The sequence below is a fragment of the Condylostylus longicornis genome, unplaced genomic scaffold (assembly GCF_029603195.1).
Source record: "Condylostylus longicornis isolate FDR11 unplaced genomic scaffold, ASM2960319v2 ptg000040l, whole genome shotgun sequence".
Classification (NCBI taxonomy): domain Eukaryota; kingdom Metazoa; phylum Arthropoda; class Insecta; order Diptera; family Dolichopodidae; genus Condylostylus; species Condylostylus longicornis.
Genome location: NW_026578009.1, coordinates 6771098 through 6915276, shown reverse-complemented (window position 1 = coordinate 6915276; position 144179 = coordinate 6771098). Strand labels below are relative to the sequence as shown.

General features: G+C 24.4%; 5 protein-coding genes across 16 annotated transcripts in view; 2 read left to right on the top strand and 3 right to left on the bottom strand.

Moving 5' to 3' along the window:
* LOC129609568 (protein unc-13 homolog 4B) overlaps positions 1-42385 on the top strand; it is a 57095-nt gene extending 14710 nt beyond the window's left edge. Inside the window, exons 1-11 of one of the 5 annotated variants that reach the window (XM_055521556.1) lie at positions 6399-6693; positions 27318-27657; positions 37723-38066; positions 38129-38176; positions 38248-38407; positions 38479-39305; positions 39384-39882; positions 39991-40155; positions 40225-41024; positions 41545-41723; positions 41904-42378. In XM_055521556.1, the coding sequence (XP_055377531.1) occupies positions 6608-6693; positions 27318-27657; positions 37723-38066; positions 38129-38176; positions 38248-38407; positions 38479-39305; positions 39384-39882; positions 39991-40155; positions 40225-41024; positions 41545-41723; positions 41904-41992 (3537 nt within the window). In that variant the 5' untranslated portion in view covers positions 6399-6607 and the 3' untranslated portion in view covers positions 41993-42378. Of the gene's footprint in view, positions 1-6398; positions 6694-14316; positions 14479-24045; positions 24191-27317; positions 27658-32818; positions 33376-37722; positions 38067-38128; positions 38177-38247; positions 38408-38478; positions 39306-39383; positions 39883-39990; positions 40156-40224; positions 41025-41544; positions 41724-41903 lie in introns of those variants that run through there. The other 4 variants (XM_055521557.1, XM_055521558.1, XM_055521555.1 and 1 more) reach the window with 4 other exon arrangements.
* Positions 42386-49783: 7398 nt separating this feature from the next.
* Positions 49784-50772, top strand: LOC129609798 (uncharacterized). The gene is made up of 4 exons (XM_055521920.1): positions 49784-49787; positions 49866-50273; positions 50386-50539; positions 50649-50772. Exons 1-4 carry the CDS (start codon positions 49784-49786, stop codon positions 50689-50691), a joined length of 609 nt encoding a protein of 202 aa, XP_055377895.1. The 3' UTR covers positions 50692-50772.
* An 822-nt stretch (positions 50773-51594) lies between these two features.
* LOC129609687 (cadherin-23) lies at positions 51595-74296 on the bottom strand. 2 transcript variants are annotated; one of them, XM_055521784.1, is made up of 18 exons: positions 74157-74296; positions 59931-60256; positions 59698-59849; positions 58925-59626; positions 58491-58852; positions 58108-58308; positions 57272-58043; positions 56877-57188; positions 56706-56802; positions 56441-56605; positions 56052-56383; positions 55817-55974; positions 55573-55754; positions 55283-55506; positions 55030-55218; positions 53909-54960; positions 53447-53841; positions 51595-53371 (listed from the first exon to the last, which is right to left on the bottom strand). In XM_055521784.1, the coding sequence occupies exons 2-18, from the start codon at positions 60151-60153 to the stop codon at positions 53055-53057; spliced, it is 5835 nt and encodes a 1944-aa protein (XP_055377759.1). In that variant the 5' UTR covers positions 60154-60256; positions 74157-74296; the 3' UTR covers positions 51595-53054. The 2 variants fall into 2 exon arrangements, with proteins under 2 accessions (XP_055377759.1, XP_055377757.1); XM_055521782.1 differs by having other exon boundaries at positions 55283-55754.
* An 8225-nt stretch (positions 74297-82521) lies between these two features.
* LOC129609488 (putative uncharacterized protein DDB_G0293878) lies at positions 82522-132005 on the bottom strand. 6 transcript variants are annotated; one of them, XM_055521408.1, is made up of 11 exons: positions 131927-132005; positions 124009-124145; positions 123810-123934; positions 110114-110361; positions 109864-110027; positions 109560-109732; positions 86108-86246; positions 85816-86033; positions 85405-85743; positions 84859-85337; positions 82522-84792 (listed from the first exon to the last, which is right to left on the bottom strand). In XM_055521408.1, the coding sequence occupies exons 3-11, from the start codon at positions 123820-123822 to the stop codon at positions 82777-82779; spliced, it is 3789 nt and encodes a 1262-aa protein (XP_055377383.1). In that variant the 5' UTR covers positions 123823-123934; positions 124009-124145; positions 131927-132005; the 3' UTR covers positions 82522-82776. The 6 variants fall into 6 exon arrangements, with proteins under 6 accessions (XP_055377383.1, XP_055377385.1, XP_055377381.1 ...); XM_055521410.1 differs by lacking the exon at positions 131927-132005 and adding an exon at positions 131765-131782; XM_055521406.1 differs by lacking the exon at positions 131927-132005 and adding an exon at positions 131267-131517.
* Positions 132006-134313: 2308 nt separating this feature from the next.
* On the bottom strand, positions 134314-143275 carry LOC129609667 (methylthioribose-1-phosphate isomerase). Of its 2 annotated transcripts, XM_055521746.1 has the most exons (9): positions 143193-143274; positions 140985-141106; positions 140827-140918; positions 135887-136122; positions 135680-135835; positions 135396-135448; positions 135133-135296; positions 134862-135063; positions 134314-134663 (listed from the first exon to the last, which is right to left on the bottom strand). In XM_055521746.1, the coding sequence occupies exons 3-9, from the start codon at positions 140830-140832 to the stop codon at positions 134536-134538; spliced, it is 945 nt and encodes a 314-aa protein (XP_055377721.1). In that variant the 5' UTR covers positions 140833-140918; positions 140985-141106; positions 143193-143274; the 3' UTR covers positions 134314-134535. The 2 variants fall into 2 exon arrangements, with proteins under 2 accessions (XP_055377721.1, XP_055377720.1); XM_055521745.1 differs by having other exon boundaries at positions 140827-141106; positions 143193-143275.
* Between the last annotated feature and the right edge of the window lie 904 nt (positions 143276-144179).

The following is a 144179-nucleotide window of genomic DNA, read 5'->3' as shown; positions in this document are numbered from 1 at the left end:
TAGCAACAGAAAATTTCGCCTCATGTTTTAGTGGTTATTTTGTCGGTGATCCATATTATGAACTATTTTGGAATGACATTATAAATTTTACACATTATTTCTAATGCTTATGCGAATTTTAAATTATAAGGAAATATTTATTACGATTTGAATTTTCTGTTGACCCAGATGTACTTCAATATTTTAGTTTGTTTTAGCGATAACTTTAAAATAATAAATTTACACGAAGCACGCTGAAATGCATATGCAGATTAGGAACCAGTTTAAGTAAGCATATTAATTCAGGTCGCTTGAATTGGAACATTTAAGTATTATTTAAAAATTATTGTGTGAGTTTATTAGTAGCCAAAAATTCTCCTGTTAGAGATATGATGAAGTTGGCGAACATATCCTAGAGTTGATTTTATTATCTATTTGACTGAGCTTTTGCTTTCAAATTGGGTTTTTGGAATTGTAAATAAGAAAATTCAGAAATATTTAGAATTCATAAATCACAAGTCAACAAGTGAACTTTATAACTCTTTTATTTAGCTGACTAATATACTCTTGAAAATTATTTTAGCATATCGTTGTACTTATGCAATGATTTTATTAATAGTATGTTTTATCTCGGAAAAAAATTTTCAACAAAGTTAATTTCAATTCATTTCTAAATTTTCTGAAATATTAAAGAAGACTCAAAATTTGACTTATTAAAAATTAAGAATTTTTTTATAGGATATACTTAGATTTAACTATTTATAGAATTTAAATAAGAATCGCCAAACTCGATTAAGGCTATCTTTAGATCTAACACAAGAATAATAAAAATGCAATCAAATTGAAATTATTTCATAGAAAATAGGTTATAGCTACGATTGTGTCAGTTATATAACAGCCTTACTTTTAGAAATGCACTATAGAAAGATAGTAAAAAAGGCTATATTTAACAAGTAAACAACGAACCTCATAGCACTTATTGAGCTACATAGTCTATGTAGCTCAATCGTTAAAAAAATGAATTTTTTAAAATGTGTTTTCGTTATTTTTGAATAACGGTATCTTTTTCGATGACGTAATGTGGTATACCTGTCCAAAATTTTTCAATAGATTCTGAAAGCCTGCCTTGTGCCCTTTAATTTTTTCTATAACACGTTTTAGTGAAGAATGAATACTTATGACAAACAATTGAATCAAACAAATAAAATTTTAGAAAACATTAACAATAGTCCCGACCCCCTATAGAATATACATACTTATAAACATACTTATATGTATACTTATGTGCTTATAATTAGAATCTTGGCTCCTTTCATAATAAGACGTAAGAAGTTTAGAAATTTAATTGAATTTGAGTTATTGAATCAATTAAAACAATTATTATTTGTTTTTTGTATTAAAATAAGAATTTTTCAAATGAAATAAGTAATTTTAATTTGTTATGGTTTTTTATTTCACAGAATAAGTTACTCCTGATTATATTATTAGTATTTGTGTAAAATATTTAATAAAAATTCTATTGTTAGATCATAGAAATCGTATGAACGTAAAACGGAGTTTTTGTTTAGTACTTTGTGATTGCAAGAGGCGTTCACAGTTATAAAAATTGTTGTAACATAAAATAATCTAACCAATACTCGTATGACTGTATTTTCACTTTTATGTTCAAAATTAATAATTATTCAAATTTAACAGAATAGTCTAATGGATTATTTTTCTGAATTTTAGAACAATGACACCCCTCCCCAACCCCTTCTTTTTAATAGACTCATTATATAAGTATATCGAAATCTCCTTCCATGAGAAAATAATGAAAATTTGTCAAAAATTTCTCAGTTTTCATATATTAGAAAACAATTCCAAAGCATTTCAATGAAAACTAATTCAAAGCACATTTTAAAAACCCATCAAACTTTATTAACATTAATTTGAATACAGATCATACCGCATAATCTTAAAAAAAAATTAGTATATGTATTTACAGGCAAAAATTGATTTAAAATATTTTAGTAAATCATTATAATATTCAAGATGATTTCAAATCTGGAATTCCGCCTAATTTAACAAAAAATAATTTGAATAGACCTCCCTTACTCTTATAAAACTCCCAATAAATGTAAAATTTATTTACGCAGTGAACTTTAAACAAAGTCTTTTGATTTTACAACATTTTTTGTATGTATATTATTAGGTAGAATTAAATAGGTTAAAAATTACATTAAACAGGTTACTTTGTGCTCCCCCTAACACGTTGTAATAAAAAGTAAAATTTGTTTTGTAAAAAAGAAAGCGTGAGTAAAAATAAAATTTTAACATTGAATAAAGTTTTATTGTTTTGTAAATGCCTTTGTCAAGTAGCATAAATATGAGCAAAGGTATAATGTACGTATGCATGTAACATTACATATTATGTATAGGTACATAATATCATAATTATACGTGTATGCTAATGCATTTAATGCTAAAGTAAATGCAATTACATTTTAAAAGGGCTAACTTTCTACATAAATGATTGAATTAATTATAGTTTGTACTTTTATATACGAGGCTAACCAATCTATAATAATTCATTTTTGATTTCCACAAGTCACGTTTTGTAATAAAATGTGTTTGAACCACAATTGGAAAACTACACTATAAATAAATTCTGAATTTTAAATAACACATTTAAATTTTAAGAACTTTAATTGATTTTGAAATTTTAATTTATATATTTGTAGGGCTATTTTGTTTTTTAAAATGAAAAGTAATTTAATCGATCTATTTATCAAAGTTTTTAATATTCAGGTTTTTTGACTTGAATTTAATTGGATGATTCCTTAGCTAAACTGTGATTAATGAAAGAACTATGAAGCAATCGTTATTTAAATCAAAAAATAGTATCAATAGTGTTCCGTCTGATATTCGACACTTGAAAGAATTATGCGATACAGTAGAGCAAACATGCTGAAGACTTCAACTACAGGTCAAATTACCATTTTTGCGCATATGCGGAGAAATAATCAACCAATTTTTAGGAAATCTAATATTTAAATTCAATGTGTTAAAACAACGAACTTACAGGTTTTTTTTAAGTTCTGTTTTCTACTGGAACTAAGTGGCAAACTTTTCAACTTTTCATTCGGAATGAGCTTCTACTAAGAGCCAAAATAACATTTATCCAGATACGTTAACTAAAAGCCTACTATAGCGCCCTCAGAATTTGACAGAAGTGTTCCAATCGAATTTTCTATTCTAAATGAAACATTTTCGCTAAATTAGACAATATATACTTTGCGGTCGGTTTTATTCTGGCATTATGTTATATTATGCATTACATGTTTTATACAGATTACATTATAAATTTTCACTTTTTGTATTCATATAACAACTGAGCATTTGATTACATGAGTGTTAATATACATTGCGTTGCAATGCGAGCCTACTGTGTACTGTACTTTTTAATGCATAGTGTAGAGCATAATTATGGCTAAATACCGCATGTGCTTCACTTTATATGATTATATACATAAGTACATATTATAATATGTTTGCATTCATTTTACTTATTTTTGTGCCACCAATATTGTCATCTAATAAAAGTTTAGAAATTAATTTGATTTTATTAAATAATTCTTCAAAAATCTTGTACAAAAGAGAAGTACATGTGGGTGTTTCGTATAAAGAATTACAATAAGTGCATGAATATAATATAAATGTTTTTCTTCTTTTGTTTTTTGGTCACCCATTCTAACCTTAATTATAGTCTTTCAATATTAATTCATTAAAAAATTCATTACGAAATTTATTAAGAAATTCTTTTGAAATTCTTACACAGATATGGTCGTACGTAATTTAAACAAATACTAGCTCACATAATGTAAATATCATTTAAGTTTTATATTGTAAAATCTAAAAATAGTTTAATTATTTTAAACATTAAGAATCTTGTAATATTCTAAAAATGGATTAAAGAATGTGGCACGAATATTAATTAGCTTAACCCAAAGTGTAAGTAATATTTGTAATTTTATTATTTTGTCTACAAAATTTATTTTTTTTATTTTAATATTCGTAAACCTTATTTATTTTAATATTTATACCTATTTAAAAATTTCTCAATGACATCATCATTGTGTATAATAATTCCATAAACCGTACATACATATGTATGTACATATGTATTCTATTATTAATTTTAAAGTAATTATGCTGTTTGTCACCTGGCTCATCTGTGGTTTTAATGTGTCATGTATAATTAAATATTTAAGGAAATACCTGTACAAGGTACTTACCATGTTTTTCATAATTTGGTATTTTACAGAAAAAAAAAGTGAATCAAAGTTTTGTTTACTTACACGTTTTTTTCTCTCAGTTTCTCTTAAAAATAATATTTGAGTATTGCCATACAGTTTTAAAATTTTAATATTAAATGTTATGTGGCACAAGTGTGAAAATTTCTAACAACATACTACTAACATAACGTCATGATGATACAAAGAAAAAGCAACTGTATGTAGTAACACTCTTGTATCGCTCTTTACAACTATTACTAAACTATTGAGTCCCAGATCTCCGTGAATAACTTTATTATCAATCAACGTACCATGAAGCATTAACTATATTTCTCAGAACTTTGTTTTGGCATTGTTGAATTATTTCTATGGTACTTTTGGAAGCTCATCTCCAAAGTTGAATTCTATTTTTCAGGTCAAAATTATTATTAATTTTGAAGTTATATGTTTTCATTATATTATATAACTTATATATATATTTTTTTTAATACTAACATAATAATGGTGGAGTAATTCGACAGTTCGATCCTAACTTACGCATATTATAGACGTCAAAGCAACTAATTAATTATATGATACAACAATAAAACAATAAGTCCGCAACAAATACAACTAAAAAAGTAATTTAACTAATAATCCATCATCTGAGCTAAAAAATGTCAAAAACATGGCAACAATAATAAGAGTTAATATAACAATTCATCTTTGTTTATCTATAAAGCAAAAAGCGCATATTATTTCAATTTTATTTCCATTTCATGTACAATTTCGTAGTCTCTTTTGCTCTTCTTTTGTAAAGATACTATATGTGAGAGGATATTTCAATTATATAATGCATGTTCACTATTGGATATAATTTTGTTCTTTATTATGACTTAATTTTTCAAATGCTATGGTAGTATCGTAAAAAATAGAATATGTTGATATAAAAGTTAAGTTTGTAGGATATGAAATGAAATAAATATAAAATTTAAAATTCGATATTTTAAATATTACGAGAATAAATTGTAATCTACGTGAATGTATCGTGCTTAACTGTCATTTAGGTAGTTGTCTCTTGTTAATTGAAGTATTCTGATTTTTAGAATAAAAGTAATAATTTTAATTTTTTCGCAGCGCGCAGTATAAGCAAATATTTTGTTTTTTTTTCTAGCTCCAGAAAAAGCCCTTCTAATATACTTAAAGCATGCACATAAATTGTAAATACAGTCCTGACTTGCGTTTTAATTTATCATGTACATACATATGTATAAAATAAGCAGACTTAAACTATACTAGATTTTTTTATAACACATTCCACTGACATATACATTTTAAATTGTAAAATTTTTATAACTATTGGAGAATAATTTACTCTACTTATTATATTTTATGCTGAACATTCAAAAAATTTCGTATTTTTAATAACAAACGAAATAAAAATTGCATAATACACCAAAAAATACCAAGTTGAAACTTTTATATTATATGAGTGTGTAAAAATGTTTTCATATTATACAATTAAATTATATTTTAATTTTAATTTTAATCGGCTGTTCAGTCGGCTTTTTCATTTGGTTGTGAGTTCATCTCTTCTCTTTTTTTTTGACTTTAAAAGTCTAACAGTCTGATGTTTTTTTTTTGTTTTGTGTTTTAAATTAAAATAGAAGGGAAATCTTGTACTTTTGATAACTTTTTTTTTTGTGTTGATTTTGTATTTTTACAATATTATAAAAAATTGATGACGTAAAAATTTCGAAAGCTTTCAACATTATTATAATAAAAGCTTGAGATTTTATATTTGCGGTGAGATAATAATTTGAATGACTAAGAGTATTGATGTTAAATGCTAAGGAAGGTTAAGTTTTTGCTCAAGTATGTGCTTTCCCCTCTGTACTTGTCATCAGTAATAGCAGTAAGACTATTGTATCGAGGTCATTTAGAAAAGTGATTTTATTTTTTTGTCTAGTATTTCAAATATAATAGTGAATTAATAAATCAGTACGCATTAAAACCTGTTTTAAGTGTTTAAAAAATTAAGAAAAAAAATTTATTTTTTTCATTACCTGCTTAAATTTAACATTGCTATTGTTATTGTTGTAATATTTTTTTTTTTTTGTTTTTACAAGAAACACATGATTTGTGATTTTTAGTGCTTAAATATAGCTTAAACATAGCCGTGCCGTCGTAACTTAAATTTATTTTTGGAATTAAACTGTGAAATATTTTTTTTTTCTTTACAATTTGTTTCTAGTATCGGAAATTTTTTTCTTCAAATTCAAAAACAAAATATACTTAGAATCTCTTTTATCTTATTAAAATTAAGTATTTATTTTGAAAAATTTGAAAAGCATAGTCGTATTTATTAAAAAAAAATGGATCCGGAAGAGGCAATGTGGAAAAGTTTCTATGAGAAACTTCAAGAAGCAAAATCTAATCCACCAACTGAACATGAGTCACAGTAAGTATCAAATTATGATATTGATTGCAATATTGTGATCATTTAATAGATTTCTTTTAAAGTGAGTAAATAGTGTTCACAATTATTTTAAAAGATTTCATTAGATTTTTAAGTCCACCATTCAAATCGATCCTTGAGCGATTAACAAGACACCTAGATAGTTAGTTTATAACTTACATACACTTTTTCTGTTTGTAATTGGATAAATAGAAATTTCCAAATTTTAATCTTAATATTTCGAGAATTGAATTTCTATTAAAATTCTTTCAATACTTATAGTTTGGACAAATGCCACTACAAAATGTTTTAAATTCTTATCTCAACAGGGCTTTCTAAAAGGCCCATCGGCATTACAACTCATATAAGAATTCAAAAGATTTGTCATACGGCTTGCCTTAGTTTGTTATCTCAATAAATCCCATTCTATATTCGATTATGACCTCTAGAAAAAGGTTAAAAAATATTTTGTGCTCTTGTTTCCCGGAATAAATCATCAAAAGTTTATTTTGATAATATTAAATTATTTATTACTTTCAATAATCGAAAAAATGCACTTTAATTAAATTGCGCATTTTACTTGAATAATCGTAATCAGTCTTGTTTAATGAATCTTTAAATTTAATGGCAACCAGACATTAAAGTTCACTTGGTTAAGTATTGCACTTACTTATATATGTATATATGAATGCATTTATAGGTTATGTGATAAGTATAAGAGTTATGAAAGAGATTCTTAAATTGTGTATGGAGTGATTATTGAGTCTGTCCCGGAAATAAACTCTGCGTTAATAAGAATAACTAGTTTTCTTAATATTGAAGATTATAAAAATGGTTTTGGAGATTAAACAGTGACAAACCTTTTTTTTGTTGAACAACCTGTTTGACAAACAAACTTATGAACTAAATCTGTAATGCTCCGTTGATAATAATATTTGTTGTTTCAAAATTTCTAAAATTAATAATTTTTATTAATTTTTAAGAGTTATTTCAATTTGTGCAGCCTAGTTTTCATGCAAAGCCCTTTTCATATAATTAATCTCGCAAAATAAAGCCTGAATGCGTGTTTTTTAAAAAACCAGGAAAACATCTGAGAATATAGATTGAAAAAATTTACTTAAATGTTGTTTAATATAAAATTTTACCCATCACTATTTTCAGATTCTATTTTGGGAAATTAAATATTTAAAGAGCACAAGCTATTTATTATTGATCATCTGCTTTTATGGTGCAAAATAATTTTTTTTATGTTTTTTTTGTGTTCATTAAATTTCAAGATGAAGATTTTTTTTATATAAAATTATAAGTACTTAAAAGTTTGAATTTAATTTCTGAAGAAAAAACTTGAGTTTAGTATGGGCTCAAATTTTTATTCAAAATAAAATAAATACACAGTAAGTGAAAACAAGGGACTGTTGAAAATGGTCAGTTGTACCAATTCTTCAGTTGGTCCTATTACCTAAATTTCATTTTGATAGGAATTGATGCGTTGTATTATTTGTAAATCGACGGATTCAACAATACTTTATTGATATAACAAAATTAAAAATTTTTAGCCTCCTTTTTCTTGAGGTATAATTCTTAGCATCTTCTTCGTGAGGGACGTAGCGAGCGGTTTATGCCTATTATTTTGACTTGCTGAATTATTTATTTAAAAATACGTGGTAGTTATCCAAAACTCCTGCAAGTATGTAATTATTTCTGTGGCTAGTATGTATGGTAAAACCATCTTTATCTTATAGATTCATGAGTTAATTTTTCGAATTTTGAAATTTCGTCAGTAATCTTATAAAAATAATTATGACCGAATCTATGTGGTTCTAGTGTCAAGCTTTAAATTCAATTTAATATTCTTTAAAAGTAATTATCATATTTATGTATACATATATAAATATATCACATCATGTGCACTCAAGTAGTAATTTAAATTTTTCGTGCTAGTTAAAACAATTTCAAATTAATTTTTTTCCTTAAAATTATTTGGAAATAATGAATTGCTCTTTTTGATTTTAATTTAAAATCACGGGTATTTTTCTTTTTTGTACACCTATGGTTTAATTCAATTCATGAATCACCGTAGCGCCTACAATTATTTTTTAGTTAAATAAAAGTATTTACCTTTTTAATATGAGATTTTATTGTTTGAAATATATTCTCGCCATTTGCATTACTTGAAAGTTGATTACTAATATTTATTTTAAAAGGTATGAATTACAAATTGTACTTATATTTGTTTAAGATATTTGATCACCTCTGTGTTCATTATTAAATCAATTCTTTTCTACTAAATGAATATTTAAGAAAAATTATTTGTTTAATGATAGTATGATGCTTTGATTCACAATAAATTGCTCTGGATGATTGAAAAATATTGTGTACTGTAGTTAGGTTTTCTAATTCGTTAACGCTTCTTATGGTTATTGAAATTTTATCATATTTAATAATTTGTAAATAATTTTAAAACTAATTTTTATAGATGATATTATTTTTCACCTAGTGTTGGACTTAAATATATATAGTACACGTTAACGGTTATCGCTAAATTTAATATAATGTCGCTAAATTTAATATAAGGAATTTAATATAATTCATATTCTTGAGGCAAGAAAAAGTAAGCTGAAGCTTTATGAAACTTTTGCTAATTCGTTTAATTTTCTTTTATCGGATTAAATGACTCTGACAGTAATATGTTATATATATATATGTATATGTAGCAGTTTAGAATGTTCTGATAATTATACTCAGTCTTTATAAGTTGGAATAATTCATAGAATTCCTCAGACATGCACAAAAACATTTATAAAGAAATGTAATGAATCTAATATAAATTTTAATATACATGTAAACTAACGTATATGTTCGCATGTACATACGTACATACACATATGAATTTTCTATCTTTTATGGTTTTAATTTTAACAATTAACTTTATTGTATTAAAAAAATGATTTTGTATTTTCTATTTAGCGAATAATATAAATCGTTATTACAATCTATTAAGAAGTATTTACCAGAAATTTTGTAAAAATTGCTAAAAAAATTTTACTAAATAGTGCAAATAATTAAAGTACTAAAATATTATTTAGAGAAGAGCATCAATTTTTGTTCTAATTCTAATCGAAATTGAAGAATTTATTTTAATATTCCAAAATTGTTTATCAAATTATTAGTAGAAAAGTATTTTACTATAATTTGAATCAAAAATCAATTATATTAGATTAATTTCATTAAATTTTTAGGAAAAAGTACTATAATTCTACTTGCAGACCGATTTATCAGAGCACATACCTGATTTTTATCTACATACTTGTATGTATCCGTGTATGTTCTTAGATTTATAATAAACATGTCTATATTAAGTAACATTTTTCATCTTAAATTTCACATTCAATCACTAGGTTGTCTGTTCTGAAATACAAATAGAAATATTTGCAATTTTTTTATTGTATTCAATAATATTCCGATTTTATAAAAAAAATATGTGGTTGTAAGAATGAGAAAGTTTTTAGAATAATCAACTTATTATTTTTTTTATGAAAATAATTAGCACTTGTATGGTTTTATCTTCTATATTTGTAATATTATTCATTTTTATTTATTTATGTATATGTTCATGTGTTGTTTTTTTTAATAACCTGTTTTGAGAAATTATTATTCGAAAAGCAAACATCTGGTAGAATTTTGCAGTATATTTTTCTGAATTGTGGATTTTGCGATTACTGTACAATTAATGATTTTATTTTAATGTAGAATTTCAAAGTTCAAAAATAAGTTTGACGAATACCTATAATATTATACTATAATTTAATTAAATTTTAATTATAATTTGTTAATAATTAAATACATAAAGACAACACTTGCCATATGTTTATAGATTATTTAGAATATAATGTATGGTTTGCCGGCATACGACCTCGATTATGTTGGCTTACCTTGAAACTGTACTGGTTACTGCACATGCAAATATAATTAAAATATCAATTGAATATGTCGATTACTTACATCGTTTTTTATAACTAAAAAAAAATTTTATCAATATTTTTGTAAGATCAAACATAAATTTCATACATTTGAAATTTATAATGGCCTAAACAAAAATCTCAAAAAAAATTTTTGATTTCTTATGGAACTATCCAATTGGTAACGTCATCTTAAAAAAAAATGTGATTGCATTCAGGCATACACACATACTTAGTACATTGAACCCAGAAATCAATTGATGTGATCAAATATGCAGATTTTATTTTCAAGTTATTATAGAGAGAAGAACAAAGAAAATTGTAAAAGAAAGAGCCAAAGAAAAATTGTCAAACACATCCAAGTAGGTGGTAAAATTGTGACTGGTAATAAATTTCCAGAACCACTTTTAGATTACACAGGTAAATGTTCAACTTTCGCAAATAATCTCTTTTAATATTTTGGACTCTTTTGTCGTATTTCTCAAGAATAAAAATTGTTATTAATGAAGTTCTTAAGTTTGTTTTAATTAGTACTTAAGCCATGTACATAAAGTGGGTAAAAGTAGTTAAAACATTTTACTAGAAAAGAAATGTCTTTTAGCCTTAAAATTTTTGCATAAAAAGTTGTCAACTTTCCTAAGCTGCTCATTTATAAAAATTGTTTACATAATATGCGCACACTTGCAAAACAAATTTAGGTCAAAATTATAAAAGCAGAACTTTTTTATTAAGATTTTTGAATTTATTTTTGGTAATAAGAAATTTTGTTGAAAAATTCCAATTCATATTTTGTATAACCAGTTTAATTGTACACCCAACTTATGTAAGAAAACCAGTTATATTTATAATTATTCTATAAAATTATTAAGCTTTTTGGAAGAAATTAAAAAAAAATTATTTCACTTTTTATTTAATTAATGTATAACCAGTATAATTTTAACATAAGCAATAAATTAAGAATAATTTTTTCCAAAATTTTATTTTTGTCAACTTGTGAGTTCACAGAACTTTTACATTTAAAAAGTTATGATGTGAATAAAATGATTTTCTTGCTTCCTATGTAGGTACCTGTAGAATTTTATTTTTTGTATTAAGTATTTAAATTTTAATGTTATACATACTTGTATAACAATAAATTATTTAAATTTCGAAATATAAAAAATATTATACTTAAAGTTTAAAAAAATGTTAGGAAGTTTTTTTGGCAATTAAAATTAATTGATAATTGAAATTAATAAAATTGACAAAATGGATAGAATTTATTAATATTGTTGTCGTAATAGTTTAACAAATACTAAGTGCTGAAAAACTCATAACTTTTTTTTTCATTTCCGATAGACGTTTTTATTCTATTTTATTTTGATGAGCAAACATTCATATTTTTACACGTAAATATATGACGTTTAATTGTTGTTAGTTGCTGAAATTCTGGCGTTTCATACGTCTACAAGAAGAAGTAACTGCTTTTCTAAATTTGCTTCTTACTGCATTTCCTGTATGATTCATATACTAAACCTATATTGAATTTAACAATTCATTAATTTAAAATTTTCACAATATCTTCTTCAATCTCTTGATTTGTTAGATTTGTGCTTTTTGTCCGCACAAAAAGGTTTCAAAAGAATTATTACCAACTTTCGACATTTCTCTTTTATTTCTTACTTTTCCTAATAGCTAAAACAAATTAGAAACAATGGATTTGTGTAATTAAAAATAATGGAAATTGGAGGATTGGTGCGATTTTAAAAACGTAATAATAACAAAATTTTATGTCAATTGGTTTAATAATCTCTATATCTACACAAAATTACAAACCTGATCACCAAAAAAATATACCCGGAAGAAGGTAAAAACCTTTTAAAAATAAGAGCGTCAATTCTCACTATTAATTCTCAATCATAAATTTTTGTTGCTTGAAGAACATAACCAACTATATGTTGTTATTTTCATTTCCATACCGCAATGAATAATGTAGCGTATATTTAACCTATTGATATTTTAATACCATATCCAAAAACATGTTTATCAAAAATTTCCTATCAAACGTGTCATATTCAATAAACATATAGTAATTTTGATTGATTTCTTATCGCAGTATTTCTAAAACTCAAATTGCAAATTTTTCAATGAACAACAAAAAAAAAAAACAATTTCAATGTACCCAAAAATTTTTAAGCACACAAGCTTAAAAGTTGATAAAATTTAGAATTTTTAAAATTTAATTTCCTCTAAGGCTTGTTTGTAGTTAAATAAGAACTGAGATTAACTGGATTTCATTCTAATTATTTTTAAAATCTACGTACTAAGAATTTAAAATCTAAGTACTGAGGTAGATTTTAGTGTAAGTACGTATGTATTTCGAATAAATAACATTAACATTTCTATATGATCTACTAGATAAATTTCATTCTTCGACTCTTATCTCTTTTAAGTTATAATCCCGTAAAGACTTAAAAATGTCTGTTAAATGTCACAGCTTATTGTGTTCAAATTATAAGGAATGTCGAATTAACTTTTCAAGCTAAATGGCAAGAAAAAATTTCAATCAACTTTATAAAAGTTTATAACTTTATAATAATTATGATCGAAGTTTTACTAAAATAAAAACGCAAGAAAAATCGTGTCTAATCGAAAATTAAACTAACAATTTTTTTATGTTCTTATTTCTAATTTGTACAAGATTATAAATAAAAAATTTAAATATTTATTTATTATTTTTTTTCTGATGGGCCCTTAAGGTTCCTAAAGTGTTAATCTATCATTTATATTGCGAAAGTGAAATTTTGCGCTTCTTAAACTTGGTTTTAATCGATATTCTTTTTCGAAAATATTAATGTGCATAAATTTAATGTGATTTTAAATAAATTCACCAAAAAAAAAACCATTTTGAATAATTTACCAAAATATCACCGTTATTTTATGATGGAAATTCCAAATTCCGTATTTCTTTCAATGATAATAATTTCATTCATCACGAATATAATGAAAATATTGACGTCACTTGATCGTGTATTTAAAATCCATGTTAACAGATGCTTACTATATAAGTATTTATAAATTCTCTTATGTTTAAATCACGTATTTCATTCTTAAAACTACAATTTTATAGATATATATGTTGATGCATTACTCTCAACATGTAAACAAAAATAAGCTTTTAAAACCTACACATATATATTAATGTATTTTTTAAATGTATTAGCATATTATTCAGCAATTTACCACTGGTCATTTTTATTATACTTGATATATGTATGTAAATAACTTGATCAAGCTTTTCTCACATTGGGTTTTCCCTTAAATTTAATTTTATTACACGTACGTTTGGAAGTGAATCAAAAAATTATAGTACTCTTATGTGGATACAGGTATGTATTAAGCAGTAGAGCTATATGTAACGTATATACAAACACGTTATATTATAACAATATTGTTGGAAAAGCTTTGTTGTGTAAATAAATTGACCCATGTTTTATGTTGTCAGTTTAATCTTTATTTATACGAGCTCAATATAGGATTTCCTCTCAATTCTATATTAAATTTTATTGAGTACGATCAGACGGTGAAAACTTTATCAATCGATTTTTCCGATTATTTTTTTGTCATTATTTTGAAAGGATTATTTGGCTTGTATTGAGAATTGCTTATACTGAAACAGTATTATTTTTAGTAGAAAATAAGTTAATGGATATAAGAAAAATTTTTTTATTGTGATATTGTGTCTTATATGTATATGTAGTTAATTTGTGATCTTATTTCAAAATAAAGAAAAAAACATAATGAATTTAAAAAAATTGATTTTTAGAAAAAGAAGAGAGAAAATTATAAGGTAAAATTAATTGCTCTTTTTTAATATTTAATATTGAAAATAGTGTACTATGAAGTTCGCATTGTCATATTGCACCAAAGTTTTCCATAAATTCATGAGCAAAATTTAATTTTCATATACATAAAAGTAAAATGCATTTAATTGGATATTTGGAATATAATATTTATTTAAATTAAAAGTAAGAGATTTTTTATACCTATTAATAAGTTTTTAACTTCACAAATTACATAATTTTTATTTTATGCGTGTTCACTGATATTACGCAAAGAAATTTTCTTGCATTGAAATTAACACTGAAGTGATAAGTAACTTGTAATTTCAATAATTGAATTTAAGCTTAAAATTATTGAATTTATAAACTGTAATAAAATTCACCTCATAATAGAGCCCATTCAATTTATTTTCAAACGAATAGAAGTGACAATATTCTCAAACTCCTCTCAACACCTATATATATTTAAAATCATCACTGCAATGTTCCTGATATTTTCTGATTTTTTCAAAATTATATTGCAATTCTGTTGATCATTATGTATTCATCAAACTCATAATACTTAAGCATGTATATGTACGAATTTTGTATATAATTTTAATATATATATGCACATTCTAGCTGCTTTTTATAATTTGTATTATTTTAACTTACTATTGTGAATATAAAATATATATTTATTATATAATTAAATTTAATTTTTTCTATAGCTTTTTATTATTTTAAATATTTCTGTTTATATTGTGATTTTAATTTAATTCAGTAAAATTTTTGTAACTATATAAAAATTCTACATACAATGATTGAGAAACAATCTTCTAATTATTTAATATATTCCTTATGTTTATAATTATATTTAATTGAATAATTCAGTTTAATTGTATTATAAAATGTTTCCTACTTAACGTATAAAACAAATAGTATAATCCAACAGTATAGACCAATGTATTGTACTATCTGAACCGATCTAACTACTATCTATCTAATATTATAAAATATAGAATTATAAAATTATAGAATTTTCTATGAATTTCGTAATATTTTGTAGCAATACCAATAGAATCAATGCAGAAACGGGATCAGCCAAAAAATTTGTCTAATTAAGACAATATTCATATATATGTATTTGGCTTCGAAGTTCAATATGTTAAGATTCAATTTTATGAATAAGTAGAGATTACTTTTATCAATGCGTAAACTTAAATTGATTTCAAATAAATCAATTGATGTATGTGTAATACGTTCCGAATCTGCAGTTTATAGTGAAAAAAATTATACTTAAATACTTATACCTCTTGAACTCGCAATTAAAAATAAAATTATTGGAAACATAACGATTTCTCTAATGAAATTTCGAATACGTCCTAATACGACTATAAAACACCGATTTCCATTTTTCGCCTTTTCATCGCAAAGAATTAATCGTAGAACACTATTAACTGCTTTAAGATGTTTTACATACATATTTCTCTTCTTTTATAACACATGGGGCAGTTTTATCGCCGTAAATATATGCAATGTGTGTAATAATTCAAAAAAAACTATCATAAAATTGAAAAATAAAACATTCTTCGAAGATCTGAAATATTTTAATAATTCTCTCTAATTGATATTATTTCAAAACTTATTGTTTTCATACTTTGGAATTTAAATTATTCAGTAATCCATAAGTTATTAGTTGTTACGTAACAGGATATTCATATTGTAGTTCAAATCACTCCATTATTCGAATTAATTTTCAAATTTAATTTAACGAATTTTCATCAATTCTAATTTGACCAAAAGAATAAATAAAATCTATTCTAATTTCAACAGAAACTATGTATACATAGTTGAACCCATTCCGTAATATTAACAAAGTTTTTTAGTTGAGTGCAATGTCTACCTACAATAATTTGAAAATTAAAATATTCCAGTCTAGTTTACGTTCATTCTATTTTCATAGATTAATAGACTTTCATAAGTTTCAATTTACTAATTAAATAAATTGAAAATAGTTCTAAGAAATTTATTACAAAAATATTTCATATTTTAAGTTTATTTTTAATTTTGATAAGATCTCTCTAAGTGAATTCATAATTTCTTTTAAATTAATTAGATTTAATTTAATTTTTTTTTATTAAATTAAATTATTAGCATTAAAAGTTAAATGAGATTTATAAACGATAAGAAAAATATTCATTTTACCATATAGAAATGACAAAAATTTTAAATTTAAATAAAATTTATTTAATATTTACTCGTCTAAAGATAACAAAGAAATTATTGTTTCATGAAAAGATCTACAAAGTACAAAAATTTAGAAAAAAATGAGAATATGTTGATCGTGTCAACTGTGTGCCCCTACGAATGAATTATTTTAAGAGTTGTATGATAATTGTAATGCTACTGTATATCGACCTCTTGTTTTTTATATGGAAGCCCACACAACCTAAAGAGTTTTTGAAAATAATACTCATTTTGTCATATTTGTTTGTGTACAATTGCAGCATTAAGTTTCCACTACTTAGTTTATACAAATATATAACCATAATAATTTTCAATTATTTGGTCGATACATAAAACAACTAATATATAACCAAATAAATTCAAAGTTGTATGGCACTTACCACAACGAACCATGTAATTTCAACGCATTTTATTACACATTAGAGCTTTAATAATATATTTGCTAGTGCCACTTTTCAATACCATAGCCTCAATAATTTGTGAAAAATAGCCCATTTAGTTTTGAAGTTGTATGGCGGATCATATCCAATTCAAATAGCGTTTTGGCATTTATGAACAAATCATTTTCATTTAGTTTTTGGATTATTACCTCTTGGACGGGGACTGATAGATAAACATTGCTAAATCAACCTCAAAATTCGACACTGATCAAAAACATATGTATATTTGCATTTTTATCTCAGATCCGTATTTCTTAGCTTTACAAACGGAGTGACAAATTTATAACAGCCTTTGAAAATGTATTAGTACGGGTATAATAAAAAAATAAAATAAACAAAAAAGTTTTGTATCACAATAAAAATATTTTGTTTATTAAATTATAAAGAAATTCTTTAAGAACCTGGAATAACAAAAAATATTATAAAATTTTTATAATAGACATATTTATTTAGACATTTTAGGTTCAGCGGGAAAAATTTCTGTGATCAAAAACTTAAATTTAAAAGTTTTTTGAAATTACTAGTTGAGTTACGGTTGCAACATTAAGATTATAAAACTAAAATTCAATGTTTTCATCTTTGTTTTTGTAAAATTGAGTATTTTAGAGAAAATGCCTTCATCTAGCTTCCAGAACGCGCTCAATCAATAATTGATTTAAAATTTTATACTTAATCACTTCAGGATTAAGTTTTGGTAGTATAATATAAACTTGACAATACATAATAGGTTTCCAACGATAAACAGAAATTTGACAAAAAGTGACTTAGCACCTTCTAAAAGATAATACAAATTGTCTTCCACGTTGAAAGTATTTATACCCGTACGAACGTATGTTCGAAGGGTATACTAAATTTGCCTTACCATTTGTATCGCTAAGAAATAATGGTCTGAGATATAAACTCAAGTGTATGTTTTTGATCAGCGTCGAATTCCGAGTCGATTTAGCTTTGTCTACCAGCCGTCCGTCCCAGCGATAACTCAAAAACTAATTGAGCTAAGTTCACCAAATTTTCACAAATGATTTATTGTAGTAAGTGCCAGAATCCTTTTTAAATTGGACATAATTGGGGCACTAGTTCGGGTAGCTGCCATACAACTTCAAAATTTATTTGGCTATATCTCAGAAACTATAAAAGCTGTGATCTTGAAATTTCGTACAAGTAAATATATAAGTAGGGCCGATGTGTTTGACAAAAGTCGCTGAAATTTCTTAGCTCTTTCTGGTAGCTGCCATACAACTTTAATAGTGGTTTGGCCAATATTTTTTGAATTATAAAACACAGTACTGAAATTTTACATAAATCAATATGGTAATATGCCAACTTAAAGTCATAGTCTGTCCCACAGTCAGCTATGACATATTTATTCACACATACGATAACAAATTAGTTTTTTGAATTTTATATACTTAAAGTTTATTTAGAATTAAGATCACTATATGTAATCCTCCTTATACCTCAATTATGTATCTCGATAAATCAATCTTTCTGAAAATATGAAAAACGAAAATTTAGTACACAATCTCTGGTTTTAGATGGTAATTACTTCACTATTTTTATGAAAATTGAGAAAGTGAGGAAAAAAATTATTCTCAACCTTTGTATAAGAGAAGATACTCTCTTTTACAGATAGTTAGCAGATACTTTCTTTAATTACTATTTAGCTACTCAAATATTTACAAATTTTACTTATATTACAAATTAATATTTCTAACAATAAATTCAATTACGTACTTATATTTGCTTTAAATTATTTATTCAATCATTTAGCACTTTTCTCTTTGTATGAGTGTGATAAGTATACACGTAAGTGCATAACTTAAGTTTATTGTTTTAAATATGAAAAATTTTCAAATATTTTAAAATATTTTATATGGTAAATCTATTACGTATATTTTAAAGTATGAATTAAATTCTTAATAAGTGAGAAAAATGTCAATCCCATTAATCATCTTAGAACGATTCTCTTTATAATTCTTCAAATTTATTTCGCTTGATCATATTAAAGCTTATGGTGACATTTTTTTTTGTGAAATTTTCATAATAAAAAATAAGTAGTTTATAAATGACTCAATTTATCCATTGTCAAATTATTTTGCATTTTTTTTCAATTTCAAATTTGTAAAACAACGCTTATCTAATGAATTATTTATTATTATGGCTATTAAAATGAATGCAAACAAATTATTTGAAAATAAATGTTTTTCTTTATTTTAAAAATTACAATAAACTATTCCTAAAAAAAATGAAAATTTTAAATATAAGTAAAATAAAATTTTGTTTTGCAAAATATTTGCACAATGCAACGAAAACATAAAAAAAAAAAACAGAAATTCACAAATTTATGCAAAAAATTAAAGTTTATTACATGGTCTATAGCTTTCTGTACAAGCACAACAATGTATAGGGTGTTCAATTTTTCCGATTCACTTATAGAAGAGGCAACTTGCCTGTGTATAAGATTATAAAGAATTCTGGTGCAAAAATACGTAATTAATTCTCTCAACTACCTCTCTTATACTCCCAGGTTTATTATAAATGCATTAAATACGTTTCCTATTTAAATAAAAAAACGTAAATTATGTACCTGTCCGCCGTACCTTCTTGAAATTAAATAATATGTAAAATTCATATTCGATCGGACGGAAAATAGGTTTTCTCGATTTTTAAAAGATTCTATTTAAAGGAGTTAAAAAAACTTAATCACTTACTTCTCTCAACTACACTCCTTTACACTGAGTTTATGAGTATTATGATTTTGCAATGTTATTTTAAATTCTCAACATTATATTATAAAATATTTGAAATGTATTTGATACCCATTTAATATTTTTCATAGATAGAGTGAATGGTTGGCTTGCTTTGGTTTTGAATTTATGTAACATAATAATATAAAGCAAAATAAAGACTTCTAATGGAGTTGAAATGGAATTAAATTAAAAAATGAATAAAAATTCCAATGATTTTAAATAATTGCACTTTTATATTCAATTAATAATACATTATAAAATATAAAAAATATATTTTATAGAAATATAATTATAAATAAAATTAGATAATAATTAATTACCGAATTGCTCTCATTTCTTAATTTGTTATGCAACAATCTCGGAATTTTATACAAAAAGATCTTTAAAAGTGTATGGCTTTTAAGAAAAACTATATGAAAAACTAATTATCTTTCATTTTATTTATGACATTTAATTTTGATACTAATTAAATTGAGTTGTCAAAATTAATTATGGAGCAAAGAATTTATAGTTATTCAGCAGTCAGCAGTCAGCACAATCATAAAATTCAGTTGAGCATTTTGAATACACTGCATTTAGATTTCTGTGATCTAATTATTTATTTATTTTCTGTTTATAATAATATATTTTTCATATTTTTTTTTCAAAATCTAATTATTGATTCAATATTAAAAATAAAAAAAAAAAATTCTTCCTAATTAAGTAATCGAAAAGCTTTTTCAAAATAAAGTGCAACATTCATTGTGTGACAGAAAAATATTGATGCTGACTTTATTTTTAAATGTAGAGAGAAAATAAAGAGAAAAATACAATGACGCCATTTTAAAATATTATGATGAATTGTACCTAAGTATGTATGTATAAGTACATAGGAATATGATGCAGTTAAATAATGTATAATATAGTGATTTGAATTAAAAGATATTGCTATTCCAAATTAAATTGAAATTAAAGCAAAGTTTGCAAAATTCAATTAAAAACGAGAAGAGATATAGTTGATCGTGTCAACTCGGTGATACTTGTACGAATATTTTTCAAGAGTTATTTAGCTGCCATACATAAGGATGTATTGCTAAGATGCTCTGCTATTAAAATTGGTCTCGTAAAATTCGAGTATTCAACTAATATTAAATTTCATTGGTATCGTGGCTATAAAGGCAGCCATTTGAATACAGTAAAATTAAATCAAAAAAATATCAAATTAGATATTATTTAGATATTAAAATCAAATTTTACGAAATAAAATTTGGACTCTCAAAATTTTTTTACTGTAAACTTGATATTTTCTTAGAGGTGCTTTTAGAATTGTATGGCAGTATTTTATGTTTACCACCGGAATCAATGCCTCGATCAAAACCAAATTAAAAAGAGCTCCTAATAATGAAAATTCGGTTAGCCCAGGTCGAATTTGTTTTTAATTTATCGCTGGAACGGGCAGATGGATGAAGAGACAAGTAGACAATCGATTCAAAATTTGACGCTGATCAAATACATATAATTTTGTCTACATCTAAGGCGTCTACTTCTTAGCGTTACAAACGAAATAATAAACTTTTTATAAACTTCGAACATTGGTAGGTGCTGATGAAATCAGCCTTTTTCGTTTCATTACAAGAGGATACGTTAAATAATATCTTTATATTTCAATTATTAAATAAACTTTAGGAACCATAAAAAATATTTCCGTAATTTTAAATAAAATTTTATTATTTAAGATTTATTTACTATTTACAAGATAAATTTTACAATTATTAAAAATAACTTCCGTTCTAATGTCTTGTAATCTTCAACAAATGCACAAATTTCAGTTCAAATGGAATTATTTGGCATTATAATTGGAGATTATTACTTGTACAGGCGCAATTTTACGATATTGCAATTCAAATGATATAACTACGTTATAAAAACCTTAGATTTAGTCTGTAAATATTGTATACAATAAAAGGTAGAAATCATCATCTCACATATATAATTCACGTTCCGTGTTGTCTTGCATTTTTCCAACCGGATTAAATAAACAATTGTTTTTTTTTAAATAAATTATTATGAGAAATATTTCTGTAATATTTTGTAATTATGTTCAAACAATATTATTTAAAGCATTTTATTAGCGAAATTTTTTATTAAAATTTCATTTAAATCATTATTTTGTAATATCTTTTCAATAATCATTTTGGCATAGGGTAAAGTAATTGAAAATGTTCTGCCTCAGTGATTATATTCAGTAACATATGGAAAAATAACAATATACCCTCATATAGTTGAACTTTATATGATTCATAAAACATTATGATCATCATAATCGCATGATTCATTATAGTGATGATTTTAAAAAAAAAAATTTGTGATCTATAATAAGATTTTCACACTTAGGATCAATGCCATTAGATAATTTAAAATTTTGAAGTAATAAGGAGATTTATCAATTATATATGTAGCTTGAATACTTGAGCAACTCAAAATTCCTTAATTATAGAGCAATAAATAAATTTTCTATAATATGAGGTAAAACTAAATTATGTAATCCATTTAGAATCTCAAAATCTATTATCATTAATGCTAGTGAATAGTTAATCATTATCAATCCGGTGTTAGTAATAGTTGTGGATTAGAGATATCGAAATTTCATCAATAATGGCCAGTTTCTTATATATATAAAAATGTTAATTTCTACTTTAATAATACTTTAATTGTTTCTCTGAAAGAATTCTCATAATAAAAATTCCTTCTTGATTTTAACTTAACGCAGTTCCATACAAAATAATTCAATTTTTAGCCGATTTATATGAATCTTTTCTTTGCCCTTAAAAAAAGTCTAACAAATGTTGAGATTACCAACCAAATTCGCTTTAAATTTTCAAGAATCTTGGCGGTCATTTTTATATCTAATGTAATACCTTTCGCATTATAAAATCTTGTCAAATCTATTTGAGAAAAATATAAAAGAAAAATTTCAAATCCATTATGTCGAGCCATGTTGTACTGCTAGTTTAAGATTTATATTTTGCTTTCAGTCCTTCGAATTGTGTCATTCATTACAAGATACCACAAAAAATGTTATAAACTATTTTCGCACATTTCCAAAAAAAAGTTTTAATAAAAATATTCTTATACTATAGCTTTAAGTTCTAATACTATAGCTGTGCCTCAGTCCGTCCGTCTAATTGGAAAACTTCTGGAATTTTTAAGAAAAAAAAATATGAAATTTCCTATGCAAATAGATCTTAGTGGAGGCATTATTATTTCTTTTGAATAAAATATTTTTTTTTCACTCTCCCCCTACATCCATAACAGCTCTTAAAAATCATCTATAAACAATAATATATAAAATTTGTAAACAGCTTTTAGGTTTGCAACTAATGAAATTTGCGGATAAAAAAATTTATTATTAAATATTAACATTGTCTAAAAATATCACAATATTATTGACAACTTCATTATTAAAGGTGCCGAATCAGAAATTGCTTTGAAATTTTTTTTCTCAACTACAACTACAAAACAATATTTGTTATTATTTTATTTATTTATTTATTTATTTCATTGTATTTTCATATCATTATTACTCGTATTATCGTAATTTAATAAGCTAACGAATAATGTTACAAACAGCCCTATTACAATGATCCAGAGATTTTTCATTGTGGGGTTTTTCATTTCACTTTGTTTTTAATTCAATTCGATTCTCTTATAAAAACAATAGAGAAAAACTTGCATTAAATACTAAAATAATTTATAATTAAATAAAGATATTATAATTATAAGTTTATGCTTAAATGTAATTGACATGAAAAATGAATAACTAAGCTAATATAAAAGTTCAAAACTTGAAAGGTTTAATAAAATCTGTATCGAATCAATTTGATTGTAAGTTGAATGTTTTTTTTTTTTTTACAAGTTGAATACGACAATTTGGTATAGAAACAAAAATTCTGTTTGTTTTTAGTTTTTTATTCAAGTTTTTTATGGCATCTAAATTAATTTCTTTTTCAAATTTTTAAAGCTTTAGTATATCGCGAGACTTGATAAACTTAACATAATCTATTGGCGCAATGTTAATAACTTAATAAGATTTTAATTTTATAATTTTTTTTACCGGATTTTGATTAGAAAATTGTGCCTATATGTGTAACAAAGGTTGCCTTTAAATAAAAAATTCATATTATTATTTTTGTAATACCACCACCATTCAGTAAATAAGACACTTACAAACGCATTAAATGTATACAATTTAAAAATTAATTAGAATTTTGCTCGGAAGAAAATTATTGAGAATTTATCAATATGAAAATGAAATTTAAAAAGTAAGTAAAGTTGTGCTAAACTTGATTTATTAATAATTAGAATTTAAAAATTATTTTTTATAAAAGTGTTTTTAGTAATTCAGATGAAATATTAAGTACAAATAATTAAGTGGACTATACACAAAGGGCGTATACAGTATCAGAGAAAATTTAAGAATTAAATTTATTGAAAATTAAAATTTCAAACATTGCAAATATAATTTAATTTTTCATATTGAAAAAATTTCTTAAATATTAATAGAAAATGTAAAAAGAGAAAATTATAAAGAGAAAGCTTACGATTTTTAAAAATTAGAAAGTAAAAAATTATAAAAGTGAGATGACAAAAGTGTTATGTTTAGAATTAGATATGGGAGATGAATCTACTATTCTACTAAATATAAATTTAACTTTTATTGATTTATAAATATGAAAATTTTGGTTAATCACGTTCATTATAAGAAGATTAAGGTCTAGATAATTAAAAAATGTAAAAGTAAATTTTATTTAAGTAAAAAACCAAGCAAGAGATTCATAATGTCATTTACAAATACTGTAATTTAATTTAAGAAAGTTTAACATTTCGTATCCTAAGCCGTTTTTTGTTAATTTATTCTTTGTATTAAATTTTTCGGAAATTACTAAAAATTACTGGTATATTTAATCTGTAATTTTAAAATATTCAAATTTAAATTCAAATACATATATAGGGATTTTGTGTTAGATATTTTACTGAGTACAAAGCCATTTTGACATTTAAAAATTTTTTAATATTACCAATTTCAAATTATAAATAGTACGCTACTATATTCAATATAAAACTTAAGCCCTTAGTTCTTATACTCGTAATTTTTGCTTACAGAAAGAGTTTATAATGTGTAAACGGCATTTGTAATAAAATTCTTGTTATAAAAATAAGAATTTATTTTATTACAAAAAAGCTTGTAATAAAATAAGTTTGAGATTATCAAATTGAATAATTAGCAAGCAAGATAAGTAAGATAAAGAAAGACACAGGGGTTTCAAATGTTTTTTTTTTTATAAATGATAAACATGTGTTAGTATAGAAAAGTGTTGGCAAACATGTGCTTATTATCAGGTTAAAAACAATAAAATAAAAATTGCTTTGAATCTGAAACATTTCAATTGATTGGCAAGAGAAGATTAAAAAAAAAATAATTTTAGGTATAAAAAATTTATTATTTGTACACAATGATAAATATTGTAATCGAACGAAATCTTTCATGTTATTAGAAACATAAAAGGGCTATTGTCACATTTCATAGGTAAACCTTTTACTTAACACATGACTAAAACTAAATTTTTTAAAAATTTTCTAACCTTCTAAAAATATTGTATTGTTTATATTAAATAGCATTGATTATAATGGAATGCAATAATTATACGTAATAGATAATTAATTAAGATTCAATTCCATGATTCTTAGCATGAAATAAAATTTATAATTTGGGCTTTAGCTAGGGTGCATTATATAAGGTGTTTTTTAAGCCCAAATTAATCTTGAAATTGTAAAGAATAAAACAAAAAAATCAATTTAAAAGAACCTGTTTCCCGAAATCTATTTATTGTCAAGCCTTAATATCAAACTATTTCAATTTTTCACAAAGCTGTTAAAGTAAAAATTTAGGTCACATTATTAAACACAATTTTGTGATAAAACCAAACTAATCGTGTTGTCAGTCGATAACTAATGTTTGTAGGAAGTTTGGACCTAGAATGTTATTTAAAAGTAACTCTATTCTTTCTGATTTGCTGCAATCTAAAATTTTATGGAAAATTTGCATTTAACTGACCTCAAATGTTTTTGTAAGGAAAGCGTATTATGGCAGCTGGTTCGAACAATTATTATTAACACTTTCGTAAATTTTATTTAAGCAAAAAAACACCCTTTATCAAGTACGGATACTAAGAACTAATTAAAATTAATTAAAACTTATTGTAAATACATACGTAAGTGACCATGCAATTAAAATAATTATTTGTAAACTAAGGGAAAAATTCACTTATTTATAAGAAAGCAACCCATAATTTTTATATACAATATTAAAACTGAACTCAAATTTCAACTAAGATTTTTATATAAAAATTTTAATTAGTGTTGAAAGTAAAATACTAGAAATAATATTTAAACATGAGCTCTATAATAGAGTAATCATACAAATATGTCGTTATCTATAAATAAAATAAATATTCATGGAATTGTTTGTTGCAACGTTTACTTTAAATCTTAAAATATGTTGTTCCAAGACTTTTATTTCAAAAATATCATTTTCATATTCATATAGATATTCGATTTTTAATCTATTATATAGACATTTCGACTATTACAGACGGTTGAACGAGATTTAGGACAAAACTGTAAAAAATAAGTTGTTTATCAAAGCGAAATGGAATGAAACAAATTTGTTTTTCTAAAGATTAGAAATTTTATTGTGGCGAAAATTTGCGATTTAAAATTTTTAAACGATTTATTGCACTGATAAAAATAATTATGATAATCTAATTACAAAATAAAATTAATTATATTGCTCTACTATTTATAGTTTTATGAATTCGAAGGTCTAAATTGGCTAACAACCAGTTTTTGCGATTTTGATTTTTTGATATAAATTTGTATAGGTATTCAGATAATACCCAGATTTTAGTATTCACATATAGGGAATAAAAGAGCTGAAATGAATGATCAACTTCGAATGTTTACATATCCATTTTGGATATCACATATAAAGAGTAATTTTGACAACCTACGATAAGTATTCCTCCCTTAAAATCGAATAGTCGGTAGCTTTATTACGTCTTTAAAAGGTATGTATAAATAAACTTGGAAATCTAACTAAAATAGTTTTTACAATACCTGAGATTCTAAAAAAAGAAACCTTGTAAATTTTTTTAATGCAAATTTGAACTTATGATTTTTAGTTTACCGAACTGAATGCAGGAACTACGAAAGATATTTTAAGTTCGAATTTTCACAATTGAACAAATTTAATTTTTCTTCAGTTCTTACAATTTGTTTTTTAATAAAAACTCTTCCCGTACTAAAATTATTCAATTTTCAAAAAATTAGAGAATCATATTTACCTACATGGCTTCAAAAACTAATAAAATTTATTTTTTTGTATTACAGAATTCAAGACACAGATGGAGGCTTTTTCGAAAAATTTGGTTCATTATTACGTCAAAAATCATTAATAGAAGAAACAAATTTATCAACTCCATTGGCAGTATTAACAGAAGAAACTTTCGATGAAAAAGAAATACAAAATGAAAGTGAAGTAGGAGAAGAAGAAGAAGAAGAAGAAGGAAATGAAGAAGAAACTAGACAAAAATTATTTGGTAAAACTATGCGTGCTTTAAGTGGGGAAAATGAAAATGATAGTGGAACAGAAACTTTACCAGACTCGGATAGTGATATTGAAGATCCGGAAGCAAAAAAACAACAACTCATAGAAAGTTGTGACATGAATGTAAGTTAAAAAAATTATTCAATTAATCTCATCCAACAATTAAAATCTCATATTATTGATATCTACCTATACATAGGTATGTATAACAAATCTAGCCATAGAACAAATGATTTTGATTGTTCATGTAAAATTTTCCGTAAACTAAATTTCAAACGCGTAGGTTTAAATATTTTTCGAATCAAAAGCTTTATGCTCTCATTCTACAAATTTTTATTCTATATATTGGTGCATAAATGTTATGAATATCAAGGACAGAATTTGACATAATTTTCAACATTTATTTTTCATATTTTGTTTTGTAAACTTTTATTTTCTTCTTTCTTACTCATTATTTAATTTTTTGTTTTTTTTTTCTGACTTAATTAACTCATTATGCAATTAAAATTAAACAAATAAGAAGTTTAAAAAACAAAAATAAAAAATAATTTGTAAGCATAAAATTTTCACTGACAGTTTGATGAACTTGCCCCAGACATCGTTTTTGGCATATCTATTTTTAGTATTCTGACTCTTTTAATTTGTCTCTAATGAGACAAATTTTTAAAAATACATGAGAATAATTTGTTTCGGAGAATCTATACTCTCTGATGTTTTTTCTGTATTTCAGTGTTTTAATAGTTCTTATTTTCATTTTCCGTTTTGGAATTTTAGTAAAAATTTTACTTATATTTATACGCAGTACTAAAATCGGATGTGGTGTACTTAGAAAGTGTTACTTACATTTCATGTAAATGAAAAATATGATTAAAATTCGACTGATGTGAATTCTTTAGAATTAAAATTTTAAAGGGCGGTTTTTTATTGAATACTCTTTCGTTAAATTCCACAAATTTCTTACCATAACTGATTTTATTGAGACATTAAATTAGGCTTATACCCCTAATTTTCACTGAACTCAATTATTAAGAATTATAACAATGAATACTTTTAGTAGTGATTAAGAAATTGTTTTCATCTGCCATAATCAAGTATTCTATACAGTCAAAACACATATGCATATTATGTACGTGTGGAAAAATTGTGGCTGCCGTCAAATTTATAACTTGAACTTCTCTTTAAATCTAACTGATCTTTATTCGCTCAATGTTCTTCAATATTTGATCATATTGTGTAATTCTTGCTTTCGAACTTCTTACATCTAATTCAAACTTGTGACGTTGAGCACATTTGCAGTTATGCAATTTAATATTATAGACAACTTATTCTAAAAAAAACTGTAATGATTTTATGATTGTGAATTTGTTTATTAGAAAGTAATTAATTACATTGTACTTTGCCTACGTCTTATGGTGATATTTTGTTATTTCATACAATGTTCGAACATGTTGTAAGCAATGTTCAAACAACATTGTGTTAATTGTAGTGAGAAGTAAGAAATTTTTATTTTACAAGTCTTACTATGCTTATTAATCGATTTTTTTTTTTGTAAATCTTTATTCAAATTACACACAACATAATTTTTAAAATATAAAATTCTTATTTTTTCACATATATACGTCAATCATATAATACATATAGAATCTATTAAAAAATTATTATTTTTTTACCAATTATACTTGATTACATAATAAGAGAAACGATAATAAAAATATGAAAATAATTATTTTAAAAAGAGCCTATTTAATTCTTTTAAATTTTTAATATTTGAGTACATATAAAATACAAACTGATTTCAATACTACTAATAAATATCACGATTCCATTAATTTGCTGTACTTGTTCTTAGTAATATATGTATATACATTTACAATTTTAAGATCTAACAAATAAACTTTTTTGTAAATATTTGGGTTTTCATTCTGTATTAAAATGTTTTAGAATCGAACAAAATTTTCAAATAATCAAAAAATTTCAATTTTTCAATATACAAGGTGTGCAAAACGTGGCGGACATTTCTTTTATTTTTTAAATAACAGTTAGTTCCACTTTTTCAACTGATACTGTCGACTTTGAAAATTTTCGGTCAAAACCTTCTTTATTGAATTTTGTAAAATATTCGTTTGTGAATACATCAATTTCAAATTTTGTTATTTGATACTTTAATTACCGAAAAAGTGAAAGTTTGTTGTCGATTCATCCTATATAAGTAACATAACATTACCTTCATCCAAGCGCAGTAATCATAAAGATTACAACAGTTGCGTTTTTTTTATTTTAAATCTTTACCCACATGCATTTAAACTCATTAAACTCAAAGCCCTGTTGAAAAGAAATGTTCAAAATATGAAAATTTAGCAAGAGGCTTAAGCTCATTAATTAATTGCGGAAATATAAAACCACTGCAATGGAATCAAACTATTATTATTTGCTTCTTCTTTTTTATTTGTTTATTGATCATTTTTTTGTTTAAATCCTCTTTCATTCACTTGCTTTTCCGTTCTCCAAGATCTGGTCACCTTGGCGAATTTGAATTTCTAAGTAATTTTAAAGTACTTATTTTTAAAAAAATTTTAAACAAATTTTTATTTTTTTGTAATATTTAAAAAAATCTTTTATTACATGGTCTAAACTATACAGTAAATATTTTAAATAAATAGCTATTGAAATTCCATGAAAAATAATATTTTTTTGAAAAAAAAAAAAATAACAAAAAATTTCTAAAAAAATCTCCTTTTTACTTTTAACGTCATTAGGCACTACAAAGCAATTCACACGTTTCATTTATAAATTTTAGAGTTTAGAAAAAAAAAATCTATCAAAAGTCAAAAGCAGAGTGATTTTTCTTTTCAATTCAATTGAAATTTTCAATTAAATCTGTACACTTCCTGGTCCAGAAGAAGAATATTTCCACAAAAGCGGCACAATTTTTTGCGGTTGGTGGTCAAACACTTTTTGAACATTTTATATAATACATACATACATATACATTTGTATATATATTTCTACCTATTGATTATACAAATTAAAATTACGAAACAAAATAATTTATTGCTTTAATTTAAAATTTATTGAATATTACAATATATTTTTTTTCTTTCAATTATAATAAATTAGAAATCTTAGATTTTTTTTTATGTATCATGTATAGAAGGGATTAAAATATATTTAAAGTAAAAAACCATTAGCCCACTTTTACAAAATGTTACATTGACGTGTACGTAATGTAATAATAATTCTGTAATGACTTAAAATACTTAGAATGTAATAAATTTTATTTTAATGTAAAAAGCGAAATTTCAAGTAAATTACAGAAAATAATATCGCAGTAATGATTGCCTATATACAATGTGAAACTATCTATAGAAACAGAAAATCTGCTAATGTTTTTTTAATGTTTTAATTCTATTTGCATTAAATCATACAAGTCTTCTTAAATACCTACGGGATGGAAACAAAATTTTTAAAAATTGAAAAATTTAAAAAACTATAATTCAAGGAATTGACTCTAGACTCGTATCCTCAAATAGGGCTGATAAAACGCACCCATATTCTACTCTGTTTCAAATATACCATCCAGTCTCTTAGGAACGCTTTATTATGTAGTTGAAATGGCCCTTCATTCAGGTAGTAGTGTTAAAACTCTTCTGTTCTTATTCTGAACTGCAAATTTTAACTCATATCAACTTCAATTCACAAAATTTCTTTAGTTCTATATATGGAGAAAACTCAATTCCATAGTGTGTTTTACTCGTATAGGTCAAATAATATTTCCTGTCATAATGACAGTCACTGTCTAATTGCTGTTATCAATTAAACATTTTCATTACTTATATAAAAATACTAAAAAAAATCAGAGATTTAGTGTCTTTGGTAAATTACACTGGGCCACACATTAATACTGTATTAATAGGTAACCATTAAAAATAAAGATACGTTGGATGGTCATTATAAATTTTCTTTAAAACCTGATTCACAGCTCGCAAACATTTCAAGAATTTAAAGATGTGCTAGTCCTATAACGTAAAATATCCACAAAATATAAATCTCTTATTTTCAACAATACCTCATACAATCGTTCTTGTGGACCTTCGATTGTAACATTTCAAAATCAGTTTGTTTTAGGACTCTGGCTCTTTTTCATAATTAGAAAATCATAATTGGAATCGGATACAAAAATCATGTTTAAAAATCATAGGAAAAAAATTTACTGAAATTTTGAAAATTTTTTTTCTATTACTCAAAAATTTTTGTATTTGCACAACTGCATATACGAAAGTGTGAAAACACTTCTTTTTCATTTGAAAAAATCAAAAGGAAAAACAGAAATTAAAAGAAAATGTCCTCGAATAACGAATTTTTTTCTCTCATTCTTCTTATAGAGATTTTTTATTTCAAAGCGAGATAAACCAAAAAAAAACAAAAATCAAAAAATATAAAATTTATAAAAATAAAATATAATTTTCTTTTGAATTAGTTTATTTGAGCGTATTTATTATTGTATACTGTAGTATCAAAATAAAAGCGGACGAGAAATGATTCGGCGCTACTATAAAATAAAGATCAAACGATGATTATTATCGGGTGAGAAAATTCCGTGAGAAAAATTTTTTCGAAAAATAAAATAAATTTTTTTTTTTCTTGACAATTTTTTTTTTTTTTTGTTAATTTCAAAAGTGATATGATTTTAAGAATTTCAAGTTTTTTACTTATTTTTGAAATATTAAAAATAAAATGCTAATTAATTAAAAAATTATTAAAATTTGCAATCAATGATTTAAATTTTCCAATTATGGATTAAATACAGTAAATATTTTCATCCTTGCATTTATTATTTCGAAAAAATTAAATCTTATTTGGTTAACCGTTCCATAGCCCGAATATTTATTCATAGTTTAATCTTCGTAGAACACATAATTATTGTCTCTTATGCGAAATTCCGGACGAAATAAATTGAACGGAAGTCGAATACATACCCGTATATTCAGGTATATACGCACAGTATATACATATATATAATATATTTGGTGACATATATGCATATATATATGTGTTAAATATATAAATAATATTAAATTTTGACAATTCAAATCTCTTGTTACGTCATTAATAAAATTAAATTTAAAACAAATTTTAATAAAAAATTTTACAAAAAGATTATAATTGCTTAAAATTAATAAAATAAAATATTTTTACATAAAATAATATAGAAAAATATTATTATGGTTCATTTAGAAAATTATTTATAAATTTTTTTCTATATTCTACTTACATATAAAGTGAATCAAAATATTATTAATAAAATTAAAAATAATAAAATATAAATTATAAAATAAAAAAAAAAAAAAACCTAAAAAATTAAAAAGTCGAGCAAGGTTTCTAAATATTTTCTTAATTTAAATAAAAATAAAATTTTGTGCAACAATTATAAATTAAAATAAACACCTTTAAAATAAAATAATATTTAAACATAAAAATAATATACATATAAAATTTTTATAAAATATATTTAATTAAAAAAAAAACATATACATTTGAATAAAAAATCTATATATACATAAATAAAGAAAAAAATATATTAAAGAAATCATTATGAGTTCATTATCATTGCCACGTCTTATAAATGGTGGCAGTGCATATAATAAAAATACTGCACCAGTCAATTATAAATATTTAAGTTTAAATAATCGAAATACTCGACAAAGTTCAAGATTAGAATCAGAAATTATTAAACGTCGACGAACATTTAATCGTAATGGTAGCATATCAAAAATTTGTTTTCGTGGTATACATAAAGATGTCTTAGATACTCAAACAAAATTAATATGTCATACTATGACGGTAAGTTTATATATACATAATATAAACAAATTAATTATAGAAATTAATAACTGTCACTGTAAAAAAAACTTTGTTAGGCCATCTATCAAAATGCCGATCTAAAGAAAAATCGATTTATTTAGCAACTTAAATAGTGAAAATAAATCAAATTGTCATTATGTATGTATGCATTTTGGTAAATGTCCTTAATTGAAGTGTTTATTGTTTCCTTCAATTATTATTCCTATTATTCTACACGAAAATTGTAATTGAAATGGAAAAACCATTATTAAAATAGCAAAAATCCAAAAAACGGAAGTAAATAATTTCTTAAATATCAAGAAAATTTATTTCAAAATTTATTTTTACCAGTTAAACTTGCTTCTACGAAGAGCAATATTACTCTATATAAGAATGAGAAAAGTAAATTTTACTTAATTTTCCAGAATTCTCCTTTTTTCTAATGGATACTTCATTTTTCCAATTAAGTTACTAAATTTTTCAATTGGATTTTAGTATTTTTTCTCAAATTACCGACTGAACATTTTCAAAAACAAAGTGATCAAATTTTGTATACATTTTATTAAAAAGCGAAATACGCAATACCAAATAATTCTTCTCACTCGAAAATTGCATTATACAAATATATGGTAGTTACTCACTTTCTTCTCACTTGCCTACTAAAATAGCGAGATAGGCGATCTTAGGCTCTTAATAATTAATTTTTTTTTGGGCCAAAATTGATATTTATGATTTCTGTTTGATTCTCCAGTAATTTTACCATTCCATTGCTTAGCTTGTTCTTACAATATTTTAAACGCATTTTTTTACAGTGATTGGTAAATAAGAAATTTTATTATTTTTGCTATGACGATAAAAATTATTTTATTATGATTATTGTATATGCAATGATTTAATAATGAAATAAATTGAGATTTATTTTACTCGTAATTTTAAATATAAAAACGTTTCATTTTTATTTTAATACGTAATAAAAAAAATTTTAATAAAATTTGTAGACAACTTTGCATTACAGTTAATTTGGTATTAGAAAAATCATAAAATATATTTTCTAGAAAACAAAATAAAAGTATAGATAATTTATTCTAACAATAATAATAACAATAATTTAATAATCTCTAATAATAACAGAAATCAATCACGTGCAATATATTTTCATCATTTGAGAGACTGTGAAAAATATTGGGCATTGTATAACATTTTATATTTAAGTTGACTAGTTATTCTCAGCTAAAATAGACTTTTTTTCTTAATTTATATTGTACTTAATGAAAATAATTTATTTCCAATCTAGAAGAACCATTGGAAACTAATTACATGTCTAAATCGGCGGTTGTAATATTGTGATAAATTTTATTGAATTTATACTGTTATGTATATTAATTTAATATATTATAAATAATATTTATACTGTCAATACTCTCACGGGCATTCCTTGTATAGGTATATAATATTATATGCTTCTATTATTAGATCTACACAGTAGATCAAATTTTGTTCCAATTTTGCTCAATTTTGCTCACAATATTTGACGTCAATATTGTTATTAAAATTTATTTGTGAAAATCTAATTTCATTTTTTAAAATTTTATTATATACGTACGAGTACAAAATTATATACGTATATGGAAACAAAAAATTGAATTTTTAAAATTAAAAGTAAATTTTAAACAATTGGCAACCCTGTTATTAGCTATATCTAATAAATGTTTAAGATCATTAAGGAAGGTCGAATCGAATATTTTAAATTTAAGTATGAGAACTAAGTAATCCAATCGAGAAATATTTCCGCTTTCTCCTCTTATTTGCTCTGTTTTTTTTTTTTTTATTTTTTTATTTTGTTTTTTTGTTTTAATCTGTTTAGTTTTGTGCTCAAAATATGCGTTTTTCTTCTAATTTTCTCTTGGATTCTCTCTCAGGTGGGCGGCAGGTTGACGTTTTTCATTCTCTTTAAAAAGGTTTTTTTTTTTTCTTCAAATTTTTTTAAAATTAAATTCAAATTTTTTTTTTTGGCAATAAAAGTTGACTGACACATGCAAAATTAAATATAATGGTAATGACACTATTATTCTATATTATTTAGTTTTTGTTGTTTTTTTTCTGAATTGAAGATGAAAAGAATATATATTTTTGCTTATAATTATCCGTCATATTCTGAGCATTAATTAGTTGAGCGTGATTAAAAGTCAATAATTTATCTTTGAAATTATTGTAACCTAAAATTTTTTGAGTTGTTTATGATAAAGTTTTGAGCAGCTATGCTATAATTATTACATTGAAAATTAATTAATCAAAGTAATAATTAAATTTATTCTTGAAATGTTGCTTGATAATAATTAAGTGTACATTTATTCTGATGGTGTGGTCATTAATTAATATGTAATTGTATATTGTAGGATGTAAAAACCTAATAGCATCTATAAATAATATTAATGTTATTTATAACTGTTCTTAAATTTGTAGTTAGAAGAGCATTTTGTGAGGTATTGAGCTTAAATTGTGGTTCTTTTTATGTAATATAAACTTATATGCAAGACAGCATCAATAGCGGATGTTGTTTTCCTTTTTTTAAGAGTAGTCTAAATTATAGTGACCGTGATATTCAAATTGCAGTATTATTACTGCACTTACGTGCATTATTATTCGTGATATTCAAATTTGCAGAATTATAAATACAGTAATCACTACAGATGTAAATAATAAATTATGTAGAATAACATACATGTAGAAAATATGTTTCCGCTCCTCTACATATGCAAATGGTAATTGAGTCCAGAATAAATTCAGAACTATGTTTTTCGAATTAAAATCTGTATTCCTTTTTCTTTCGTTGCTTTTAAAAATTTCGTTTGGGATATTAAATCTGAAGTATAAATTTACTGAAATGTATGATTGTCTAAAATGTGTTTCAAAACGTGAAATCTCTTTTTTTGGCACTTTTGAGATAGAAGAAAATTTTTACCAATTTCGCCTTATATAAAAAAGGTGTAGCCCTAGAAAGCTTAAAAATACCATTTTTCGACAATTTCTTGTGCCAAAACCAAAACCATTTTTCAATTCCGCAAAAGCAGAAAGGTATAGCGGGATGCTTCTTCTATCACGGCACAGTATAATTGAATATTAAAAAAACGAAATGGCTGTCAAAATTAACCGTTACCTAAAGCACGTTTTTGTTTCAAATTTTTCAGAACGTTTTTTTTTTTTCAAATTTTTGAGAGGAAAGAGTCTGAAAATTTAATAGCTTTTAGGCATTAACAAAAAATTTATATACCTAAAAGAAAAATTTTTTTCTATCTGTAACCTCTCATAAGTTATTGTCTCTCAAAATTTGTAAAATTCGAATTAGCTGCGCCTTATATTTCCGAAGCTGCACACTTTTTCAGATTTCTCTAAAAACAAAAAGGTAACGGTGAATATCATGCCACTCACCGACTTAATCGTCCAATTCAATCACAACCCTTCTGTCAACTCTTCTCTTCTCCTCAACCTAAAAGTATGCAATAACTTTATATATTTTTGTAATTGAATAAAAGTAATTTAAATAAGACAGTCTGCTACGGTCAATTACAATTAAATAAGACAACCTGCTACGGTTAAAGCAATATTTACGCTTTTTCAAAGGAAAAGTACTTTTTTTTTACAAAAAATTGGTTTAATGAAACTTTATTTGACCATAATCTAAGGAAATATTGTAGAATTAATAAAAACTAAAATCTAATAAAAAATTTTTTTTTTGTCATTTTTAAAAAGTCAAATACATATTTGACTATTTTTAGTTTACATGTTAAAATTGTCACTTCCTAATTCTTTGCACAATTTCTCACTTTGTGTAAAAAATTTTTTTATTTTTATTTTCCTTCCATATTTAAAATAAACAAACGAAAAACGAAAATAAAATCGAATTATTCACTTTGATTGCTATTAAATCCAATGTGAATTATCTGCATTATTCTGAACGGCGGCATGGTATGGCAAACAAAAGATTGCGGCAGCGATTATTTTTCAAATAATTGCGATAAAATTCCAGTTTAAAATTGCATTAAAAATTTCTATTTTTATTTAAATTTTATACGAAAATTCAATTTTATTAATGGGTAAACAAAATTAAATTTTCTCAATAATTTTTATTGAACATTATAAATATAAAATAGCCGCATTATAATTAATTTTAATAGAATTAAAATTTTAAAATTTTTTTGGTATACTTACACAAAAATTGACGTATCACTTGAAAGTATCAAAAATCGATATAAATTATAACATTGAAATTCATTACCAAAGATAGATCAATATTCCGAAAATCGAAATTAATTATAAATTAAAATTATTGTATTTTATATTTTTTAGATTGAAGAATTATATGAGGAAGTCCTTCACGAGATTTTACATAATATTGGCTGTGAAACATCAGATGATGTTTGCCAAACGGCTTTATTGGAATATGTTCAAGATGCTTTTAAAATTCCAAATGATGTTCATGAAAGAATACTCACATCAGCAGAAACAAAACAACCATCTGAAATTAGATTAAATGTTGAAATAATAAAAGCTGAAAATTTAATGCCAAAAGATTCAAATGGCTTATCTGATCCATTTGTGACAATGTATTTGGAATCATTTTCAACACATCGTTATAATACCTCAGTCAAGTCAGCCACATTAAATCCAGTATGGGAAGAACATTTTTCACTGTAAGATTTTTCATATTTTTTCGTTTAGTCAAAAAATTATCATTTTTTTTTTCAAATTTCAGACCAATTTCAGACAATCCAAATAGTGAAGTTCTAGTTTTAGAAGTTTGGTAAGCCTATTGTATAATACATTTCAAAATTGTTGCATTTTAATGTTGATTTTTGTTTTACAATATTTTAGGGATTTTGATGCTGCAGAAACAGTAGGAGAAAAAATGAATAAAGTTTTTGAAGTTAAAGGAATCAAAGGTTTTAGAAAATTGATGAAGGAAATAGCTGTGACAGCTTCGACGGGTAAACATGATAACGAACTAATTGGAAGAACATCAATACCACTTAAAGTATGCAATCCCTATACCAAAAATAACATAAACAAAATTAAATGAATGATAATTTTTTTTTAATTTTTTAGTCGATTCCAGCTTCAGGTATTAGAGTTTGGTATAGTTTAGATAAAAATGGAAAAAACTCAAAAAATAGTCGCGGTTCCGTTTTAATACATATGAGTTTTAGTGCAGAAAAGAATAATCGTGTTGCGGCACAAGAACATCGTCATCTTTTAAAAATTTTATTAATGCATGAATTAGAAACATCACAAGTAGCACAATATTGGTGGAGAGGAAAATTTTGTACACAAGGTGAAGCAATATTAACACAACATTCTGCACAAAGTGGACTTTCTGTAACGGATTGTGCTATGGCACAATGGTCTGTATTTGCACAAATCAATCAAAAGCATCATTTATCATTTTCGTTATTTAATTCATTATTGGATAAAATTATTCCAACATTACAAACATTACCAAATGATGATGATGAAGTGAAATTATTTTGGGAAGGTGCAAAACGTTTATTACCATCATGTTTTTCAATAATACGTAAAGTTAGACAAAAACTATTTGGTGATAAACATGGTCTTAAAATTTTAAATGAAGTTTTGGATATTATGTCAAAAATAGCAATGTTAGAACCGCCACCAGGTACTGATCTATTACCAAAAAATATTTATGGATGGATTGTACGTGATTCAGATGATTCCAGTCCTAATTTTGATATAAGGGGTGCATTACGTGATTCAGTAAAATCAGGTGCTTTAGAATGGTTTGAGCACATTAATGAAGTTAGTAACTTTACTAAGGGAAATGAAGAGGACCAATTGCAACACTTAATTAAACTTACTCAACTTGTTAGGACTGATTTACAACAAGCAATTGAATATTATGATAAAATATTTAAACAGTAAGTTTGCACACAGTCATGTACATATATTTTCTATTTACCCTAAAATTTACTTTGAAATTTTTTAAATATTTTTAGAAAAATGCATTTCAACTATGCGCAAACACTCTATTTATTTTATGAAAAGAAATTAGCTGAATACGCTCAGCCAATTGTTGAAGAAGTTTGTAGAAATATTAAGAGATTAAATGTATCAGAAGATAGATGGGAAAAGTTACCAGAGAATGAAGAAATCAATATGGGAACAACTTTGTTTGAATTGTACTTAGTACTCAAACGATTCACAACTTTAGGCTCAGCAATGTGCCCAGGACATGATAATTTATCTATTAATAAGTATCACGATTGGTTTACAACTGGAGTTTCACATTGGCTAGATATTTCAGTATATAAAGCTTTAACTAGAATTGAAAAAGCAATAGATCTGGATAAATTAGTGCCTGTTGATGAAACTGTAAAATATAGTTCATCAGCTGTTGATACATTAGCAATTTTTTATCAAATAAAAATTTTTTGGCAACAACTTGGTTGGCCAGATGCTGAAGGAGCTTATATATTTGTTTCAAAAATTGTCGATGTAAGTTTTATTTATTTATTTTAAAAAAATTAACTGGAACTATGTCGTGAGTGAACCATAAAGTTTTATGTATGCACGTATATCATTTTAAAAACATTTCACTTTTAGGACATCTGCAGATGCTGTGTGTTCTATGCTGACAGAATGTCCAAGAGAGTTGAAGAAATTGACTTCCACATCAATAATAGAGATAAATTTGAAGTAACTAGAGAATGGTGTTTAGCTATAAATAATATTGATTATATTAGACAAAGTTTGAATCCTTTTATTAAAGTAAGTCAGCTTTTCTCCCAGTGCAACATTAACATAGATAAATCTAACATTTTATATGCGTTTTTTTAGGAATTAGGTGCCGATGAAATTATTGTGAAAATCGGTGAATATCGGAGTGATTTAGAAGCACAACGTTGTTCTGCCACTATAAAAAATGTTATTGAAAATGCTATTGATACTGAAAGAAATAAAATTATTGAATTAATTGAAGAAGTTGCACGTAAAATGTCACCTGCTATGAGAAGATTTTTAACAGAAGGAGCTGAAATTTTACATCAAGATTCAAATTCAATGGATCGTATTATGATGTATTTAGAAAATGCATTATCAACATTAAATGCTGAATTAAATGAAGTTAATTTTGAAAGAATTTTGGAAGCAATATGGTGTGAAATTTCTGTTATTTTATTTGAATTAGTTCAAGCAAATTTAGAAAAACGTCGTCCACCATCATTCTTTTCAAATTTACGTGATACATTGCATGTAATGGTAAATAGTTTTAAGATATCAAATAGTTGTACAACATCAGATAAAGAAACATTGGAAAATATTGAAAGATTATTAGAATTACATGCTTTTGAAACAGCAGAATTAATTCATCAGTATTACCTACTAAGACTGGAAGACCAAAGAAAAATGCAAGAATATCCATATGGACAATTAACAGTACGAGGACGTTTTGTATCAAATGTTTTACATTTGGAAATAATGAATGCAAGAAATTTAGTACCGATGGATTCAGATGGATCATGTGATTCATTTGTTAAAGTGCATTTTATGCCATCTGATAAATTTTTAGGAGTATCTACACCAAAAACATCAACACAAAATAAAACATTATATCCTTTATATGATGAAAAGTTTACAATGTTAGTTAATTTTACAATTACTTTTAATATTTTATAAAATTTTTAAATTATAAAGATTAATTTTTTAAGTTTTGTTTTTAAATCATGAATCAAATGCTCATTGAATTTTTATTTATTCGTAAATATATATTCCCAATTAGCATGTTGGAAGCAGTGTTAGATTATCAGTTTTTTACTGGCCAGAGAGCAAGCTAATCTGAATCAGTATTACATTGAAAACTGTAACTAATAGTGCTTCAACTGTAATAAATAAAAATTCAAAAAAAGCAATCCGTGAAAAAATCAGCCCTTATTGGTGCTTGACCTTATTGGACTCAGTGAATGGTAATCAAACTTATCGCCTTATTATTTGCAATTTCGATTTAATACATGCGACAATTTTTTTTTTCACAACCGCAACCCGCATATCACGTCCACTTCGGTTTAGCGCTTAAAAAGAAAACATTTAAAGATTTTTTTAATATTAAAATGCAAAATTTTTATTGATGTCATTACTTATTTATTAAATTTTTATTTTTAGAGTTCTTTCTGATGAACAACGCAAAATGAGCAATGCTATAATGGTATTTAGTATTAAGGATAAAGATTTATTTGGAATGTCTAATCAGTATATTGCGGAAGCTTATTTAACATTTGCAGATTTTGAAACTACTCCCGATGAACAAATTCACTTAGGTCTTAGCAGACCTGAATATAAAGGTAAACATAAAAAGAACAAATCTACATAACATAATATGTGACTACACTTATATTATGCTCTTATGTATATGCATATATGCCTATATATATCCATAATATTAGTGTAGACTAAATAAAACCATCTAAATGAATAATGAATTGACTACATTTGTTCAATTTTTTTCTTTCTTTCAATTTTAGATACAGACTGCTTACGTGCCTTAGAACATCGTCAAGGAGATAAACAAGCAAGAGATTTCTTAAAGAAGCTTAAACAAAAAGCTTATTAGAAATGTTAATATTTTTTTTATATTTTGTTAATATTTATACAATAATGAATACACACAGATATATTTTTTTTATGAAGCAATAATGTAAATGTAATGTTAATTTAGAGAAACAAAATGTAAAATTCACAATTAATCTCAAGAATCCATCCGCGAGTCGAAAATGCTTTTTCTGCTTATAATTGTATTAATTAACATTTTAAAATTTAGAGAGATTTAAAAAAAAAAGCAATAATTTTTTTTCTAAATTTTAATTTTATATAGAATGAAAAACAAAAACACACATTTGTATGTACATATCTTAAAAAATGATATGTAAATTTTATTTTATAACGTTTTTGTACACACATTTTGTAAAATGTACCTAAAAACAAAATTGCATAATTATATTGTAAAATGAAAAAAAAAAAGAAAAAAACAAATTGCGGAATCATAATTTTCATTCATGTTAAATAAAATTTGATGAAAAGCCTTAAAGTGACTGAAAAATATAACGAAATTATATTGAAATAAAAGTTAATTTTGTAGTAAAAGTTGTGTGCTTTTATTAAAATATTTATTTAAATTAGGTTGATTTACTAAAATAGATTTAAAAATTTATCAAAAAATGGATTATAAACAAATTAAAGAATATTTTGTAAAAAATCTTGGGTTTTTTTGAAGAAGCGGAAATAATTTAAATGGTAAAAGCTTTAGGTGCTTCACGTACCAATTGAATGTAAAGATGTTTTATTTTTCCAGTTATAACCTTAAGATTTGCTTTTTCAGTTGAACGGATTTTGTCTAAACTGCTTCTTATTGTCTAAGAAATCCTATTTGTCCTTTTAACTCCCAAAAATTATTATTTTTTGTCGTTTCGGAGCAATGAGTTTGAATCGAAATTATTTTGAATGTTTCGTGATTTTAACAAATAAGCTGAAAATATCCTTTTCTTAAAAAAGCAGTAAATTTAAAATAGTCATTCGAAAATATTTTATAATAAAAATCTACCACATAGACTCACATTCTGTATGTTTTTTTTTCTTTACGTTTTTTAATAAAAGTTTTAGAAAAATAAATTAAATTATTTGCCTTGACGTATGTACATTTAAATGTTAGGCAAAGCGCAAAATTTTGTATCAGGCTAGTCGATGTTGCATTAAATTGAAAACATTCATGTCCTTTTGAACCAATAAAATTTTAGTTTGTATAAAATTATGTACCAGTATATCTATTCAATATTTATAGATTCGTATCACAGATATTTTCTTTAACTGAAATTTATCTTAAGTGTTTGACTACAAACCATATATGAATCTTGAATCAAAATTTCTGGTAATTAATATACTCACAATTTAATTCCAAAAGGGCCAATGTACATTTTTCATTCCTAATTTGGATGAACAAATTTAAAATATCGTAAGTAACCCTTTGCCATTAAATTATTTGTAATGATACTACGTAAAATTGTTTATGTATATACTAAATATATGTATGTGTATACTAAATGTATATATTTATTTATAGTATGTATATATGTATATACTCTGTATAACTGTATGTATATGCTTGTATGTAAATACTCTGCATGTAAATTTATTACAAATATTATTGGCATTCCAACATAAAACAATTTTAATAATTTTTAAAAATAATATTCTCAATTTATTATGTTTTTACAATTTCACCCACCTTAAAATAAAAATTGTCTTTATATTTTATTTACATTCATTCTGTGAAAATTTAAATTCTAAAGCATCCATAAGATGGGTGCGTGTTAAAATTAAGCCTACATTTTAATATAGGTAAAGTCAAGAGAAAGTAAAAATTGTTTTTCTTTACCGCATATTTAATATTCGTAGGGCATGTGCATACACGAATATAAGAACAAATACATATTTTGTACGTGCCTTTAAAAGTTGTCTGCCCGAATTATTTTATTGTTGCTGGTAGATATATTTTCAATGACGCAATAAAAACTGCTTTAAAAAAAACAAATCTACTATGTTTTAATTTTGCATTTTTTTTTATTTATGAAAAGATATATAGGGGCTTATAAGATTTTATTCGATTTTTTTTTATCAATATTAAAAAATGTTCAATATATGTGTGATTTTCGAAGTCATTGACTTAATGCTATATATTAGTTTCATATACTATCTCAAGCGCACTTGAGTTTCAGAAGTTTGAGAAAAAAAACTAGCATTATATCAGTAATAAAACCGAATTCACGTTGAAATTGTCAGACACATATTTGATACGATCATTTCTACATGGTTCTTTTTATTACTGCATTACATTTAACGCAATAAATTAGTAATAAATATTTTGTAAGTTTATTTCCTCTTAAATAATTAGAAAACTGTGAAGGGTTACACGTCTTAATAATTTAAATTTCCAACAGATAAGCAGAATTTTATATTAAATTTTCGTTTGATTTTGTTTGAAGTTAAAGAAATTACTAAAGGCGTTAATCTCTTTAATTTGCACAGAAATTTTCTGTGCTGGCAACGATCTAGCAATATAAAAATTTATCAATATTTTCTAAGTACAGTTCTTACAATTATATTACATTTTTAATTCTAGTTCACAATTTTTCTGAATAAAATTCTAGTCCCACTTCAATTCTAGCTGAATCCGAGAAACGGATGTTACGCATTCTTCACATTCTTAATATTTAACTATAGGAAAGTATTTTTTTGTAAAATTATATAACAAATTAACTAAAATTATTTAAATAAGCGAGCATATAATCAAAATATTAAAAATTTTGATATTATCTATTTAAAATTACCAATTTATTTTTTCTTTTTTTTTTATGTTTTCCTTATTTCCTTACATTATGTAAACAACTTGCTCTTCAAGATGATATCAACTGGCATTTTTTAGTAATTTCCTACACACCTATATTGTATGCTAAAAATGCAAGTTAAAATACCCATATAAAAATATCTTAAATATTTTAATTAATTTTATAGGACAAGTTTAAAGCATCACGTCCATCATTATTTTAAATCGAGAAACACTTTCCATTTTCTTACTACTTATACTAACTATTTTATACCGGTTAAAACTTTCCATTTAATAAATTTCAATGTATAACAGAAATTTTTTTTTGTTTTTACAATAGAACAATATTATTGTTGGCAAACATATCAACGAAAAACTTATACGGAATCTAAAATAAAATACGCAAATGTATAACAACATCCTCATGTGTTTAAATTTGGAAGAAGTGTCACGTTTTTATAAGCAAATAAAATCGGCATATGTTACATACATAAGCAGTATGTATAGTTTATAATTTAATTTTAAAAAGCCTAGAAATCCCATACAACAATTTTTAGATGCATTTTGGTTTTAATAAAAAAATATTTTTGGGAATATAATAAAATTTAGTGTTTGAAGATTTTTCACTCTGGTTAATAGCCCGATATTTATTAATTTATAATATAAAAGTAAGAGCTAATTTTTTTTAACAATTCAATTAACAATAAATTTAAAATGCCACTCGCCACTATGGCTACATGGATTGGAGCTCGATTCGAACGCATAAGAAAATTGTATTAGATTTAGATAATTAACAACGAACAGCATCTTCTATCAAATTTTCATAACTCTATGACACCTTCCTCACAATGCAAGACGCCATTTCCATAACAAGACTTATTTTTAATTAAATTTTCCAAAAATGTCAGCATTTTGCAATAAATATATTTAATCTAAGCTATTTTTCTCTAAAAAATAAAATATGTATTTATAAAAGTGTTTGGTATGAAGAGCAATTAGGATTGCATATATTTAGGGGAACAAATATATTTACTGAAATGATGTGAAAATTGTACAGAAATCGAAATACTAATTTTTTTTTTCTTTCTGAACTAGAAAATATTACTAGCTAACTTTTATAAAAATAAGTCAAATGTTATTTTTAGAATATTGATTAATTCCGTCCCATAAGACAAGTATAATAAAATATTCAATTGGCAACTAATCCCAATTCCAGTTAAATACAATATTTTAATTTCTATGCAATTAATTTTAATTTAATTATAAATTTCCCTTCGAAAACACTCTTACATTAAATGTCATTCTTAATTATTGACAATTCGAATTTCAATTGACAAAATAATATGTATGCAAGTAAATTGTTACAGTCAATTATATATTGACTTATTTGACATTTTGATAGTATGAACTTAAAACTGTTATAAGGGAATTTATTTAAGTTTACCGCCATCAAATTAATAATGACCTAACAAATGTACTTTATGTATATAAACTGAAGTAATTACGAAAAAACAAAAAAAGCAAAAAAAAAGTGCATATAACAATACAAAATGAGTGTTCAAATAACTTGTAATCATCTTTATAAATTCATGTATCACAGATGAAATTTGCATAAATCAAAAAATTATCCAAAAAAAAAACCTAAAATTATAAAAACAAAAAAATTTATTATTCCATTCATTAAATGAATTTTACTAAAACTATGAAGTTATATAAAAAAAAAATTTTCAAAAACTGTCATACACCGATAATAATTGTATCAAAAAAAGAAAAAGCATAAAAACAAAAATTTTATGTCATCTTAAATGTTTCTATTTTGCAAAAAAATTGAAAAAAAACCAACGGAAGCAAAATCAGGTATAATAAATTTTTTTATTAATAAAAATAAAAATTTAATTACCGCCTATATCAGAGAAATTATAAGGCTTGCATTAAAGAATGTTAAAAATGTTTTAATAAAAGAGTCATTCTCTTTAACACTTTGGCAAGTATTTCAACAAAACTGTCAACCATCATAGTTAATTTTTTATATGTATACATACGTACATATGAATTTTTTTTATTATACTTGAAAACTATTAAAAAGAATATTTCATTCAAATCACGTAATTTTCGTACTTTATTCAACATTTTATTATATATAAATGTATGTGTATAAGTAACGCATATAATTATACATACATACATATGTTTACATACAACATTTGAATATATATAGGGTGTCCCGTCATAATACTAAAAATTTTGATACGGCGTCAGTGCTTAACGTAATATACGCATTAGATAATACAATAAAATAAATGAAGAGAACAAAACAAAATTGTGCTTGACACAGATGCATATGTGTTTTATATCTAGAATTATACTTCACAGATAATTTGTATAACTTATGATGATTTCAAATTATATTTACTTATCCTGTTCTATACTGTAATGATAAATTACCAACAAAAACATTAGAGCCTATTCGATATTGTAATTGAAAACACAAATCAATTCATACAAAGTTTTTGAAACTTTTATGATAAACATTAAGAATTTGAAATTAATTTTTCACATAATAATATACATATAGAGCCATTTATTGGAATAAGTGCACGCACATCTTATGAATTAAATTTGTTATATACAAGATTTTTATATGAAAAATTGAGAAATTTAACACTTTAATCGCCGTGTCACTCATATGTGTTCGACGCTAATAAGTTCTACATGACCCATGTCAAACATATATGTCTGATGTATGCGATTTGGTAGAAGGCCAGGTCAATCACAGATGTCCGACGCAAACGATACATTTGCATTATATTTCTTGTGTCTTGTCGTATTTTGTTTGGATGCGTCAAACATATAAGACAGACACATCTTGTCAAGAAAAAAAAAAATTTAATATATAGGGCCATGTCAGTCATATATGTGTTACATAAAAAATAGTGTTTTTCTAGGAATTTTGGGAAAACTAAGTCACAAATTTGGAACAACTGCTAAAATTAGTTTATTAAATTGTTAAGAAAGCGATAATGGTCTGTGACTAATGTGATTAATAATTTATCTATAATGAATTAAAAATTTTACATATCTCAAAAATCAAAATTCATAACTCTGTTACACACTGTACACGCGCTATATTCTCATATATCTTCTTCTGATTTTCCTAATACAAGTGGATAATAACGAAGATACTGACTGCCGGAACAGAAGTTATTTTAAATAAATATTACACATTTACACACGCATATTACTAGCATGTAATTTACAAAATATAAACTGTTATAATGACAAATAAATGAGTAAAGTACGTAAGTAAATCTGTCACATAAGTACAATTCATCATCAAAAAAAAAAGAAATATAATTGTTAATAATAAAAAAGAAAAATTAAAAGAAAAATAATAATTAAGTGATGAATAAACCCTGCTTTAACAATAAAAATAAAAAAAAAAGTAAGTGCGCGCAGGCTAATTTATTTTAATCTATTGTATTGGAAAAGTTACGCGAAAAACGCGCTTCATTAAAAAAAAAAAACAAAATTACATACCAACATATATGTAAATATTGGTTTACAACCATATTTAAATAAACAAACGGAAAATTATAACAGAAAATTCCGATTTCCGAAATACTTTTAAATACCGTTGACAAATTTTTTAAGCGATTAGTTAACGTTATCAATTCCGGTGGTAAACTTCATTTTATTTATTTTTAACAAAATTCATTCGTAATTAAAAGAAAAAAATAAGAAAAAGTATTAAAATAAATAAAAAATAAATAAAAAAATAAAAATGTTAAAAATAGTGAATTTTATTTACCTCTGTACAATTTTAACTATTGTTAGCAGTGAAGTTTCAAATCAGGATTCATATTTGAACGCATTGCAAAATTCGCATCAGAGCAATAATAATGGCGGTGCGTTGTTAAAATTTTGTTTTAATTGTTTTATTTTATTTTTAAGAATTTTTAATTAAAATTAATGGGCATTTTTATATGTAAAGGATTCAAATATTTAGCCAAAAAGGATTTTCATTTAATTAATACAAAATATTGCATATTTTTCTTTTAATTAGTGTTAATGTTGAGGCTGCAGAATGAGCTCAAAAAAAGTGAAATGAAAAAAATTTATTTGTAAAAACAAGTTTTAAATTTAAAATAACTCCGAAATTTTTCTACTAAATAATCATTAAGTATTTTAAAATTTTAATTCGAGCATTTTCTCCTAATTATAAAAAAAGGACATTTTTTAATACGTTTGTGTATAAATTATTTTGGGGTCTTTGTCAAATAAGTGTTACATAGAAGTATAAATGCAGATGAGGAACTGCTTCTTAAAAGCCATAAAAATCAAAGATATGAAGAATGAAGGTGTAGATTTTATAATTTGACATTTTGACTTTTGAATTTTTAAAATCAATTGTAAAGGAAACTTATGGAAAACATGAATTATTAATTGAAAAAAAAAAAACAATTTAAGCCTCAGGAAGGAGAAAGATCCGAGAAAATTTAGAAAATTAACTGAGTAACAATAGCCTGTTGAATTGCATTCAAAATGGAAGTAAAAACGCTAATCCAGGTTGCGTTCCTACATTAGAATTGGTTTATGTTATCTTAAATAACATTAATCGCAAATATTCGCAATAATTATAAAATTACATTGTATTTTAAATTTCAATTTACAGCTATCGGGTACAGAAATTGATTCGATGAATATTCAAAATTTCGGAATTTTTTTTTCAATTGGTGTTCCCTTGAAATCTTTATAGTAAAATTTACCTTGAAATTTATTAGAAAATTACTTAGAATTACTTAGAAGAGTAGTTGATGACTTCCTAAAAACTGGTTAAGGAAAGTTATTACGTAATAGGAAAAAATTCGGAAAATATGCAATTTGTGAATTTTTACTCTTCTTATTCTGATTAATGGATAAAAACCTCTTCCTTAAGCAAAAGTCTTGTTAAAAATAAAAAATGATTTGAAAATTTTGTTAAAAATTTTCTTAAATTGAAAGAGAATGCATTTTTTATTCCTTCAAATGGGCAAAATATTATCTTAATTATTTTATATGAATTTCTTTTACAAATTTTTTATACATATACAAAATTTTCATTTTATAGCATCAGAACGTGTAGCTGATGTTAGTTTTCATGCTAGTTCCGGTTATGAATATCCACCGGTACCAGAATATGGACCACCACCAGCACCAGTATATGGTCCACCAGCACCAAAACCAATATATGGTCCACCACCACATCCATCACATATATATATTAATCATCCTCCACCATTTTTCCATCATCATCATCATCCACGTGAAGAGACTTGGTTAGATAAATTAAAACTTAAAATTGATTTATTTACAATTGGGAAACTTCTTTTAAAATTAATAATTTTTAAAAAAATTGTTAAATTTTTCGCAATGATTTGTTTATTATTATTCTTGCCAAAATTAAAAAATTTATTTAGTGAAGATATGATGGAAGATGCATCATCAGCTGAATCAAGAGATTTTGGAACTGATAAAGGTAAAACAAATATATTAATATACATACATACAGATTTAGTTAAAATAATTAAATTATTGATTTTTTCCAATTCAATTAATTCTAATTAAATATTCAATTTAATTTTATATAGAAAAATTAAATGAAACAATAAATGAAGTAACAAAATTTGCAAAAACTGCAATGGAAACTTTCTCTCGCAAATATGAAGGTTGTGAACGTGATCAAATTTGGTGTCGTTTTCAACGAACTGTCGATGTGATTGATAAGAAGTACCCTTATGAAAAGTAAGTATCACACATACCATTCACATATTTATAGTTGTGGTATTTAACATTTATTTATTTTTTTTTTATTTTTTTCTTTTCAATTGTCTCTTATTATTGATAATAACAGAATTGTTCAACTCTATTCACCTAAAAGAGAAGTTAAAGCCTAATATACCTATTGTCATTTATTTAAAATATAACAAATGAGGTTAAATTTTTTATTTAAAAATGGCCGTAACAATCAATTCAATTTAACTATTGATACCATCATTGGAAGTAACAAATACAAAAATTTAATACCGTTAAAATGAATACGTTCCGGCAAACAAAACAAAAAAAACCAAAAGAAAACCAAAAAAAAAGAAAAGCATTCAGTAAAAGTCAAAATAGGGATGCCGTTCAGAATTTTAATAGTTTTTCGAATTCAACTTTTCAAATTCTCTTATTGTCATTTATTGTCGTTTATTTTATTCCAATTCATTACCAAATGCGTGATCTTTAATTTGACCGCACAATTCAAATTGGAATTTTGCTTTCATTTTAATTATTTTCTTTTAAATTTTCTATTAAATTTTCTTCTTTTTTGTTTTATTTATTTATTTATTTTATTTCATTTTTTGTTTTCGTTTAGTTTGCATTATAAATTATTTTTATATACATACATATAAATTTATATATTTACTTATTTATTTAAATTATTTAAAATTCAAAATGTGTTTTAACACGTTTTAAAAATTGTATTATGTACATACATACATACATATATATATATATATATATATATATACGCTATTTATATAATATTATAATTAGTGTTAAAAATTAATTAGGATATTGTAAAATTGTTAAAAATTTATAAAATATGAGTGTGTCTAATAAATTTATGGAATTTGATGTTAACCATAATGTCATAAACGGATTCCATTAATTGAGTGATTGTATACAATAATTGTAAGCTTAAGTAACAAAAAAGGTAACAAAACACAAAAAATAAAGTAATAAAAATTGTTAAATCAACATAACATTTGGCTTATAATTTCTTTTTATAAAAATTTTGCAGTCACACAATTTTAAAATTCAATACAATTAAAGAGTTGAACAGTAATTGAACAGTACGTTTTCTGACTAAAATATCTACTTTTACACGATCTTTGTCGAAAATTTTACTGCTTATGTCGTTCCTTCGCGGTAGTATAACTAAAATTACGTAACTAAGAGATTTTAAGAAGAGATTGGTGATTTATTTAACTTTTAATGCGAAAATTGCATATAACATATTCAGTGTTAATTTTTCTCAAACACAAGCTTATATACAATTGTGTTAGACAATGATGCAGAATTGAAATTTCATATACAAACATAGATATTCAATAGAAACGTATTTCACTATATAAACGAATATTTACGTCTATCTCCCCTCTTCTAAAAGTAGCAACTTCTTCAAATTCTAAAAATATCATACAATATCATTAACACAGTGGCAAAATGGGTGGATGAAATTATCGTCGCAAAAACTATTTGTTTTTTGAATTTTGAAAAACAAATAGACGCCAAGCCATAGTGCTATAAAACTTTATCATGTTCTAAACGTTGAGAATGAAAGCATTTCTTTTCCATTTTCCTGCAACCTCATGTGATGGTCCATTCAAATTAACAAAATTTAAATTTTAGCTAAAAATTTCGAATTACAATTAAATAAAATTAAATGTCTTGTAAATTCTTATGAAATTCGATTTTTATAAGCGTTAGTGTAATACTTTTAATTGTTACTCTTAATTTGCTACTGATTCCCCTAAAACTATGCAATAGTTTTTTAAAGCATAAAATAATGTTTGGTTAATTAGTGATAACAATCAATTGAAGATCTGTCTATTGTTTTAAATAAAAATTTTCACTTATTCAAGGAAAAAGCGTTACTTTACACAAGCCATTGATTTGATCCGTGGTTAATGTATTAAAATCCAGAATATTAAAGAATTTATTCAATTTTTCATTACAAATTTTAGGGTTCTAAAAGTAAGCTCAAAATTATTTATTGTACATACGTATATAATATACAATGATAGTCTTTTTCAATTTGTTTAATAATTCTAATCAAATTTTAGATACATGTATATGTCGAATATTGAGTGTTGAATAGCTATAATACGAAAATTATCAAATTATTTTATAAATGACCAAAATTTTGATTGTCCTAAAATAAGCAAATTTAAAAATATGCAACTGCAAATGCCATTACAGTTGCATACTTCAGCACAAGCTTCGTCAATTGTTTAACATCAATTATTTAACATTGCCGTAATAATTGTTATAAGCTTACATTATGTTACTATCTTGCAAAAGCACAATGAATTTATACTAAATTTCCTACAATCAAATTAAATTTAAATAAATTTATTATCAAAAGTATAATTAAAATTAAAGCTAATTAAATAATATAATCTTGTTACATATACATCTAACATTTGTTCTATTCATTAATATAAATTATAAACATTCCTGGTTATTAAAAATACACCTGTTACTTTCACTGCTATAATTCTGTTGTCTCTAATCTTTTAATTAACATTTGAGCATTATTTGTTAATTTATTAATTTGGTTATAAGAATTTGAAGTTCGATTCAAATCATTTGTACCATCAAACATTTTTGGCGGTTTTAATGTAATAGCAGCTGCAAGTATATTTTCATCAAAAGAATCAGAATTTTTATATTGATCATCATCATTTTTAAACCATTCATTTTCATAACCCTTTAACCAAATTGGATTTGATCCTTCAATACTATGTTTATTTGTGTTTGGTACTCTAGTATTTGATTCACGCGGTGCTGTTTCATATGATGTTTGATCTACAATAAAAAAAAATCATTTTATTAGCATATTTTTTAAATTATATTTTGAAAATGAAATTATCATTTACGTACTATATATATTAACTTTAGCAGCTCTTAGTTGCCTCTTGTAACTCCTCCTTTGTGAAGCACATAAAATAAGTACAATAACTAAGAAAGTGGCAATAAATATATTTGAAAATATTAGCCATATATACATTGGTCCTTTACTAATACTTGCAACTAATAATTCAGTTTCAGCAGCTTGTGTATCAAGAACATTAAATTCTTTGAATAGATCGTCAAGTTTTTCTACATTTTTATCTATTAAATTTAGAACATCATCCACTTCATAAATCGAATTATCCTCCTTATCAACTAAGTGCATATATAAATCAGTCTTTGTTTTATCAACAGAACCATCCTTATTTTCATGCACCTTAAATTCATCTATGTTTACTATAGCTCCACTAACGTTACTTAAAGCACTGAAATAGACAAAAATTATTGAAATAATTTTTACTAAATTTTATAAATAAATATTTTTCAACTTACTCTCTAAATCTATGAATTTTATTTCTCAAAAATTGTGGATGCTGTCTAAAAACAAATTTTACTTTTTGATCATCTCTTAGTAAATAAATGAACACGTGAGCGGTATCCTTTAAACCACCAGTATCATTGACTAAAACCATAAAATCAAAGTAACCTTTCATACCCTTTTGGGGATCAAAATTTAATTGAATGTCTCCAGTTATTTGATCGACTAAAAATGGTGTATTTTCAACATTTTCTAAGCCTTCGGTAAGTGTTTGTCGAATTTCTCCAACTTGGTAATAATTTAATAAAGCATTTGGAATATCATCTGCATCATAAGCTTCAACTTTCATAAATTTTGTTCCAAAATCGGCTGTAGTAGTGAATCCGCCAGTAAAAATTTTTGATATAAATCTTGGTTGATTATCGTTTATGTCAAGCACTTTAATAAAAACTCTGACAACAGTTCCATCAGACATTAAACTTTCATCCGTCATTGTTAAAGGTAATGAAACGTTGCTATTTTCTAATAAACTTCGAAGCTTCCGTGATTGTTTATATCTATTGAAATAGTTATGGAATCGATTTGAATTTATTTTCCGGTAATTTGTTGACAAACGAAGTGGAAATATTTCCACAGCCTCTTTAGAATTTTTTGATTCTTCTCGTAATAATAGTTCTTCTTGCTGATTACCAGTTGGACTTGAACAACTTTCAGTAGCTTTAATATATAAAGTATGATTTGATTTCACTTCTCTATCCAACTCTTTAACAACTGATAAAATGTGGGTCTCTTGGTCCAAAGCGAATAAATTTTCTTCATTTCCTTGTATTATAAAATAACAAACTGTACTTGGAGGGTCATCTAAATCATCGATTTCATCTCGTTCTATTGTATCTGGTAATTTTATTTTTTCATAGCCAGGTTCTGTGTGCTCTGTAAAATTTACTGATATTTGTTCGACAAGAAATTGTGGCTCATAGTCATTAACATTTCTAACATATATGGCAAGATCTAAATCAGAACTTAGTGATGTCGGCACACCTTGATCATATGCTTCAATTCTTATCTAAAATATTAAATAAAACGTAAGTGAGTTCATCTCGTTCTTCTAAGAAATATATTTTCAAAAAATTACCTCATAAATTTTTTGTTTCATTCGATCTAGCTTTTCCTTTAAAAATAGCATTCCTGTTTCGGAATCAATTTCAAAACTTCTATAATTTCCTAAAGGATCGGATTTTAATTTATATCTAACAAGCGCATTTAATCCAACATCTTCGTCTGTTGCATAAACTTGTATTATTAACGATCCAATTGTAGCATTCTAATTTAGTAAAAACATTATGTTTAAAACCAAAATAAAGAATTTTAATTTAAACAGTTATTACCTCTGGTACACGAATCGTAGTATTTTGTGCTGGAGAAATAAATACTGGTGGATGATCATTGAAATCAGAAACACAAATGTCTAGTGATTTCTTTACGACATTAGATGGAGTTCCCAAATCTCTTGCCGATATTGTAAGAGAATGATTACCATATTTATTCTTTAAAGATTTTCTTGCGTATAATTGACCCGTCCATGCATCAGATTGAGTTAATTGAAATAGGCCTGGAAAAAATTGAAAGAAAAAAATTTTAACTACATATTTTTTGATAGTTTGTGAAAAACTTATACTTTCTTCGTTTCCTTTTATTATAGTCATTTCAATTCTGCCATTCAATAATTGGGGATCGTCTGCATCTTTACCTCTTATGGTCGCAATTACTTCTTTGGTATCATGGTATTCTGTAATTTGAACACAACCTATTGGTAACGAAAGCTCCGGTGGAGAATCATTCTCATCTAAGACGTTAACACTAAGAATAATTTAAATAGAACTTTTCTCATTTTAAAAATTTTACACAAAACCAAATATTACAATATTTGTTTGAAAGTATTTCGACTTTCTCCAGCTGCATAACCAAATTGATAGTTATCCCAAGCTTCTACAACAAGAACATAAAAATCTTTTGTTTCTCTATCAATTTTGTCGGCAGTAGTCAAAACTCCAGTATCGGCATCAATTGTAAATTTTCCCTTCGAATACAAAGTTTATAATTATAAGCAATGACAAGAATTGTGAATTTTTGATTGTGATATAAAAAATATCATACTTGCGAACTAATACGATCCATGAGAAAAGTTATTTTACCGTAATCACCAGAATCAGAATCTGCTGCTTGAATTGTAGCTATTCTAGTGCCAATTGGAGAATTTTCAAGAATAGTAAAATTTTTTGTTGTTGTAATGAAATAAGGATTATTGTCGTTTTCATCTAAAACAGAAACAAAAACGTCAACTAAAGATGATCTTGGCGGGTATCCAGAATCTGTAGCCCTCACAGTAAAATTAAGCCATTGATGTTCTTCATGGTCTATCTTATTTGCTACAACAACTTCACCAGTTTCTGGATCTAAATGTAATAAGCCTGTCACTCGAGGATCACCTTAAAAATTTTTAAAATTATAAAATCTTCCTAATTTAATCAAGTTTTTCAGTGAACCTTCTAAGAAATATGTGATAGTGCGATTTTTATCAAGATCAAACGCAACAACATTCCCAATCGTTACTCCATTCATGCTATTTTCTGGTACTGATCTCTTATAAAATGGTAATTTGAATTTGGGGTTATTGTCATTTTCGTCTTCTATTTGTATTGTAAGCAAAGCTGAAGAAAAAAAATATAGAATAGTTAAATAAAATAAAAGTAAAATTAATTGAGCTAAACCTAGAAAATTTTTGTATGATTTTTATATTCATAAATTTACATTCTCTTAGTTGTGGTCCCGTAGCTGAAGCTAAATCTTCTACAACAATTGCTAATTTAATTTGTTCAACTTTTTCTCTGTCGATCAGTTTTGCAACCTTTGAATTATAGAAACCAAAAACAATATCAAAATTCGAAAAATTTTTTTATTTTCTTCTTTGATATTTTATACCTTAAGCAGTCCCGTAACAGAATTTAATTCAAAAGCACTAACAAAATCATATTCACTTAATTTTACAAAAATCCCTTCATCAGTTCGAGCTTCAGAATTTTTTTTATTAATTCGATATCTTAGTATCGGTGATTCATCTAAATCTGTGGCAATTATTCTGTAAACAACAGTACCAACCGGGGTGTTTTCCTTTATTTTGAGGGTTAGAAATTCAGTGAAAACCGGAATTTTATTATTAACATCTTTGATTGTAATATTAACGAATGTTGTAGAACTTAGCTGAGAATCTCCAAGTCCACCATCTAAAGCTACCTAATTACGAAAATTGTATGAGTAATAATAAAATAATACTTAATGTTTTGTTTAAAATTCAGTTGAATATTCGAGAAACTTACGACAACCAATGAATATGAAACCTTTCTTGGACTTGTGAAATCTGGATCTAAATTGGCACCATCTGCTGTATAAATTACTCCTGTATCAGCATTAATTATAAATTTATCTGCTGCTCCTGATTGTATTCTGTAAACAATCAGATTATTTGGTTTTGATCCATCCCTATCTAAAGCATTAATTGCTAAAATAGAACTACCAGCTGGCAAATCTTCAGGAATTACTTTAGAATAATAATTTTTTTCAAATATTGGTGTATTATCATTTATGTCTTGAATGTATATCGTAACATTAATATCAGACCATAAAATTGGCATTCCTGAATCTCTAGCCCTTACTGTCAAATTTATAGCTTGAATATTGTCATATCCTAATTGTAAATCTTCAAAATCAATGGGAGTTTTCGGTTTAAGTTGTCCTGTTTTGGGATCAATTGTAAAATTCTTTGTGAGTAAGCCACCAACTATTTCAAACGTTATATCACTATTTTCTGTTCCATTCAAATCATTATCTCTAGCTTCAAGATATAATGGAATTTCAAAATTTAAATTATTTTCAAGTAATTTAGCTTCGTATTTTTGTTGAAAAAAGGTTGGAACATTATCGTTAACATCTTCAATGTTAATTATTAACTGTGCAGTATTTTGATTTCCACGACCCAAATTATCCCGGGCTTCTATTGTTAAATAATGTCGCAAATTCATTTCCCTATCGAAGGCATTACCATCATTTGCCTGAATTGATATTAATCCGGTGATTGGATCCAAATTGAGTCTGAAAACGAAAGTCAAATTTATTCATAAATGGGCATTAGTAAATACAATTATGAAATTTTTACAAATGAGATATTCCCCCTCTCAGATGAGTAAATCTAATTCCAGTTGTTCCATAATCACCAGAGTCCTTATCAATTGCTCGTATTTGTGCTATTGCAGTGCCTGGTTCTATATTTTCCAAAATGGAGATTTCATATGGTGCTCCCAAAAATTCCGGAAAATTATCATTTAAATCTCTAATAAAAAGTTGAATTTCAGCTGTACTAAAAAAGAGGAAAAAATTTAACATTCTTATATTATTAGAAAAACTAAGAAATTTAAATTTAATTATGGTGAATGAAAAGTCAAGATTAGCTTATTTAATAATGACTAATGAGTTATAAATTAGCTATTAAATACTACAATATATTTCAAAAAAACTATTTAATTCTGTTGTTCTTATTACCTCCATTTTCGTTCTGGAGCAAGTTCTTCAGCAACAATTGTAAAATTCAATTCATTTACATTTTCATAATCTAATAAATCGGGATTCTTAACGGTTATTAAAAAACTAGCTTCATTAACAGCTAGTTCTGGTGTTATTTTAAAAATATCGTTGTCAGGATCTATAAATAATCTAAAAGTTCCATTATTGCCAACATCATGATCAAAAACTTCGTTTTTGGCATTATTTAAAAAATGTACAGGTGAATTTAATTGTGCGTTTTCATTGATTTCACAACTATAAGTACTTTCTTTGAAAGTAGGTTTCTCATCGTTGATATCGGTTATTATAATTGTAATTTCGGTACGAACATATGGCGGTGGCTGAAATTAATATTAAACATTTTATTGAATTGTAATTTAAATTGAAACTTTATTGATTTTCTTGCGACTTACACTCTGTTTTGTAACTTCTACCGCTAATACTTTTAAAATATAAGCTCCATTAAATACTTGATCATTTTCACGATCTAAATTCGTTGTGGTAAATATGACACCAGTATCTTCTTCGATGTTGAAAATATTATTTTTTTCGATTGAATATTTAATTTTATTATTAACACCTCGATCCCCATCGATTGCTTTAACTTGCAATACTTTTGTTCCAGGTGCAGCATCTTCTGATATTCTAGCTACTGATTGTGTATGAATGAATTCTGGCGGTTGATCTTCAATATCTTTAACTTTGACTAGAATTGCTGCAGTACCTGTATTAACTCGACCTTGATTTGCTCTATCAATTGCTAAAATACGAAGTTGATAAAGACTTTTTCGTTCATAATCCAAATTTCCAACTAGACGTAAAATTCCCTTTCCTTGATAAGTTGCAATCGAAAATATTTCATTATCTCCGTCAAGTTCTTGCAAATAATAAACTACTTGTCCATAGGCACCTTCATCTCGATCAGTTGCTTCTAATGCAGTTATTATACCAGTTGGACTATTTTCTGGAATTTCAACAGCTGTCTGATATGGACGAAATATTGGTTCGTTGTCATTAATATCTTCGACTAGTAATAAAAAACTTTGCGTTACATAATTATCTTCACCAAAATGATTATCGGTTAATGTTAAAACAATTGAATATTCATCTTTGGTCTAAAAACAAAAATTAAAAAAAATAATTTGATTATTTTGCAATATTTTTAATAAAAATAATGCCATCTAACCTCTCGATCTAATTCCTTGGCTAAATAAATATTTGCTTCATTTTTTCCTGAATTTTCAATTTTAATAACATCACTGTCTTGTGAAGGTTTCACACCAAATGTTAAAACATCATTGTCAGGATCATATCCTCTAACGTGATAGATAAGTGTTCCTACATATAAATTTAATAAATTTAATTTCAATTCTAAATAATTATAATAAGAATTATAAAAATAGTTTGACTATTACTTACCTACTGGAGTTTCAGGTGATTCTTTTAATCTTAATACAATTTCGGTTTGGCCTCTAATTACAAATCGAGGCGGACGATTGGCATTAGCTAAACTTATATTTATAAATAATATTAAAAGTACACTTAACACATAGGAGGCATAATATGCTTTGGATTTTAATTTGACTTTTTTATAATTTTTATAATTTTTCTGCATTCTTGTAAAATTTTTAAATTTTCCCATCTCAAATACGAATCTGTTCTAGATTTGTACATAATCATTCTAGTATAATTCAAATAATTTTTATAAATTAAACAATAATTTGAAAATCTTTCATGTCATCAATCTGTAATAAAATAAAAAAAATTATTATTTGAGTTAAGTTCAAAAAATAATTGTCAAATTAATTTCATTTTGAAATTTAAAAGTTTTAAAACAAAAATTAATTTCTGCTACATAATTTTAGAAAGTTGTAAAAGTTTTAACAGTCCTCTTAACACTTTTGTTTGGGCAGCGACTATTTCCCATGCCTCCCCTCTTTATGCCTTTGTTTCTATACCAAAATACTCCTTTCACAGCTTCTTTAAAGTAAACTTCAAAACAACTGACAAAATATTATAAGAGTGGAAAAATAGAAGGCCATCTACACTGCTACAAATGAACCGACGTTCAATGTGAGTTTAGGAAAAAAGGGAAAAAAAATATTTTTTAGTACAATCTTAAATTTTCAAAGAAGAAACTAAATTTTTCTTATATTTACTCTAATATTTCTAAAAGATGGCATTACATTAATTGTTTTAAACAAAAGAAACGTGTTGCCTCCTATTTGGAGTCAGTCAAATATTATGGACCGAAGTATGATTAAAATTAATTAATTTTATTTATTTAAAATTTTAGTGAGATAAACTAGGACATATCTTAAAATAATTTTTTAGATTATATGACCATTTCAGAAAATATCTATATATTGACCATTTTGAAAAATTAACTAAGAGAAAGTGTTTGTGATTATGAAAAAGATTCATTTACGCTGCTGTTCCAGGATATGCGAATTTTGTAATAACAAAGGAATAACCGTTAGTACTTTAATATTAACAACAAATTACGCTAATAAAATGAAAAAGAAAATTTTTAGCACATTACCAAGAAAAGTGGGAAAAAAATGTGCTTATTAATTTTACTCACTTCTTTCGTCCATTCATGCGTTCTTCATAATCTTTTTCAGATTGTACACTCTTTGAAATAGAAATTTAATATTTTACACCGAAATGGATCTTTTATATAGAAACGTATTTTCCAGTGAAAGTTATGACCCTACGACTTTTAGAAATTTTATACATTATGCCAAAATTTTCAATGCCTAAAATTTCGCAAACGAAGATAAATAATTATGTACTTATATGTTAACGTTTCGAAATGCCAAAATAACCGCTGAGACTAACCGTAAGGACTCGTTAAAATATTTTTTAACTTTGAACATAGTTATGCTCTTCATAGACAGTAAAATCTAAGAATCTGAAGTTTTAGGAGCTTTTAGACATTGATGAAAAATTAATTAAATTAGAAATTGGTTTTATTCTCATCTTCCTTCGCTCTTCGAGAATTTCGAATAATCCAATTTGCGACTCCTCATTTTTTCGTTAGTGTAAGCTTTTCTAAATTTCTATGAAAGCATAAAAATAACATAAAATGTTTTACCAAAAACTACTACGACCCTAACTCACAAAATTTAGCCGTCGAATTCGATCATTTTGTTATTTTTTCTTGTAATTTTTATTCTTCTCCCAAATGTATGCAATATACATGAATTTTAATGAAGTCGATGAAGAATAAAATGTTTAACACCACTGCGTAAAACTTAAAGTATTAGTGTAATTTAAAAAAAACTTCCAAAACTCGGACTAAATTTTAAACTAATACATAAAATTTAAATTGAAAAATTAAAATTTAATTAAAATAAAAAGTACACAGCAAGTATGTCTGTATGTGATCTATACTTGATTGTTTGAATAGAAAGTCTTAAAGATTAAATTACAAAAATTTTTAACTGAATTTCATAATTTAATAAATAAAAATATTTTTCCCATTTTTTTTTTTTTGCAAAAACAGAGAATAAAAGCTTTAGTACCTTAGCATTTTTAACGTATTGTGTACGTTTAGGTCGTTTAGGTTTTATAACCGTGTCAAGTAACTTTGTTTTCTGGTTTAGTAGTTAAGTAGTTTATCAAAATTTTGTGGAAATTATTTTTTATATTTTTATTATTTTTCTTTATAATTGGTACTGTTTTTTGTATTTAATTTATTTTATTTTATTTTTTTTTTTGTGAAAAATTAACCTACATAATCCAATAAAAAATGTACTATACTAGTGATTATAATTTTTAATATTTCAAGAAATTTGTTGTTTTTGTAAGTTCAGTTCGGTCTATTCAGAACAGATTGTGCCTTTTTAAATTCTCATTTAAAATAATTTTATGATTCAATTATTTTACATTGTTCTGCAGAGTATTCCACTTTTACGAAGCATTATGAAATTACTAATTTTTGTTTAGGGTTGTCATACCTTCCATAAATAAAGTAAACAATATTACAATAAAAATGTATGCTTATTTTTTTTTTTGTATTCAATTTAAAATATTTTTTATTTTTAATTTAAAAGATTAAATTTGTTTGCTTATTCGTGTAAATTTTTTTGCTTTATTAATTTGTAATTATGATTGAACATGTAAAATTAGCAATTATATGTAAAAGTGAGTATTAATTAGAAAATTATGTATTTACGAAAGCAATTACAGCTCGAAATAATTATGTAATTGTCTTGAATTTGTTGAGTTTTTCACAAAAGGAATTAATTATGTAGGAATATTTAGATTGATTGTAATATCTAAAAAATTAATAATCTTAAAATTATTGAAAAAATTTATTAAGAAAAATTAAAAAAACTTTAATATTTTTTAAGAACCTTTTTACAAAATATCATCTATTTGCAAAAATACAAGTTTAATGGGAAAACAAAAAATTTACGAAATCAAATTATAGTTCTTCTGAATTCTAAAAATGGCCTCAAAATATATTATTAATATTTTTATAGTCATCTATTAGGGGTTGTTCGAAACTAGTGTAAAAGCTCACGGTTAGTGATTTCTTGGAAATTTTGACGAAATGAAAATGTTTATGTGAGGGTTAAGAGTACTCTAGGGTTAAAGAAAACTAAATTGAAAAAATTCTGTCAATAATCCACAACTGATTCAAAGCTTTTGAAGCTAGAGCGCTGTGTTGTTCGCGAATTTTTTCTCAATTAATAGACTTACATACCAATTAGATGTCAGAAATTAATATCAGGCTTATCATTTTTGAGCAATAACTGAACAAAGATGAAATTTTCAATTACGAAACTTTAAATTTTTCAAAAAACTTAAAAATCTTAAAAAAGCTGCCTAATTTTTGTTTTGTTTTTAATTCCACTCATAATAATTTCCACATGTTCCAAGTACCTTTAGTCAGATAAATTGATAACTTTTCAGGTAAATTTTAATAAATTAATTTTATTATAATTTTTGTTTTTTGTTTCTACTTTCATTGCGAAATTCAAGCCCTAATTACAAAATTCAAAATTTTACTCGTATTTTTCTTTAGAACCGTAATTATTTCACAGACCTCTAAAAAATTTCTTACATTGCGATATTGCTTGGCTTTTATAAGAACAAAAGAATTTCGAAATTTAACCGTAAATTCTTATTATCTACGCAATAAAAAGAAATGTTTAAATATTTCATAAAAGTTTTTTAAAACAATAAATCAAAAAAATGTTGCTCAACAGAACCTGCTTTCATTTTGGAATACCAAAAAAAATTATTTTGAAACACACTTTTCCGTACACACATGTATTTAAATTTATTGAAGTAAAACGAAAATGTGAACTTTTTGCCATAATGTCCCATATTTTGTCAAAAGAAACTAAAGTAGGTAATAACTTGTAGTAAATAAGGAAAATAAAGTGATTTTTTTTTTATTTTAAAAAAATTAATATTTGTAAGACTTCTTGGACCAAAAACAGAAAACAGAAATGTAATAACGGTATAATTTTAAATTGAATTATAATATATGTGGAGTTTAAGATAAGACTTGCCATATAATACTAAAAAGTACTTTCACTTGTATAATTATTTATTATATTTAATCAAAAGAATTGTGAATAAAATTTATTTACGAAATTACTACTTAAAATTAATATTTGAAAACCATTTCATCATAAAATAACATTTCAAAATAACATCTATCAATTAAATAAACTGTGTTTAACACAAAAATAATATTGTTATACGTTAGCAATTCAATATAAATTCAAGTTGCGTTATATACCGACATATTTTTGCATTTTACTGCGTTTCCATGTAAAATACGTTCTAGACATGTTTTTTTTTTAATTCACAAATTTTATTGCCTATTATTATTATTAGAAAAATGTCATTATTCTTGAAGTAAAAAAAATGTCAATATCATCATCCTTACAACGGTACACTATAAAAAATTTTAAAGAATTACTTTATTTTATTAGTTTATAACACGATGTAAACTTAAGCCAATTCGGGACTTTCTTAGTGACCTGAATATTGTAGATTGTAGATTGTAGATTCTAAGGGAACCGAGTGGGAGAGAAGTAACCCACCAAAGCCAACGCAGCCATTTTTTGACTTATTGTAGCCCTCCCACGCTCCCGCCTATAATATCCCCATCCCAACCACAACAACAACAGTTGGACAACAATTCCCGAACACTTAGGGACCCATGTCCAAGACAATTGCGGCGCCGAACAGCCAGTGCCGGACAGTCGCAGAGAATGTGCACGGCGGTCTCATCGCCACCCCCACAAAATCTGCACAGGGGGGAGCCCGATATACCCCCTTTCTAAATTGATTCTCAGACAGATCTCTATGGCATGTATTTCGGCCTGGAACACTGTGCAATACGGGTCAAGTGTTGCATATACACGCGTGTCCGGGCGGAAACCGTATACGCCCGGACACGCGTGTATATGCAACTCTTGTTTTATTTTTAAATAAAACTTTACTTTCGAATATTCTTCTTATCCTTTTATCAGCTTTATCAACTAAAATGGTAGAAAATTAAGCTTTCTACAATATGACAGACTGCATAAATTATGAATACAAAGACAATATAAATTTTTTCTAAGTTTAAGAAATAATTTGTATTAACCAATCATAGTCACGCCATTACATTGCTTATAAAATGCTAATTCAATACTCGAATGCTTAAAAAATTATCCAGAACCAAACATCGATTAATGATATAGTTACTCGTATTATAAAAATATTACTAGCTAGGTAATAATTATCTCTGATGTTTAAGCAAAACCAGATGATCGGCAAACAGAATACAATAATTTTTCTCACATAAAGTGACCTCGATATAAAAAAATACAGTCCTCGATACAGGTCTCTAAAATTTTTAACACCATCGCCTCGATTTGAGTCATTTTGCTTAAAGTCGTCAATTCTCGTTCTCGAAAACTACTTTAAACTGCGGGATTACTGCGTTTTATTAAAAATTTAATATTGACGGAAAATTTGACACCAAAATATCAAAATTTTAATCAATATTTTATAATCTACTATCACAATAGATAAAAGCGGTATAAACTATTTTATTTCTTTAGATATTATGAAACGCAATTAATATAATAATTATTTTTATGACATTTTTTATTAAATTGATTAAACGATAATAAAAAAAAAAGATAAAAAGAAATTTATTCATTGAATTGAAAAAGTTCATTGGCATCTTACGAAATAAATGGAAAATTTTTGCAAAATTTTTTTTTGTTTTTTAAAAAATTATGTAAAAATATTGAAAAATCAATTTTTTTCTTGGAATACCGTAAATTTTTTAATTTCTTTATATTCTCTCTTATTATTACAGAAGATAAAAACTGATAAAGGCAACCTTCACTTCTGCAATTACACCTTGCTGTTCATTAGAAAAACAAAAATCCTTCAATATTTTTTTTAAGATAAATTTAATCTCAGAAAAGTTACTGAACTTTGCAAAACAATCAATTTAAATAAGCATTCTTTATTTCTATGCGACAAATAATTTATTTTAGGTGCAAACACCCATAGTCTTGTACACCATTTATTTAAGTACGAACATAATCTCCACATATATATTTTGGTAATATATTAAATTGACCTTTGAAGCCGAGAAAATGTAAAAAAAAAATTGCATATGGTTATAGAAATATTCAAATAATATCGAAAATGCACCTCACCCAAACAATAAAAAAAACAAATGGGAAAATACAAAAAATATCATAAAATCGGGATTCCATAAGAAAAGTGAAATGATGCTCTTGAACTCAAATGCATTTAATATAGAAACAAAAATGAAAAGAAAACTTTTTGTTACTGCTTTTTCGTAATGCTTTAATCTTCCAAAACAGTGTTCAAATTGCTGCTTTATACCAAACCTCTATAGTTAACTAGTTAACGTTATAAAATGAAAGGTGAAGATGCACATGTTGCATAGAATCTAACCGAATTGCAATAGTACAATGAAAAACATTAAAACAAAAAATAAACAAATAAAAATGAAAATGTGAATGAACATTTTTACAAATTTTACGGTTCCATTGAAAGCACGAATTGCATGTCAACTATCGTACTCGTATACAATGATGCGAAAAATATTTTTGTGTTTTCGCTCTTACTTGTTATAATTGTTATTATTTTTGTTTAAAATGTATGTACATATTATTATGTATAGTGTATATATTCATACAATTTATTTATTAATATTATTTTCAAAAATATTGTATATGAATAAATTTTTTAAAGGTTTAAGAAGATGAATTTAAGGAGATATGAGAAGCTGAAGTATGAACATAAATTTTGTTAGTGTATAACTGAAAATTTAATTAAAAATAAATTGTCAATGGGTAAATAACCTGAAAACTTTTTTACCACCTAACAATTAATGCATAAGTTAAGTTTTTGAAAATTACCATAATTTATTGAATCAATTGCTTTTCTGATGGGTGTATAAGAAGATGCATTAGAAATAAATTATTAAAGGAAAAATTTTTATAAAATTTGATACAAGAATATTAAACGAAAATTAGGAGTTTCAAATTATCTATATTCTAGTAAATCTAGTGAATCTAGAATCTGTTAATAATCTGGAAGTACACCAATTTAGAATATTAATATGTAGAATAAGAAAACCAATCGGGCACTAAATCTAGCTGTTTTCCAAAACTCAAACTATAATCCTTACATTAAATTTATTGTAAAGTTTAAATGTTAATTTTCTGACTACAATTTCTTTGGAACTCGAATATAGATATTGATTGCAAATATAACATACATATATACATTTTATTCTAGTACATTCTAATCTAGAAATTAAAGGTACCAAAAAATATTTTTTGATATATTGTTGATATATTTTGCAAAATATATCATAACGTATATAATATTATAATGTAAAATTGAAGATAGTATATCAAAGGGAGAGCCAAAATAACCTGAGGAAGAAAGAAAAATATTGCATATGCAAACTGCAACTGCAATTAATTTGCAGTTGTCGATTTTAGTATCATAAATTTTAAGTCAAACCAATGGTAGAGGAAGAGGGTATGCAAAACTGTAATAAGAAGAAAAAAAAAAACTCTGAGCCATTCACGATACCAATAATTTCGGATGAAGCCAATGGCTTGTAAGGAAGCATTCCTCCCAAAATTAAGTAAAAATAGATTTTTTTTAAATCTACAAATCAAATTTTAAATCAAATGATTGCATACAATTAGGATGAGGGAAAAAAAATTTAAAGAAGCACTAATATGTTTAACGGTCAACTTGACAATTACTATTTTAGTTACAACTTGACACTAGCTTTACTATTTTTCTGGAAATTTGAAAAGATTTCGCTTTTACGTAAATTTTAAGAGGCGATATTCAAGCGTTGTCTTCTAATAACAAAATAAATTATTTATTAACGTTTAACAGCTATACTAAAATTTTCCTCCTTAAAGGGTTTTGAAATTTTATTAATGACGACAGGGGACGGTAGAGAACGGCACAGTAAAACTAATAAGAAAAAATGCTGAAGAAAAACAGGGATATAAATTTCGCCAAAAAGCAAATAGGAAAATCAATTTTAAATGCAGCTGACAAACAAAGAAACAAACTTGAACATGTGTTCTGAATCTTCAACAAAATAGCATTAATTAAAGTAATTAACTGTAAAAGTTTTTTCCAAATAAATTTCCTTTTTCTTATACTTAAAATCCAAGCTAAAATTTAATTTGAAAAACAAATATTTTTTATAGTTAGTGGACACACCATTTTCTACTCTATTTTAATTAAAATTTTTAATTTCAATAAAATATTAAAATATTAGAAATAAATTTAATATTACTTGTTAAAAAAAAACAAATACCCGAAGGAAAAATCTCGCTATACACAATTTCACCTTATACACAATTCCAATAAATTGCCAAAATAAATCTCTTAAAATTGCAAAAATCATAAATTTTAAAATGTAAATACAAAAGCTACATTATACCCTCATGTTTTTTAAAATATAATTTGAAAATGTCTTTTTTAACTTTCTTTACTGTAAATCAAAATTTTTTTTTTTTTAATAAATTTTCACAAAATAGGCGTTAAATTTAACAATGCATACAAAACTTAGAGCATCTTAGCGCGATTTTCGTCTTTATACCTTGTTAAATGAGCATATATCGTATACGATACAAGTGTTTATGTACATTTATAATTATATAGTTATAATACTAACTTAGTTTATCTTATTTTAGCTAAAACGTGCAAAAAATAGAAAAAAAAAAAACATTCATTCAAATGCAATGAAGGTGCATTGCGCTCAGGTACATTCGCTATTGAAATTGGTTTCATTATTATTACGCGATATCATAAAGATTCCCAAAACATTATGTTTGTTTTTGCATTTTTTTTTCTCTTCTCATTTCCATTGTTTATATATGATTAGAAGATGCTGCCAAAGATGCTTAAATATTGTTGCAATATAATTTTATTACGCTATGGGAATAAAAATGTTCACTAAAATATTTTTAAGTTTCACTTTTATTTTGTACTTGTTTCGACTTTATATAATGGTGCAACTATTAGTAATACCTATAAGATATTTATATGCATATACATAAATTTGCATTTTGAACAAAAATATACTGAAATATAGCTCACACCTATCTGTATATCATTATAAAGTGTATATGTATAATTAAATCTAATTGAATTAATAAATTACAACAGCTTAGGAGTGTAAATGAAATAAGTTCATTGAATTAAGTAACACTTTTATAATTATAACATATGAAACATAATCAGTAAGTAATTATTCAGCAAATCATGGAATCGATTTGGATTTTACTTAACTCATGGATTTTCTACGTTAAGTAAAATTACGCTAAAAGAGGTTCTAGACTACAGAAAAAAAGGAGAACTTTTTTAATGTGTTACTTAGGAGAACAAACGTAAATTGAGGAAAATATATATTCATTAAGGAAACAGTAAGTATGGCGGACATTGGCTGTATGACATGTCTGACACCCAAGCAAAGAAAGAAACTACGTCAGAAATAATGTTTTAGAAAAAATGGTTACAGGAATGTTCTCTTTCTGTATAACATTTTATAAATAATATTCTGATTGAGTCCTTTTGTGTCTAGGCAAAAATTTTGTAAATCTGTATGATAACTTAAGTTGGTTACAATAGAATCAAAAAGAACTTTTTAAAAAATATCTTTTTTAAATGGTGTTTAAAATTGAAATAATACAAACTATTATTAGTAGCATACCTTCAACGATTGCGAACATTCATAACGGTAATTTATGAAACTTTGTTTTCCAACAAAATCACATGTAAATAAAAAGTCGTATTTTTGATTCTAAACAAAGAATTGTTGTGTGAAGACTTTGAAGTTGCAATCAATAATAATTTTACTTAAAGTGATATCAAAAGCCTATGTGCAACTCAGAACACTTATCGAATTAAATTTTAATGACAGTTTAAGTGTAAGACAACACTTGTAAATAACACTTGTGACGAAAGCTTGTCCGCGTTTAATAAATAAGTGCATACTTTAAGTAAGAATTTTAAGTAACAATGGATTTTCAAAATATTATGACAACCATTGTTCAATTTTGCTGTTCTTTTAGAAATTTTTGAATAATCTTCTTCTTCTGCCCTCCGTAAATTTAAAACCTTAACCAACTTTATTTATATACCGCTACACCGGGCATATTGAAGTTATCACATATTATCACCATTCTTTAAAATTTTTTATATATTCAAAATTTTAAATCATTTATCATATCTCCTTGCTTACCCAAAAAAACAATTGTAATTTTAACTTTTGTAATAATATGGCAAAAATAAACCACTCTTGTGTAAGAATAATTTTGCATTCATTGAAACTTATTATAAGCGGGAGATCCAAAAAAAAAATTCAGAAATATTTTCTATATTTATATAGTTAAAATTAATCATTTAACTTACAACATCACATCCCGCACATCACAGTATAGTAAACAATATGCTTAGCACATATTATAAAATATACTAGTGCTTACAGAATATTATTTAAATTTCATCCATTTGGAAAGGGTCTCTTATCAAAGATTCATAAGCATCTGAAATTTTATAAAACAAAAAAATTACTAGACTTGTAATATTCCTGCTTGAGTTGTTCTCTTTCAGACCTATTCAAAATAATCTAATATATTAAATATATACTTTTTATAAAAATTTCAAGTGAAAAGATTATAAGTATAATATACACATATTTAGATATGTACTACAAATATATATATATATATATATATATATATATATATATATATATATAGGGGATTTATGAGGAAAAAAACAACAATACCTAATAACTGCCGTCACGGTGAGATAACTTCTTCCGTCATAGATCGTGAAATATGTTACTGAACTACAACAAGTTGTTACTTACTTGCTTATAATATTTTATATTGAAAAATAAAAAAACACCTGATGAAAAACTCAAGTGAGACATTGAACTTTACTTCGCACATCAAAAAAAAAAAAAAACGACAATAATGATAACAATAAAGTCAGCATACAATTTAGTGTCAAATTATGATTTCATTTTTTAATATACCGTTCTTTTATATTATTATTATTCTTTTTGTTTTTCTCTGTGTATTATTTGACATTCAAAATTTCATTTACAATAAACAAAATTTTGTTATACGTGAACAAATTCATTAATTTACATTGAAATTTTAACATACATGTAAGTACCCATGAGTTCAACTTTTAAATTCAGGAACTCAGCTTCCTTTGTAAATATAAAATTATAAAAAAAAATCTATTCATAATATTTCATAGAATCAACAATGTACGAAAAAAAACCCTCAAAAACTAAAAATTTATACAAAGAGAAAAAAAAAGTAATTATTGCAAAATAATTTTATTTTGTTAAACATTAAAATTATTTAGCCAACAAAAGCTTGCAGTTTGAGTTTATTCAAAAAAATATTAAGCAAACGAGATAAGATTATGATCATAGTATTTTGTAATTATTTGGAAGATTAGGCCCATATTTATTACAGATATGTGAAGTGGTAGTAAAAATATAAAGAATTTCTTAGCAATTTTCGGTATAATTATGCTAAATTTGCATAATATTAATAATAAAAATTAAATAAATTGCTTGCAACAACAAAAACTATGTGCGATTAAGTATAATATATAGAAAATTTTATGTAAATGTAATATGGTGAACTCACAATAAATAAACGTAGCGTAACATCAATCAAAAAAAAATTTTCGAGCGCAAGCATTATTTTGGTGGCAAATTCCTAACTTGCGAAACATCTCAAACCCATTTTAAAATTTTTAAAATCTTCTAATTAACAAGATAGAATCCGTTGCCTATCATAAATCAATTTTGATTCACTTAAAATCTTGAAATTTAAATAATATCCAATTGATCTTTATTTGCTTCTTTCAAATTCGATTTAATCTATACCCACATAATATAATTTTCGGCTACTAATTTCTTAGAAATATTTTGTATCCCGTTTATTATTATTAAAATCTCTAAATTTTTAATATTATCCTAAAAGTATGCAATAATTCCCATATAATATCATTTTGATATATTAATAAGAACAATATTATTTAAACAAAAGATTATTGTTTTTTAAAAAAAATTATTTTTATTTTTGAAAGGAATTGTGCTAATTTACAAACCATTGATTTGATCCAAATTTATTAAGCTATATAAGTATCACTATATCATTATCGTATTGAGTTTCTCACAATAAGTCCTAATATGTCAATTTCACCGATATTATTAATGGAATAACAAATCTTTAACAATAATTTGGAAAAGGAACGCACGAATTTTCTAAACTGTGAATTCTAACATAACAGACTCCCATTTATTATTACATGAAACCCTATTACAAAAACTTAAAATTTGCACTCAACATTATTCCTGAGTCAGCCCAAAAAAAAACGAATCTGTTATACATAATATTAAAATTTAAATACAGGTAACAAAAAACACAAATTAAATAAATATAATGTTGAAGTTGACATTTTAACTAGTTCAAAATATTAAAATACAAAAAACTAAGCAAAAATCTAATTAAAATGAAATTTATGATATTAAAGTGTAATTTAATAGATCACCTTCATTATTTTTGTCATTTTGTTTCCAAAAAAAAACAAAAACAATATTTTCATTTTTTGTGAAATGGAAATTGAATAAGAGAATTTGAGGAAATTTCAATGCTTAAGTTTTTTTAATATAAATATTTTTTTTTTGCTTGTGAAATTCCAAAGTTTCGGATTCCCTTTAAAATACCAATTTTTTCATTTAATTAAATCGCAAACATATGCAAATTTTGATTAAAATGACAAAGTATTCGCTTTATTTTTACTTTTTTAAAGAAAAATTTAATTATAGACGAGTTACTCAACAGAACTTTTAAACTGATAAGCAGAAAATTATGTTATAATTTGGTTAAACCTTTCAATTATAGATTTTTAATTTCTAATTAAGTCAAAAATTCTTAATTTATTCATCAGCATTCTCAATATCATATTTTTTAAAATCGTACATGTTGGGAGTTTCACCTTTTCGCAATATTGGAGAAGTGTACATTTTGAGCGCTTGCTAGTTCAAAAATTCTGTGGGTAATATAAGGTTCATCACAAAACGGAAAATAATAACAACTTTTATAATATTTCATACTTAGGATTATTTAGATTTATGTTGGAGCTTCCTTTACTCATTTTACACGTTCATAGTAGGAAGGTTTCAATATAACGATGTTAAAATCAGAGATCTTTAAATTTCTAGAAAATCTATTAATTTTAAATTTAGAAACAGGTAGAAAAAGAAATGGGAAATTTTTAATGGGAGTATTTATTTCTTTGGAGTCTTGTTGCAATTGTGAACACAAAAATTTAAAATTTTTAAATTTTTTGTCAATATCAGCTAAAATTAAATGTAATTTTAAATATTTGACATAATAATTTAGACAATTTTGACAAGTGAAGTTACTCATTTGACTCTTTTGAATAAATATATACGTAAAATATGTATACTCTTTTATAACTCGCATGTGAAACCTAATTGTATTTGAAAAAAATAAAAATTTTGCAGGAATAGTAAAACCCTGAATAAATAGATAAAATGATATGTCACGGATTGATCAACTTTTAGGATCATCTTCGTCAGGCCTCCGAAACAACTGAACATTTTCCCGGGTCGATTTTAGATTTTTGCTCATATAAATTAATATTTAAATTCGGGTATTAAGGCAATGAACCTATTAAATTTTTGAAAAAATGAGTGCTTCGAAATCAAACTAGGATTAATTAAGGGAATCTAATTTAGCATTAATTAGTGGAATGATTAGCACTAATTAATAGAATTTCTTGAACATTAACATTTGAGTCCAGGCAATTACCACTGACAGTGGGACCTTTATAACTCGAAGTCGGGCGGCAACACTAAAGCAGTTCAAGTTATGGAGATTTCGAATTGAGGAGAAAAAAAAAGTTATGACAATGTTCAAGAGAACTCATATTGCTTCGAGGTAAGAAGATTTTTAAGTTGAAGAAGTTCGAGGGCGGCTTGACTTTATTTATATTTCTATAAAAAATTTTCGAAATTTGAATATTCTTGGCTTACTTACTTACTTTTTTGCTTTTCAATTAATTTAATATTCCATTTCCGCTTTAGTCATATTGACAGAGAAATTATTGTTGTCACTTTTTTTTGATTTTAAATAATAATTGTACAATAATTTTTTATTTTTAATCACCACACTCAAAAAAAAAAAATTTGTAAATAATTAAAAGAACACTCAAATTCTAAAGTGTGTACCAATATCCTTAAATTTCAAATTCTTATATTAAAAATGTTAAAATTTTTTTAAATATTTTTACAATTTTATAATTTTTATTTATTTTAACAGTTAAAGATCACTTTTGCTATATTGTACACAAAAAACTGTTACAAATTATTTGTTTTTTTTTATTAAAAATATTCTTCAGAACCTCTTCAGTACAAGTTCTTTAATAAAATAAATTCACTTTTTTAGTCCATGTTTTCATAATATATTTTTCTAGATATAGCGCTTGTATAATTGCACACCCTTAACAGTAATGTTCTTTAGAGAAATTCACATTTTATTTGGGAAGAACGAAAAAAAATTTACTGAACCGTAACACCGGTAAAGAATATCCATTAGGTAACATCCAAAAGGTCAGAAAATTTTCTTAAGTTTATGTGGTAAAAATACCACATTTAATTAAAAACTGTATCATTTACATATTCGAAAGTAACAAAACATACAACAAAAACGAAAACAAAATTGGAGCGTCACTGATGCGTAAAGTCATCGTCGTCTTGTTGTTTTTTTTTATTTTGGAATAAGTGTTACACTAAGATTATTAATTTAAGAATTTTACATTTTGCATATATAAAAATAAAATTCCAGGTGAACTATGCAGGTGAGAATATCTTCTTTAAAAAACACTTCTTCTATATTGTTTTTATTATAAAAATTTTCTATTATCCTTTTTTTATTATTTAATTTTTTAACCGCGAAAAAAATCCTTCAAAATTCACACATTTATAATTTTGTTTTTTCTTACAGCTGCTTATTAAACCTACTCTGTGAATGTTTCAATTAAAACTAAAACTTTAAAAATTATTACTTAGTGATAGAAGTCACCGTTAACTGGTAATTTCTGTAAAGGTAAACGAAAATAAACAAAAAATGCAAATGAAAAACAATGTAAAAAAAATAAAAATAAAAACAAAATTCACTGAATGAACGATATGTGGCTATGATTGTTGCTGACTTCATGAAATAAATACATACATACATTCGTACATATAAGATAATGTTTTGCCACTGTTTTCTTGTGTGCTATGGATACTTGAAATTATATTATTGTTTGAATTTCATATTCGTTGTCTATGGTTGAACGTTTATGCTTTATACTTTGTGTAAAAATATTGTTATAGTAAAAAAATTTTCCTAAATTTCAATTGTATAAGTGTAAGAAAAAAAGAATTATTAAAGAAAAATTATGTGCTCGTACTTCAATTTAAAGATTCAAATGCAAATACAATATAGATAGTATTTGTATAGATATATGTAGTAAACAATATTATACTATGGGAAATCATCGATCCGTAGCCATTTAATATAATAAAGTATTAAAATTAGCAGCTTTTAAAATTGCATACACATTATGTACAAGTCCCATATTATAATTGTTTGTCGTAATATATTAAGGTTTAACATTACACCAAACTAGTCCTGTTTAAGAGTTATAGGCTTCTACATACGCAATCACTTTCTATCAACAAGAGATTCATATTCCTATGCGACAGTTCCAAATTGAAACTGAATTATTTATTTTAAAAATTCCAAATATTTTAAATGATTGTTTCATTTACAGACGAGGCAAGACAAATTTTTATTAACGTCCTTGTATTCACATTTCGAAAGTCGATTTTCATCCGATATTATAATTGATTGTTATGTACTGGTACTTGTTGTTCACACCGTATCATGATTATTTTTTTCTTTTTAAAAATAATTGCGCTTAATCAGAATCCACTTGCTATAAAAGTAAGAAATAAAACAAAATTTTCTCGAAGATGCTCGAATTGATATGACTTAGACTAGTACGTATGTTTAGTTATTTTATTGTACACACATTATATGTATATGCATTATTCTTCATTCAAAAAATTTTTAATTCAATAAAAGTTACAATACTAATTCACAAATTTTATAGTTCATATATAAATTACTATAAGATCATATTGCAGTACAATTCATATTACAATTTTTATATATGAAAATTCTTAATCCTGACCTTTATATTATCTCTGATGAAAACTGATATGATACGATATTCAAAAATCTAGATTATGTTATTTAATTCTTGTCTTTTATTGTGTAAGTAAGTAGTGTTTACCTTTAATAATTTTAGATGTTACTCTAATTTTTTGTTTCATATTTAATTATATAATTATATATCTATACATATATCATTTGCATAATATGCAAATCTCATAATCTCATTTTATATATTGCAATATATAATATTGTAGTATTACAAAGGTATACATAATACATATAATAATAAAACACATCATATGGGTTTATTTAGCAACAATTTCAAGTTAGTAATCTTAAACAAAATATGCTTATAAATTATTTGCTCTATTAATTTGATAATTTTTGAAATTCAATGAGAATAAATTCCTCTTCTTTCACATCTGATAACTAAAATTTTGAAATATTTTGATAATTAATTATAATTTAATAAATATTTTGAGTTTATCGGTAATAATCATAGAAAATGGTATATAAATGATTTTAAGATAATAAGCTATAATTATAGCTTTTAAGATATGTGAAGCATTTGCAGTAATTAAAATTTTCATAGCAATATTTTGTTTAAGAAGTTTTAAAAAATTATTTGCTCTCTATAAGAAATATCCTTTAATTTTAACATTAAGAAATTTCAAATGAAATTCATATAATAAAATTGAATTATTCATAAAATTGAATAATGTTGAATTTTAAATCATAAATTAAGAATTCATCTACTTACATAATAATCTCGCCTTTTGATGAATTGAAAAAAACTAATTCATTTCTATAAATTAAAGGTTTTCAATTAGGCTTAAGTAAGTCAATACTAAATTATGAGTAGAATTTAAAAACACTAAGAAAAAACTAGAAAAATAAAAATTTTATTCTTAGTAGACATTCCTTTTCAGTTAATCTCTATGGAACTCATTTCAAGCAGTAATTTTTATTTTATCCCTAGAGACGTTTCAGTTATCTGGTATTAAAAGCATAAGTCCAAACACTCGCGAACGCTTTACATAATATGATAAATGTAAAAAAATCATTTGTTGATACAAAAAATCTAAAAAATTTTATTTTCTGATAGAACAAAAATTTCATTTCTGCTTTCAATTTATATTAGATTAAACATTTGTATAAAATTAAATTATCCTTACATTAAGATTAAGATCAATAATTGGGCCATTAATGTTATTATTCTTAATTATTATTATAATTATTATTATTACTTTTATTTTGAATTTCAGCTTTTTAAGCTACAGTTTACTTGTTTAGTTCCACCCCTTGAAATGTAATCACTGTAACAATGTTCATTAACCTTATATGCACTACAAAATTTTTTCCTGAATTTGATTGAGAAATTTTCTAATATTCAATAACCTGCAGTGCGAGCCGTACCTATTTAATTCATTAAATTAAATTTATTTTAAATTCAAGCGGTTCGTTTGCATCTCCTCAATAAGTCAATGTAATTCTAAATTGAACGAATATATTCATTGAACTATGAACAAGTAAGTTTATCTACATTAAGATTGAAATATGAGTAAACAGCACAGTTCGAAAACAAAAAAAAAATAAAACGTGTCAAAAGTATTGTTTGCGAGATTTATGAACTTCTAACAATTTTGTTTCTAAAAACATTTTTTTTAAATATTTTTAATATTGTTGAAATCAATTTTATGTTTTAATAAACTTAGTTTACAGCTTACTTATCAAACACAAAACATTTTTTCATTTATAAATTTCTCTAAAATGTACAAAATTTTTGATATAATTAAATTCAATTTTTTTTTGCATTGTATACTAATATAGAAATTAATATTTTTAATTACGATTAAAACAGAAGAAAATATGTAAAAAGAAAAACGCCCGTTCCACTAAATTAGTTTCAGTTTACTTGATCTTATAGTTCACAAACCATTTCATGCAAATTTTTACTCAGTTTTCACTATTTTTATACACTCTTCAAGAATCGGTAATTATTTAAAAAAACAAATGAAGTAAGTAAAAGTTTTTCACTTAAAAAATTGAAAGCAATGTTAATAATCTCGTTTTTAGTTTACCAGGCTCGAACAATTTGCCGAAATTGCATAAAAAACATTTTGAATTAATCTGTAACATAACGTTATTATAATACAAATATGATGAATTTTTAGACTTAATGGTATTCCGAGTTAAATTTTCGGTATAATTGCTTCTTAATTATCGACTTAATATCAATGTGAACATGTACGACAAAATCTAAGATCAAATCTATAATAGAGTCTGGTGACTGTTTACATATCAGACCGAAATTATTTGATGGAGCTTATAACTTAAGTCAAACTTTGACAATTTGCTATGAAAATTATACCTATAATAAAAATCAGTTGATCGCTGCTCAAAACTTTGACAAAAAATTAATTGTAAAGGAATAGAGTAATTTCTATTAATTGCCGTTGCCAGTCAGACAAACAGATCTTATATCAAACAGAGTTAACATATATACGACTTTCATCAGACTCATCATATTAAATCATAGAAAAGACAAGTTTTAGCAATTTTTAAGAAGAATTGAGTGTATTTTACTTCTTGTATTTTTGCTTTTTAGTTTTTTTTTATTTTAAAATTTGACATTTGAGAAAACGAAGAAAAAAAGGCAAAATTATTCCGACATTTGGAGAGTAAAGTAAGCACTTCTACAAAATTTTAAAAATTTTCATGAAAGTCGACATTACTTTTCTCTGTCTGCAAGTCAAAATTTGCAGAATTCGAAAAATATCAACAAAAGCAGCAGTTACAGCAATAAACGTCAATAAATTTCATTAATGTCAACAATAATAAACGTAACTAAATTTTAAATCTTTCTCTAATAAAGCAATTTTCATTAATTTTTATTTACATAGTTTTCTTTTCCTATTTTTTGATCTTCTTGTTAAAAAAAGTTTAAATTTTTGCCAGCCATAAAATATTTCATTATTTTTGTTTGACAAACGTTTAGATCTTTTAGAGTTTTATTTTAAAAATACTCCAGTAAAGCAATCTTATTGTTGGCATTTTAAATTTAATAAAAATATGTGTATAGTATGCATTTGTTCTACATGGCATAGATCACTTTCTTTTACAAATTTACTTACAATATTTTATGTTCATCATCATCATTATAATTTTTTATTTACATACTTATACAAATTGTAATTTTTGTTTTTTAACTTGTTCTTTAATAAAGTATTGAAAAACTTAGACAATCTTAAATTGATAATGATCTGGTCTATTAATTTTAATTTCCCTGGTATACAAAATTACAATTTAAATCTGAATATTATAGCAGTCTAGCTATAATATTAAAAATTGTCTAATTGAATTATTAATTTGTTTTTAATTATATAAGCAAAATGAAAAGTTATATTTCATGCTTAGGATGAGGCTAATATTTTGTCTCTTTTCAATTTTTCGAAATAATAACTTTTAGATATTTCCTGGCTTCAAAATTACTTAATAATATAGTTTTAAATATAGAATTTAGCAATTAGAACTTGTAAGCCAAAATTTGTACAAATATCTCGTATCATTGGAATTTTAAACTAAGAAATTATTCAAGTGAAGATATTTCTAACAATGTATTATTTGTTTAATTCATCATGAACTTAAAGTTTATGAAGAATATATAACATGTAGACTGTATCAATGGATAATTTAAGGAATTGATTAAAGTTGATTACAACCCTATAAAAGTTTGCTTACAAGCCTGGAATTAATTGTATTATAAATTGCTTTTATTTTCATTCAATTTTTTTTCAGAAGATTAAGAAGATTGTATTACTCTGCCTTTTGTAAATATCGCATACTACTATCTTAATTCAATAAACTGATATTTTTAAAAAAAAAATTTCAACTATTCAGAATAAAAATACAATTTTACATACTAATTTACAATTTTTATGTAAACTACAGAAATTAACACTGTTGATGCGATGATGAAATGACCTTCCGCATTTTTAATTTATTGTAATTAAGAATTCAACGAACAAATTTAATTATTACTAACGATTAAATGAATATATTCCGCTTTTTTGTGCTTTTATAATAACGCCAACAATGGAAACGAAAATTTTTATGTAAAATAAAACAAAATAATGTTATAATTTTTACTATATACTTTTACATTCATACACATTAATACATTATACGTATATTGTTATACTATAAATTATTTACTCTTTAATTCGGACACAGAACCCTCAAATATTTCAGAATAAATTTTATACTACTTGCATTTTTAATAAATAATTTAGTTGGCGGAAATTAACCAAGTAATTGCGCAATTCATCCGGCTACTTATAGGCACATTTTACATAATTATATCATTGTGATGAAATGAATAAAATAATAATTAAAACTCAAGAAAATAAAATTATATTTATAGATTTTAATCATTCTAATTCTGATTTTTAATGTACCTTCTGTTGATAAATATTTTTATATCAATTATGTATATACAGTTCCGATAAAAAAATTTCAAGCCATTGTAATTTTGTTATCTGAAAAGCGAAAAAAAAATTTTTGAATATTTTCTTTAAAAATTTTTAAAGTTTTAAATCATTTTTATTAGACTAGAAAATATAAAGATTATTTTTCATAAATTGCTTAATAAAAATGCAAAAATTTGAATTCGAGCCAAAGTGAAAATTGAGTTACTAGCTTCATAAGGCTAAATGGTTCGGATCGTAATAAAAATTTTGCTGGAGCTTAATATATCAACAAAGTAATCATTCTGTTGATGAATTTTCTTTAAAATCGACTCTCCTGAAATTGAAATACACTTATTCACAGGGCCACATTTCATTTAAAATAGTTTATCCAAATTTTTCTATCACACAGATATGGGTGTATGGATACATTATATCCTCCGCTCTTATTGTAATTAGGTCGACTAAATTTATGGCAATATTATTTAAATTGGGGCTAAATTCCCCAAAATTTTATAGCTGTATAGTTTTTATATAATACATATTAGTTATATACAAGTACGTAAACTAAAATTGATTTTGTTTTCAATTAACCTAGGTTTTAAAATAACAATCTTCTTTTGTTTACATAGTGTATATTTCTTATAAAATTTTCATGTAAATTTAACAATGTAAACTTTAAGAAAGATGGAATAAGTCACCGGTTATCTTGGAAATCTTGAATTAGCGTACAGTTTAAGGTCGGAACGAAGGTAATTTTTTTGATGATATCATTGCAAAATTAAAGGTTACTCTATTACAACAAAAAAAACAATTGTTACAATATAATACACAACGTTATTAAGCTTGTGATGTAAATCAAGAAAATTTAAAATTCTTAATTATTGTCAATATCAAATTAAAAAAATTATTTTTAATTTAGAACTTTGTTGAAATTTTAAAATTTATGATTTTTATCTACTTATTTTATTTTGTGCAAAACATAGAACGTGTGAATTAAAAAAAAATATTTTATATATTTTGTTAATCGTTATTCTTTGGTAATTATGTTAGTTTTTGAAGAATACAAAATAATTAATCAAGCTTGTATAGAATATTGCCTAAATATATAAAAAAAAATTAGTTCTATTGAAGATGAAAACGAAAATAATGGCAGTTCAAATGAAAATAAATACAGAATTATTCGTTTAATCTTTTATTGAACTATGGGTATTTTAGAAAATTCACTTCTAATTTGCAAAGTAGTTTTAAACTATACACTGCTTATTTTATAATTTTATAAATTATTGAAAATTCAGTTCTGCAAGGAAGCGGAGTTCGGAAATTTAATCTAGCATAAACCTAAAATTTTAATTTTTGTGACCAATTTTTTTAAAGAACACAAGTCTGTTAAAGTACTATATAAACTTTGTTTGTGAAATGTGATTATACATTTATAATATTTTTGCATATACATGAAGTCTTGTATAAACAATAGAGTCATTATGCAAAATTTCTTGTTAAATATTCCGTACAAATATCATCGCAGAAAATTAATAAAATTTAAAAATTAACAATAAAAATAAGGGAATAAACTTAAGTATTTAAATCAAAATATAGTTTTTGGTGTTTATTGAAAAAAAAAATCTTTAATATTTTAAAATTCGTTCCAAATTTTTGATTACAATTAAACATTTACATTATTAATTAAATTTTAAATTCATGAGGTCGTGATTAAATTTAAATATATATTTTATAATGTATAATTAGAATATAAAATAAATGATAATAAATATTTTTGTGATGAAAATTCTATATCTAAAAAAATATATTTTGGAAAATTCTTGTACAATAATCTTAATCTAAAATAAAAATTTATTTAATTATTAAACTTAGTGTTCTATAAATCTTAAAAGAAAAAAATTAACTATTATAACAAAATGTGTAAATAATATTTATGTATGCTTTATATTTCATTGTAATGTGTTTTTCTTAAATATTAATGTAATTATGTTCATCATTTTCATTATTACTATTAATGCTATTATTATTTGTATTATTTAAACTATCGCTGTTATTATTATTACTTGAACTACTCGAACAACTATTTTTTCTAATCAAATTTATTTCATCAAATTCTGAAGAACCTTCTTGAACACATTTTTTGGTATTATTATTTTCTTTTTCCTCAGTTAAACTATTGATATTTTGATAAACTTCATTCATTTCTTTTTTAACATCAATAATAACAGAAGTTTTTTCGTTTTCTTGAGTTTCAATAATATTTTGAGGTTGTGGATTTGTTGGTGATTTAAAACTGGTTAATAAATCTTTGGAATTTTGTTTAGTTAATTTACCATAAATAATATTTTTTTCTTGTAGAAATTTTAATTTTATTGGTGTTGGAATAGCAACGTTATGCTGATGAATTTGATGGCGATGATTTTCATTTGGCATTTCTTTGGCTTCGATGATTGTATTAAGTGAACTAGTTTGATTTTCTTGGAATACAGGTATATTTGATGGAAAAATAATATAATGTTCAGCACTATTATTTAGAACACCCATTGGACTCGTCGGTGTATTTAATGAACGAAATCCTGTCGAAAATGTTATACGGTCTTTATCGTCACATGATGTTGAAATTGGTGTTAGCACAGGTCTGGGTGGTGGTGGTATTAAATAGTTTTCTACAAGACTACCAGGTGAACCAATACGACAATTCGATGAGAAAATTTGATGTCGTAAACGGTCATCGTGATCAGAATGTGTTCCACTATCGCCAAGACTTGCACCACTACATGCACTACCAGTACTCATACGTCCCGAAGATGATGATGAAGAAACACTTTGTGTACTTAAACTACTGATTGGCCTTTGGCTTGATGATTGCGATGATCGAACAGACAATTTAGTTTCGTCTAAGTCATCATGTTGATTATGATGACTGATAGCATTTGTTTCAATTTTATGATTAGATTTACTACGTGAAAACAATTTTTTTACACGTTCGAATGGTGTTGGACGTTTCATTTTTTCTTTCATTTTCTCTTGAATCTTTTCATATTCTTCGCGTAATTTTTCAATTTGCTCTTGCTTTTCTATGAAACTTTGTTTAACATCATTTCTGTTTTTCCATTTTTCAACTAATTGTTCGACTTCTTTAATAGAAAGAACATTATTTTTAAAATCATTCATGATTTCAGCTAACTCATCATCAACATTTCCTTTATTATTTGATACATCACTATGACTTCTTTTCAATGTTCCACCACCAGATGACGATGTTGAGGATGATTTCTTTTTTTCAAAAACCATTTTAACATGTGAATCTGTAAAACTGTTACCGTTACTAGTTATATGGTCTGCACTTCTGAAAGCTGTTACTAGTTCATTAACAGGTCTGTTTGATGGTTGAGTCAAATAATCGCCATTTAAATTTATTGGAACATTGGAAGGTTGAAGCAAATATTCTGATTGACTAGATATACTGCAATTTTCTAAAACATTTGAACATTCTTGACTAAATTGATCCGCAGATCCTGAACGACTTTCGTTACCATTACAATTATTTTTATTATTTCTTTCATTTGACTGATAATATGGCGGTTCGTTGATTTTTAATTCGTTAGTAATTTCGTTGCTACTTGAATTGTTACTTAAATTAATTCTATCCAACGCTCCATCTATTTCATCAACTGTTTTGTCATCTGAATTTTCTACTTTAATATAATTTAAATTTGCAACTGCTACCGATTTCATTTCAGTTTTTTCATTTTCACTACCACTGCTCATTTCCATATATTCTAATTGAGTCTTTGTACTATTATTCGGTTTTAAAACTTTTTGATTCGATGAAAATTTCTTGTCGAAATGTTTGGGTAGGGATGAGGTTTTAATATTATAAAAATTATCGAAATTTCTGGTATCGATCACAACTTTTGATTCATTTGAAGAATCCGTGATGCCTTTGAAATAGTGGTACATTGTAGAAAATTCGTGCATTTGCTAAAATACAAAATACAAATTAAAAATCACTTACTAATAAAACGAAATAAGTCACTCTACACTTACAGAAAAACTTTTTAAACTATTTGCTAATTTTTGGAATCCTTCTTGCTCTGCAATATCCGATGGGGTCTTTCCAATATAGTTTCGAACTTCACAAGCGCTGTCACCACCGGGACATTCTAATAGTTGCATGGACAATTGTTCTAATCCGTATTTGGCTGCAAAATGTAATAAAGTAGGAAATTCCTCAGGATGCTTATCTTTCATAGCAAAAAGTTGTTTTTCTGATGGGCCGACTAACAGATGAAAATTTGGCGGCATATTTTTGTGAAAACATTTCAATAAGTGATCATCCAAGCCAGTACGATCAGTTGCACCAATTCCTAGAGAGGTACACATGAATTCAATTGGATTGTCTTGCGTTCTTAACAATAATTCCATTTCACGTAATCTACTTTCGCATTTTACTGGACGACTTCCTAGGTTTTTCCCACTTTTCTCAATCTGAACTTCTATCATTGTAGAAATTTCCATACATATTTCTGTAAAATTGAAATCGCAATAATAAAAGCGATAAAGTTTTAAACGTACATGTTTACAATTTGTTACCTGGAATATTAAATTGAATAGTAAAAGGATTTCGTTGTTTAAAATTTTTTATTTCGATCATTTCTCCTGATTTATCAATTGTTATTCGAATGTAATCATCAACTGATAAAGGTTCATTTAAGAGAGCTAAGATTTTATTTTGTCCAATTCTAACCTTTTTCGGTACAACAGTAAATGCTTCAGAAGGTGTTTTAATTGGCCCGTTTATTTCATGACATGGTGGACGATGACATAAAGCTCTTCCCAAAATATCAGTTGCAACTCCAAGTATATTACCTATAGCTGATTGATCATTTTGATAAATATAACATTTCTTCCATGTTTTATAATAAGGAAGAGCTAAAATTAAATTTTTAATTAGAAAATCAAATATATTGTATCCAAAAATTCTCATATCTAGAAAATATTTACCTGTTTTATGTATTTCTAATAATTTCTTTTCTTCAACTTCAAGCAACACTGCCAAAACTTTATCATGATTTAAAATTGATGAGAATTGTGTTATCAATTGCTGTTGTGGTAATGCTAATACCGCTGGACAAAATATTAAAATTTGTAATGCAGTAGTTTGACATTTCTTTACTAAATCTGTAGAAAAATATCCATCGTCTATTTTAAGATGCAGAAAACTGAAAATTAAATATAAAATATATTAAAAAACAATAATAGTAAATTAAAGAAAAATTATTGAAATTTTTCTTACTTGAATGGTTTTCTTCCTCTCTGTTTTGTAATTTTATCAAAACGAGCTCTTAAAAAGCTAGCCCAAGTGAAAGCACGCTCGCTATTTTTAGCTGTTAAAATTAAAATATCATCCATACTAGCACCTTCAGGACAAAAATCTGTAAAAAAAAAGAATAAAATGTAAGATATTATTAATTATTCACGCATTGTTCGAAAATTATGTAACTAAACAAATATAACTAACATGACACGTATCTACAACTACAAGCCGATTAATATTAACAAAAATTGAGGGGAATATTGTAAAATTCTCTTTTTCTGAATTTCTTACGGCATTTAAATAAACGTCACAGAATCAAAGACCAACAATTTTCAAAATATTAATTGAAAGTTATTACAAGTAGACATTTGTAATTACAACGAGTTAATGAAAACTTAAATAGATGCTGCTAAAGGTGTACTTAATTTAACAGTTCTGGAAAAATCAGAACTATTACAAGTAAAATTAATAAAATTTTAAATTTATTTATTTGTTAATTTAAATTTATTTATAATTTTTAAATTTATTTATTTAAATTTTAAGATTGCAAAATCTTATAATTTAATTTTAGTTTAAATTGCCTAGAGAAACTTCGTTTTATAAGCACGATGTTAATACTGGCAAGTACTCTAAATAAATCCAAATTTTGTAAAATCTGAAATGAAATTGGTTTTGTAAACAAAAAACAAGTCTACCCTCTTCATTTTTGTTACTCGTTCGCAAGATCAGATTTTTTTTAAATACTTTGCTAATAAATTTGCATTTTAAATAGTGACTTTTAAAAATTAAGTAATACACTGAGCAAATTTTTGAATATCACTACTTTAATAATTAAATATTATTTTTAATAATTAAATTTATTATTAAATTTTCTATATGAGTTTTTTTATACTCGTATATAATGAAAATTATTTACCCATATTTAATGTGATTTTTAACAAAATTTAATATTGAAAATTTCTTTACAATTGATTTTAAGCACTTTGCATAGGCACTTGTTTCTTTATACTCTTTAAATTTCAATATGTTTTGATGAGATAATTTAGTGAAAAATGAAACTAAGCATTTTCTTTGGTTATTCTATTTTTTTTTTTTCATTTTAATAAAATTTAATTTTAATTTTTATCCTAAAACTGTACGATACAATTAAAAACTACTTTAGATATATGAACGTGTATAAATTGAGATCAGGCTTAGAATATTAATTTTATTTTATTTTTTATTTTTGTGACTAATTCATTTAAAAACTGTGGCGTAAATGAAATTTTTGTGTCTACGACAATCATTACATTTCTGTTTTGTTTATTTTTTGTTTTTGATTCTTGAATTTTTAGTCTACAATTTGTATACCAGCATAACAAGAGTGGCGGCAGCATATTCGCATATTTTATCTTTTTATGTTGAATTTTTTTTTTCTGTGATCTGGGCTTCTTTTTTTTTAACTGTTCTGTTTTTACTCGTATACACATATGATGTATGCATGTACTCATATTCACTCCTCTAATTCTGGTTTTATTGTCATCATGATTATAAAAAGAAGATTAAGAAATAAATAAAACATAATTTACATTTTTTTTTGTTGTATTACGAAAATTGGATCATTCTATAATCGTTTGAGAAACATACAAAATCAGCGCTTTCAACCATTAAGTATATGCCCATTAAGAGGACTCGAAAATTCATTCAGGATTCGGAGTTTTTGTTACGGGAAAAGGAAATATATTTAATTGAAATGCTTTACAAATGGGCGGGGGGCAGGTGGAGGGAGGAGGGAAAGGTTAAAAGCACCAAATTTGATAATCAATTAAAAAAAATCGAAATCAAAAGACAGCATAATTTCACATTTAGCGATCTATGTGTGAGCTTTCTAAAAACTTTATCAAAGAGAAAATTAAAATGTCTTTAATGTTAAAAAGAAAATTAAAATTCCTGTGTGTTAAACCTCTCTAATCCATTTTTGACAATACACCCTTGTTGCCACAAGGTAATTAAATAATTATAGGTTTTCAATTGCTTTCTGAACGTGTTTGATGGGAAAAAATGCATTTATATTTTTTTAATTTTTATTCACTTGACAAATGCAATAAAATGAATTATACAATTTCATAAGAATAAATTCAAAGAATGCATCTTGTCAAAAAGCAAATTATTTAACATACTCGTAATGATTTCACAGTTAAAAAAATCTCTAAAAACAACTCCTTTTTGCGTTCCGGTACAAATAGGTTTGAAATTACTGTTAAAAATTTTTGACAAGTTTTAAAATGATACAATTTTTATGTTGATTAGTGCGGTAGCGTTAGCACATTTTCATTTAATAAACACCAGCTTCGCGTATAATAAAATAATAAAAAACAGACAAATATAAAATAAAAGAAAATTATACGCAAATATTAATTCAAGATTATTTTATCACATACAAAATAGCGCTTTTCTCTTTGTTTTCTAAATATTTTTTTTTATTTTTTTATAATTTCAGCTGTTGGATCTTGTTTCAAGAAGCTAATGAAAATTATACTTAAAAAAAAATTAAAATTTTTCAGTATTGTGATAATAAAAAAAAAAATTTATTTATAACGATTCAAATGACGCCTTAAAAATGAACGATCAATTGTAATTTTAAGCATGTAAAAAGCGTATATAAAAAGTGAATATAAAAATTAATCATACTATAAAACCCATAAAAACACAAAATATGCACTAAATGTAAATTTTTAAGTGTAAAATTGCAATTTCAATTTGAAATCATAGAACTTGTAGAATATGAGAAAATATTGTGAATGAAAGTAAATGAACTCAAATTGTTAAAAGAAATATCAATTTCTTCTGTATATCCTTCTGTCTATAGGATACTTAAAAAAAAGTTTACGTGAATAAGTTGATGAAATTAACTATAGATAGGGATATCTATAGTTAAATCACCGTCGTTCCTAAGGTGGAGATTTAAATTTTGTATGGGAGTTTAGATATATGTAGTAGTTTTTATGTTTTGTATATGAAATTACAATGAAATTAAACCGTTAAGTAAATTTTTAATATTATACACAAGCTTTTGTTAAAGTCTCGGAACATAATACGAATGTAAAGTTCGCATATATAAGTTCCAGAACAAACTGAGTACACTATAGAGTAATAATAAATTTGTCAAAATTTGACAGATATTTTATTGTAAACGCAAAATTATTTTTGTAATACGAGTATGTTAACAAAATGAAAGTTTATTTCAACCAATTAAGAGAGGTTTTTGTTTTTTATTAATCTTTTTAAGACAATTATCACAACTTTTTGACCGCATTTAACACAGTTTTTGTTTTTGACTTTGTTTACAAGAATTTACAATAATTTTTTTTAATTTGTGCAAATAAATGCTTTTCCGCAAATATTTTTTTTTTTTGCTCGAACTTTCCACGTTTATGCAGTTTTGTTTTGTATGTAGTTATGAAATTTTATTAAAGTATACAGATATTTTAATTGTGAGTAATTGTAAACTCAATTCGTACTTGTTACATCAGATTTAACAGTGCATTTTTTTGTAAGAATTGAAAGAATTGAATATCTTTTTAATTTTTGGTTTTTACACACATACATCATATTTGCTTTTGTAAAAATTTATTTATTTTATATGTATGTATGTATATGCAAATGTTTTCATAATTCTTTTAAAGTAGTGCCAAATTCCTAATATCACAATATTTTACACAAATGCTTTAAAGAGAAAAAAAACTATTTTGATATCAAATAAAGTTGAATGAAACCAATGGAAGAAGCACTTTTCCATATAACGAGAGAAAATACAACTTTTAAATAAAATACCAATATCATTAATATATCAATTAATATACCAAATATTTCGATATTTATTGCATACATTTAGGATGAAATTTTATGATTCCATGGCATTTAACGTTACCTTTTCGATTTCATAGAAACTTACAAAGCTTCCAGAATATATGGCACCGAAAATTCAGATTTTACTTTTTAATTATTAATTAAAAAGTGTTTGTGGTTTCGTTACAGTAAATTGTCGAAAAATAGTATGTTTAGGATTTTGAGGGGTAATAACTTTTACAGATAGTGAGATAAGTAAAAATTTTCTTCTATAGAAATAACTTCTTACTAAAAATCTATTAGTCTATAAAATTTCATCTTTCAATTTCGAAGTGTGTACAAATTTTATAACAAACACACGCCTGACAGACGTAGGGCCCGTACGTCTATAAAATTTCATCTTTCTATTTCGAAGTGTGTATAAATTTCATTTTATTTCTACTTTTTTTATAACAAACACACGCCTGACACGCCCGTACGTCTGTCAGGCTCGTACGTCTGTCAGGCGTATTTGTTATAGAATTTGTCACAGAGTCAAACTAATAATGAAAACACGTAATGGCTTTGTGAAGTATAATTATACATTGAGACGTGTAACGGACTATAAACCAATCAATAACCTTACAATTGAAATTGTGCGATAGGATTAGTGTGCGCCTTAAAGTGAAAAATTGACAGATCTTGGAATTATATATGTAAGTTCCTATTAAAGGAAGCCTATAATTGTCAAAATTAAAATAAGGAATTTGTTTAATTTCCTTTTTTTTGACAAAATGTCAGAATGTCTTGAAAGTAAAAATGTTATGAAAACATTTTAATTATTTTTATGCCTTAAACAAAGAAATTTACCAATAATTTCTTTTATTTTTTTTTTATTTTTCAATTGAATTCATTATTTTTTTTTTAATTTTAATGTTTTCTCAATAAATCTAAATGTAAATTAAAAAATAAATTTTTTTTCTAAAATAGGAATAAAAATTTGTAATAAAAATATAGAAATATACAATAAATTCTGACATGCGAGTGTTTTAATAAGAATAAAGTAAAATAACAAGCCAATTTTAAAATTAATTTTTTAAACAAAAAATGAATGATGCACGCATAAAAAATGGCAATAATTTTGTTCCTTTTTTTGTTTTTGCAAATGCAATTCCTACATTTTATTGTTTACACTTTTAGATTTTTTACATCTTTCTAAACAATAAATTAATAGAATCTAAGCTTTAAAAATTAATTTTTATTACACGTTGTTTTTAAAATTTCATATTTCCTCCCTTAAATATAAATTTTTTTGTTTAAATAGAATGAGCAGCATTTTGAGAATTCAACTTTTTTTTTTTTTAAAAAAATACATAAGGCGGCTGCTACTGTAAAAATTGATTCAATATTAAAATTTATAGTTCTTCGATATCTTCATTTTATGTTCTCATTCCAAACTAATTATTGAGAATATTTTAAAAAATTACTCTCCGTTTGTAATGTATACGAAATAAAAAAAATTTTGTGATCTTTAAATAACCTAGGTGTCGCATTGAATCAAATTCTAGGAGATTCATCCTTAAGAAACAGAGCACATTTTGTATAAACTTAATTTGTTTGAAAGCAACTTAGATAATATAAGTTTCAATTTTGTAAAAATAACTGACATTCGTTTTTTGTTAATCTTTAATCGTTTTCTGTTATCATTAAAATTAAAAATTATGTTAAGAAAGACAAGTTTTCAATACAACAGCAGGTAATGAAATGAATTTAAAAGTCGAAAAATTAATGAATTTGAAACTGAAGGAGCATGGTTGAAATCAAGTATTTTATCTAAACTTTTATTGAAACAACATTCTGCTTTAGACCATATTTTCGAATTAATTGAGCGAACCTTGTAATAAAATATTATCGTAATAAAAGACGCCGAATAAATTAATATTAAAATTTTTACAGAGTCTTATACATAATACAACTCCTATTTTCTAAAAATTCTTATTGCCAATTTAATCAACTATTACCGATAAAAGATCTTTTAGCTAAAGCTCAATTAAACTTAAAACAAAAATATAAAATAAATAATCTCAATAACAGTTCTCTCTTCTCTTTTCTCATTTAAAAATCTCTTACTTTACATATGCTACTTTGTTCTTATAGTTGACTTGTTCAACTATATTTAATTTACTTTTACTTCTTTGTATAAATATAAGTTTTGTTTTTATTATTATTCTGACAATTTCCGTTTCAAAATAAAAAAATAAAAAACAAAAAACTAAAAGAAAGAAACACGAAGGAAAATCATTTTTTCTCCCTCAATAGAAAAATCTAAAAATACAAAAAAAAAAATTTTTATTTTTTAATTTCTCGTTTTTTTATTTTTATTTTCTATATTTTAATTTACGATGATTTTAAATGCAGTACTAATGCATTTATATTGAAATCTTACAGTATGTATGTACATGCACATATGTATATATGTATGTATGTATTGAATATTGACATGATATTGTTCATTTTTAGTACAAAAATATCAACAATGCATTCTTGGAATTGTTTAAATTATTTCGAATCCAATATGGAAATTTAAATGTAAATAATTAAATTTTTTTTTAAAATAAAAAAAATAACATTAGTTTGTTCCTGAACTAAAAGAAAACAATGGAATATTTATGGAAATATTGTATGTTTTTCAAAATAAAACTATAGTTTTCAATAATTTTTTAAAAAAATACTAAAGTACAGGGTTTTGTACTCAAAACACTGTTTACACAACAGATCCACTGCTCCCAAGATTAATTATTTCTTTTTTTCGATTTACTAAATTTCATTTAATTATTAAAATAAATCGCCACATTCACTTGTTTTTAAAAATCATAAAAAATAAAAGCACTTGTCTAATGTTATCTTAAATGTCAGGAATAAATAAGAGTTTTTAAAACTTGCAATATACGAAACATATTTTGAATGTTTTACTGCTAACGAAATAACTTCAATTTAAAGAAAATTCTAAATTACATAAGAACAAGAAGGCTAAAGCCCAATGAGAATCATCATGGTTCTTTTAACAATTAAACATTGCCGTCTCAAGAAACGAAACGCCTTCGGCACCTTTCTATCAGAATGCTGAAGGGATCTCGCTTAACCTTTTGGGAAAATTTGCAGCTTTAATACACAAATGAAAAAGTTTTTCGATACGCGACATTTTCGCTTACTAAAATGTATATCATCGCGAGATTTTAAAACACTGCTTTAAGATAATTGTCTTATATTCAGTGCGATATTTATTGAAAATTAAACAAGAAATTCACATTTTCCACTTAACTATTATTCGATTTTTAAGGTGCTACAAAATGAACACAGATCAGGTATATTTGTTAAATTATCATTGCAGTAAAATAAACAATAATAATAGCAGGTTGATCAAAGCAAATTGCCCTAGAAGAGGAAGGAAAATTCTATAGCAATTAACACAAAAGATTAAAAATTAACTATGTAAGTTTTTCATTTAGAATTTTAATTAATTTATAGTAGCCTTGAAAATAATATAAAATTTCTCCAATTACTCGCTACTAATCACAATTATATTAATTTCAATAACAAAATATAAAACATTTGTTTTGTGTTTAGTTGTGAGTTAGACGAAATTCGGGATATTCAATTATCCATATAGTAAAAACGTGGCTCTTCATATATTTGGAATAATTTATAGCAAATTTTTTTTTTTGGTAATTTGATCGCAGTTCTTCGAATGAAGGACATTTTTTAATTTTTTTCTGCATTTTATCTAAATTTTTTTGCTGTGTTTAATGCTTCCATTTCAATTTTAAACACAAATTAGACACATGTTTCTCTTCAAAATTTTAATTTTTTTTTTTAGTTTATGTGTCGAATATAAATCATTTGTTTAAAAAAATATGTGTAGTTTTTTTTTTATTATAAAACCATTATACCCAAAATTTCGTATACCCAACTTGTTTATGGCTATGTATTTGTATAACAGTAAGAATAAAATCCATAACTCACACAAATGCATACAAAACAATCTAAAAATAAAAATAAAAGTATATTTCTATTTTTATAATTTTTTAATTTTTAAATAAAAGCATATTAAATGCCATTTGAAAAACAAAAATATTTATGTATTTTTAAAGGTGCGTTATTGAAATGTTAACCAAAAAAAATTTTAGAAATTTATTTCGAATAAATGAAATTTATATAAAGGAGATCAATTTAAAAAATCCCAATAATCCTGAGAACGAAAATGAAAAAATTTTAAAAACGAAATAGCTACTTATATACTCTACAATAAAACTCTAAATTATGAAAATTAAAATACCGTGGGAGTTCTCACGTTCGTAATGTTTTGAGAGGGATTAATAAAAAAATAAGTATATTTAAAATATTCAGGATGCGTCTTTTAAAGTGTCTATAACTTGAGTATATGCTAAATTTTTATATTATGAAACTCATTTTCTTGTTATATAAAATTATTGTGATTTAATTGTAAAAACAGTGACGGTTCATTTAATTTACTGCTTAAGACACTTCTATTGAAATATTTAAAAATAATTTACATTACGACATTTAGATTAAGAATTGTGAATTAAGAGACGAATATGATCAGTGTCTTGGCCATTTAAGAAATTGGCCATATTCTCGAATTTGTATATCTACAACCACATGAGTTTGCTCCCCCAGTCTTTGAAAAAATTACAGAATATACTACTTATGAATACGAAAAGAGAGAGGGTGCTGCAAATCCATTTCAAAAATTTATTTCTAACGTAAATTCAGTCGTTTACTAAAGGAATAAGTTTATACCATTAAAAAGAAATAAAAATTCACCCAAACTATAACGAATATGGTCATATGTATAGTGTACCGCGCCAGATTTAACATACGTTATGAGCTAGTAAAATTAACTGGAAAAAACAAACATTTTTTTAGAAATGTTTCTAAAAAATTCCATAATTATAAATTATCTCTGATAGCTTTAATGAGTTTAAAAATTTGAAATTTTAAAGATTGCATAAAACGTGGCCATTCCGTCCTTTTAGAACACCTCTATCCACTTTTAAGTTTTACAATTTAAAAATTTAGTTATATTTTATGTAGATTAGTGTTAGAAAAGTCCCGGCATGGAATATAATTAAATAACTGAATTGAAAAAGTTAATTATAATGGTAACTTTAAAGATATCACAAAGTGTAATAACTACTGCAAGATTAAAAACTTATTAAAATTAACAGTTCAAAGCCTGTTTAACTTACATATGTAAATACAAACAAATCTGTGGAGTAAATAAAGAAATTTGGTTGGGTTTTAATCAAAAATCTCAATACACATGATGCACTGTAAAAAAAAAAAAACTTACATTATTTTAAAAATTTTAAGCCCGATTATTTAAAAAAGTGTCCAACCCTGCTCTTCAGTAAAAAGATCATTTTTCACTATTAAATTTATTATTTAAAATAAGACTTTAATAGAATTGAAAAGCATATAACTTTAGTTAATGAAGGTAAAAACCAAATATTTTATGGAGAAAGTATCCTTTTTGAATATAAAAATTATATTAAGATTTAAAATACGTAGAGGCAGAAAAAAAAAATAAAAAAAAAAAAACAAAAAGAAAACATTGTCCAACTTGAAGAACTGAATGAGACTTGAATAACAATTTTTCACTTAAGTAAATTTAAAAAAAAAAAAAATAAGTAAAAAAAAAAAACAAATCGTTAAAATTCATTTCAAAAGTGACAAAATCTCGTCAAACAAAAAATGCCGCCAAATATAAAAGAAAACTATGAAAAAATAAAAAACGGTAAAAGAACTTACACTTTAGTTAAGAGGTTTTCAATTATATATAAGGAAGAAGAAAGTAAACCGATGTAATTTTTTAAAATAATTTTTTTAGTTGCAATCACAAAACTCTATAAAATCTTCATTATAATACTTATGATTGAGAAAAAAAGCCAAACCGGAAATACTTTAGAAAATCAGCCAGTTTTTGTTCTTTTTCTCATAATTTCTTTAATTTTAAAGATAAAGTTTTTTTTATAAAATTTGAAAATTTTTAAATACTCAATAAAATAATTTATGGAAATTTAAGAAAATGTAAACGGATTTATTACAAACTGTTTTATTCAGCAATTAAAATTTTATTGCTGACTTAGTCAAGTTGACATTTTTTATTGTAGGTATCCTCTAAATCGAATACATCTGAAAATTTCGAAGAATTTGTTTTATGTTAATCAAATTTATAGCAATACCTTACAATTCAGCTCATGAGATATTAATTGCTGAATTGTTTATTAATACAGTATTATTGCAATTTTTAAGTCAGGATTAATTATTAAGGTTTTTAATAGATCCCTTCATGAGTCCGAATTAAATTTAGGCTTATTAATCTTAAAACAATAAGTTTTATCTCGTAAACGTGATTTTCTTTCCACCAAAAATTATTAATTAATATTTTGACAAATTTTATTAATTTAAACATATACTTTGACGTTGTCTAAAAATAACCCTATTATGTTTTAATCAAGTTATTTGAAAACTTGCCTATTATAGGCCAGTTTTCAAATAGGTTTCGAGACCTATTATTTTTCAAAATTTAGGTGAATTATTTTTTTAATTTTTGTCTTGTGTAGGGCTGTAATATGTAGGTATATACAAGAATTATATCGTTTAAAAATTAAGTCATTATGTCAATACGTCAAAATTTTGCGTCAGTGCAAGAAATGAATTTATAAAACGCTTACCAAAACAGAAGACATCATCCATTTTGAAAACAATATATTTTTTTTTCATAAAATTAGAAAATTTTTAAAATTTATAATTTTCATTTAATTTTTCATTAAAATATATTATTCAATTATTCAAATAGCAAAACTTATTTTATGCTAAATGGTTTGTTTTTTCAATTATAATTTTTTTATTTTTAAATTTCACTTTCATAATTTTCTCTAATTTCATTTCCTTTTTCTGATATCCTTTTTATAATCAATAATTGTTTAAGTTTAAGACACTTTGATTTTTAATATTAATAATTAAAATTAAAAATTTTTATATTTTGTTTTTTTTTTTTTATTTCCTCTCTCTAATATCTTTTTGTATATTATAAAATAATCAAATGTTAATCTTAATCTAACCAGTTAAATTGCAATAATCAAACTGAATTCAAGAAATATAATTTTTTTTTTTTTGAATTTCATCTCTCCCTCTAGACTTTTGAATAAAAAGAAAGAAAAAAAAAAGAATTAAAACAACGGAAAAGAAAATCATAAAAAACACATCAACACATATGTACATATAATTATATAAAATAAATAAATAAAATAAATAAAAGTATGAAATGACAAAATATATAAGAAAAATTGCAAGAAAATAAAATTTTATTTTATTCTATTTATTTTTAATATTTATTTTCTTCATTAAGTATGCAAACATTGAACTTGATATCTACCATTTTTTTTTTATCTGACAACGCGATATATTCAAATAGCGCAATAATATTCGCGCATATGGTACAAAAAAAAAAACAAAATAACAAATTTGAAATAAAGAAAATAAAAATGAAGAAATAAACACTATCAGAAGAACATAACCTTTAAGAAAACAAAAAAAAAAAAAGGTACCCAACATTTAAGCATACAAAACGCACATGCTATGTATCAACCCCAAAGTATTATAAAAAAAATATTATTTTATATAAATTTTCATCTTTAATAGAAGAAGAGGACCACATAACTTTTACATTATGTCTGCACATGCCATTTTTGCTTTTTAATTTACGGAATGTTTCTGAAACTGTTAAAAAATCGTATAGATGTCACTGTTGTAAAATTTTATGCATTTTAAGAAGAAAAATACAAAACTTTCAAACTCGAATTGTGTTGTTTCAATTTTTGATAAAAATATTATGCCATACAAAAGCACCAAATTATTATTGAATTTTTAGAATTAAAGCTGAAACGCAATGATTTCGTAAACTATCTAATCTTTGGAGTCATACACGAGTTAGAACTACTTCAACAATTTCACTGTGGTCCTCTGATATTCGACATGTATAGCAAAAAATACAATGAAGTCGACTATTGGTGTTGATATATGAAGCAAATATATATGATTTTCCATTACCGTTACTATTTATAAATGTTAAAAATATATGAATAAATGTTAAAAATATATGAATGTACTTGATCGATTTCAATTTGATTAAAGCTAGCTGAAATACTATGTACATATATGCTATTTACTTGAACAGTTTAATCCAAACACATTTAGTACATATAGTATTGAATATGATGAAGGATGATTGCTGAAAAACACAGAGAGCTTTATTGCTGTGGTTCCATGATGTTATCCATGTAGCAAATTTCACATTATAATTAATTGCGATTAAAATATTGTTCTATTAAAAATCTTATAACCTTAATTTTTACCCGAACTATTTCCATGCCATAAAAAACGGCATATGAAAACGCTATGTTAGAAATTCATAATTTAAAGGAAGCAACAATAAAAGTAATAAGTAAAAATGTCAATGAACACAAAAGGTTTGAAAAAACCAAACTACGTACATAAATATAACACAATAAAATGTGACATACACAAACTTCTAAAGTCCAAAGATATGTTTCAAAACAAAAGAACAACAAAAAAATAAATAAAAAAAAAAGGCATAAAAATTAAGAAATTAGCAAAAATAAACAACCTAAAATGTAATATTAAAACTAAAAATAGCGGTCAGAATAACCAACATTAGCATAATGTACATAAAATATGCATAAATATCAACACATACATAATACACAAAACTGCTGAAACGATTGTATACATTATGTATGTAATGTATGTATTAAATAAAAACACATACATATTTGCATTTGTAAACACAAATGCCAAAGTCAAAATAACAATATTTTCTGTTATCAACTTCAATATTTAACACTGCACACATAATCTGACAATCATTTACTATGACTATACGTAAAATATTTTGATCGATTGATTGATCACAGTAAAAATCAACTTATGCCCATTAGAATAGTATAAGACCATAAAATCTATATACATAAGCACCATTTTCCTTTTACAAATTGTATTCGGATATGATATTGTTGCGTTGCATGGAAAAATAAAAGGAAAACAATTCAAACATAAAGAAGAAGGGAAAAAAAGGCAATACGACGTGACAAACTGTACAAATTCGATTGCATACTATACAAATAAGTTCGTACTACCGTGCACATTTATACTCACATAATAAAAAATTTGTGTGTATTCAAGAAGAAAAAAAAAATTTTTTATTTTCTTACGATAATTTATAACCGTTTTTATATTCCTTTATATGTAGAAATTTTATTTTGCGCAAATATTTTTGTCAAATCGATCTTCAAAGGGACCAAAAAAAAAATTTTTTTTTTTTTGTATATACAATAACCCATTAAATTCTAAAATAAGTATAATATAAGTTCCTAAATTCAAGAATATAAGCAAATTGATTTATAAATCACACCACACCGGCACTAAATTATGGAACGAATAGTAAAAATTCAATTAATTCTATTGTAATAGGAGATTTTTTTGGTGACAACTTTTTAAATTTAACAAAAAAGAAACGGAGAAATATTACAATTCTGTATGTAAATTTTACTGAAATCGATGAACTTTTTGTTGCCATTAACTTTTAAAAATATTTTTGTGTAAATATCGGTAGCAATTTTGCGATTGAGGTGTTCCATTCGAAACATACAATTTCGGACCATCTTCTCATATATTTCGACCAAAATATCTTCAATTTGATATTATTTTTTAAAATTGCAATCATTTCCTGATGGTCGGTATAAACAAAAAATTTCACATAAGCCCAGGTGCAAGAATGTGGAACCGTGAAGTTAACAAAATTAATATTTTCAAAACATGAAATCAATTGCTCATTGAACGTATTCTTAATTAACAAATAAATATTGTAACTTAACAAGTAAATAGTTCCAAAAAGTTTCTCGGGCATCAATCTTTATATTATATTTATCTAGGTTTGATGATAAAAAAAACTAAGCTGGTTTTACCTTGTCACCTGTAAAATATTATGTATACGTGAAATGTGGGAAATTATTTGTGGAAAAATCAAACAATAAAAAAATCACCCTTTATCTTCATAAATTTGTGTACAAATATTTAACATAAATTAAAGCTCTTTAAAGAAGGTGGCAATTATTAACTACGTACATACATATTATTTATTAGATTATCACAAAAAATATTATCCTTTTAAAAGACAAAAGATTACTAGGTGGTCAGAGACATTTAAATTTTTTATTTTTTTAACTATTTCAGATATATTTATTTATTTTAACTTGGCGTTTGATTATATTTACAATATAAATTTGTACATGGCATATAAATAATTCAGGATTAATGGTAAATTTTTGTTAGCGCCAATTTAGCACATTTAAAGTATCACATCTAAATGTACATGTACCTTTTTATAAGTTTGGAGACTCACAAATAAATTTTAATTTTAAACGAATTCGACATTAAAAAGAGTGATCAAAAAATTTGGTACTGGTACGGAGTTCCTTAAATACGCGATTCACCGAAATTTTTATTTTGCCGACATTACTCTTTAAACATTTTTTCTGTTTATTTTTGTTCACCGTAAAATCTAAATCTTTAATTGTAAAGGAATTTAAAAAAAATATATGTAAGTATATGTTATGAAATTTCTCAAAATTTTGTCTAGTTCGAGCTTTGCAAGGAAGTAACTATATAAATTTTAACAACATTTTCTTTTATATTCAAACACTTTGTTTCGAAAATTCATCCAATTTTTACAATACAATTTCACAATTAATTAAAGTTAGTAGTACTAAATAATCTTTTACAGAATTGTCTAGAAAAACAAAACGTGATTTCCGATCAAAATAAATAGAATTGAGGAAAAAAACAATAAAAACAAAAGCAATTCTTCCAGTTATTTTTACAAAATAGGAAAACCTTAATTATGCAATATTCAAAGAGGTATTCAGCTCCAAAAGTGTATATAAACAGTTTTTTTTTACAAACCTACTTTAACAATATGGGGTTAAAAATTCAGGCTTAAAAGAAAAAATAAAATAAATTGCGGAAGTTTTTGTATTCTTTTTGAATTTTTGATAAATCGCGTATAGCACGCGAGTATTTACTTCAAAAAAAATATTTTTTTTTATAATTTACGAGTACTTGCATCTATAATGAATACTTGCAATAACCACACTTATACATATACACATGTATTTTTAAATAGTTTATCTTATATTTTATTAAAATTTTTATTTAAAATTAATTTAGTTTCAGGGCAGTAAATTCCGATTTCTCAAATTTATCTTATTTTACCTAATAAACCGAAATCAATGTATAATTTATTAAAACGTCCTGGGTCTAATAACTGGAATATTGCCGAATTACTAGCTCGAAATTAATTTCAATTTTGAATTAGACTTGTACTTACAGAAATTTTATTGATGCAGATTCTGAAATACAGAGAATGATGCAGTGCTTAAACTTGAAAACTAAAATTGTATCGAAATATTTATGAATAGGTGCTTCAATTCATCTCCACTTTCTTTGAGGAAACAAGGGAAACAGTAAACTCTTTTTCTATGGGAGTTATTATAATTGACGAAATTGGTAATAATGCTAGCCAGTATTGAGACCTGCTCACAATCCAAAACATACATCGAATTTTCTATATTAATGAAATAAAATAACTTTTATATTTGTAATACGAAAGGAACTGTATTAGATAGAGCGTAAAATAATTAATATACAATCGTCCTTATTATTTTACATACAAATATTTTTTCTACAACATTGCAACAGGCACATAAATTTTTGTATTCATTTATATGTGTGTGATGTGTGTATACATACATTTACTTCTTTTCAATAAAATCATAACTATAAGGATATTGATCTCTCCTGGTGTCCATAACATTGTATTCATTTATAAAAATCTTATGTTACAAAAAAGATTTTCTAAAAATTTCTCATATAGGTACTTGTTATTCTTGAAGTCCCTTAAAAATTTTTTGAATATAATTTAAATAAATTTTTTAACATTAAATATTCTGTACAGGTTCTTTTCTGTATATGTACGATCAAATTAAAAATTATAAATTTTATGTAATGTTAATTATGTTGGAACTTGGAAATACCACACAAAAGAGAATTTTTTTATTAAATATTTATGCATTGGCATAAGTAATAAAAAATAGAATAATTTTAAAAGTTGCCAATAAAATTATAATAAAAAATTATAATAATGATAATAAAAATAAAAAATCAGGGTTAAAAAATATTTAGATTTCTCGATTAGAATAATATAAGATGAATTAAACATAAGATTTAATCAAGATTTTGTAGAGAAAGAACAACTTGAATTTTAATATTCTTAATAATTTTAACATTTTAATGAAAAATGTTTGTTACTGTTCTGTACGATTGCACACATATGTACTTACATATTATTTTACAAAATATTATACAAAAATTATTTGCATTTGAACAAATGTTTTGGAGAATTCATTAAGACACCATACACGCGTACACTTATGACTTACGTATACATATCTCCCAACATGCTGTAGTTATAAACATTCTTTTGCGATCAGATTTCCACTTGTATGATTACATACAAGTAATTACATAGTGTCGAAATACTACCCGCGTAAATATTAGTTTTCAATTTGTTGAGAGTAAAAAATTTTTGCGGGAGTCGAAAATCTTTGTTTTAGTTTTATCAATGACTATGCTGAGTTACAATTATTTTAAAAAAGAAAATTTTTGTATGATAATTATGCAACTGTTTTTAAGGGTAACAAAAAAGTGGGTTAGGGAATGAGAAAGGTCTAACAAACAATTCGCCAATCTTATGTAAAAACAGGTAAAAGTCACAATTCACACGTAAATATCAATATTAGAATTTTCGAACATCTCAGAAAATCAAAATGAAACCCAATTCTTAACTTAAAGTACTAAGAAAGAAGAACTAACCGTATGTATGATGAAATTAATTAGTAAAAAAAATTTTGAAAAAAATTTTGTTAATTTCAAACAAGAATGAAATTACATGACATAAATGTCAAATAAAAATAAAGGTACCAAAAACATAGCCCAATTTTTGTTACAAATTTCAAATTAAATTCATTTTTGTACATAAATTTAAATTGTTTTCCATAAATTGTTCAAAAATTATGGCGCTTAAATATTTATCAAAAAAAAAATGTTAATAAATATGTTCAGCAGCAACTTACAATATATTCGTATACATATGTATATGTACGTATGTATATGTACTTAATTTAATTAAGATTGTATTTTACCAAATTAAAGTAAAAGCAAAACAATGTAAGAATATTAAAAATTCAAAAAAAAAAAGCTCCGAAAATAAAAATGTACAAAATTCATCAAATTTTTATAGAAATTATTGGACGATTAGAAAAATTTAATTACATTTATGCTAATCTAAATACACAAATATACACACATTAATAAACATTTAGAATGTTTTTGTTCTTTTTTTTTTTTAAATTAAATTTAATTCAAATTTTCTTTTCTCTTGCCAAAAAACTTAATTAAGAAATTTTTATTTTGACACACATTAATCAAAATCACTTTTAAATATCAACACAAAAAATCACACAAAATATTAAAATCGTTTTAATAAAATATGAAACGTTTAACACTTCTATAGGATATTTTAGAATATTATCAATAAGTTGAAGATTTTTAGCTTTTTCCTGCTTCATATTCTTGAATGCAATTAATTTAACCTCAATATCTACAATATATTCACTAGAAAATGTCAACCATGTGAAACATTGAATATATGCACATGTTAAATATATTTTTGTTGCATAATATAAAATGTCGAGGACATGTTGGAGTTTAACTTCAAAAGTGGAGTTTTGATTAAGAAAAATAAGAAGAACAATTATTCTAAAAGTTTATCAAGTTTCACCTTTTAGGTTTCAACGCAAGAAACAATCTAAACTCTCCTATTCCATAAAATTTAAATTCTTTTAATATATTCATCCTGGAATTATGCAATTTAAACCACAGAAATACGCTGCTAAATGAAAAAAATTCTATAAAATCCCACTTTAACGTTACTGCGTATAGAGAAAACTTTCCTATTAATAGTTGTTGGTATTTGCTTCAAATTTTATTAGAAATATTTTAACAAGCCTTATATTTTAAATTAAAATTTTAATTCAATGAGAAAAAATAAAATTCAAATATCACATTTTAATTTTTTGAAATATCCTCGTAATTTAAAAATTGATTTACAGAATATGTGAAGAATTAATGCAAATAAATAAAATATTTAAAATTTACTTGACTATTAACAAATTACTAGTTAAAATCAAACTGTTTTTAACCAACTTGTTAATAAAATTTCCAATAAAATTTTAATATTACAAACATATGTAGATATGTATGTAACATTGTTCATGCTATCAACTATGGACTAAGAATATTATTGAAAATCCTCAAAATAACTTTCATTCTTTATCAATATTCATGTCAAGTAAAGAACATTTTTACTTTTTAAATATTGAAATTAAATTTGAAAATATTACGAATGGAATGTCTATTACAGCATATACATTTGTAATTAAACTACACAACTAAATTTGAGGCAAAAATAATTTTTTATTTAAAATTTTTCACTGATAATTTAAGTTTTCAAGCAATATTACAATAATTTAATAAAGCAGCGAAAATAAATAAATCTGATGTTATTAAATAATTGCATATAATAATATTTTCATTTCAACAACGGCTGTATGTAATTGGCAATGAATTGGCACAATTCAAAATTATTATTGTTATTACAAGCAATTTGCCTATTATTTATTTTACAAGATTGATAGTTTACTTACGCTCACATACACATCTAAACACATTCACCAATATTAATCAAACAAGGCTTATTTTATACTTTTAATAAGGTGCGCTATGTTTCGAAACACATTCTTTAAAATTCTTATAGCGAAACGTACAAAAAATGTAAAAATGGAATTATTATTTTATTAATTGTTTTCCTGTCTAGGACCCTGTTCCTTAATAAGGATGCCAAACAAGTACCGAATTCTGAATTACGTACATCCTTAAATGAAAATAAATCAATATATCGTTTTATATATGTATATATTTTACAATATAATTAATTTATATTTTTAATATTTTATATGTTTGAAAAAAATTTAATTGTTTAGAGCTGAGAACAATTGATCTAGAGCTATATCCATAAACAATTAAATGAAAATACAATTCTTATACAATTGCTTACATTTTATAATTTGCGACTAATACTCAAATTGGAATTGTAGTTATTATATTTCTGATATATTTTTTTGGAATTCCTCTTACACTATTACTGTGATTTCAATTTCATGGAAATCATGTAATAAATTGTATAATTACAAATAAGAATTAATAAGAGTGAGAGACATTATTGTCATTCGTACACGTGTACCCTTTAATTTAATAAAAATTACCAAGTTTCTAAGAATTAACTGAATTTTAAAAAGTTTTTGTTTATTAGAATAAGAACGTAAAAATACTTCCTGAGTTCATAGACACTTAAATTGATTTTGTAAAACGAAATGTAGGTAAATTAATGAATTTTATTGTGTAATTCATTAATCAAAATCAATTCGAAAAACAAACTAAATTAAAATAAATGCATACAATAAAACAATGCTAATTTATAAAATTTTAAAATTATATGAATGAAATTAATATAAATTCAAGGAACTTGTAATTTAAAATATTTTTAAATTGTTTTTTTTTTTTTTCTAATAAATTTATTTTCTAATTCTATTTCTTTAAAATTTTTATATTTGTCTTCTAACATAATTTTTTTTTAATTTAAAGCATTATATATAATGATACTCGTACGAGTATTTTTATGAAAACTATGGACACCTCTGAGTCTAAATTATGCAAAATGTAGATGTACTTGGATTAATAAGGAACAATCTATCCACATAATATGTATGTACATAAATAATAAAAATCAAGATGTGAAATTTTATAAACTGGGCTAGCAGCATCTAAATAATAAATAAATAAATTATAATAATATTGTACATATGTATATACATTATGTGAGTATACACTCAATTCATAGACACATTGATAAAATTTACTGCGTGAGTTATTATCCAATATTTATGAATTGTCATATTTTACTACTTAAATTATGATTGATGTTACAAGACACTTTGCCTTCATTGCAAAATTTTTTTATCTTTCATTTAGTTTAGTGTAATATTTCTTCAGATTATTTTCTATAGAAGATACCGCACACAAAATACCTACACTTATAACATAAGATTCAACCAGATTCTTTAATTTTTTTTGATGACATTTTGATTTCTCAACGAAACAAACAAAGAAAGAAAAAAACGAGACAATCAAATGTGCATTCAAATTTGGAGGATGAAAAAAAAAAACAATCTGTACAAGTAAGTACTTAATATTATTGTTGTAAAGTATATTATACCTACATATTGTTTTAGACCGACAAAATAATTTTGAATAAATAGAAGAAAATTATAAATTATAAGAATATTATTTTACACTATATACACACTTTACACATAAATTCGTTTTGTATTAAAAAAAATTTTATAATTTTAAATTGGTTGATTTCGCAATCATTTCTTATTTGAACATTGTTTTATAAGAAACGGTTTTTAAAAGCAGAATGTTGCTTATAAAACATAAATTTTATAACATTTTTTACGTCATAATGTATGAACACAATAATTGGGCATACCAAATCTGTGGTAAAAACAAGAAGCAATTTAATAAAGTTAATATTATTATTTTGGAAACTTTCAGCATAAGTGAGGACATATTGCTCAAAGGGTCATTAATCTATTATTCTCACCTATTCAATAATCTAAAATTTTCATAAACTTCAGAAACCGTGGAAAAATTAACATTTTGCTTAAAGGGTCATTAACCTCTATACAGAATCAATTTTCATTTTAATTTCTTTAAGTTCATACGGAGTTACGTAAGTGCCTTCAATCAAATTTTCTAAAATTTCTGATATTTGACGACATTTATCCGAAATATAAAAATTCCTAGATTAAATAAATCAAAAATCTTTTTCTGTCCCAATTCCAGATTAAGATTTCAGGCCCAATGCTTCAAATATTATTGATGAGATTGTACTTGAAACGAATTGGTATACAAAATTTGAAGGTGGAATTATTTGTATGTGTCAACAAAATTGAAATATAAATGAAATTGCAATTGGTTTTTCCAAAATAAATAAACGATCGAAATGTTTCAAGAAAAAAAAAAAATTACCTATGCCCGAAGCAATATCTTAATATATATTTAAAATCGGGTTATAAAGTGAGTTGATGCATACGAGTATATCTAATAATTTTTTCGCGAAATTTTACAAAATTAGGAAAAATAATGTACGTAGGCAGAAAAACAATAATTTTAAGGAATTTTTCCAAAAAACTATGTATACATATAGATCACTTTTTATGTCTGTTTTATAGCATTCACTTTTGACTACTTGTCCCTTCTTACCCAGGCATTAGGATCTGTAAACGGTAAATTTATTAGTTTTTCAATTTCTTGTTTAAGTTCTCATCCCATTTTTTAACTTTATACAATGTTGTTTATTAGTATATATGTATCTAAAATTTAACTGTCGTAAATCTTGAAGTATTAGATTATTTTTTATCTGTGTTAATTTAGGTAATTCTCCCTTATACCACACACACATGTATAAATCGATTGCAAAATGTGCAAACAGAATAATTCTTAATGTACTCATAAATCCACATATACATACGTACATAAATATACATTTTTATTTCCATATCTTTTACAATGCATTTTTTCTTATATATACGTGTGTAATTATGTATATCGCACATATGTACACACGCTATCATAATATATTAAGAATTATGGGTTCAGGAAGTTTTTAAATGATTTGATTACTATTATCTTTAAGTAAATTAAATTTTTTATGAAATTAAAGTGTTGAAATGACACTTTTCTTTTATAGTTTTCTGTCTCATAATATAAATTAATATCTTTTTTATTTCTTACTCTAAAAATTAATATATTGCAAAGTCTAGCATAATTTGCAATAAAATGAAATATTTTATCTAATATGAAATACAAAATATTTTTAATTGAAATTTAAATGCATCAATGGACAAAAAAATTTTAAATTGAATTTCTTTTATATTATAAAAAAATTTTAAAATATGAAAGATTGGTTTAATATTCAAATTTTTGTATTGGAATCAGACGGTATACTTGAAAGATATTTAATGGATACTAACAATCCAATTACTCTAGTTTATATAAAAGAGTAATAGAAAGGAGTTACGGTTATTTATTCCGGTAGATGGGTTCACATTTTAATTTGGAAAATAAACGTAAAGTCTTACTAACTAAGTTCAAATCTTTCTAACTAACCTAATATTCGTTTTTACTCCAATATCACACCAATTTCATACAAATCAGGGTTCTATTTAGAAATTACTCCCGACTACTGCTTTGGATCAGTTCAGTTCAACGTTTTGTAAAAATATTTAGCAATTTGATTAAGTGGAGGAATAAATGTCAAATGTGTAAAATTTAAATTTTATAGTTTAAATTTTCTAATCGCTAGTTGAATTCGAACAATATTTTTGAAACACACAAGCAGACCCAGTTCTGCTTGTTCGATGCCCAGACGGATTTCCTAAAATGTTCCACTTCACATTTACACATTGTTAATAATAAATATAAAACATTGTACGTATTAAATCACATTCTTGTAACTTTATCATGCTTAGTGCAGAACTAGTTATAGAACTAAAGCCTGGAATTAAATTCTCAGCTTTCTTTTTGTTTCTAATGTACGTACTGAAAAAAGTTGGAAAAATTTTTATTTCTTAAAATTTGATTTTTTTTATATTTTAAATGGCACCTTTTGCAAATGCTTACTATGCATATATGGTAGATCCGTCACTGCACACAAGTGTTTTTGATTAGCACCTAATTCTAAGTCGAGTTAGTCTTTTGTCCCCCTTCGTTCGTACCTGTATGCTCAAAATGCAATTGAACAACGTTTACCAAATTTTCATGAATGGTTTATTATAATTCAGTTAAACGTGATGTAGAAGCAATTTAAAAGGTTATAAATGAAAAACTAGACTATGATATTGAATTGAAATTTTGCAAAGATAAATATTAATAATTTATTGCTCTTAATATTACCAAAATGTGGTTTTTGAAATTAATTAATTCTATATGTTTCCACAAAATGTCACCCAACAAACTATCACTTACACTAAAAGCAGATTAATTAAGAAATTCTGTCATAGTGCTTTCACGTGTGATCGCGGAGTAAGATAGATAACAAAACTATGTGGAATTCTAATTTTGATTACAATATAACCGCATTTAAATTTTTTAAGATTTCTGCTGCTGATAAATATTTTATAATAACACGTACCTACTTAACAAATATAATATGAAAAAATTTTAAGGCATAAGGTGTCTTTATATTTTATATTTTAATAAAAAATTTATTTTAACGTACCTTTACGCTTATTAGGACGATATTTAATTGGTGATATAACTGGTGGTTTTGGTGCAATCATTCTAGGAACTTCATCAGAAAGCGAAGCACATCTTTGTCTATGTGTAAAATTTCCAATGGAATGTCTCCGATTTCCATCTGAATTTATCGGTAATGTATTACATCCGTTTGTCCTGCATACAAATTTTTTTAATTTTAAAAATTTCATTGATAATTTTATATGCTTACATTGAAGCATATTGAACACAATTTCATATACAATGTTTTAAAAATATTCGAGAAATATCTAAAAATATTTATCTACCTTGTTTGTAACAAAAACACATCGTCTATATTATCGTTATGAATATGATGATGATGATGATTCGCAAATGATGATTCGTTATATGAACCAAGACGTTCTCTATATTTATCTTTAATACTCGATTGCCTGTAAATTGTTTGGTTACCATTTTGAAATTCAAAAACCTTAGAAATAAAATAGAAATTATATTTTAAATTTAATTTAAATTCACTATTAGTCGACAAATATACTAAATTTAATAAAAAAATACCTGCGGATATGATCCTAATGAACCAAAACTTCCTCTGGGACTACCAAGAGATGTATTGGCATCATGGCCAAGTGTTGCAGAATTAATTGATCTATTGCATTGTACTGTTGATGATGAAATAATTGACTGTTGTGAATTACTATTGCTGTTACTTTTAGAACTTTTTCGACGAAAGAATGAAAATCCTTTACTGCTAGATTCCGGGGTTTTTGGAGACTTATTATTATTATTAAAATAATATGGATTTTCTGAAATACAAAATAAAAATTTTTTTTGTAATTATTTGACAACAATATTTTGAACACAATGTCGATTTGATTTTTTTTTTTTTTAATAATTTACGGAAAATAACCAAAGTATTACAAGTAATTAAAGCTTTATTTATGTGTTACAAGTCCGTATTAAATCCTATAAACTTTTCTTTGTGATTCAATAGAACTTGCCGATGAATTATTTATAAAACGGTCCACACTTTTTGGTATTGGTAGCCAGTATCTTAAAAGTCACTTTTCCATTTTAATCTCATTACTTTATCCTAAAATTCTTCTTACCGGCTAGAGTAGTTTATGACTTAAAGGGCTTATTAACAAAATTCTCGCAAATGAAGAGAGACTAATCCACGATTCTGTATTATATCCAAAAAAATATACAGTTTGGTAACTAAAGATCTTAGTCTTCAAAAAGTTTTATGTTCCAAAATGGAACCAAAGTTCTAAACGAATAGTTACAACGGAAAATAAAAAACATACTTAAAGGTGTCCTCACCTCGGGATAAGCTAAAATAACTGACTTATAATTAATCAGCAAAAGTACACATATGGCCACCAGGGATCAAAAACCAGAATAGATATCGAATTGTCGATATGTGCTCCTTTTAGAACAACTGTTTTGATTATATTAGACCTCGGATTTCTTTATATTAAGTCACTTTCGCTTAAAATTTAATATCTTATGTTATTTTTTGTGCAGTTTCAAGGTCTATCACGCTTATATAAGCAACTAAAAGTTTATTAATTATTTAAGCATGCACAATATTTCATATACATACAGTAACTTTGCAAAAAAACGTATCTTTACTATCCTACTCTATTCAGAAAATCCCAATATCAATTTTTATGAAAAATTCGTACAAGTAAAAGAAAATTTTTTTTCAGATTCCGATGTTATTATTAACCTTGAACCTGAAATCTTATTAAATAATTATTTAAAATTTAAGTGAACCTCAACGACAATAGAATAATAGAATCGATTTGCAAAATAATATTACGAATTTTATTTTTATTACCTATCATTTTTTTTTTGAAATTTGTTCAAAAAAAAAAAAACATAAAAACTTTTCATAGTCTTAAAAGCTAAGTCATTTGCCAAGTGGTAAAAATTTTAAATATTTTGCAAAGGCGTTTATATTATATAGATATTTGACATGATTAAAATTTTCCTATTAATTATATACATATGTGTATACATATTTACACCGATGTGTGGTGTCCTCATACAAAGTATTGTGTTCTCGTACAAATTCTAAAAGTAATATACTCAAGAGGAATTTATTGTTGAAGTATGGCGTAAATTGCCACCTTTTCTGGTAAAGGCATATTAGATTACATGGTATATACCGAATAATGATAAACCTCACACAAAATTTTATTTTTAACGAGAAAAGGTTGATTTCTACTTTTGAGCTATGCTAAATTTTTTTAGATTACAACATGATCAGAAATTCCTTAACATTTTATAACATAGATAATATAATTTATTGAATATTAAAAATTGATTTCTAAAAATATGTAAATTTTTTTATGATGTTTACATTTGCGTGTACACTCTGTATTTTTTTGAATAAATTTTTTCAAACTTAATCATTTAAAAATTAGGAAATTAGAATTTTTCTAAAAATTATAAATTTATATATTTATATAACAAAAAATTACTTCATAATTTCGAAATATACTTATTTTTAAAATTAGAAATTTCGAAATTTTAAAATGAGCAAGAAAACAATTACCCCATTTTATTATTGTATGATTGACAATTATAATATGTTAGATATATGCATGTTTTCTAATTTTAGTTACCTGCAGTGCTATTTTCAAAAACGCTTTTAAATATTTTGCGTATACGAAATAAATGTTAAAATGAAAATATTAAAATTCTAAAATATTTAAACAGCCGAAAATTGAATTGTTTTAAATATAATCGATGTGGCAGAGAAACGATGTTAACATTAATATAAAAAAGGAATCCTTGAAAAAGGATCTTTGAACATTATTTTCACATATAATGTGTATAATGGAAATAAAAATTCAAAGTTCAAATAACGCAACAAACATTTTACATTTATTTCAATCTTGCACATTCATAATATATTTATATATGTTGAAACATCTTGAATACTTTTTTTAATAATCCTTTACAATATTATGAATATATGAGAAAAGCGCGACCAAATTAGTGGCAACAGATAATTGAGTACTTTTATATTCATACACATGCACATATACCGCAGCATAACATATATGACAACTATTCAAACCACTACAGCCCAAATTAAAAAGCGATTGTACAATAACTACTCTAAGAAATTACATACAACTTTTAACATAATGTTCGTATGCGTATAATTGATCCACTTTAAACAATTTCTCATAAATGAGAAAAACGTTCAAATTGTTTGAATCATTAAATTAGAACAAGTTTTGGAAAATCAGAGACGAAACAAAATTTCTTATTTGACTTTATTTATTGCGCTTATAAATAGCATTTATTACGTATTGGCTCAATACAAAATGAGCTTGTTACTCATCACTTATTTTACATTTTACATATTAACGCATAACATAGAGGTTTTGTGAACTAATCCTCAATTAAACAATTTTAAAAAGTAATAACATATATAATACCATGCATATATTGTGTTCTGAAATCAGTTCCTACAAAGAAGAATCTAAAAAAGTTTTTAGCAATTTCTTTATAGAAAAATTATTCATGACTATTATTGCTATGAGTATCGCAACTCTGACATTAAATTTCTAAGCAAATTTAATTATTTTTTGCTGTTCATAAGCTCTTCACTTTGCCAAAATTTTCTCTATTTAAAAGCTTTTCAGAGAATTTTTGAAAAAAAGAAATAAATAAAGAGATTTAATTAGTTGAGTTTTTTCACCCAATAATATAATTGTTTATATAATTGTTAAATTGCCCTCAAAAAAAAAACGTACGCTTTTCTGCATATCGCACTTGTATGTTTATGTTAATATAATGTTATAAATCAGATATATAATTGCAAATGTGTTTATGTATGATTGTTTGGTATCATAAACATTTTTCTTTAAAAAATTAAAACTAATATAAAATTTATTTCATATGAATCATAATTTAAAAAGAAAGATTCTATCACTTGTGTATGAATAAATATTGAAATTGTGTAAAATTACTACATAAATAATGACCAGAACATATTGGACTACTCCACTTTCATATATAAATATTATGTCTACACATTTTTTGACTCATTTCGAAAATTTATGATAAAAACTCATTTTATAAACTGTTCGTTTATAAAAATTTTTAAATAAAATTACTTACTCGCAATAAAACTCATTTAAAAAAAAAATTTTAACCTACACAAGCATGTCTTTGCTTCCTCAAATCACACTTTTCAAATTAACCATTAATTTTTCCGGAAATTTTAAATATTTTATTTTATTAAAATCACTCCAATTTAAATAATACTTTTGAAAACAGCTGTATTTGCGCCGTTTTTAAATCATTTAAAAAAATTTAAGTTAAAAATTATTAATTTGCATAAGAACCTTTTTTGTATATACTTTCGGACTTAATTCGTTATTGGCGGTCAACATCCTATTTTTTTTTTTAATTACACACATGAATATTTAACATCAATATAAAGCAAAGATTATTTATCCATTATTAATTTAGTACTTTTTGAAAATATTTCGTATGTTACGATCGTGATTTTCTTCGATAATTTTTAATTCTAAGATTTTTTTCGAAGATCGTCTAATGGGCTAATTTATTTTTTTTTTTTTCATAATTTAAATGAAAAATTAAATTTTATTATAACTAATACACAATTTACTATTATTAACAAGAATTGTGTCGTTAGCAAGATATCATTATTATCATATAATGTTGTATTGCTTCGAACAATAATTTACGACATGTTCGATCGAACATAAATGCGTGTGTAGTGTAAATTTATTTCGGTTATTTTAAAATATAAGTAAATAGTTCGTACTCCAAATTAACAATTATTCTAAAACAAATCATGTATGTATTTCCACCACAAATTTGTAGGACAAGGAGAAATGTTTGTTATCATAATTATTAATGAAATTCTAGTAATAATGAACACTGTATTAAAAAATTATATACTTTTTATATTATGAACTTTTATTATTGATTTTTAAATTGTTGTAATTTATGATTTTTCTCATACTAATCGGAATAAAATTTCAAAATTTGTTGAAAATAATAAAATTGCCTTAAGACTTTAGCGATTTAGCGATAGGTTAAGGAAACATATTGATCTATTCTTAATGAATGTATAAAAATATTATAATTGAAATTAAAAAGTTTTTATTAAAATAGTTTTACTAATTTGAAATAAAAAAATTATTAAAATCCAATTTTTCAATTAGATCAAATATACAAAAGATCAAAAAGCTTTATGAATTTTTATCAAATATGGTCCGAGATAAATGGCACATTTTATACGCACTTATGCAGCATAGCATACTTATTTTAATTTCAAGGATATTTTAATTAAATTAATAAATTATTTTAAAAAATTACCAGATACGAATGATGTGTTATCCAAAATATTAGCATACATTTTGCTCTCTTTTTTTTTTTTTGTGTTTATTTTTGGGTCACCACTATACTTTCCGTTTACTTTTTTATATTAAAATTTATCTTTTATAATTTTACATACGCACATACATAAATTTATATTTTTTTTAAATTAATATTTATTTATGTTATAAATTCTTATTCTCCCTTTCTTAAAATTTAAATTTTTCATTGCATTTTGAATTCTTTTTATTTTTTTTTTCTTATTTATATAAAATTATAATGTATTTTTTTTCTCATGCATTTTTTTTTTTAAATATTTTTTTATCAATTTTCACTGTAAAAATTTTTTGTACATTTGCCGGCTCTTTATAATATTTTAAGAATTTTGATCCTTTTCTATTGCTAATCTAATCTTGACTGATTTACCAAAAAAATAAAAACACCAACAAAACTGTTAGTTTCAAAAAAAAACTCAAATAAACAAAACAACATCCAAAAGCAACAAATAAAAAAAAAAAGAGAACGATGCATCAAAACATCCATAAGTGAATAAAAATGAAAATTATTAAGAACAAAACAACAAAATTGAAAACAGAATCTAACGAAACTCGCATAACAAATTATTTCCTATACATAAAATGTGTAAGTATGCGTACAGTAAGTATATAATTCATAAAATTTTGTATACACATCACACATGTTTAGGGTTTATTTTCAAATATCATATACCTACATACCGACCTACCAATTTATTTATATTTCATCTAAATATTAAATATCAAATTGTATAATTTGTACATGTGTAGCTAGTATGTGCAATTAGAAAATGCATGCATGAAAAGATACAATATGACATAAAACAGCGAAAATAAACGAAGAAATGAAACAACAAAAAAAAAAAAGTCAAAACATAATCGACAAAGTTAATTTTGACAACAATAAGATATTCCATTCGTAATTTTTAAGCCTTATATGTAATTAAAGCTAGTTCATACGAAAAAATCTAATGGGATCAAAACAAAACTATGTAATTAAAGCTAGTTCATACGAAAAAATCTAATGGGATCAAAACAAAACTGACTAAACCAGACTACATTGTAAATATTGTGAATGATTTTTATATACACATTCGAATTTCAATAAATTTCCATTCAGAACTGATTGTACTTACATAAAAATGCCTTGCCAACACTTATATCTGACCTTCAGAAGATACTTAAGAATCTAGCCGATAAATATCAGAAAAATTAAAAATATTATTCTTATAACAGAAGTTCGTTTTCGGAGTTTGATTTTCCCTGTAATAGTTTGTTAATTCGTTGAAAAACCGAATTGCAATGTGCAAAATTTGAAAAACATCTGATATTTTGAAAAATATAAAATTGATGTGTAGTAAGAATTCCGTTTCTATACTCTTTTATAATATTTAAAAATTTTGTTTGTTAATTCTATTGGCAGGATCAATTAAAATGCGTATAAAAATTTGATTTAGTTATTTTTTTTTTTTAAATAATCAAAATTGAATAATTATGAGTAGTGAATAATTATCGATCACTTGATGCGACCCAAAAATTTATCACATCGTCACGCCTACAAAGAAAACTTAAATACTATGAGTTTTGTTGAAAATTGCAGTTTATCCCAATTTGGAAACACAGGAATATATAATACGTCGGTAAGAATTTATGACCTTCCATATTAAAAAAAAACACCCGAATTTATCCAGTCTCTAAAAACAGTAATAAATTATAGTTTCAAAAGAATATGAATGTAGTTTAGGTGTACTCGAAATTATTTTAATATTTATTACGATATGATATTAAAATTCGAATTTATTTAACCCTCATTTCTCACTTTAATTTCATATTAATTGACTTATACGCATTATACGTACATATTATATATTACTTAAGGATATACAAATTTTCAATACCCTTAAAACATAATTTGCGTATTGTACATAAAAAGAAAAAATATCGTACAGATCAGTGAACATTTTCAATGTAAACATTACCGTTTACTCGCACTTATCATATGAGCATAATATTTTTAAATTCGTACCAATGTGTATCTACACTTTATTCTCTTATTCCCCATATTAATTATGTATTTTCTATATAAAGTATAAATTATTGTAATTATATTATGTAAACGCACAAAATTTATATGTATGTATTTACCCACACATTTCAATTTTTATCATTCAATTGTAAAATGAAAAAAAAATATATTGGTATAGTTGTTCTTCCTATTACATGGGATAAATTCGATTACATTCCTATTATATGGGATACTTTTGTGCTAAAATTATTTTTCGAACATGGGGAAAATAATGTCTATCCACAATCTTATATACTTGCTTATGAAATTAAGGGAGCAATAAAAGGAGCTGGGGAGTAAAATAAGTTGGCTATGAGAAGTAATTATAGAGTTTCGGCCAATAATATTTAATATTTAATTTAGAGGATGTTTGAGCCTAAAAAAATAAGCATATTAGTGCGCAAGGAATTCTATCGAGTAAAAAAAAAGAAAAGAATATTTTTTGCTATAAGAAGACAACGATGGAAGCTGAAACAGCACACAAGTTTTTTTTTTTGTTAAAATAGCAAAATGTTCAATTATTCAACATTAATAAAAACTGCAGGAAATGAAAGGAAAACATGTCATTGCTTGGTACCACAACTATCCTAAGTCCCATTTCAAAAAAAAAAAAATCAGAAGAGTAATATAGCCAAAAAAATATAACATCTATACAATTTTAAAAGCTAAAGAGAGAAGGACCACTATAGCTTTCTTTGTTGAGAAATCGTTTTTTCAGCTTCAACATCTAGAACTGAGTTCTTTGGCCTATACCGCCTTGCATACAAAATTTAACCGTTCATCATAACAAGGCTTTTTATTTCATATCCAATATCATTCCTTATACATATTTTCCCTAATTTTTCAATTAAATTTAAATAATAACAACAAACAGCTCACAAACAAAACAAAAAATAAACAGAAAAGAAAATCTTTATACAAGAAGAGTATTCAAGACTATATTTACATTGATGAATAAAACAGCTATACGAGATTTTACATGTGTGCATATTTGAAGTAGATATGTAATTAATATACATAAATTTATATAAAACAAAAACTAATAAACAAAAAATTTTCCGCTTTATTTTCAATAAAGAATCTAGTATAAGCAAAATATTAAATAAACTATACAGAATATTGTTGTGTGTACAATTTACATGTTCTACACTAGTATCCGGTCCTTCACAGTTATTACGATATAAAAATTTTATGTTTATATTTTTCTCTTTACTTCATATAGTATGTACATGCTATAGGGGAGAAGATCTTTTTTCTTTTCTTTTTCAATATTTTTAAAAGTTTATTATACTTAATATATAAAAATTTAATTTAATTTTAATATATAAGATTGCGATATTGAACTCACAAACAATTGTGATTATAGGGAAATAGTTAATTTAAGAAAATTCTCCGGATCTTGAATAACAGTTCGGTAAGTTATTTCGCGCTAAATATAAGCAAATATAAAAATTATTTTGTATATATACATACATATATGTATTATAAACTATAATAAAAGTTTCAAAACTAAAATATATGTTTATTTTCTAAGTTTCTATTAATTTCATATTTTACATATTATCCACAGATATTTCCGTGCCTCACAAAAAATACCGCACGAATCTGGCGACTAGCATAAGTTTGAAATCAAGAATCAATAATCGTCGGCTTGCTTTGCTGTATACATAAAACCTAACACGGACGCTGCGACAACAGCGAAACCTTTAAATAATATGGGAAGAATGATGGAAAACAAAAAAATACATAACTCGGTGTTGTTCAGAAAGAGGGAACTAAAATATGTAGTACGCTCTTCCTGAGGGAAAATACTATCCTTATTTTTACCACATTCTCTCGATTTCTTACATTTTTCACTTCTTCATCACTCTTCATGAAAATTCAAGTTTGTTCATCCCAAATTTGTTCCTAGTAGATTCTGAAACCCTGAAAAGATCAAGTTTCATACCCGGTCACAGTGAAAGAACTTTTACCGCCAAATTTTGCGAATTTGTTTCGTACAAAGATAAATTTTAGTTTTACGAACTGTTATTTTTTTCATTCGATAAGTACTACATGTACGTAAACAATTTAACGATTTGTACGTTTTGCATGTGTATAGATAATTTTTGCTCATAATTTCTCAGTTCCGTTAATGCACCCCTTTCAACAAATACATATGAAATTTTTATTTTAACCACATTTAAAAAATTTAATATACATAAAATGTAAACAATTTTATAGGAGAAGAAAAATAAAAATAATAAAAGAGAAAACATGACAACAATAATTTTAATGTTTTGGTCTGATACGCATAAAATTTCATTTAAGCAATAACTAACGTCAACAACCATAAACTTTAGATATGTGAGCATTATGATCATCATTCATCAATATCAACAACTCCACAAACAATACATATATCTGAACATGCATCTATACAAATTATAATATTTGATTGCGAGTGCAAAAGGAAGTGCATTTAATGTGCATTCATTATACTCAAACTTTCTTTGACAAAATAACAAAAATACTATAAAAGTAAAAAATACACAAGGAGAAAAACACATGTAACATATAAATAGCAGCAACCGTTCTATTCACCATATATATACAATGTTGTAAATATTTAAGTAAGGAACATAACATTAAAAATCACGACAGTTCTGAAATTTTTACTACAAAAATGTAAAGTACTCGTATATTGTATCTAAAGGTTTCAGTTTAGCCCATTTTGTTGTTCATCAACAAATTTTTATTCCCTTCCCGTAAGATTTTATTGTTTTACTATTTTTATATTCAATTGAGAGGTATGAGGGTACATTCAATTTCATAAAAGAATAAAAGATAAAAAAAAAATAATAAAGTGCGCATCCATTCAGAAACTCAACAAAATTAAAAAGTAAAATAAAAAACAAATGATCATAGTGTAGCACAATATAAAAAATTTAATATACATATAGGGTTTAGGAGAACCAACTTAAAATGCAAAGGATATGAAGGGTGAAGAGCGAAATAAATGCGTTCTGAATTCTTAATATAAAGTAACAACGTTTTACTATGCTTGTTGTAAAAAATTGTAGAAATTTATCGCGTGTAATATAAATACAGTACACCCCTAGAAATCGAAAAAATTAGAAATCTAAAAATTTCACTTTATTTCTCAAGTATGTGTGTATATAACATGAGCTTCATTGCAAAAGAGGGAAAGCCTCGAAAATTAATTATTTACCTGGAGAAATAAATAGTTTTTCTTGTTATTATTTTACATTTAAAGGCAATCATTATGACGCAGACAGCTAGCTATAAAAATATATGTAGAATTAAAAAAAGCGCTAATATTTTACTATCAGCAACAGCATATTACAAACGTTTGAATTTTTAATATTATTAAATTTTATTTATTTAAATACACATTGTAAGGACAAGTGAATAAATTCATCCGGAAAGATCAACCTCGCAAGTTCAAACTCCCTATTATTTTAATGAAATTATGAAATTTCTTAATTTCATAATGTTTTATTGGACAAAAATTTTTTTTATTAAATTATTCTCCGTCCGTTCCTTCCGATTTCATTCCATTAGCAAGAAAATTATTAAAATAAATATAAATATTTTTCTTAAATCTGCACAATCATGAGAAATCCTGAGAAATTTAAAATTTCAAACATCTTTTATCTTTTGACTGGCGGCTGTCTCTTAAAAATTAGCAAATGTATTGTCAAGCCTTACCTCAAACTAATTTAATTAACACATTTATTAACACCAGAATGCTTGTATTTAAATTTTTTCCTTTATATTATGCATTTTTTAAAAAATATTCTTCCTCCTAAATGTATGCAACAGAAAATATGGTAAAAATATTCGTAAAAAATTTTTTAAATTTTTCAGATGCCAGATTTTATAAAAATATCAATTAATGATCAAGTTATTCAATTGAAATGGGCAGTTTTAAATAAACCTATAGTTTGATAGATAAAGAAATAATACCAAAGTAATATCTATAACATTTTAATTGCAAAATAATAATGAATAAGTTTTGCTCCTAAAATTCCACTGTTATACTATTAATTATTAACTTTACTAAATCTTGTTCAATTAAAAATGTTATTGAAAAATTTTAAATTATCAAAATACTTATAGTTGACGATAATTAATTTAGAGTACACAACTTATTTTAACAATTACAACAAAAGTATAGGTACTTCATACATATATTCTCAATTATGTTAACCCTGGTTAAACTTCAATCTAAAATCTAGATACATGAATTTTCATTCTATTTTTAAATGTAGTTGATGGTCTGTTCAATTTTGAAAATAGCCAAAAAAAACAAAAACTCTTTCAACCCATAAAATTAACCACCTACATTTATAAAAATTTCAAAATATTCCTAATTAAATATTCATGTCCACATATTTTTACACATATATGTACATAGACACCATAATATGGCTACAATATTATATAATAAAATTATGTTATTCATACATATGTGGCGCTTCATCCGTGAGAAAAATTGAATTTAATCAAGGTCAAAAATAAGGGATGACCCGTCTAATTGATAACAATGAAAAAGATAAAGTGAAAACATAGATGTTTGTGCAAGTATGTATATTAACAAAAGTAAAAATCAAATTATACACACATTATTATGATGAATTTTGTGTATATAATCATTGCATCCTAGAATAAATATTTAATTTAAAATCATAATATTCCTACGCACATATGGATATGGTACGTATTCAGACATGGTATGTCTGAAATTTAAGACCACCAACGACTTCATTAATGAAAACATGATGTTTCTCAATAAAATAATGAATTATTTAAGGATTTAAATATTTGTTTTTTTTTTTTTGGAAAAATTTAAATTCAAGTATGAGATTTAAATTGATTTTTGGTTCTTTTCAATTCGGATGACACCTACTTTTACCGATATCAAATAAATATTTATTCACAATTACAACAATTACAGCAACTTTATTCTCTTCTTCCTAAACATATACTTTAAAATTCCTAGACCGATACAAAATTGATGTGAATTAAAAGGCAATAATTTAAAAAAAAAAACAATTCAATTTATTAAATTATGTGGAACATTTCTTAATTTGAAATTTCTAATTAAATAATCAAGTCAAGGCTTCTATTTTTTGCAAATAAAAATTACAATTAAAAAATGATCGTCAATAAATAATTAATATCTACATATATATTTCAAAAATTTGCGCTTACTGTTATTGGATATTAATTAATTGCATAATATACAACATGCATAATATATAACTATGTCAAATATACCTATGTATGTATATATATATATAACAATCAATTGATTGATTGATTGCAATTATTTAATATCCATAGCAGTTATAGTAGGTGTTGAACTATTTCTTGGACTTTGTTCTGAATTCTATTAACTATAAATGAGTATAAAATATAAATTTTCTATTTGTTATCTTATATTTTAAATCTAAACTTCCTAGATTCATATTAAAGATAAAAATCAATAAAACTTGAATTGCACATAATGCACATTATTTGCCACAGGTATAATAAAAAGTAAATGTAAAATATTAAGTGATGTAGTTCTTTCAATTTGTAAAAGGAGTAGAAATTATAAAAATTTTGTTATTTATAATATTGTTATATTGTACGAGTAGTTGAAAAATTTAGAGAATGAGCTAACTGGCATTCTTAACTTTCAAATAAAAATTTTTAAATTATTGTAAATTATTGTATATATTTTTATTGTATTATTAAATTGCTAAAATCAAAAACTTGTCCGTATTCGCAAAATTGACATTTATTAATTACTGTCAGTTAACAAGAAATGCGCTAAAACTTTTGATATGGTGAAAACCGTCTTTTCAACAAAAAAAATAATACACTATAGATTCTACATTGTAATCCTCAAAACTAATAATGCAGAACTCTAGAAATTGTGTTTGACTTAACAAAATTTGTTAATTTTTAAAATTTTAAAAAGGTACTGGGACTTTTAGGGTTTTTGAAAATCTTTGCGATAAGTCGCATTACTGTATTGTGGACAAGAGCTTAAAAATTCTGAATTATAGATGAAATTACGATTAGAAAAGTTAGTCTGGAATCGGAAAGTGTTAAAAGTTCTTTAAACCCCATCACCAAGTTCTAATCAATGTGCTTTGTTTCAGCTCATTTAAAACGTAAAAAATAATTTCATAAGTACATAGATGAGGAAAGTTCAAAAATTGAATGCTTTCAGAAAGATAAACTTTGATAAGTCAAGGAGAACGACGGAAAAAGAAAGAGTTGTCTATTATTTTTCGTTCATCAGACATTATTTTCCCATGTTTTTGTAAGAGCATTATCAAGCGTTGGACAACTTTTATATAGAAGAGGTATAAGGTTTACCGCTTATTCAAGGCTTAAAATAATTTAATTTAAATTTGCGTTATTGTAATCTAAAAGAATACCTTCAAAAAGAATTTGGATAAAAATTCTCTTTGAAAGTATTCTTTTAGATTTGAACAAACGCAAAGAATAACAAGCGTCAGGAGAGAAACTCATGTAAACTAAATTAATAAATTTTTGATTAAAAATTCTTTCGTTTTTCTCTTGGAGTTGGTAAAACTCAAATGGTATCAAATATTTTAAAGAAGTTCAACTATAAAGAATATAAAATTATTGATATCAATTTTCATAACTCTCACATCGTAGTTATTAAAAAAATAAAACGGTAACACTGGCTAACATTTAATAAGCTATAGGTGAATATAGAAATAAAAATAATATTAAAAGAAAAGAAAAAGGTACTTACCAGCAGAGAACATTTTTGGATTTTATTTCTTTCTTTTTTTTAATTTGAATTTCAATTGTACAGTTGTTTCACATCTATTTAGGCCTTCTTCATTGGCTCTCCCTCCCCCGTTCTTTTTCGTTTTTCTGTTTAATTTAAAATATAAAAATTAAATTGAAACGTTTTTGAACTGTAATCTTGTATTATTGTTGTACTGTACTTATTGTTTTCGATAGGTTGATAGTTGCCTAAAAAGGGTCTACCGTTGTTCTTTTAATTGTTACTTCCGCCGGATAAAGAATAGTTCCGTGTAAAGATTTCTTAATTTATTTCTTTTTCATTCATTTTTCTTTTCCCCTAAAATTGAAAATAAAGTAAAAAAAAAAACAAAAATAAATTTTTTTTTATAAACTAAAAATTTATTCGAATATGCGAGCGTATATAAAAATATGAGTGTATGTATATATAAATACATATTATGTATGTATGCATATGTATACACATAATTATATTTACCATGTGACATACTTGTATGTCTGAATTAAAATTGAATTTTTTAAGAAATGGAGAAAAAACTCAATTATAAATTTTATTTTTTCACAATAACTCAATAATATTTAAGCATGATTGTAAGTACGTACTTGTGAACATAGTTTTGTAGGGCTATATCTTCATTTCTTTGCTTTATGATAATATTTTTGTATATTTGTAGTCATAAATGGATAATAGGTATAAAAATGTACGATACACCCTTATGCATAAACGCAATATCCCAATATGAATGAATGGGCATAATGAAATTTTAAAGTATCTCTTTTATTGTGAATGTATCATCTTTAAGGAAATTGGAAATGAAATTGTCATCAAGTGTGAGAAAAATTAAAATTTATTTATTTCCATATTACATATTGTATGCTATATTATGTAAGAGTATTAGGTGACATATGAATATAAGGAAATTGAATTAAATATTTTTATGAGGAATTATACAATATCAACGTAAAGTAAGCATACGATATTGTCGTATTGCATTTTCAATATAAAAGAAAAAATACGAATTTTAATTATTGATAGAACGTTTTCTGTCATTGATTATTAATTAAAAAAAATGATTATTAAGACTGTTTTCCAATATAATTGTATGTGTTAAGTATTTGAAGCTACACAAATATAATAAACAATTTTCACCAGGTGCAAAATGCCTTGACTTCAAAAATGCAAGAAATTTGTATATGTCAATACATACATAATTTTGCTTAAGACTTTTAATTACTAAATTATGTGTATCAACACATTAATATAAAATCTGTTAAAACAACGAAAATTGCAATGCAGGAATTAACACCAACTTGACTTATTTACGTAGCAATAAACTTTAATTACTGAAAAATAGCGTTAGATAATATCTAATGTTTTAGATCGGTCTGTGTTGAACTGCCAAATATTTGTAGGAACGAAAATTTCCACAATAGAAATTAAAAGTAGCTATTGTTAGTACAAATATTTCCTGGTATTAAAAATTCTGCCCTATTTACTGAGAAAAAGGACAAAGTCAATTTTTTTTAAAATATAAATTAAAAACTTCTTGAAAGAGACCATCTCTAAAACTCGAGAAAAATATAGTTGAAAAATAAAATACTAGTGTCAGTGAATTTTCTGTCTTCATTTATCCTTTGCTCTTATTTAATAATTTATTTTTGTTAGGTAAAGTTTTTGTCCTATGATTCTATGATTTTTGGATTATAGAAATGAAGTAACGTCGTCAAGGAACGGAACAATTGAACGTTAATAAAGCTTATTATTTGTATATAAAATTATTTAGGATCGCAAATTAAAAGCAAATTACCAAGAGATTACATTATTTTATTAATTCCTTAAATAAGCCCTTATTATTTGTTTAATATCTTAGCCAAAGATTAGTGAATATCACAGGAAAATTAGTACGCAATCATTTAAAAATTTTAAAGCCCTTATACCGTTTCATTACATACAATTTAGAACTATAACCTCAATTTCGATCATTTTAATTCTGATAAGATACTTTACTTGTACATACATATACATATATGTATAAATTGAATGGAATTTTTCCGAATAGAGTTACATGTAATTAAGCACAATTTCATGCACAATATTAATAAATATATGTATTTGTACTTATATATATGTAATGTATTGCAAACTTTTAAAACTTAGGAAGATTTTCACATTAATAATGACATTGTTGGCAGTAAAGAGAATTCTGCTTTTAGTACCTGAATGAAATATGCTGAAAGAAATTTTCTATTAATCTGTGATCAATTTTTCAACGCGAACTCTAAAATCTCTTAGCAAATGTTATATATAGTATTTAATTTGCATATATAAAGTTTTTTAATTTTTTTTTTGAAAATTTGCCAAAAATATTCGAAATCTAAATAATTTAGAACAATTTCCTAAAACGATTTCAACAATAATTGCATTTCTTTTTTTGTATTTTTCTAAAATATCACACCTGTCCTATGATTAACATTAATACAATCCTACATTTTGAATTACAAAATTAAATTAAAATACGGTACAATTCAACTATTGTAAATCAAAATTTAGGTCAAAATTACATTTTTTATATAAGTACTCTGAAACAATGCAAACACCTTTTGATATTTATAATTAAAAGTTTAAACGCATTATTATAAATATTCCAAATTTGAAGAAGCAAATTACTTATTGCAAATCTATACTTATATTATGAGTAATAATATAATTACAAACTGTTCAAGTATTTTGGATACAAATCATAAAGAAGAATGTACAATGTGTTTCAATTTATCATACGAGTAATAACACCAACAACAACAACAATTAATAATAATTTTATAATTATAATATAAAAAAAGAAATTTCTATATGTATATGTATGTATATATGTACGTATGTATATGAAATCAAAAAATAAATAATTACAAATTAAGTTTGCATTCTCATTTATTTAATAATTTTGTAACAAATTGGGTATGTATTATAAAATTTATGATTCTGTGGTAAAAAGGAATAACCACCAAAAAATTGATGAAAGTAAAAATTAAAATTTGCATAATTTTTATGTCCTCCTTTTTCGATTTCTACTAATTGATAGCAAAATTAAGATTGAAAAGTTCTTCATTGGATTGTAAATTTTACTTCTACATTTTATACAATTTAAGAGACTTTAGCCTTTTTTTCCAAATTTCCATTTTTAATCATTTAAAAAGAAATTTCATTTTGTTGCTTTTTCCAATTTACTTTTCCCAAACAAATTTTAAACATTAAAATTTATTTCAAAAATTTTTTTAACAAATTTGTATTGTAAGTTAAGCTTAAGTAATTATTGTTCATTATTTTTGGAACATGTAAGTAGAATTTGAATAAAATTTAATTTTGGAATAAACGTTTAAAGTAAGTTTAACTATTTTGGGTAATAAATTTATATTTTAGCAGTAAATCCATATACATATTTTGGTTTAATCGTTTCAAATTTTAGCGATTAGAAAATATTTCTGTAGTAACTTAGATATAAATGATAAGTACACCAAAACATTTTTCGGATATTAATTTGATTATTGAAAACATTTAATAAGCTTAGTTGATTAATTTTTTGCCAAAATCGATTTAAGCGATTATTTCTTTTTGCCACAGAATTGTATATAAATATAAATTAAATTTATGTTTCAGAAAATTTCAAATTTATCATTTAATATGAGAAACTTTTTTAATATGTACAAATAATAAGTGTACGTACATGTATGTACACATTAATTTAAGTTGTATATAATTACAAGTTAATTATTCATTTTGTTGTACGTACAAATTATTTTTTTTTTCTATTTAAATATAAATAAATGTAGAATAGAATTTTCTAGGTCACATTCAAAATTTAAATAATGAAATAATTAAATATTTTATTTTATTAACATTTAAAATGTACATTTTTAAATATTTTATTAATTGATTTTCAAGAATCTTTATATTATTCACTATACTGTCAATTACAAAATAAAACCCATAATATTAATTTTAAAAGACAAAAATTTCATTTCTTCACTATTTTTTTCATTTAATTTTATTATTTAAATAAATGGTTTTTTTTTCTTTTTTCACTTGGCACATTTTATTTTTTCAAATTTCTATTTAATTTTATATAATAAACTATGCAATAAAGATATTTATTATAAATAAATGTGTATGTCTGTGGTATATAGAAAAATCTGTTTTCTCGACAATTTCTTTTATTATTGCAAAATATTTCTTCTTTAAAAATATTTTATAATTATTATATATGAAAAGAAAAACTAAGAAACACAAATAATAAATCACAATTAATTTCAAATTAATAAAACATTTTTAATATTTAAATTATTTAATTTATTCATATTTTATTATTATTATTTAATTTTTTCTTATATATTTTCAATTTTAGTCTCTTCTTCATATTTTTCTTATTTTTTTTTTAATTTTGTACAATCACAAAAGCCGCGAAATTAATAACTAAATATAAAGAAACGGAAAAAAAAAATAATCAAAAAAAAATTTATTTCATATATAAAATAAAAAAAAAACAAAAATTATGTATGTACTTATCAATCCAATAGTTTCGCAAATAGGTACTTAACATATGGAGAACAAATAATACAGAAAAAAAAAACAAAAATAAAATAAAATAAAATTCAAAATACACAATAATTTAGAATATCTTCTATATATATATATAGGCAAATAAGAAAAATTTCGTTGAAACCGTTTAATGGGAGGCATGCTACTATAATTAAAAAACACTTTAATCTTGAAATTCAAATTTTTGGATGCTACCTGGGGAAATGAAATATAAAATATTCTATCAAATTAAATTTTTTTTTTTTGGTGTCACACTAAAACCTTGTTATCAGGCACATCAGATACAATAAGAGTTATGCGATTGAATCAAATTTTACATGCTGACTTTTCAAATAAGAATGTAATTCTCAATAATAGAAAAATTTAAAATAAACTATTTTTGGCGAATTACCCGCCTGCCTTTCGGTTTAATAAGCAATTGAATGTCAAATAACAATTTGTATTACAATTAATGACAAAGTCGGTTTAGACTAGCTGTTTTTTATATATATCAAAACGGCCGTCCAACATTTTCATTGCTGCATAAAAGTAAATTGAATTGTAAATTATCCGCATATGCTTAAGTTTAACTAAGAATGTAAACTGAAATGCACTGTTATCATTTTAGTAATTCAAGTTGTATAAGGCAAATTGACATTAGATCTGCATTTAGATTGATGTCAAATTGGCAAACAAAAGTTTTATCTACGTTATAACTAAAATAATTTTATCTACTATTTCAGTGAACTTTTTTTATTTTAAATTTTTAAAATGATTATATTTTGTTTATCATAATGTAAGTTCATCATTGTGTATATTTAAAATACATGTATATATACATATTAATAAACGAAACACGCACATACCTACTTATATACATAAAGTATATAATATATTTGTATTTTATGTTCAAAATTATGTTTCATTCAAAAAATTTTACGTCAAATTTATGTGAACTAAATTTAGAAAATAAAATATATTGTTCAAGAAATATGTAATATTCTTTTGTTATTTATTTGAAAAATAAATTTATACTGCATAAACATAACATAAATATTAAAATATATATATATATATATTTATAATTTAAAATACAACTATATTAATAATATGTTTGTATATAAGAATATTTAAATATTTTATAAAAAAGTTGATTTTTGAAGTAAAATGTTTTGAAAATTTTAACGTTATCAAAATTAATAAAATACTTATATATGTATGTACATATAAGTAGTTTGTATGTACGTAAATCGTAAATATTGATCACGCATATTTTGTAATAATCGAGCTATAGAATATTTAATTTTGAAACTAAATTTAATTAAATATGTACTCTGTTCGGCACAAATGTAACTTTAAGAGGCAGTAATTTTTGGAAAAAATTAGCTTTAATTATCGTGCCCGAAAATTATCAAAAAAGAAAGTTTGTTACAGCTCTTATTATCGTTTTCGAAAATCTATGTAGTTTTTCCAAAAAATATAATTAAATAAAATTTTTTTGCGGGTCGTTGTTTTAACAGCTTTACTTTATTTTTCATCATCTAGCTTTGTTTTATTTGATTACATGAAAATTATATAAAATTCAAATATTGTTATATTTTAATTTTTTGTTAAATTAACTTTAACGATTTTTCTTGACTTTCACATTACTTCAATGAGATGATAAACATTTTGTTCATCGGCCTCGAGATGTTAAAAATGTGAGTTAAAGTTAATGACAGTCAAGTTATCGTTACTTAAAATATATTATAAAACTAAGAAAACGGTAAGTAATTTTGAAAAAACTTGCTTTTATACAAATTAATGTTTGTTTTTTTTTTTTTTAAACAAGTCCAAACTTATGAACAATATTAATTTCATTGTCGTATCACCATTAAATATCGTTAACGTTAAAAGTTAAATTTTAAAATCCAAATATAGTTATGTAAGTAGTAGAAGAAGTATACATCAAGAAGTATACATACAAATAACGTTCGTAAATAAATGTGAATTGAAGGAAAAATTCATTTGATTTGATTTATTCTTTTCTTATAAGTAGATAACTATGTATACCTATATATATTATCGTATTATTATAATATTATGTTAAATATATAAATAGATGTACATATAATAATACTAAACATACATTATTATTTTAATTTCGAGAAATACAGTGTCTTTAAATGGAATATTAAATAATCGGACAATAATGATTAAAACTACTACAAACAAGGTTTATTGTGTATATTTTATTTACAAAAAAAAAAAAAAATCCGCGAGAGCATAAACACACAATGAATTCTAAATTTGCAAAAAAAAAAAACATAAATAAAAAATCAAAAAAAAATACAAAACAAATTAAGGAGATATAAAAATAAAAATATTGTATACACATTATTTATGTATGTATATATAAATGTAAATAAAACAAAAACATATTTTAATAAGAAAGAAGAATATATATGTATACATGTATACATATATATTTTTTTTATTTACTAGTTTCTTTATTGAAAAAGTTTGGCTTTATTGGCATCCATAACAAAAAAAAACAAAAAACATATCGATCAATTGAACAACAAATATTTCAACAATGAGCGTACATACATTTTATGTATAGGTACGTACATCAAAATGTCACAATTTATAAAACATACACACTACATAAAGTGACTTATATATTTATAGTTTTTATATTTATAAGATCAAAATAAAATTCTTTTAATCTACGCCATCGGAACTTTAAATATAAAATCTTCAATCTACATAATCACTTGTATATTTCACTTGTATATTATTTATAAAAAAAAAAAAATTTTTTTTTTATTATACATTCTATACAGTCTGTACGAAGATATTTATAATAAAATATTTTTATAACGTACCTATATTTTTTAACTGAACAACGTTCTTCTATCCGAACAATAATAAATTTATAAAGTTAATCTTTAAGTAGTCGCCAGAGAACAGCAAATAACAAAATAACGTGAATTAATTCGAACACAAATAACTTAAATCTCAATTTGTATATCGTGTTTAGCGTACTAATTATGGTGCAAAAGATATTTAAATTCTAAATTTTTTTTTTTCTTTTTTAATTTTATTTCTCTTTTATTATTGTTTTCTAAATAGATATTTGTTTTTTACATTTAAACTAATGAATTTTTCTGTACTTATTTGAGATGACATAAAATTCAACTTGTACTTATAATTCTGAAATATTCACTATACTTATGAATACACTCATATTTGTATATCACTCTAAATAGTTATTAATTATTTTATTTAATGTTTAAAATTAAAAATCAAAAACATTTCTTTTAAATTTGATTAAATTTTATTTTGTAATTTACAAAAAAAAAATTAATTTTTTATTCAATTACTTGCATTAAAATTAAATTTTATTAAAGTTATTTGTATTAATAAATACAAATAGCTATTTTCCTTTTGTTTTTTTTAACAATTCATCATAATTATTTAAAATTTCTTAAAATTTTTCAAAATTTAATTTTTATTTTTAATTTTCTCATAATACAACAACGTACAATACAAAAAAATTAAAATTATATATGTAGATATTAAAATATAAATTAGTTAATTTTTTTCTTCTATTTAGTACGAAAGATCTTTAAATACTAAGAATTTGGAAAAGAAAATAATAAAAAATTTCAAAAAAAGAAAAAAAAATAATAATATTATTTCGTTAAAATAATAATGTATATTACTTTTAGTAACAGTACTGTAAAAGATTTTCATAACATTTTTTAAATAATTTAAATTATATAGTAAGAAATGAAAAGGTGAATTTATAAAGTATGAACTTTTAATTGCATCTATAAAATTTTAAAACAAGATTCAAGATTCGATTTTATATTTCATTGAATTTTGTATTTTTATATGCATAGTTAACATTTATAGCTTGAGTATTGATACTTGTACAACTTCTTAAAATTTAAACTATTCTTGGAAATCGAATTTTAATTCATTCGAATTTTAATTTTCTCAAAATTTTCATTATATTTTCATATTATCGAACTCCTTTATCGAATATTTTCATATTATCGATTTCGAATTTATTTCTAACATTATTATCCGTATAATTAATAGCTTTAAAACAAATAAATTTTATATAAATATCATTGAATTTTAATTAAATTTTTATGCAATAAGTATATTTTAAAATATTAAACAGATACCTATAAATTAAAGGACACTGAAAGAATACAAGAATAATAACCTTTCACAATCTTTCAATATTATAAGTGCATATATATCAAAAACTCTTATATTCAATTTGATTTATTATTTAATATCATTATCCACTGTAATGGGAAAGTACTGTATTTTTCACTTTATATTTTAGTGGAAATGATCTAAAAGCATTAGCATTTTTTAAGATCTTTTAGAGCGCTTTAGCCACCCTCATATCATTTGAGAAAAATCATTTTTTTGTTTTCATCTCAAAATATAAAAGAAAACGTAATATATAGAGTAATTTTTGTTTTTATACATAATATAATAACGTAAAATGAATATATCTATGTATATAAAATTTTGTAGAATTTCCTACAAATACAATTATAATTCTTTTTTTTTTTTTGAATTAATACACTTGCACAACAAAGAAAATACAATTATGCATTACTAAAATGTTTTTCATATTAATTTTCTCTTTCACATTTTGTACGGAACTCACATGTTTCTTGCCCATTGGGATCCGTTCCATTTAAATCTGAAGTATTCTTAAATATTTTCAAATTAAAAGCATACATATGTATAGAAGTGTATTACTTGTATGTACACCATATCTCCTTCGTATTTATAAACATATTTACATATTTGAATTTGTAAATTATTTTAGATGCTTCTCTGAATTTTCTCCCATTTTACAAGACGTACATATGTATAGTAAGTATATTATTATGTTTATAAATATTTTGAAGATTAAAATTTTATTCATTGAGCAAATGAAAATTAGGAAACAAAACATTTTAGAAAACTTTCATTTACATATGCATGTATGTATGTATTTTCATTTGAATAAACTTAAAGTTTAAAAAATATAAAATTATAGCAGTTTGTGCGTAGCATATACATAATGCTTAAATTAATATGCATAAGTATATTCAATTTAAAATCTAACATTATCAGGAATAATTTCTTTTAAGAATGATTTGAACACTTTGTACTTACCTCTCTAACTTTACTAATATTATGTTATTAATATTTTGCATTTGCCAGCATTAAGCGCAGTCTATTTCTGTAACATTCAAAATTTAATTTCATTTTTTCTATTACAAAATCAAAAATTAGTAGATTATAACTAAACAAAACAAAAAACAACATTATTAAAAAATTATTGCTATAATTTAGATGAGTGCAAATAAAACAACTTAGATAGTCTGCACATTGATTTCTCTGCAGAATCTATTTAATATCATTCTCATTTTCTTACATAATTTTTTAATGTTTCTTTCCAAACTTGAAGCTTGTTGAAAGCAATAAACTTTCTTAAAATAGGCAAACCTTTTTAAATTAAAAAATCCGAACAAAATAATTTTAAAGCTAAAACATAATATGTGGAAAAAGGTTTTGAAAATAGTTAATAAAGTTTTTAATTAAATTTAGTTCCTTTAATAAAAAAAGGAAACTTAAAAACTTCGAAAATATTTATAGAGAAGTAATTATGGTAGCTCTGAAAAAATTGATATATTGTTTGATCACTTTGCACAATTAATATTTTGTCAAGTAATCTACTTAGTTGCTTATTTTTTTGCAGGATCGCATCTCTATAAGTTTCGTAAAACATAGCAACATTGATTTGTTATTAAATTTTAGAAAGTAAGCTTAAAACATAATTGTGTTAAAGAATTTAAAATGTATTTTGAATTTAATATGGGGCTACTTTTTAAAATTAAACTAAATATTTTTTTCGCATTGTTTAATTTATTTTCAGCATAAAAAATCATAATTAAATATTAGATGTGTGTAGATGTATTTTTAATCATATAAATTCGTTTCATACTTTTCCTTTTCTTTATTTTTTTTTTCCTTCAGTTTCTTTGCTTTCTATTTTATACGCACTTTAAACTTAACATAATGTTTTTAATATAAAGAACTTCTTAAAAAAATTGAATACAAATATCACATGATACTAAACATTTTGAAGATTTTTAACATTCTCAGCAAGATTATGTGGTGAAAAAACTCCGTGCTCAGTGATAATACCTTTAATTAATGATGCAGGTGTCACATCAAAAGCTGGATTCCAACATTTAATACCTTAAAAAATGTTACAATAATTCATTTTTAAATTTGAAAAATTATAAAATAAATTTAAGAAATTCAGAATCAATCATTTTAGCTGAATTTTAAAGAACAAATTATTATGTTTAAGAGATATTATCATTATTGTTAATATAAAATATAGTTGTTGCAAAAGAACAAATAAACCGCGAATTTTAAAAAGTTTACACGTACCAGGAGCAGCTATTCTATGTTCACCTACATGAGTCATCTCTCTGTCAGGTCTCTCCTCAATTATAATGCAATCACCATTAGCTATATTGATATCGATTGATGTCAAAGGTGCAGCAACATAAAATGGAATATTATGATGTTTAGCTACAACAGCAATTTGATAAGTTCCAATTTTATTAGCTGTGTCTCCATTAGCAGCAACCTGAAAATAATTTAAATTATTATTTTTCAACTTTATTCTGTTTTAATTACAGCATATAATATTTTTTACTCTGTCTGCTCCTACAACGACTGCTGCAATATTTTTAGATCGCATCAAAGCTGCAACCATACTGTCCACAATCAATGTAGCTGGTAGCTTATCATGAACTAATTCAAAAGCAGTTAATCTAGCACCTTGATTATATGGACGTGTTTCTGTGCAAAAAACGTGTTCTGAAATAACAAAGTAATTGTAGATCCGCTACTACACTATTTTATTCAATTCTATGCACACTATTTTTATTCCATTTAAAAAATTTAATTTTATCTTACCTAATTTTCCCATTTCTTTTAGTTTTCGAACTACACCTAAAGCTGTCCCATAGCTATTGAATAAGAAAAATAAGTTCAGACTAAGAATTTACCGAAATTTTCATTATAGTAATATCTAAGAATTTTTAAGAAAGAAAATTTCAATTAATGAAAATGAAAATAATTGAAGGCTAAATAATTTAAAAAAAAAAATTGCCGCTGAAAAGTATCAATTATAAAAATCCCAAAATGAATTACAATTTAAATTATTTAACGCTTAAAAAATAAACACTGTACATAATTACCCAGCTGTTGCTAATGATCCAGTATTACAATGTGTTAATACCTTAACAGGACTATCTTTTCCATAACTTTGTAATATAGCTTCGGCACCAAATTTCCCAATTGCCTTATTATCAGAAATGTCTTTTTCTAACATTGCTTCAGTCGTTTCTAAAAACCTCAAATGAAAATCAAATTATTTGTGAATACAATTTTATAGCAAAAGTTACTTTGATTTCATTTCATTAACACTACAGTTTTCATCTTTTGTTAATTCGTTTGCTAGATTTATTAATTCATCAGCAGCTATTTTCATATTAACGGCAGTTGGTCTTGCTGACACTAAATAATTTAATTTTCCTTCAATTTCTTGCCGCATCGTCTTTTTACTATCGAAATTTTCATTGTATAATTCAACAGCCAAAGATAAGCAACCAACAATAGCAATAGCTGGTGCACCTCTCACCTAAAACAAAATATAAATTAATTTTTGTTAATATTTTTTCAAAATACATAAACTATGTTTTCTTTCTTCGCTCCATAAAATATAATTAATATAATAATAAATTTTTTTATTTTCTATTCAAGTCATAAACTGTTCTGCAAATCACAATCGAAAACTTACAATTTTCTCTAAATTTTGAACAAGAAAATAGTAATAATTTAATATTATTAAATTTAGAAAAATGTTGTATGATATTTCCAATACATAAATATTTTACTACATTTCATAAACCATTTAAAATATACATATATAAACATTTACACCAGATATTTTTTTAAGATGTTAGAAAGTGAAATTTTTATGGTTTATTTTAAAAATAAAAAAAAAAAATTTTATGGTGTAGATGATGGAAGCTCTTAAAATAATTTGGTCTTTGAATCAATAAAATCAAATGACTCGATCGAAATCGGCCATTCATTCGAAAATAAATTAAGTAATGTTATTGATACTATAAATACCAAAAATTTTATAGCCCAATTTTCACATTAAGTATTTTAAAGTTTCTTCATGGTAAAAATTATAGTGTTATGTGTTATCTTAACGTAGATAGATAGAATTTATCAATCTTAAAAGAAAAATTTTAAAATAAATGTAGCTAAAATTATTATCATAAGCTTTGATGTACCTGAGTACAAATAATTAAGAACAATGTCTGGTTGTTTGTTATTTTAAAAAATTTCTTAATGAAATAAGCTGAACTTAATTCATATTGGCACAAATTGTAAAGAACAAGAGTAACATGAAATCGTTACTGAACTTAGGCCTTACTATGTAATCCGAATTTCGTAAAATAATTTTCGTATTTGCAGAAATGAAAAACTGCTACCTTACCATTTTTCCGAATACGAAAATCGTTTCACGAAATTCGAATTAGATAGTAAGGTCTAAGAGTTTAGTAATGATTTCATGCTACTCTTGTTCGTTACAATTCGTTACAATATAGTAGAGCTATTTATGTCTAAAAGTCAATATTAAAAATAAATAAAAAATTTTGGTCTTTAAATTGAAATTCCAGTCAATTTAAAATAAATTCTGTTTATAGAAATAATTAAGTAAAACGAACAAATTTTTTTCTGTGATTTTCCAATTTTTTTTAACGTTATGAGAACAAACTTAGGCTATTTTCAGAACTTTTTTGGGTCTTAGAGCCTTGCAAGAGTGATTTTCAAAAAAGCCATCGAACAAGTTCTAGATTCAATCAAGTACTTGAAAACGAAATATCTGGTCAAACACACAAAAGGCAGAATCAAATTAACTACTCAATTTAGTTTCGTATATGTCGAATTTACCGCAAGAACATTTTTTCCTGTAAAAAATAAAAACAATAGGATACTAATTAATAATGGTGCCATAAGTTAACTCTAAAATTTTTACATTGTTATTATTATTTAGATCTCATATTTCTCGTATCAATAAAACAGAATACACATATAAAATAGCCAAAATCTTAAATACCTTAAAATTTTAAGAATTGAAACAATTCAATTAATTTCTTCCAGTTTCGTGTTACACAAAAGCAAATTAATAATTTTATTTATTTATTAAAATATTATTTGTAGCATGCCCACGTAGTTAAAAATTTAAATGCATAATTCTAAAAATAAAACAATAAATTGAAATTTCTATTTCAAAAATAAATATGGATGTACAATACATACTTATGTATGTATGCATATAGGTTACAATGTGTCTCTCACGTGTTTATTTCAATATAAAATTTATTATTTCACTCTTAATTTTTATTTTTTAAATTAAAAGATTTTGTTAAATCAATTGCACCACCTGTCACAAATAAAAATATCATTAGATGAATATTTAATAAAATACAAAGATGGTCGAACGCCCTTGAATTTAGTTAAAATTAATAGTTTGAAATTAAAATTGATTTGAAAACCTAAAATTGATATATATTTTTTTTATATTTAGACTGAGTAAATTTTTTGAATTGCAGAGTCGAAGCGACATCAAAAAAATGTTAAAGTTCAATTCAGTTTGATGTTTGTTCTCATCAAGAATAAGAGATTTCAGGAAATGAAGTTTGATTTACAAATAGGTAGCAAATGAAACAGAAGTTATGAATCATTGGTAAACTCAACAAGAACATAATCAAAAAATTATATTATTAATTTATAACATTTTAAAACAAAAAAATAAGAAAGCTTACACAAGTCAGTTCAAACTAGACTTTTTTAAGTAAGTTTTGTCACTTAAAATACAAACTTTGTTTTTGAAAATTGTCTTAATAATTTCAATCAATTGAATCTAATTAACACGATCAAAAATTTAAAAATCAAGATATATTAAATTTGAGAGTTTGAATAGCAAGCCCTATCACATTTGAATTGGCAATATACTGAAAAGCAAATATACGAGTATGCTAAGTTACTCAGTGACAGACAACTTGTAAAATCAGTTCCAGTGTATAAATCAATAGTGGAAAACCATAACAATCATTCTATTATCTAAATATAAAACATAAAAATCATCAGAATATGACATACTTATATATATAATATTACTCGGGTAAATTCGCAACAATTAATTTATTAGTAAATTTAGTTAGTCATATTTTATTATAAAACATTTTCACGTTAATCAAATACGTATAACTACGTACTACTCATGTACGCGAAGTACATATTTTTTATTTTATTATGTATATATGAAGATGTGCATAATATTGTGATCATTCTAAATAGGCAGACACATTATATGCGGGATATGAAAAAAAAATTCATTTTCAATTCGTATAAGTGGATGTTTTTTAATATTCTTATCTTCTCTGCCTCACTCTCATAAAAAAAAAAATTTTCTTTTAATTTCCACACCTCGAAATAAATTAAATGTTGAAAACCAAATTACATAATATATTTTTAAATAATTAGAGAAAATCTATCATAAAACAAAATAATTTTAGTTATATGAAAATGAAATGGTACCCACAAATCACAATAATTTTTCAACTTTTTTTTTCTTCCTTTTCATTTTGTTGTTTTACGAACAAAATTAGTATTGAATATTCAAATTAAATATATGTACATATGTAGATAGTTTATGAAATTTTGTTGTAAATTTTAATTGTAAAAATAATTTTTATAATTTGTCTTAAAAAATAATTTATGTACTAGAAAACCCTGAACTTTAATTTGACCTTCCTTCTTAATACAAAAATGAAAAGTTCAATTTTATTTCTATTCAATCAAGAATGCCTATCAAATAAGTCAAAACATATTAAAAAATTAAATTTGCTTTATTAATACATAAACAATTAGGTCATTATTTCCGAGCGCTAAATAATATTTAACTCAGAAAGAAAAAAATATTAAAAAGCTGACTGTAACTGTTAGATTTTTATATCAGATGACCAGCATAAACGAGAGAGCTGTTATGAATTTTTACATAGTAAACTTGCATACATACATACATATATAAGAAATTATAAGCAATTCTATGAAAAAACTTTTTAAATAAAAGAAATTTTTTTAATTTACAATTGAATAGAAAATTTTAATAGGTAATTTAAATTTTGGTTTTTCATTTTAGATGACGAAAAATAAAATTTAATTTCTACACTTGTTTTACTTAAAAAAGTGTATCGAATTTACAACAGAAGAAATACTTTAAACTCAATTAGAAAATTAATCATTAAACAAAAAGTAAATTCAAGCTTTACATTTTGGTCACATTAAACCTTTTGTAGTTACGGTAAGCTCATCACCTGCCTAGTAAACTCAATGAAGTAAGAAACTGGTTCATGGTTATCTACAATATCATGCACCAGCAGTATGCTAATCCCAGGAGCGAAGTAGAACCAAAAAAAAAACCTTTTGTAGTATGAAACCTTTTATTGGTTTACATTTGGATTCCGTGTGTATCGATCACTAATCGCGACTTATTAATTCTTTATATATTTTTCCATATCAAGTTTAATTACCCAATTTTCCCTGAATTATTATTAATCGTACACATCTAAATACATAATATAAAATAGAACCTTAATTTGTATTAAATCTTAATCTGGGAATCTTATTTATTTAAAACATTATTTTATTTAAATTGAAATCAAAACCAAAAAATTAAACTATAGGATAATTATCAATTAAAAATTCAAACATACTTCGTGCATATTCTTTATGCCATTAATTAATTTTAAGGGGGCTAACTAGAATGACACCACAAAATACATATACAAAATCAAAACTATTATAATTGCTATTATAATCTTGTCTATAATCCCTATTATCTTTCTGATTTAAAACAAAGATATTATGAAAATTTTTAAGTTAAGCAAAAAAATCTACAACGCAAACATTACGTTTGTGAATAAATAATAATATTATTACTTAATTTTCATATATTCCCTTTTCTTTTCTTGTTTAAGATTTAGCCTATAATTATTTACTCAATAAACAAAAAAACGAAAAATAGAAACTGATAATGTCAAAATTCTTTAAATAAATATTATGGATTTTCATATAAATCCTGTTTTGTCGTCAAAACATTTACATTATGCAATACACAATTTTGTTGTTTCAAATATTATACATGTATCTATATAGGTATGGTACTTATGAACAAGAAAAATATCACTGGAATTCTATAAATATTTAAAAGGAATAATGAAATTAAATTAGAATAATAAAATTAATTATTAATTAAACCTACCTGCATTCGATTAATAACTTTCCATCCATCTTCAACACCTTTTACATCAATATATTTTGAATTTAGCGGCAGCAAAAGTTGATCTAAAATTTCTAATTTTCCTTGAACATATTTTATAGACTGAAGGCTCATTTCTTATAAATAAATGTTGATCTTACTTTAAGAACAGTTGGTATCAAAATAGCGATCGTAAAGAAAAAGATTTTCTTTTTGTTCGATAATTAAAATTAACCTTAAATTATTACTATTGGATTTTCTTTTTATAATGTCTTTAAATGATCTGTAATGAAATAACGTGTTTATAAGACTAAAATTAAACAAAATTTTTCAGTATAAAATTTTTTATTTAAATATAAAAAAAAAGAAAAAGCTTTGAGAGCACATAGTAAATAAAATCATAACACGAGATAACGATGAATTTTCGTTTCCTTTTGCTTTGATTTAATCAAATGAAAATAGAACTTAAAGAGACATAATAATATGTACATATTATGTAGGTATATCTAAGTACGTACATAAATCAGAACTTTTGAATTTATAATAGTCGAGTCCAATATTGTAAACGTTTAATTAAAAAGTGAAACTAAAATACAATAGGAAAGAAAAGTTCAATGTTAGATAGGTACGGAATCTATAACAGTTTAACTTAATTAATTTTTATTTGTTTTATTTTTTTTCTCTACATGAAAATTTTATTAAGAAAAATAAAGTTTATATGTAATTTGAATTTTATATATTAAAATAATTAAAGAAAAGTAATAAAATATCTATATAATTACAAATTATGTATGTATATATGTACATATTTTTAAAATTTTGAAATTTATAATTATTTGCAAATTTCTCAGATTGGTATTCATTCAATCGTGAGCCAATGTGTTTTTTAGTAAAGCAAAACCTAAATATGAATTAGCAATAAATAAGTAGATAATGTTATGTAGATACTTTAGTTAGAGTAAGCAAAACCAAAAAATTTTGAATTAGGTAATCAAAGTTAAAAAATGTTTTTACAGCAATTCTATATCTGGAACGATTGCTTGGTTATGTCATTTTCATATTTTATCACAAATAGAAAATGTTTTTGTTTCTTAAAAAATATTTAAGCAATCGCTGTAATTATTATTTTAAGCATTCCAATAATAAAAACTCAACCAGCGAGATAGAAACGTACGTAATTTGGTAGAAAAGCTAGGTACCCACGAAATAAAGATTTTAAATATTCAATGAAACCTATACCTATATATAACATAGGAAAATATAGCTGATAACACCTGAAATTCGTTTAATTACTAATATTCATAGTATATCTAAACAAATAAGGTTGAAATCTAATTTTTCATAAATTTTTCCCAAATATTAATATTATAGGGTAATAATTGAAAATCCCAAACATGGAATATAATATCTATATGGTATGTATGCGTAAACACCTACTCACCTTTTATTTTAAATTTAGAACCACATTTTATTTAAAAATTAATGAACGAATTTTCGCACTAGTAAGAACTTATACTAGTAAAAGTAGATACCGGCAAATACTGTTCAAGTTAGTAGAAACGTCTCTGTTTGATTGAATAAATTCCTAGCTAGTACATGCATAAAGATTTATATTTAATTTATGTAGGTACACTTTAGGAGTATAGGTGAGTAGATAATGAAAATAATATGAAAAAATATTTGTGATTTTAAAATGTTTTACATACAAAAAAAAGAAATGTATCTTGTACATTTCATGTGTTCAATGTAGTACAAAAGCCAATTTTTAAATTTCTCCCATCCTATGCACATATTTATAAAATAAAATATATAAAAATTCCAACAGACTACGGGTTATTTAAGCCATACTTTTTAATTACAGAATTTTTTATTTAATTAATGTAGCAGTGTCAAAAATTTCATATTTAGAATATTTAAGATACTCTGAAAATCTGCAAACTAGACATAAACACAATGTAAAATTTATGTAGACAAAATTTTTGCATTTACACTTCTATATACATACATACATACATACATATTGTACCTTATGTACTTTATTGCCGGTTAATCGGCTTTAATTTTTTATTTAAAACTTCCTATTTGTGAAATAGTTTTTCGATATTGTGATAAAATTTTATTCAACAAATCATTAAATTATTTTCATTTAAGAATTTGCACACTATTTGCTTAGTTTTATGACATAGCGTTGACCACACTTTTAGATTATAACCATACTTCGAAAGTCTAGCGAAACTTAATGTTTACATAGGCGCCGGCCACTCACCAATATAATTTTTTAGGCTTGAAAAACTGTATTATTTACAAATAGTGCAATTCAGATTGAATAAAAATTAAAATTATGATTTTGTATAAAAAAATTCACTTACTTTTTCTTGTAAATAATTTCGTTTTCTTGTATAAAAAAAAATTTTTAACTGGAATTACTTTGGAATTGAAGGAAATTTAAAAAAATCAAAAATCTAAATGTCACTGACGTCACAGATATATATCAAACTCAGTTGACATTTCAATCAAAATTTGTTTCAACAAGTCAATGAATTCAAAATATTAATGAATATAGAGGATACACAAATGGACATACAAATTGTAGCAAAAATTTGAGAAACTTTACTTTTTAACACTTCGTAAAATTTTAGAATTAATATATAATATATATTATGTAGTAATATTCATAATTTATTATGTACTTCATTTGTACTATTATTGTAAATTTTAATAATGTTAATTGCATATTAAAGTTTTTCCTCCAAATTTTTCCAATCATATACTTAAGAAAATGTAGACATACGAGCATAAATAAAATTTCTTACCTGTTTAAGAATGCAGAATATATACATATATAGTTCATTTTAGTTTTTCGAAATATCCTTTAATTGAAAAAAAAAAATGATCTTTTGCTGAAATAATAAAAAAAAAATTTAATTTTAAATAAATCCAACTTCAACTTTCAAAATTTTAGAGCACCAATATTATAAATGAATACATGGCTCACCTTATTTTAAACTCAATCCAGTCAGGTCTTTTGTGCAGTTATTAAATTAAAGCGCAAGTAAATGTATTTTACAGAGAAACTTCTTTAATCTGAAAATAGAATATATCTCTTAAGTTTCTTTAAGGTATAGATGATGGAATTTTTCACACAACCATGGAATACAATATCTTATTTCGTTTTTATATATACGTTATTGTGATTACTATTCTTTAAGTACCTGTTATAGATATTAAAGCATATATTTTCGTATACTATTTTGAAACTTAAAATATTATTAAGCGACAGAATAAACTCGGTCACGTCCGTTTTTAAAATCGGAGCTCTTTACACTAACTTCCAATCAATTCCTAGATGTACAGAG

What these genes read in the sequence shown, in the direction of transcription:
- LOC129609798 (XM_055521920.1), top strand. An exon ending in AGATTTTGGAACTGATAAAG is followed by an intron (nt 50,274 to 50,385) that starts GTAAAACAAATA and finishes AATTTTATATAG; the next exon opens with AAAAATTAAATGAAACAATA. An exon ending in AAGAAGTACCCTTATGAAAA is followed by an intron (nt 50,540 to 50,648) that starts GTAAGTATCACA and finishes TGATAATAACAG; the next exon opens with AATTGTTCAACTCTATTCAC.
- LOC129609687 (XM_055521782.1), bottom strand. Translation starts at nt 60,153, where the DNA reads ATGGGAAAATTTAAAAATTTTACAAGAATGCAGAAAAATTATAAAAAT. An exon ending in TGAAACAAAAAATTTATGAG is followed by an intron (nt 54,961 to 55,029) that starts GTAATTTTTTGA and finishes TTAATATTTTAG; the next exon opens with ATAAGAATTGAAGCATATGA. An exon ending in TGCTAAAGTTAATATATATA is followed by an intron (nt 53,372 to 53,446) that starts GTACGTAAATGA and finishes TTTTTATTGTAG; the next exon opens with ATCAAACATCATATGAAACA.
- LOC129609488 (XM_055521405.1), bottom strand. Translation starts at nt 114,968, where the DNA reads ATGTATGCTAATATTTTGGATAACACATCATTCGTATCTG. An exon ending in TCGTCCTAATAAGCGTAAAG is followed by an intron (nt 86,247 to 109,559) that starts GTACGTTAAAAT and finishes TTTTTTTTACAG; the next exon opens with ATTTTTGTCCTGAAGGTGCT. An exon ending in AGAGGAAGAAAACCATTCAA is followed by an intron (nt 86,034 to 86,107) that starts GTAAGAAAAATT and finishes TTTAATTTTCAG; the next exon opens with TTTTCTGCATCTTAAAATAG.
- LOC129609667 (XM_055521745.1), bottom strand. Translation starts at nt 140,958, where the DNA reads ATGAGCCTTCAGTCTATAAAATATGTTCAAGGAAAATTAGAAATTTTA. An exon ending in GGATCATTAGCAACAGCTGG is followed by an intron (nt 135,449 to 135,679) that starts GTAATTATGTAC and finishes CTTATTCAATAG; the next exon opens with CTATGGGACAGCTTTAGGTG. An exon ending in TCGTTGTAGGAGCAGACAGA is followed by an intron (nt 135,064 to 135,132) that starts GTAAAAAATATT and finishes AATTATTTTCAG; the next exon opens with GTTGCTGCTAATGGAGACAC.